General features: G+C 39.9%; 2 protein-coding genes across 2 annotated transcripts; one reads left to right on the forward strand and one right to left on the reverse strand.

The window, feature by feature from the left end:
• Window positions 1–1,256: 1,256 nt before the first annotated feature.
• On the forward strand, window positions 1,257–93,038 carry LOC133021663 (contactin-associated protein-like 5). Its single transcript, XM_061088610.1, has 24 exons — window positions 1,257–1,329; window positions 20,791–20,901; window positions 22,675–22,868; window positions 33,501–33,648; window positions 37,740–37,943; window positions 39,128–39,312; window positions 41,199–41,342; window positions 44,335–44,602; window positions 49,875–50,018; window positions 51,237–51,396; window positions 54,924–55,030; window positions 56,521–56,640; window positions 61,786–61,986; window positions 66,487–66,643; window positions 67,940–68,067; window positions 71,628–71,798; window positions 72,643–72,861; window positions 78,092–78,331; window positions 81,370–81,597; window positions 84,723–84,856; window positions 88,287–88,374; window positions 88,546–88,746; window positions 91,160–91,234; window positions 92,839–93,038. Exons 1-24 carry the CDS (start codon window positions 1,257–1,259, stop codon window positions 93,036–93,038), a joined length of 3,900 nt encoding a protein of 1,299 aa, XP_060944593.1.
• A 29,313-nt stretch (window positions 93,039–122,351) lies between these two features.
• ndufa10 (NADH:ubiquinone oxidoreductase subunit A10) lies at window positions 122,352–130,107 on the reverse strand. The gene is made up of 10 exons (XM_061088318.1): window positions 129,970–130,107; window positions 128,253–128,421; window positions 127,781–127,996; window positions 127,488–127,574; window positions 127,123–127,244; window positions 126,771–126,850; window positions 126,481–126,535; window positions 126,286–126,371; window positions 125,853–125,961; window positions 122,352–122,531 (listed from the first exon to the last, which is right to left on the reverse strand). The coding sequence occupies exons 1-10, from the start codon at window positions 130,042–130,044 to the stop codon at window positions 122,463–122,465; spliced, it is 1,068 nt and encodes a 355-aa protein (XP_060944301.1). The 5' UTR covers window positions 130,045–130,107; the 3' UTR covers window positions 122,352–122,462.
• Between the last annotated feature and the right edge of the window lie 1,150 nt (window positions 130,108–131,257).

The raw sequence follows: 131,257 nt of genomic DNA on the forward strand, positions 1-131,257 counted from the left end.
TGGGTCATCCGGTTGGACTGTTTCACCTTCAGGAAAAGGGCAGAACATCCTCGGGATGGAAAACAGCTTTTTAACAATTTAACAATCACAGATAAACTAATTCATGAACTGTACTGCACCAAAGTAAGATGGTTACTAAAGAGCAAAATAGGATTTCTATATTCTTATAGCAAAAAGGTATCAGGAAATTGCAATCCTGGAGGTGTATGAACACCAATTAATCAGCTCTAACAAAAAGAAAGAGAATCTAACAAAGGAAAACAGCTTTTTAACAATTAGAGACAAGACAGATTATCGTACAACCTTATATTTGCTTTTATGTACTACTATTTTAATAACTGAGAAACCCGTTGTCCTTTATTTATGCCATAATACAATTTCTAAGAGCAAATTAATATGTATCATGCATGTAATGCAATTTTGCACAACTTTGTTTTGGGAAATCACAGATAAACTAATTCATGAACTGTACTGAGCAAGAGCAAAATAGGATTTCTATATTCTTATAACAAAAAGGTATCAGGAAATTGCAATGCTGGAGGTGTATGAACACCAATTACTCAGCTCTAACAAAAAGAAAGAGAATCTAACAAATATGAAAAAGGAAAATATTTAAAAAATATTACTTATTTATGTTCATATATCTTTTCTGGTTTTGAAATATCTTATTATTTATGTTTTTGAAGGTAAAGCATGCTATCAAAGCCAATAACAAACCCATAAATACATTTGAATATGAGATACAAAAACATTGCACATACTTTCTTTCTTTGCACACAACATGAGTAAAATGGCAAAACTCCCAGTGAGACGATGCTTCACACTGATCCACGTTGAGCTGCAGAGTAAAGCTCATATATTGATTCATTATCCACCTGTCAGCGCCTGAACATACGTGTGGCATGTCTGCATTTTATGTGATGTCGGTGTAAAGTTCACAGGAGCTTGTGCACATCATGGAGGAGCTTCAGCTGCTTCTCTCTGTAGATCGACTGCTTGTGTGTTGCAGCGGCTGCATGTGCATCACCACAGTGCTCCTGTTCTTCCAATGAAGAGAGGGAGGGAGGGAGGGAGGGAGGGAGGAGGAGGAGGAGAGGGAGCGAGAGGCAGTGTGTCTCAGTCGGGGAGTGTCGTCGTGGAAGCGGGTTGCTCCTCCACATCCTTCCATGCCTCCGCGCCGGAGGAGCGAGGAGGAATATCCGCCCTGTCGCTGCCTCTCCGCGGACGCACGGATAAACCACATGACGCCTGGGAAGATGGTTTTTCTGCTGCATATGGTTTCCCTTTACACTCTGAGCGTCTTCAGCGGAGCCTCGGCCGCCTCTCACTGTGAGTATTTCACCCGGGCTCACCTGTGTGCTCCTGGCTCCTGGCTCCGGAGTGGAGGCTGCTGAGTTTTTACGCCTGGATGATGCTGCTGCTGCTTCTGCTCCAGCTTCTTCCTAACCCGGAGGCTGAAGCGACTGTTTTGAGCAGATGTGCTGAAGTTTAGTTGACGGTCTGTTTTTCCCAGAGACGTGTTTGGTTTGGGTTTGAAGTTGATATTTGCCTCCTGTCTTCCCTGGTGCGTAATGTGAAGGTCAAGCAAACAGGTCCGTTCCTCTTGGCGCACATGACAGGTGCAGCGCGCTGTGCAGCTCCGGCTCTGTCACGCACGCATGTTTCTGTTTCTTCGTTGTGTTGTGTTTGCAGGAGTCAGTGTTTGGCCATGATGAGGAGAAAGTGCTGAGTGGCCTCAGCTCCACTGTGCAGGAGGCTGCTGTCATACAGGACCCAACAGTCATATACAATAGTCTGATGGAGACGCTGCTTCTATAAACCGAGTTATTTTAGATTTAATATCAAGCTTTTTTTGAATCTGATTGCATTGACATGTGTGTTGATGTGTGTGGATTAGAAACACTATTGTAAGAGCTACTGGTTCTCTTGGCTTCTGAACAGTAAACTGAATCCTAAATACTGGACGACACAAACAATTGGAAGTCACATCTTATGCTGTTTTATTTATATTATAGAGCAATTGATAAATGGATACGTCAAGGAAATTATCAGCAGATTAATTAATAGTGGTAACTAGTGGTGGTTATAATAAATGATGTTATCCTATTAAGTTGTTTGAGAAATTGTGTACAAACCATATGCATCAATATACATGAATATGTATATTTGCTATAGAACCTGATTTTAAACATACTGTCAGAATCAAAGACAAATCCAATGGACATTTATATAAGATAAATGTATTAAATTAATCAAATGTAATTACATTTTAAATAACAATAACTCCACATACATGATCTCAAGGTATTCACTCAGTAATGTCTTGCAATTGTATTATACAATAATGCTATTTATTGTTATTATTATTATTAATATTATTATCATTATTATTATTATTTTGTAATAGACTCATTAGTGAGGTGTTTATGTGTCCACGCTCATCATCAGCTCTAAATAAGATGAATCATTTTCAAAATAACACTGATTTCAACAAACCTGAACATTATACCTTTAAAAAATGTAGGATTTTTTGCAGCCATTTTGCTTCAGATGATATTAACTTTACTAGTAAGTGTTTGCAAACGTGTCATAGTTACTAAGAAATACCTTTACAGGTTTGTCCTGCTATCTGTTATTCATCTTTACTTATAGTATTTGTTCCATGGTTTTGACATCATCAGTGACATCACAGCAAGTACAGTTTGAAATTAAGATGGGAGGGGGGTGTCAGGGTTTGGTGTCTGGACAACTGTTCTTAAGGCACTCGACAGTGGGCACAGCACTTCCCAGGGTGCTCAGAAACACACCTGGCAATTGAAGTACAGAAGGAGAGAGAGACAGACAGAGACACAGACAGAGTGAGAGAGACAAAGAAAAAGACAGAAACAGACAGACAGAGAGACAGGCGTCACACAGTGATCTGGGGATTTATTTGCAGGACAGCAGCTGGGTGAATGTCGTAAACTGGGCAGCAGATCGGGGCTTTGGTTGTTGATTTTACACTAAATGTCAGATTTCAGACAGAACACATCAATATATACAGGGTCTGTTCGCTGCATCAGTGTCTGTGTGCAAGTATGTGTGTGTGTGTGTGTGTGTGTGTGTGTGTGTGTGTGTGTGTGTGTGTGCACGCAGCCAAAGCACACACGGAGAACAATTGAAAAAAGAAAAAGTGTTAATTAAAGCACATCCTGCCTCCATCACAAGACGAGACAGAAGACATAGAGCAGTGATATAAGAGCTCAGGCTGTGATTGGTTCACCTGGACGCTACAGCAGGTTTTGTCTCCAGACCAGGATGGAATAATTTCACCCTTTTTTTTTATCAGCTTTTTATATGTCGCCTGTTTCTGAGTAACACTCACACAAGGTGCTGGTTTCTCTTCACCTTAAAAACCAAAAGATTTAATATGAATTGTGTTAATTTATTTCAATGCAATTTCTTGACATTACCCACATGGACACAACAAATAATAACTATATATATGAAGCAAACAACCTAAATAAAGCAAACATTAAAATGTATATTGAAATTAGACAGGAAGTAGCCATAGCTCAACAAAAACTCAACAGATTAAGTTTCCTTTATAATCCTTGACAAATTACTCCTTTTCACACCTGATTAGCAAATTACCAACTAAACACAAAGATCGACGACTTATCTCCACTTCATCCCGCTGAACAAAAATTAAGCCAAAATTAAACAGGTAATCAATATAAAACATATTTAAGATGTGATTAGATTTTGTTTTTATTTCTGTCCCTGTCCCATCTGTTAACATGGAGGAGGTCAGGACCTGTACAACAGCCAGCCAGCAGTGGGCGATCCAGATGTTCTGGCATCACATTTGAGGCGCTGCCATTTTTATTAACAGTCTGTATGGCAGATCATTTCTAACCAGGACAATCATGTTCTCCAGAGGATAAACTTTATCGTTTTCCACTTAATTCACCTACAGGTCTTTTTTCTGCACATGTACAACTTTTTACCAATTTACAATTTTCATTTAAAAATAGGATGACGTTTTTTCCTTTGTTTAATAAACACCTTCTATCATGCTCCCTGGAGGATGCCCCTACCTTTAGAAATAACACGAACCATCTGTTCGTTTCAAACAACATTTTAGTATCGCCGGATGTTTTGTTAATTTTTTCCCTTCATTAGATCAATACACCAGAGGCATGACATCACTTGATCTGTTTGTCTGCTCTCTGAGGGCAAGTGTGACACCGGGCTTGTGTTAGAGTTTAAGCACTTTATGTTAAGGTGAGGAACTGAGCTAAACTGACAGCTGCATTACTCATTTATGACAGTCCCGTGGTTCTCAGATGTGTGCTGTGATCAGGGCTGACGTGCCGCGCAGAGACGGAGCTCTGCGATGCTCCTGGAGGTCAAAAAGCTGCTCTCATATTTATCGCTCGGGAACAAAGGGATGGCTGGGGAGCAGGGCAGAGCCGTGTCGTGGTTGTGTTGTGTGGCCTTTTTCAGGTGGCGGGTGCTCTTCCCCTCATGGAACCTTTTCCCACTTTGTTTGGCTTCACAAAGAGACAGTGACGCAATGTTGGTGATGTCGTCGCTTAGCCGGTCATCGATCAGCAGCATTTAATTGATGCTGTTTCCCTAAATGACAGTTAAACTACATTTTTTTCTAGATTTTAGTTTAATACAGTAATATTAAGATTAAGATACATTTATTTATCCCACAGACATGCACAGGCACACTCATGCAAGGGGAAATTAAACCTCTGCTTTTAACCCATCTGGTGCAGGACACACAGAGCAGTGGGCAGCCTTGTACGGCGCCCGGGGAGCAGATGTTGGGGGAGTAAGGTGCCTTGCTCAGGGGCACTAGACAGGGTAGGGAGAATCCTCTTGGATTTTTGGACAGATCAATCCAGGTTCGTGTAATTGTTGTTTCTCCGTTGAGTCGAACTAGAGACGAACCAGAGACCTTTTCTGCCCATAGTCCAAGTTTCTGCCACTAGTCCAGCGCCTCTCCCTAAATATATACTCTATTAAAGGGCTGATGGGCAATAAAACATCACTGAGCTGCTAAACTGCAGTCTTTGGTCTTCAGAGGAATATGAACGTGACATTTATCGTGATAGTTAGGAATATCGGGAGATATCTTGGTCCTATCTACTCTGCAGGGAACTTCGGTAATCTATATAAAAAGCTTCTGTATGTGCATATGTAGAATCTTTAACAAAAGGCACAAGGTTTGGTGGATGCTTCTGGCTCCTGTTTCGGCGAATCACGATTGAGCCAGCTTTGGTTGTCCATAGGTAAAGCAAGAGAGGTGGAGCACTTTAAATGGAATTCATCACCTTTTTAATTCAGCGGTATTCACATGAAGGTAACTTTCATTGGAGTCTAACCTAAATGTCGTCTGGACCTAAAACACCATTCATAAAGTGTCACTGTTTTTTGTTTTGTGTGGAGAAATATTTGACCCAAATTATCTGCCGTTGTACCCAGAAGCCATTTCATCGTCACACAACAGCAGATGGACTGAGGGATTGTTTTAACATTAGCCTCATGCTCATTGTGGCGGGATCCACCCTCATGGGGATTTACACAACACAGGCTTGAGATTCTGCTCCATGTTTACTCGACACATCATTCCTGCAGATTTACCAGCTGCACGTTCGAGCTGCCAATCTCCCACATCTCGGAGGTGATTCTGTTGACTGACGAGGCCACTGAAGTTCACGGAGCTCACGTTCAGGGTCACGGTCACGACACCAGTTAGAGACAATGTTTGCTTTATGACACGGAGCATGATCCAGCTGGAAGGAGCTGTTGGACGATGATAATTATAATATCAAAGAGCTATGTTTATAGGCTTTAAATATATGATCAATAACACGTACATTACAACAGTATTAATAGTAAAGTTCATTTAGATGAATCAGATCAGCTGATATCGATAATTAGCACAATCAATTTTGCATTATTATTTCTTTTAGATTTAACAACAGTGATTTTTGTTTTAAACTTTTCTTTATGAACATTGAGTGAGGAACATTTGCTAAACATTTTACAAATCAGAGGCAGAAGATTATACCCACTGTGATTTATATACATTTAACATTATGAATGTCACTGAGCTCTGAAGTGAATTTGATAACTTTTAACGTAACAAGAAGAGTCAGGTATGACATTAATTTGACCACAGCTACCTAGTAAAGTTTAGTTTACTGGACATTTTGAGGTGAGCTTCTTTGTTGGTTGTCAGGATAAGGATGGAGGGCTGGTATCAGATTTGTCTTGGTGCACTCAGCACTAAGCTCAGCTCACCTTATCTTAGCTTAGCTCGGTGTGTGGGCCGGAGGCTGCATATGTTTATCCTCGGATGTAGACCGTCCAATCAGTCTACATTTTTCAAACGATATAAGCTTCAAGTTTTGTCTATAGTCGTAAAGTTTTCAGAGATAACTGGGAAAATGCAGTTTTTGAACTATGCAAGACGTGATTTCTTTGTTGTCATGCAACTTTTGCAATGACATCATATGATGGGAAATCGTTTTTTAATCTATACAAGCTTCAGGTTGTCTCTTCAACTTTTACGAATCAGCTTTAAGCTTTAATCATCTGGTGTTTTCCTAGTGGCGTGTTCCAACCATGTTTGTGCTTTTGAGCTATTTTGTTCGAACACGTTCATACACATGGAAAAAAACAATCCTGTTTCCAGCAAAGCCATCGAAAAGATACAAATAATGAAAACAAGATATGAAGAAACATTTCCTTTTATATAAATTTTTTACAAAAATGATATCTGAAACTATTCAAAAGAGAAAACGATAAAACTAATGTAACATTCTTTTCCAATTTATTTAGCGATTACATCCATTTTTCATAAATACCTATTTAATTTGTTACTTTCACCACAATGTTCTTTCAAGGCAGCCTTTCCTGCTATGATAGGAAACCCAAGGCTTTCATTAGCTGATAGGACCCTTTAACTACGGGTTCGTTGGAGGAATATTGCTACAATTACAGTGATTTCTTCACAGCAGGTAGAGGCCGCTGCACCAGACATTCATCTTTTATGAGCTTGAATCTGTTCCCCGTGTGGCAAAGCACCGCCCACATATATTTACTTAAAATTTTCCCTGCTTCAAGTCAGCTCAGCAGGCGGATACTTCACAACTAATTATTCCCCATCTGAAGCACCTTGAACGTGCTAGAGCCGAGCTGGCATTCAGCATAATGGCAGGAGTGATGGTGTGTGTATGTGTGTGTGTGTGAAGGAGTCGATGCAGCTGCAGGTTCACTCATTGCAGATTCATTCATTGCTAATGAATGTGGAGCAGGCAGTGGAGGAACACCTTCCGCTGTACATATTCAAGGCGTGATGAATTTATCAGAAGGTAAACGAGGCAGAACAGCAGGGTGTGACAGGTGTGCCGGCACTTTTCCTCATGTTTAAACATATAATAATAAAGTTCTTTCATTTACAAAAATGGGTTTCACATCCAAATCACAGCTCCTATTAATACGTGTCCCCCACGTCCACAAGCAGATCCAATTAAGATCTGATCACTCTGCGCCTGACGTCACATCCTCCTTCTCATTTGCCCAGAAAACAACAAGCAACCAGAATGGGCACATGGAGAGCGTGTACCTCCATCAAGTACCTCCATCAAGGTTAGCAGCTCATCTCGCCATTTGAAACAAAAATAAATACTGGATCTGCTCCAAACTTTAATCATCTCAGTAGTTTTGAGTAATCCTGCCTACAGAAAATGAAAGATAAAAAAAATAACCTTCTTGGTGCAGGCAAAAAGATAGAAGACGATGGAAGCCATACATGAAGCTTTAATTTTGTGTTATTATGTTATTTACCGTGGCCCTGGAGCAACAATCACAACAACAGATCAGGAAACACAGCGACAAAGAAGAAAACACAACAACAAATCACGTTTTCTCAGTATTTTAAAGTGTGTCCGTCCAATCAGCAACGAGACTTGTTGGTACCTTTTCCATCAGAAGTCATTTGCTATTGTATTTTGTAAGATGATGTTCTAATTTGATTTTCAGGGCCACTGTCTTTGTTTCTTGCCGTTCGAAGCAGACAATTTAATTGTCAGGTGTGCTTTTGTTTGGTTTCATCTTCACTTCGTTCACAAATGTCTTGAATTACGTCCAAAGCTGATGACTGAGGCTATGACGTTTGTTTACTGTCTATGCTTCAGCGCTGTTGGTTTGAAACAGACATGTGGGCGATGTGTTTTGTCCCCTGTAGTTGTTGTATATGGATTGACAATGCAGTTGCATTTAGACTTGGTGGTTGAAGGTGAATGTTTGACAAAATCAACTAGAATGAAAAGTAGAGCTCAAAGATCTAAAGACGCTGTTTTGAAACATAGCACGACATATGACAATATAATGACAAGAAATAATATCTGATTATGTCACAAGGATTACCCTCCTCTTAACTCTGATCCCATGTGAGCTTTTTGTAAAAAAAATTTCTGATATGTCTCAGATGTTGGCTGAAGCTCGGCATTAAATCTATTTATCCCTTATTTTAATATGTTATGTTGCAGTTTGATCTGTCAACTGAAAACATGTACTCTCAAAACTCATCTTAAACTGTAACTAACTGCAGTAGAACTGGTACTCTATGTAAATATATACAGTATGTTCATTTTTTACCAGCATCACTATTGCCTGTATTCTCTGTTTGGTTTTGTTGTGGGTTTATTTCATGTGATAAAACCGACCAGGTAACATCAAAATTGCTTGATTTTCAAAGCTGACGATGCATAAAGCAGCACTGCTGCAAATGACTCTGTGTTTACAGATCTTTGGTTAAAATGAGCAAATGCAGCATTTCTGTGCTCCGTGCATGATCTCTGAGTGACTGCGGCTCTGCGGAGACATGAAATGGAGAGAGCTGCAGTTTGAGTTTTACCTCACTGAGATCAGTTTGTCCCTTCTGATCTCGGATTTTCTTGGCTGTGATACACAGACGGATGCTGCTGTCTTCACTCTGTCGTTTCAGGGTTTTTTATGCATTGACTGCGAGCTTGGAATGTTAGTGGTAAAGTGATTTACTCTATTTGTACTGTCAGTATAGTATCACGACATGTGTATCATAATGTATAAAAGATGCATTATAACAATATAAGGATTAGATAGGATTCTCTAATTTAATATAATCCTAATCTCAATGTACAGATTCTGCAGAACAGGATTTTAGGACGGTAAACTTCTGGTTTCCTTTTTTCAGTTGGACCAATCGCGTTAGAGGAGGGTTTGATTGGTGCTGAGAGCTAAAGTGTTGAAACACACAGAACGAAATGCATCAGCTTCATTTATTTCATTTATCTGCATTGATATATAGATGGAAAATAAAACGATATAAATGATCACTGTGATATAATTTCTGCAACCGTTACTAAGGAGCAGAAGTCAGTTTTCAAACATAAAATAAATAATAATGTGACATTTATCCTGATAATTATCTTGATATACCTTTTTACCACAATGCCCAGCCTTACTCTGAAAGGACTGTATTATTAATCAATAAAAACTTCTGAATGTGAGTTTGTAGAACCTGTAGGTGAGAGACAGTATTTTAGGGTTGGTAGCCTCCTGGTATCTGTTTGTAGTTTGTCCAATCACGTTTGAGTCGGCTTTGTTTACCCGCAGGTAAACAGTGGGAGTGGAGAGCAAAAGAAACCGAACACTATCTGCTTTTTAACTTATCTGCATTCATATGCGTATAGTTGTTGGTAGAGATGATCCCAAAATGTTGTCTGAACCTAGAACATTAAAAAAAGTATCACTGTTAGTGTTTCCTGTGATTGAAGAAATTAGTCTATTAACGGTTCCACCATCTTCAGAGGAAGCCCCAAAATATTGATTGTTGTCCCCAGAGCCTAATTAACCAACAGATGATGGACGATGGTCTCCAAGAGTGAGCCAATCCTGTCAATTAAATACCTGATAAACATGTCTCTCTTATGTACATTTCCATTATTATTGATGTCCTTCAGAGATACATGGAATGGATATAAAAGAGACCATTATAATCATTTATAAACATAATATGACGTGGAGAATTTAGCCTTCAGAGGCTTTCTACCAACGTCAGCTGAAGGCTCAGTGTATAAGGAGTAACAAAAGATTGCTTGTTGATTGTAATGAGTCTGAGGAAAATACAATGGATACATGATATAAGACTATTTGGAGAAATAATTTCTGCCTGATCTCTCGGGAGCAGAACAAAATCTATTGTGATGAATATGGCGCCAGTGAAGGCCTTTCCATTTCCAGCTGCATTGGTCACACAGCGATGCTGCACCGATTCCCAATCTATAGAGTGCAATGAATATGCTCCAAATAGCCGTGGAGTCTGAAAGTTTCATCCTCTATTTATTTTCTGTGTTACTGGCAGAGGGTTTGAAAGGATTATCAACACCCACTTTCTATCGACTGTGCCAATAAGATGGATGAAATAATCAGCGAGGGACGGGTACAGTGATGAAAAATGAGACCAACAAAAAAGAAAGACCCTGTTTGAACATTCAGGCTCCAGAATGAACAAACTCGGCTTTAAATCAGAAGGAGAAAAAAAACTGCAGAGGTCTGCTTGTTGCCGGCTGGATCTCACATTCTGTATATCACAGGTTATTATTGTAATTACACTGTGTGATTATCTGAGGAGTAGGCACGGGTCTGGATTTTCACACTCTGTGATTTGATATTGATTATGTTGTTTTCGTATGGAACAGAAAAAAACAACCAAAAAATCAGGGGGTGCTTTTTTCACAGGATCAGCATTCGGAGAGAAAATGAAGCGGCTCTAGATGCAGTGTGACTACGATGCAGTGTTTCATTTAGAAAACAGAAAAGAGTCACTTTTAAAACACGTACAGCAGCCTCTCTAATAAAAGCAGCACACTGCAGCAGAGAGAACATAAAAACCAAACACCCGTGGGCTGTTCACTGGTCTAAATATGAACACTTCAGAAATCGATGCATTTCAGTTTAGTTCAGTGTATTTCCTGAGGATACACGTTGAGTTATTGGCCACAATGACAATCCGATCCTTAAAAATATACCTTCACGTTGAAATAACAACTTTAGTCTTCTAAGCTTAGACTGATGTGGCATTAATTTAAAAAATGTCTTTCGCTTCTCCTCTTCCAATACTCCAAACCTCGTCTGTGCCCTCAATGTGTACTCGCCCAGAAACCACCTTTACTCAGGTTTTCATAGAAACACTTTTTGTGGGACTGCAAGTTCTTCAACACTGGACATGGCCATTTTTATGTTGTGTTCAGTTTTCCCCTCGGTCGGATGTAACAGACCCACTGTGTTCTTCCTGAGCCTGATCCAATACTGAAGGGGCTGATTCATATCTATGAAGGTTTCAATTATTGACACGACACAAATGAAAGTTTTAACGGGTAGCACGCAACTCCGGAAACTCAATCCACTGGAGAGCAGATGTATCTCTGCTGGAGTTGTTTGAGCTGCAGAAGTGTTTGTTCAGAGAGATGCTTATTTTACCTCATGAACAATCTTCAGCTTGGCACAAACACCAAAGACCAGACAAACCCAACAATTGCAAGGTTGGAATTATGGCTCCTCCAAGTGTTTGCATTATCTGCTGCTGATCTCCCACTGTTTGTCATGTTAGCCACAGAAAACATACGAATGAGCAACTCTTTGCTAATAAGGGAGGAAGGTAGACGGCTCTGTTACAGCTGCATTCATACCGTATTGACAGAACTGGACAAAAACCCACCTAATTAGCTTCTTTTTTCGTGGCAGTTCATTATCCAGTGGAATAAACAAACTGTACATAGTAAATATCCTGTAAAAATAGCTGAAGCATTTTTTACTGCTGTTAATATTGGATGCCAGTATTTGTTTGTCAGCCAATTATTATCTGTTGTTCATTAGCACACCAGGTCACAATGAAATAATTTAAAACATGTTCGTTTTTCGTTTTAATTATTAATATATCCCTAAATTACACTGGTACATTTCTGTTTGTGTTGTATTCTCTCTATTTACTTTTCCTGATATTTTTCAACCGTCTTCTAAATCTCAGGGAGTGCCGTCGCGTTTCGGTTGTGTTGCTGCCTGCAGCGGTTCAATGACAATAAAGAATCTTGAATTTTATTTTTGATGTAACTGCCAGTGGTATTGCATGCACAGCCACATTCGTGCCAGCTGTTTGTTGACATGTCTGCAGCTGGAGATATCGTCAGCGTTAGAAATTCCAGATATCTCCGCTGCGGAATTACAAGCCTGAGGCTAATGTGAACACTTTCTCCTACTTGGTTGCTCATAATCACGGTTTAATTGATGTGACGTGAATGCTGCATTAGGAAATTCATTTTTTATTTCTCCAACCAGGGTGTCAGAACGCTGTTAATCTCTAGGATCGGATTATGATTGGCTTTTTTTCTCAGCCACTACCCATCCACAAAAACCCTGGGCATCAGGAAGTAGCCACTTAAGGATGTTTTAATCAGCAAATAACGTGTCGAATGACGGAACCAAGGATTTGTCACCAGATGGAACAGCAGTGTGTTTTCTCACAGTGCGTAAATATGGTTTTACTGTGTGTCGCTGTTGGGCTCATTCCGCCTGTTGCCGCAGCTCTGGAGCAGTAAATATTTCAGAAGAGACTCGGGGCAGCCCAGTGACACAGGCATCCTATCTATAAATGTGTCTTGTATGAATGACTGCCCTCGAAATGCGAATGTAAAGCGCTGCTGGGAAATTACCCTCCACCAGGAACCATTTCCTCCGAGACACATCTGGTATTTAAAAGAGCCTCTTCTTTCCCCATACAACTCAATGTGACCGACTCTCTCTATAGATTTTTTTTTCCACTCGTCTCAACCATAGTCAAAATAATAAATCAATGTTGGATATTTATTTGTGGGTATGCTGTGCTTTCAAATCTATCTTCATGCTTTTCATGATTGATCAACTCTTTTCCCACCTAATACTGTTTCAAACCGTCGTCTGAGGTCTCTGAAGGCGCCGCATGCACACTGCAAAGAGCTTCTAGTCATTATTCACCAAACATTTGAAGCAAACTCTCATTAGATACAGTATTGGAAGAGCGACCTCTGTTAATAAGCCTTCATTTAAAGGCTTGGTTTAAATTTTATACAATTGATCCTGAAGTACCTTTTTTTAACCTCCATGAAGGAGGTTATTAGGCCCCGAGCACTGATGGTGCGAGGACCCTATTATTTTGTATTCTTAGAAATGTGTCTGTTTGTTATCAGATAACACAAAAACTACAAGAGGGATTTCCATGAAACCTTTTGGAAGGATGTTGTGTGGGTCAGGGAACAAGGTGTTACATTCTTGGGTGGATCAAGATAAAGGGGCACATACAGGATTTTTTTTTTTTTTTAAACATTGTGAGCTGGATCATGGATCTTAATGAAAACATCAGACATGTTTAGGTCACATCCATATGAGTGTGCAAAATTTGGTCCAGATCAAGTGATCTAGTTCATTCTACTTCTCATTGTTCTTTGTCCGTCTGCAGGACTATGCAAAACGACAAATCTTTGCGATTCGGTTGAAACTTGAATTAGTGAATGTGACTTGAGCTTTAAGAGCTTTGAGTCGTCAAGACTAAAAAAGTCTGCATTTAATACAGAAGTAAAAATATAGGCATGTGTCAAGCTGTAATTTCTAGAAATAGGTGACATTTGGTGCAGATCTGGATAATCCTCTTAACGTATCTGATATCAACACATGTAAGTACAATATGGTGAGGAAGTGGCCAAAACATACAATTCATATACATTTATAACCTGAGGTTCTATTTTAAAGTCAGTGATAAGTTATGTTATGACTTATGACTAAGTTTCCAAGTCTTATCAATTATGTTACCAAGATTACAGTCCATAATAGTAATTATATAGTAATAATTACTCATTGATGCTCATTACTACTGCATATTTCCTCCTTATTACCTTATCGTTATCAAGCTGTAGTGTAAAATGCTGCCAGTAATCCCATAAGCCATCGGAAAATTAACACAAATCCTGTTTCACTCTATTCCTGATGAGGACTGAATAATTAATGTTTGGCAGATGAGATGTGTAGCTGTCGATAGCCCAGTGAAACATCCTGCAGGCTGCCTGTAAATGCCTCAGCGGCGGGTCCCTTCAGATTATATGCAGTGTTCAGAGAAATGAAGTGCTACAGTATCCAGTGTTTCTCAATCATTTGTATTGATGTGTGCTTCCTTGAATTCGGCCGGCGTTTGGTGCTAATTGTCAGCCAATACCTCAGCTCTGCTCGGGCTGCTGCTGAGCAGAGGTCACTGAGCTCCGAAGCCCGTCAGGCCCCGTGAGGTATCATATGAAGCTTTATCGGTGCCACACAGGGGTCTGAGGCCGCTCTGTTACCGGATACTATCACTGTAACCTTTGATATTATTGATGCTGTGGTCTGTGTTGACGGAACTCCAACAGTCTGCCTGTGCTCGTGTGGGTTCATCACTGTTATGTAGATGCTATGCATATATGGTTCCAGTGGTTTTAGATCAGAAGGATATATTATCGATGTTGTCTTTATTTTTACATACATTACAGAGGTAGATTCAAGATGCCGAACAGAGACATTCAAAACCACAAGGAGAAATGAAAGTAGAGTTTTAAACAGATTCAAACGAGTAGTTAAAGATGTAAAATAAATGTAAAGGTTGAATCTGTTTTTGAAAAGAAATTGAAAGAGAAAAATAATACAAATGAAATAGGTTGAATTGTTTAGAGTAATAAAATATAGATAGAATGAAATACAACGATGGTATGACGCTGTAAAATAGCTTAGTAAGAAGCACTTATTTAAAATGTTTTTGACCTGGTTTAAAAAATTGCAATGGACAGATCATTTCTTCTAGAGAACGAAAATTTTATAAAAATCAAATTTGATGAATTGATGATCATCTCTTGAGCAATTCAAATGTCAATGAGTGCCGCATCTCGCAAAGTTCAGTTCAGATCCACTTCAATAATGGAGGGAAGAACTTGATTTTAAGCACTGCAAACCTTAATCTATTATTATTAATATTATTATTATTATGTGTGGTTGAAACAGCTGCAGAATATCTTAGTAACACGGTTGTTGTTCCTCTCTCTCTCTCTCTCTCTCTCTCTCTCTCTCTCTCTCTCTCTCTCTCTCTCTCTCTCTCTCTCTCTCTCTCTCTCTCTCTCTCTCTCTCTCTCTCTCTGTCTCTCTCTCTCTCTCTCGGGCTGTGGACCTTGTTCTGAGTTTCTGACTAAATCAGTCAAAATACTCGATCACGACAAATTAACACACAACTTTGAAAAAATTGCTTAATTTGTTTTCAGGGTACAGAACATACACTATTTCAAAGCTATGCAAATTAAGACTTTGAGGTTTTTTTGGAGCCCTTTCAGAGAGGCAACAATGATTCATCCCATATTGTTTTTGTTGTTGTTCTTTTTCATTCAATTTTATTCAATGCAGCTTTTATAACCAGTGTCCCTTTAAAATCTGTTCTATTGTATCCTTATTTGCCCTGTTGTAATTTATCTCAAGACAGTTGCTCCTCCTCAAACAAACAAAAACCATTCAGTGAAAACCCATCATGTTCATTCCTTTAACTTCCTGCTGACTTCACTCTGTAAGAAGTTTCCTGCACAGAAGGCGAACGCTCTTTCAGGACGGACATGTTCAAGCTTTCAAAGATCCATTTTCAGAGACATGCAATTTAGATTTTATTTCTTTGACTTTTCCGTTCTTTGAAATATTAACAAGTAGAGGTAAATAAAATATTTAAACCCTATAACCCTGCAGGAATATTGAAACCAATTTGAGAAAAAACATCACTTTTATATCCTGACCTATACAAACACCTGTTTGTCTTTTATTTAAGAGTTGTTGAAAGTGATGGAATAAGCTTTTAAACCCTTTACTGAAGTAAAAGTATAAATAGGACCTCGTAAAAGGGTCTCCATTACCAGGCACAGTCATCTATTCATAATTCAATAGAGTGTATAATCAGTGAGGTGTGGTTATAGATGTGGAAGGGCTCCCCTAGCTATATAATAATGAATATATTATAGTGTTGCACTGCTATTATACAGAGTAATGTTGCACTGCTATTATACAGAGAATGTTTAAGTTGCATTTGGTCAAAATGGATAAAAGTTCAACGATATTCTTTGTATTTTAATGATCAAGATGCATTCTATTCATAAGGCATATGATATATTTCACATGGAAAAAGTATGTACGAGGTATTGCATTTTGTATTTTCTACATTGTATATATTTTTTTTTTTTCATACAAAATAATCAGTAATTTATAATGGAATAACAAGTTCAATGTGTCTCTCTGAAATGCAAATAGTTCAGTCACACGGACTTCTCCTCTAAGCCATGTATATGAGTTGTTTTTCATCATACAGGTTTGATCCACCCGCTGTAGAGGATCAGACCAGACTCAGAAGCCTGCTCCGCTCTTCCTGTTTCTCTACCTCCATCGCGTGTTCTATTTTTCTGAAATCCCTTTGGCATTTTTTCATATTCAACTGTTAGTACGAGACTCAATATCCTAGAGGAAGCTCAGGCTCCCTCGTATCTGGCGAGCCGTGTTTACTTGGCTTGGACGTGTGTAGTCAGCTTCAGGTGCGACGATGCCTCCGCCGCTGGAGCTTAAAATACCCGGCCCGATGTGTGGTACAAAAGGCACTTTGTTGTGATAATTGATTTCTTTGTGGAGGAGCCTCTGTTTCGTACACTCGTGTAAAGGCGCTCGCTAATGAGCAGAGAGGAGAGCATTGGAAAAAGCGACTGCATGTACAGGCTGAGTCGATTCCACTCTCAAACACTGAATAACTGACAGGGAAGGTTTCAAGGATCTCGTCTTATACCACCTTAAAATGAAACCTGTGGCCAGACGGCATTTGTGTTTCTCAGATACGTGATGTCGGTGAAATCAAAAGATGAAACAAGTTTTCATTTCGCTTGTCGCTGTGTGTGTTTTTTATTTGATAAGTATGAACATCTAACAGACTGAAGAGCAGAATGAAAGCTCACCCTGAATCTGAGCATGTTTGCAGTCATTCATCGGGGAGTGAATGGTAAGAAGAGAGCGTCTATTCATTTTAAAATGAAAGGACAGTGGACGGTACAAGGATATTGGAGATAGAAAGTATTAAAGGATGAGACTCGCAATATTTCCAATAAATCCTGAGAAAAGACCATCGCCAACGTAGACTTGATCCGTCCAGCAATAACTGTCTGTGTAAGCAAATCGGATGTACTGTAGCTCCTCTGAGCCAAAGAATTCATATACTTAAAAAAAAAGACTGAAGATAGAGATGCACAAGGCCTCTCCACTCCATCTGGTGTTTGTGACATCATTTGCTGCCAAAGCTGTCAATCATGACATTTCACCTGGTTTGAATAACTAATTAAAACCACATTTCTATTCATCAAGTTTTTACCATCCACACAGACAGATAAGACCTTGTAGGTTTAGCTGCAGCTCAACTCTTATTCATATGTACCTGTCACTCAAAATCTGTTGCACCCGAGAGTGATGTTCGTGGGCGCCCCTGTGCCCAAGCTACCGCCAAATATTGAATGAACTCTGTGGGAAACTGAAAACAAGATTCCTGGATCCGCCCATTTATGTGTATCACTTCTCGAATAGTTTCTTCTCCGATTCGTATTTCATCCTTCGACCAAGTGTTGGGGTATCCGCCTTGTGGTTTTTTGCATTATACTGCTAACTAACAGACGAACAAACAAAAACATTACATTCTCGGCGGAGGCAATAAATACTTGAACTTACATCGAAACCTATAGTGACAGAAAACATCTTCAAAGGAATGTACTTGAAGTCTCAATTTTCGCCTGTGGTATGAAAGTGAGATCAAAATTCCTCAGATATGAGCAACATTATTTGGAGCCAGTTGACAAAAAAAATTGGCCACTTTGGTCCAAGTCCCATCTTCTAACTTGGAGAAGGTGGGGGTTATGACCGATACTTCAACCAGCCACCAGGGGCAATCAAGATGATTTGGCTTCAATTTGATTGACCACAGTGTGACATTTAGCCTCATTTATAGCCTCATATGGGCAGAAATGTTCTTACTCTTCACAGAAAATAAGAGAGTGCGCTAAATCACCGCAGGATTCATGACACGTATGATAGCCGATTTTGTTCTCACCACCATCCTTATGTTTGTAAATCAGAATCATTCTAAATTGACAGGCACGTGTCCATGCTCTGTAATTAGCATACTGCCACACCTCTTTTTTCCATATAAGGACACCTGTTTGTCATGAAGAGAGCGGTGTGCTGAACTGTTGAAGCTATAAGAAGTGACCCAAAAGGTAAAAACACAAGAATCTCACAACAGCAGAAATTGAAGGTGTCGGAGGTGGAAGACACAAAAGGAACACTACAGCGTGATTGACGATATTTAAGAAAAACTTAACCTTGTGCTGTGGTTTACTTTGTGTTTGTTTGATTCACTTTAAAGTTAATGAGACACGTATTTAAACCCGCTACACAACACCAGACTTGACGTGACATTAGGAATAAATTGACCGGAACGATACGGAGTCAGGATCCGACATCATCGATTAATAACTAAATACATGTGATTATCAGTTTGTGTGAAGAGGGACAGAGACTCACACACTCACACAACACATACACATACACATACACACACACACACACATACAAGCACACTCTATTGCAGTTGCTCCTCAAATTTAGGTACAAACACATTGATGAATCACAGATTTATGGGTCAAACATTCGTACGCACGGTTAAAGCACAGATCTATGCGTAGGCACTGTTATTAAATGAGGCCCACTCTCTTTCATAATGGTAAATAGGCACGGTAGTTTGTGATTTCGAGCGTGTTCCACTTGCAACGTTTCAATTGAAATCCAAATGTCTGTAAAATTGTCCCCCCTGCAATTTGAACTCTCACTCTTATCTGGGTTACATTTTTTTATAAAGAGGTGAGTAATGTCAGATGGTGATAATGATGTAACTGACAAGCAGTGTTCACTCTGGTCGTTGATTTTTTAATGCGATGAGAGAATAGTCAACATGTCACTTCTGTGCTGTCCTTCTGTCGGCCTAGAAAAACCTGGTTCCTAGCCGTGGGGTGTACAGCTACGATGTACTTTATGTTTGATTTAAGGGAGATTAAGTGTTCCCACTCAGCCAGCAGTTATGTTCCTGCCGTGAGATTTACGTCTGAGTTCATTTGGAGTTTCAATCCCCTGAGACTTGCAGACAAATGAGCCTCCATCCATCCAAGTCTTCGTTGAATGACAGCCAGACATATAGCTCCACTGCAAGTCTGTAAACAACAACAACAACAGGGTCTGTAAGAACCACACTTTATACGTTGAGAAACTTTCTCTGCACGCACACGGCCAGCGAATTGAAGCTCACCTGTCAATTTGAGAACATGTGTTACACCATCGAAATATTGTTGGTTTGTTTAGCCCTCTTTATTCTGTCAAGGTCTCATTTGTAGTGTATGTTCGTGTCAAGTGTAGATGGAATGGAGGAGCGAGGCAATTGAACACGCTTTTTCGGTGTGGGCTTATATCAGAGAGGGTTTGTCAGCTCTTCAACCGCAGATGAATCGTTCAAGAGAGGAGGGATACAGATTGGAAGGGAGATGAGAGGAGCGAGAGGTCTCCTTTAAGGATCAGAAGTAGAATCTGAGAGACTTTTGACAGATTAAAAGTGCTGCGCTTGCATAATGACTCCAGTGCTTGTCGTGGCGCGTTAAGACGCCATGCCAATGTTCTCATTTCCCCAAAGAACATCTGCAACTGCATTGCAGCTCAGCCATAATTTGAGTCTCGGACAAAACAGCTTGATCCACTTTAGTCACACTTGAAATCAGGATTAGAAGAATCTCTTGGCAAGCGATCTGAGAGCAGTCAAATCAGGTCAGCTGAAATTCACAGGGACGCCCAAAAGGAAAACGAGCTCACGCTGTCAGATCTGCTGTGCTCTTGTCGGCCAGATGGATGGGCAATTTCCACTCCAGATGTGCTCAGAATCCGTCTGAACTCAAACTGGAGTGGAATCTAAAAAATAAAAAAAGCCTCTGACACTCGAAAGAGCGAACCACAAGCTGATGGAGAGGGAGAAGGGATAATTGTAATCAGGCTGGTGCCAGTTTTCATTACGTTCCCAGATAGCGGCTGTAATGCAGCTCTGCACTCATGTGAAGCCAAAAAGCAAAGAGGATGTTGTTGTGCGACTCGCCGCTTTTATGGCGGGCGGGTTTGGTCAGAGGAAGATGAGGCTGACAGCTTTAGATCACTGGAGTCTTAATCTGTTCCTGCCTGTTGGACGTGATGTAATCTCAGAGTGCAGGATTAAAACGAACACACACATGCTCACAAAGGAGTCATAGCGTTTTGTGTGTGGTTTTCAGGGGTCACTGCACGGGTTAATAGACTGTTTGAGGCATCTGAGAACTGGATAAGTGAGGCTGCCCTGTTATTTATTTTCCCCCAGTTCTTTGCTTCGAAACTCCTCCGCCGACAGGTAAAGGTGCACTTCGAATCAACACGTTTAACTTCTCCCAGGATGCATTTTCTGTTATTTACCATCTGCTGAAAGTACCCAAGCAGGACAGGCGGCGAGAGCCCTTCAGAACCATCCTTATCATAGTCAGATCTGCATGTGAAATACAAATGCAAAAACAAATGTTTCAAAGTTAATGGTTTCTGAATGGTGTGTGCTTTCTTTTTGTTTTCTTCCAGATAACTGCATCGGTCCTCTGGTATCAGCGTTGCCCCATTCATCCTTTCAGAGCTCCTCTCAGTCGTCAGTCAGATATGCTGCGTACAATGCCAAACTCAACAGAAGAGATGGTGAGTCGAGACAATGCTCAGTGTTTCTTAATGCTTTGGCTACGCACCACCCACCTGGTGGTGCCGGCAGATACCAGTGAACAATAACAAAAGAGGCAGCAGACCAGAACATGTTTTTGTACTTGTCATATGGGCTGTTTCTGAAAGATAAAAAACTGAAAAGTATTTTTTTATTGTGATTAAAATGAGTCCTGGAGGTGAAACTATGATTGGCATTGTCATCTCACAGCGAGAACATTTTGGGTTAGTGTGTAAATGAAGATGAATGACGCGTCTCCACTTACCCCCTTGTACAAAAATTAAGCAAAACATCTTGGCTGCTGGCAAGTTCCTGCCAATGCGCGCACTTGTCCAAAGCAAGAATTAATTTATTTGAATGGATAATGAATGTGGCGAAGCAGAAGGTTGTGGTTGATGAAAGGGTTGATTGCTCAACTTTTGCCCCATTGGACACCTGCAGCTCCATGCTCCAACCACTAACATGGGAGAGCTGGGGTTTTTGACCTACACTGCAGCCAGCCACCAGGGGTCAGTCAAGATGTTTTGGCTTCACTTCACTGTCATGTTGTCCGTCTTCATACACAAGTCCGTAGCCCTCACCTCTGAGTTTTCATGTTCTCACCTGGGTACACTTGTTTTTTTTCCCACAATCCAAAGCTCTGCCGGCTGGATTGATTGCCCGTAGGTGTGAATGTGAGCATGAATGGTTGCTTGTCTCTACATGTCAGGCCTGTGACAGACTGGCAACCTGTCCAGGGTGTAACCTGCCTCTCACCTAACTTCAGCTGGGATTGGCTCCACATCGGACAAGCGTATATAGGATGGATGTTAACACACTAACACCCGAAGGCGCTGAAAAAAAACACCTTCTAAATCCATTCTTTGAAACAACCCCCTAAAACCTGAGAGTTAAAAACTGACTTTTTCCTGAAGTTAGTGAACATTAAAAAAATTAAAATAATAATATAGCCAGCAACAGCAAACTGCATTTTTCTGAAAAACGTTTTTGAAGGCGAAGAGCTAGCAAACAAAACAAACTGCATTACCCATGATGCATTTCACAGATCACGATGTATTTCATGACATCATAGATAAGATGATCATGTCGCCCACTCAAACGTTTCTCTGTTAAGCAGAGTCACAAGGTTGTTGTCAAAAGGGCACTGACCCCAGAACAGTGCGAGTGGTCAACTGCCAAAGGAAATATAGAACTAATAAAACTCAGATGCCAATAAACATTGTTTTAGTGTTGCTATTTTAAAATGTCAAATCAATCTCAGGAAAAGGAAACTATCTGATTGCTTTGACTTGATTCTAAATTTATTGTGACACCATCAAGATGATGTCTTGTCTTTTAAGTCTCGGTCACTCCTCTGGTACAACTTGTCGCCTTTCAAGTAAGAGGGAGTTGCTGCTTAATAAATAACATTCGACAACTGCAGCTCCCGAGAGCTTTAGACACAAACTCTACGTGACTGCCGCTGAATTGAAGATAATCACCTTTACATTGTCGAAAAATCACCAAAATATTTCTAGCAGGTGCTTTACCAGAGGCCGTACACATTTCAGAATGAATCAGCTATTTTAGAAGAACAGAGAAGGTGTTAATCATTATCAGTTGAAGATTAACTCCACCTTCAACCTGCCTCTGTCCATACAAGGCATATAAATTCTTTCAACCTGAGCCCGAAGGCGATCAGCTTAAACCACAACAATCCACTGTTCATCGACAGAATGGATGTTTAATGGATCTGTTGCTCCGCTTTGCTTCAGGAGCCGGAGGCTGGTCCCCCATGGTGACCGACCAGGAGCCCTGGCTCCAGGTGGACCTCAAGGAGCAGCTGGAGGTGACGGCTGTGGCTACGCAGGGACGTTACGACAGCTGGGACTGGGTCAGCAGTTACCTGCTGCTCTACAGTGACACTGGCCGGGCGTGGAAACAGTACAGACACGAGGATGGAGTGGGGGTGAGTCTATATAAATGTTTCACTTGATCAGCATTCTGTATAACATTGGCGTCATCATTGATTTGCTGCTGTGCTACAACTAAATCCAAATATTATCAATATCATTTTTTATTTAATTTCTGAAAGACAATTTTGAATGTGTGGAAATATTCAGATGTATAATAAACTAACTCAGAGGATGTTTATGGTCAAAGGAAGAGGTCACTATTTTCAAGAATATTTTTCTTAGATTGATTGTCCAGAGTTAGAAGGGAAAGACTTGTAGAGTATGGAGCTACAGCAAGGAACCAATTAGCCTAGCTTTGCATCACCGCTTAGCATAAAACAATCAGTGTGGCTTACAATTCCTCAAATAGCTACATTTTGATAAACTTTTATATGGCTCACAGTAAAAAATAGGAAACACTGACATATAATTAAACATCCAATATAAACACAAGTTTAAATATTAAAGTAGATATATAAACATCAGAAAAATGCAAATATTTAATATAAACACAAGCGAAATATAGAAATAGTAATACAATTTAATCAATACACCAAAATACCATAACTCATCCACACAACATATAAACCTATTTGTTTTTTTTATCTTGTTCATATATTTGTGCTTTACATATTATTTGTGGGAGTGTGCTGACTCTCATAGGTTGTTAAATCATTTTCTGCATTTGAATTTTTTAAGTGAAATTTTAAAATGTAAATTAATAAGGCAGAGGCTATATGAACTGAACTAATTTTTTATTTATTTATCACTTTTTCTGTATTTTGTTAATCTGTGCAAATAAATGTATAATAACAAATTATAACAAAACCGGAAATGTCAAAATATCAACTTATGGTTGGTAAAGGAAAGTTTTGCTCACTGTTTCGCCTGCTGAGTAAGAGAAATTACCTCATCTAATCAATCTCCTTCAAATTATTGGCATGAAAGCAAATACGCATATTTCCAAAAATGTTGTACTGTTAATAAAAACAAAAAACAGCAAGGTCAATGAATAGTTTATGTGGGCTGTGATTGTTGCAAGATTTTTATGTTTGGACACAGATCATAAAGACTGACAGTAAGAATTAGGTTCTGTCGCATCGTTTTCATGTGCTACACTTTGTGGAATTTACTGACTGCATTACAGTTCACTTGATAACATATGCCCTCACTTTTTCAAACATATTTCAAAATGTGGGAAATATCTGGTGTCAACGCTGTAATGATATTGCTTTTTTTATCGTTCGTGTAATGTTGTGTCAGTGAGAGGAGTTACTCACAGTCCGAAAATAAACAGCCTAATGTCCGCACATATGAATCTACCTTTATTTTCTTTGGCCCAGTAACGTCAAAGGCTGCTAACAGGACATTCAATTGTTTTCCAGCGTGTTTGCTACCCGACAGTCGAATTAGCCGTAAGGGTCGTTGCCCACTGGCGAGTCACTGCTGTACAGTGCACTCGTTTTTAGAGTGCTGAGAAGAAAGGGTGCAAATACATGGGGTAATCATTATGTCTAGTGCTGTGTGGGGATTTTTGAATTATTTATGTTCCTGCGTATTTAAAAATGCATTATCTGAAGTAGACCAAAATGTAGGAATTAGATGGAATCAAACATCATGAGGTTTAATAACAACCTTTTAAAAGTCACCCTCCACAAGCCCTGTAATTTATATAAAATAAAAAAAATGAATTTATAGTAATACAGACTTAAATGTTTGAGTCCCTCTGTAAAGACCCTTCAATTCAATGACACCAAATCACACACACACTCATAGATATCGGTTCTCTAAATGAAGATGTATTAATTATTCTGCCAGAAAACTGTGAAAATAAAATAAAATACTGGTTATGTTGAAGAAAATAAAAAAATTCCTGGATCTAACCCCTGATTCGGATTTGAAGCAAAATCCAATAACTTCTTCCCTCCTTCCACCAAATTCCATAAAGTTCTTTCCAGTGTTTTTGTTGTAGTCCTGTTTACAAATCAACAAACAAAAAGACATAACAAAAATAGCGTTCCTCGGAAAATGTTTTTTCTTTGCTGCTACTGGTAATTAGCAAATCATCTAATGCTAGTACGATAACACATTAATCGAAAGCAATATTCCTTTTTCCTTTGGGAGGTTTCAAATATAAAAACAAATCACATTTAAAATCCTCAATTATGAACATTTGGGGGCCCATGATGGTAGCCCGGGATTAAATGTACCATCTGGAAAAACTGTTGCAGATAATTTTGTCACTTTAGATTTTTAGCCAAAAGTAAATGTCTTTATTAAAACAAAATAGCAGAACTAACATTTTGTACAGTCTTCCAAAAATAACATAAAGTATGTAAATGGTGAGAGACAGGACTGTGTGTGTTATCCAGTGACTGATTAATATTTTTGAGATATGGTGCTAGACAGTTCACAGATTGTTTCACACACTGTCAGTCCTCATATCATTACTGCATCTCTGCAAAAAGGAAACAGAGCTATATTCAGTGAGGAGATGAGACATTTTGTGTCAATACCACCAACATGACCTGCAGCTATCGCCCTTCGTAACTGACTCAGAGAAACGAGAGAAAGGCACTTATTTCTTTATTTTCAAATATTAAGTGCTGCAGTGCTGCAACACACTAAATCTAAACAGCAAGATCCCCGTAAACTTGACATATTTACAAAATGTGTATTAAAAGCACATCCACAAAGAAAATGAAAACCCCACACCTCCCTGTGGTGTGGTGTTCTGTGCGGTACATGTGAACTTGCAATTTCAGATCCTGCAGATTTCTAATGAAACTCAGACCCAAGCTGACTAACTACAGCTTTTACCAAGACCTTTGGCTGAAACTAACCCTCATCCGTCTGGCATTTTAACAAGTGAAGCTCAAAGGTAACGGCTCACTGTCAGACACTGAACTGAAGGGGACTAATGAGAGTGCAGCATCTGCTGATATGACTGTGAGCTCTGAGCTACTCTGTGCGAACACTGAGCCAAATTAGCTCCATCGAAAAATTAGCTCCATAAAATACTGGGCTGTGGTTCAAGAGTTCTACTCGCAGACCTCAGCTGCAGCAATACAAGATGGTATGCAACAAACATATATAAAACACATAAATGTGTTATATTAGACAGCATGTTTTAATATGACATACGGAGCATGATGCCAAAGCAGGGGTGAGGAACATCTGGCCTCTGGGATGCATATGGCCCAACACTTTGATCTGCTCCGGGAGACAGGTCATAATCCCCCCCCCCCCCCCCAAAAAAAACAAAATCCATGACAGCAATCAATTTTTTTCTGCGATAAAGATTACATTGAGATGCAGTAGAGCGCTGTACCTCAGTCCTCTCATGAAACCATATTACAATTCAGTAGATCCAGATTTTTATTTGGATCTACACCAAGTTGTACAGACTAAAACATCAAGGTCCATCATTATTCTCTGAGAAATACTGCATTCATGGATCAGCCCCTTGATCTGGATCTGCACCAACATTTAACAGCCTCCTCCCTGACCTGTATCACATCTTTCCACCAAGTCTCAGGGTAATCCATCAAGTTACTGCGTAATCTTGCCTACAGAAAAAACAAACAAACAACCGGACAGGGGTGAAAACATAACCTCTGCAACACTTAAGACAACAAAAGTTTAGCAGGTTAGATGAGATATGAACAAATATATTTTTATTGAGATAAAAGACAGGGCAGTTTTCCTATAGTTTGCTTGCAGGGATTCTGATGCAGATGTTCAGCAGGTGAGCAAGTTGATTGCTAAGAACCTGAAACCTTATTGAGGGCAATGACTTGTTGCTTTTGTGGAGCTGTTAAAACACCTAATATTAAAACTGGCATTCATGCAAGCACTGTGCATGTTCTACTCTGTATGAACAACAATCTGCTACGACATCTGAATATACAAAGTTTTGTGGGAGGTTTCACGACATTAAAAGTACACAAAAAGAACTGAAAACATTTGTTGTTTGCTGTTACATGTCAAACCAGCTGCTGTGTCTGATGATCTACAACAAGAAATCATTGATCTGCAAAGAATCAAGCAACAACATCCCACTGCTTGAGTTCTCTAAAGTGTACGATAGATTTTTTGCATTGTAAGAGATTGTTGTCACAGTCTCGTTACACATAGAAAACCAGTCGACAGTAGTATCATCCATCATTACCATCAGACATCAGATGCCTCACCATAGAGAAGCAGCACCAGCGATTGCATTATAGAAGTTAGTGTGATATATGTGTTTAATAATTCATTATGGCCCTCAAAGGATGTTGTAAAAATGTAAATGGCCCTTGATAGGAAAAAGGTTCCCCCGCCCCTGAGCTAACTGTTTGTTTTTCACCCTTGGTGCATGACTAACATTCTGTTTAATAGTCCATCAAATTAGTTTTGAGCAAAGTTGAAACTTTGGCCAATTGTTGTAGGTAAAGCAAGGCTCTAGAGAAATAGTCAATCCTGCTCTCAAATGAAGCGTTGGAAGAAATTACCGACCCACTGACACCATCATCCTAATGCTCCAAACTGGATATACAAACAAGAATTAACACTGGATTAAATGAAACCCTTTGCGTGGGCTGTACAGGTAAACATACACACATACTACAGCTGTCACATGCCTTTTTCACCATGGGCTTTTGGGTTCGGCAAGCATTTGTACCAAACCAATGCAGCCACTGTAAATGCCAAACTTTTTCTACATGCAGAACTTAATTAGAAACTCGATAACTAGCTAACAATTTATCCCTGGCCAAAACAATAACGAATAGGATCAAGTAGAAAGGACGGCAGCCAAATGGCTCAACCGGAACCCAAGCATCTTTTCAGAATTTTTTCGAAAAAACCAAGCCCAATATTGTCAGGTTCCAACAAACAAGTACCATAGATGTTTATATAGCAGCTGATAAGCAGCCATTCTCTGTTGGGATCACTTTGGTTTTAAAGACATGTTGAAAGTAATTTAACTTCAGTAAATGTACTTGATTAGTAGGTTGCAGCCAGTTGGCAGCAGTATTACATACATTGAGAATGACAGCCTGTGTTTGTTAAGTAAACTAGATTTGAATTCAAAAAATTTAGCAGTTTATTGCTTTGTATTTCCTGTTCACGATGTGTACGTATCCCAAACCACATTTAAATGAACACGCTTCAACTAGCTTCACCTCAGTTACAGTGTGGACGTCACCATCCGTCTATGGAAGTGTTCTGAGCAAAGCCTTGTTAGAGAAATATGTGCGACAACAGAATTGCACCCCTTCACAAGCTGATAATAACATAATTAGTGAAAACCAGGGGAGAAATTCTGTGAAAATTACTTATGTCTGCGGGAGCTTTGATGAGATGAAATGTGTGCTTTTAGCACGTTACGTTCTGTTAAACACAAAGAGTGACTGACATGAAAGACTTGCGCTTGAATGCCTTTCCTTATGTGAAAAAATAAGCTAAGTACCTGATGATACCTTTAAAGCAAACTCTAAAATAAATAGGCAGAGCTGCCGTTAATGTTATCCTCTGTATAATATATTCACTCTTCTTCATGGTAAATTAGCAGGATGATCTTTGCAAAAACTCATAGGTGCGAAGAGGGATGTATTCGAGCAGTGGAGATCCTTTAACATAATTATTTTTGGATAGACTTATTTTGAAGTCTCTTCAGAATGTGGCTGTGAATTAATGTGGAAAACAAAACCCCCCCATTAATGGAGGAGTTTCAACATTCATTTTCTTTCTTGTTAGCTGTTCAGGTAGATGGATCTTACAAGGATTTATATGTGTGTGCATGATTGGCCTTGCATGCAGAAAGTGCTTAGAATGTTGTTCAGCCTGGTCTAAAATCATTATTCATGAATAATACGTTAAAATGTTTTTAGCCATGTTAGGTTGCTCTACAGAGGCAATGCCAGTCTATTTGGTTTTCACTTTGGTCTAGAGTTAACTATCTCAAAAAATGTTTGGATTGCAATTACAAATTTTTTTAAACTGACCTTCAGGGTCCCCAGAGAATGAACCCCAGTGATGTTAGTGAACCCCTAACGTCTCATTTAATGTTACCTCTAATTCTTTACCAATGCTTTTGTGCAGCTGAGAATGAGGCTTTTAGAATATGCTCTAAGTACCTTAAGGCCTCTGCTTTGAGGAATATGAGGATTAGCATAGCTAGGGGGTGTTGATTCATTTAAAGTCACATATTCAATTGGTTTCAGTCACAAAGAAAATATCATTACATTTACCTTATTGGCTGACGCTTTTATCCAAAGCAACTTACAATTAGTACATTCAGCCATCAGGGTACAAACCAAGAACAACAAGAATCAAGTACAATTTGCACAGAAAAAAAGCCAAACTACAAAGTGCTACATGTAAGTGCCATATAAGTACAACAGTATATCTTTTTTATTTATCCAAAGTGTAGTCGGAAGTCAATATCAAATTGCAGATCACCTATTTTAACATTTATTTCTTCGTCTTTGATCAGTTTATTGGCCGGTGGCAAACAACGTGAATATTTAACCTAAACGGGCACTCAGAGACCACATACTTCCACCAAGGCCCAACAACCTTATTAAATCATAAGGCTACCACTGCTAATTAGCTAATAAGCTGACGTAAACACATTGACACATTCATAAACAAGGTGATTATTACAACCATTACACATTACCATGTTAATATTATCATTGTGGTTTAATGTGCAGAGAACGGACGTCATATCAGGCTTCAGAGAGACTTTTCTATAGAGAGTGAAGAAGTTTCAGCGACCTGATTGGTCCTGGTCACAGCACTTCTGGCTTTTCATTCATGGTCAAAGGTGTAATGGTGTTTGTTTAAGTGCTGGGCCACACTAAGGACACACACAAACAGAAGTTACAGCTGGTTTCGAAGGAAACCGCTGTTCCTTCGGCGTCAATTTATACATTTAACTGAGAACATGAACAAATGTTAGACTGATTTTATGAATTCATAGGTTCATCCTGTTAGAGATTAATACTGTCAGACAACCATTCAGCTAACTAGTATTAGCCAAAGCTGTGAATGTAATAGTTTCCTTCCAAAACATCTATCCCCAAAGTTCAGTTTAACCGTCACTCCCGGCATACTGCATTGCGTTCTTTACTTTAAGAAATGTATCCATTACAGGTCGGCACACAGCGTTCTCGAACGGCCCTCCACTTTTTATAACAACTCACTTCCAATCTCTTCTGTTCTGCAGTAACTGGTTATTCCTTTCCTCAAGTGAAGTAACATTATATTAACGTATCTAGTTTCTGAGCAACTTGCAAACTCGTCACTAAAAATGTCTTCCTCTATGGATGTCTGGCTACGCTGCTTCGCACAATTCACGATGGTTCTGCTCGGTATGTCTTCAGTTCTGACCATTTTTCTTTCAGAAGACATGCACATGTTAACATAGTGCACCAGCCATATACAGATCTGAGCCTCAAGGACAAGTTGCAGGGAAGGCATAAGCTCATTTAATAATCAAGGCTATACAAACTCGTATTTCCAGCAGACATTACGGATGGAGCAGAAGTCATCCTAGATTCTTTCACAGCCTTTTTAATGCTTCTTTGCAAATTCATCACAAATAAAGAAATTCAGAAGTGAATGATGAATCAAAGGATATTTTGCTGCCTTTTCATCTCTTGCAATTATTAGCTAGATAGGACAAATTGTTCATAAACGGGCAGCAACCGCCAACTTTAAAGGTGGAATGTTTTCATGCATGCAACCCAATCAGTGGGATGATGTTGTGAATCAATCAATACCCCTTAAATGTCAATGTGACCATTTGACCATTGCATTTGTTGACTATCTTGAATGAGATCTGCTTACTGATCAGATTGGATCTTCAAGCAGTAAAATACGTTTGAATTTCAACCGTATAATGCAAACTGGGGATATTCTATTTCCTCACACGGGGGAATCATTGTTCCGGTGCATTCCGAAAGCGATGCATCTCTGCTCGTGGCAAGGTCATGTGCTTGTTGCCATCTATGTGTTGTCTGAGGCTGTTTAACTGGACAGTGGCCTCAAGGAAAATGCTGCATTGCCTTCATTGCCTGCAGCATGATTTATCCCCCAGTGAATTGATTAAAATAAACTTATGTGCCTGAGCTGTATGCAACATAAAGGAAAACTGACACAGGGGAGCTCATCACTGGAGAGGAAGAGCAAAGAGTCTTAATGAACAGGGAGGGACACTGTTCCACAGTGACAGAAACATAAATAGAAATAATGAAGTCACTGTGGGGTTAGGATTGTTTATGCGGATAAGAAGTCCTCTGGCCCCCTGGAAAACCCTCTGCACCCTCAGGCCTTAATCCAGAGTCTCAGCCAAGTCCCCAGCCGGAAACACACAGGATGCTCCGTTGTAAGTTTTTCCAAAGAGGAAAAAGCACAAACGTCATGTAGCTCAGGACAGTCTCAGTGGAGTTCTTGTACAGTGATGTTGCTGTTGAATACTAATGACTCATGCTGACTTGTGTGAGTGTTGTTGCTTAATGACTTTGTTAGAATGAGTGCTCTGCAGTCTCAGAGATCATTTGGTTCATTAGTTTTTTACAGAAGTTCAACCGGGAGTTCAAGTGTAAATAATGAGTTTAATGGCAAGAATAGTTTCTCAGCTGTTTTTCAAACTTGCAGCACATACACCAGCCATACAGAGTGTCCTATTCAAAGAAAACAAAAGCCTTGTACTTAAAATTCCGAAGGCCTTGAAAACATTATTATTTTCTTATTAGTTCTATTGGCAATGTTTCAAGAAATCGTTATTCTCCTGGTATTCTTCTGTAATCACTGTTGTACAAAGCAGAGTCCTGCATGGATCCATTTTTGCAAACTATGCACCAGTCAGCACCCAAAAGCTCAACACTGGACCCAAACTGTTACCCATAATTATCTCCAAGTCCAATCCGGACCTGCCCAAACCTGAGACTATATGAGCCGTCGCCGTGAATAAACACACATGCTGCATATACAGTCATGTACTTCAAGTCTGTACACAAGAAATTACACAATTTTGTGCACAAGAATTCACAGAATTCTATACACAATTATGTACAAAGGAATTATAAGAATTAATAATTTTTGGCTAGTACCCAATCAGGTGCAGGACAAGGCTGATTTCGAAAAAAGTGATGTAAAATAATAGAAAATGGTTTAGCAACATTTCAATGCAGAGTTATCAACACGTGGAAACTTAATTGCCTATATTGCCTACACAAGTCACATCGCACCACACCAACGGAGTCCTGATGAAGAGGATCATCCAAGCTTTTTACCGTTTTTGATTCATAAATAATTCCTAAAGGGTATTTGTCCCCTGACCTTTAATTTTAGTCATGAATATTTCATTTAATTATGTTGTAAAGAAATACTTGAGCTTAGAAGCTTCAATCTCAGCTGCCTTAAATTACAGCTTTTGAATGCACAGCAATCAAATAGTGTGTCTGACACAAAGCCTGAAAATAACAAGGTGTTGGCTGCAGCCCACAGCCACATGTTTTCATCGACCTCATTCTCAATAAAACACTAATAACTACAGTATTTCAAATTATTCTGGCCAAAGGGTGTTTAGAATACCTCAGTGCTGGGAATATTTATGCTTTATTTGTGGGAAGCAGGTACGTTTCTCTTTCTTTATTCGCTGTAATTGCAGCTTGTAGTGCCACAGTAATACGTTTTCCTCAACCACATGTGTAGGTCCCAGTGCCATTTGTTAATCCCTCCTGTGAATTTCCTTTGCATGTATAAATTAGCTCTTGCTCGTTTTAAGACCCTAGCCACCAGGCCTCGCTCGGTAAATGGCTCAAAATGGAAAAGTGGTGGCATAAATCAAAATAACAGCCTTAACAGTCGCACTGTTACCTTGATTATCAACCAAGAAGCAGCATCCCGGTGTATGTAATGATGCCTCTGCTTTGCAGCGCTCCACACGCATCGTGTGGTCATTTGTGCTGCCAGTCATTGTGTTTCCGTTGTTGTGGAGAGCTGAAATATTGGGCTTCTCTGACTCTGCTGAAGTATTCAGTAAAGCCTGCAGCTCTACTGTCAATGATGTATCTTCTTTTTTCTTTATAGTACGAGTACCTATTGATCTGATATGTCACCTGCCTAGAATCCGTTATGAGGAGGATGGTAATCAGTCATTCAGCAGAGGTTGCTTGTCTCTGTTTCTGTGTCCATCTGTCATCCGCTCTCTGTTTCTCTATTCATGTCCCCTGGTGTTATTCCGTGAAGACTGAAAGTAGAGGAGGGGTGGAAGAGAAGAAAGAAGAATGACATCTCGCAAGCACTTTTTGCTTTTAGCTCTGCAGGGAGAAAACACAATACGAGAGCTCTTATTTTGCCCCCTGGCTTCCTCAGTGGTCATTTTTCCTCGGTCTCACATTGACCTGTTTGAGCAGAGAGTCTCATATTTCTACACCACATGATGATTCTTATCACTTTACATTATATAGTATGTTCAAGGATAGGAGGAAGATGCTGCCCTTGTCAGCACTTTATTGTTTCCTGTGCTATTCGAGGATTTTGTTTTTATACTGCTTGATTTCAGCCTTTTGCTGGTGAAAATCTTGATATTCATTGGCTGTCGATCAGTCTTATGTTGTCATTACACTCTCTCTTTCTCCATCTCTCTGCAGAGGTTTGTCGGGAATGTGAATTCAGAGGCTGTTGTCCAGAACAAGCTGTCCCATCCTGTGAGAACGCGTTTCCTGCGTTTCGTCCCTCTCGACTGGAACCCCAGCGGTTGGATGGGCCTCAGAGTGGAGGTGTACGGCTGCTCCTACAGTGAGTAGCAGACACCCTGCTATTAACACCACAACAAGAATGCACTCAGTCAATACATCAGACCTCTGTAATTACACCACCTAGAAGGATTTGTTCATTTACACTGTACCTCCAGCTCTGCAGCTGCTCTCCTGATCGAGAGCGATGAGAACCATTTCCTAGCCACCTGCTTTTAACATGCTGTTTAGTGTTGCAGACCAGCAGTGAAAATGATTAATCAAAAGACAGACAGCATGAGCACCTCACATGCACTGTGATCTCCTCAGACTCAACACTCCCAAAATAAAACTGTAAATTAAATGCATCTCGACAGCAGCTCCAGACAAATGTGGAAACATCTGGTGACGCTCTTGTTAAGGGTTTTGGTTGTGATCCAAATGCTTAGGCAATTCAATTCAGCCTTCGTTTTTCGAGGTAGACATAATTTTAAATGCACTAAACAAACACTTTGCCCATTTTTTTTTACTCTGTCAGTTTTCAGTTTTTCTTACAATACTGTACCTGTGACAGTTCTGTATGAGGTTTAGATTGCAGATAACCTCTTATTTTAAACCTTTAACAAACAAACCCAGCAGTGTGTGCAGCTAAATGTTGCTGAAAAATACAGCTTGATGTGGAGGAACTACAGAAACACAGAAAAATGCAGGCTCAGTTTTAATATTTGCACAAGCTTAATTAATTAGTCTATAAGGAGTTCCTACTACAGTTTATGCTCGAAGTCTGTTAATTGACATGTGCAATTTTGAAATATATTTTCATGAATGATGTTTTTTTTGGCCCTTCTGTGTATATACAGTATATATAGTTTTCTAAAATAAATTATTATTTCAACCTGGAAGTCTCACACATTGTCGCAAGGTGTTAAGCCATAGTGCTAAGTACTGTCCCATAGTCACACCAGCGGCTAAAACAAGCTTCTACTATTTAATCTGCTGCAGATTGTTACATATAAAAAACAGATACAAGTGAATTGTATAGCTACTATGAAATCCGATGGATGTATCATAGTAGTGTTTAGTTGTTTGTATAAATAAACCCTAACTTAACCTAAAATGTTGTGAAAAGGAACCATCTTTGATCTAAGTTGTCACTGACAAAAACAGATACTGACTGTTTTATAAATGTATAAGGTGATGAAGCCAAGGTTTTGCGTAAGCGTCATATGAAACAAGAAACTAGAAGTTGTTATGGTCTATTTATTGAGGCGTCACACATGTATTATGACCATATTTAGTAATACGCTTAGTAGGATAAGTAAATACATGGAAATAGATGGAAATTCATTTTAAAAGGTGAGATTTTAAGGGGTTTAAATCAGGATATCTTGCTTTTAGACCCTATGTGGGCCTCATCATGGAGTCATTGCTCTGCCATGGCAGAAAAAGGTGACCCACATAACGGACACAAAAAAAAGACAAAGGAGTGACTGTGAGTAAGAGTCTCCTTATGAAGTCGAGTGGTAACATCTTCAGCTGGTGTCAGCGGACGCATGTTGAAACATGTAACACGCATCAAAGCTGCCTCACAGACACAAGTAAAGAAGACAGGAAGTGTCAAACCTGGGAGGAAATGTGGAAATTGCTTTTCTGGATGATCAGCCTGTGATGACGCATGTCGACACCACTGGTGTGTGGGTTTCCTAAGAGAACAATGCTGCTCCGCAAGTGCAAAACTCAGCAAAACACAGTTATCACATCTATTTCACTAACTTCTCTAAAGAAAATATTATGTTATATAAACATTTAATTTTGTTAGAACAGGCTTGACTGAAAACTAAACCTAAAATACAAATAGTCCATAAGTTATGATGTTTTTCATTTTTTTTTCAGAAATGGCAAAGGCCAGGCAATTTGTTTTTCATTTTTGCCTAGCCGTGGTGTTCTAATGACTTAACCACTTAAAAACGTACACCACTTTCCAAGCCTAAACCAACAGCTCACAAATATCATTTGGAGTTAAATCAAAAACTTCCACATGGAAGCTAGCATGTTAGGTAAAACAATAATTAGCCGATTCTTATTTTTTTCCCCTGTAGTTTTTACCTGTAAATGAAAAATGCAAGTTTTTACGAACAGGTTTGGTATTCCACAAAATCGAATGAGGTAACAGCATAATCAATACATCAATTTTATTCAGGATAGATAGAGAATATCATATAATTAGCTATTCTCTCTTAATTTGAATCAGATATTTAAATAATTATACTAGCATTAAGGTTAAGGTATTTCAGTATACACATAAACAGTACATTGAAATAACTATATCTGACTACAGAAGCAGAGCCCCGTTTTCATTATGCTCCTCATGTGTCTTGCCTTAAATGCTTGGCTAACCAGCAGTAAATAAAGTTGTAATTCTGTTTAAACTCTGACATTAAAATGTTTATGAGTATCGTGATTTTTGTAATAAGTGTCCCAAATAATAAATGTAAGAAATGTCTAAATCTGTGCTCGTCATTATGATGAGAAACTAAAACAGGCCCGAGCTCTGTGTGCAGAGCGAAATGAAAAAGGGATTCACGCACACAGTGAAATTAATAACCTGAACCGTCCTCAATACAAATGCATGTAATGGGGAATCACTTATACGCCTCTCCCACGTGTTATGAAGCGGCACTAACTAGATGAGCCGGTCAGTTCGCTGTGAAACACCCTCAGAATATCCCACAGAGAGAGTTTTATGACGACCAACCTCCACACACTGAAGGGTATTAATGTTGGATAAGCAGGTATAAAACTAATGTGGCCTCATATACTCCTCCTTTTGTTGTGGGTATTTTTGGATTCACTCGTCTGCCTGTGTCGACTGAAAATCCGAATTATAATAAAACCAATGATCGACTCCAGCTACTGGAAATACTTATCTGCCAAAATAGACAGAGAGAGACAGAGACACAGGTAGGTACAATTTATATGCAACTCATTCTGCTGCATTAAAGACTATTTAGTACTCAATACGTGTCTCTACTGACGCTAGAGGTGACACTGAAAATGCTCTATACTATTACCTGATCTCTCCCTGGACTATATGCCAGAGAGCGATCGTAGATTTTATAGGTAGAGCAAAAACTGTTTGTGTGCAGAAAAGTCCTCATCACTGTGTAAAATACTCCATATTCATTTATATTGCTGCAACAGCCCGGCTGTCACTACCACTGCAGAGGGACGACGCCGAGCCGGACCACATTCGAACAGTGATTAACAGAATAGCACGAGTCGTGACAGACTGTGTGGGAACTGATAAACCCGTGCGGTCTGTGCAGTTAGCTCCTACAGACACTTTTTATGGCAGTAATTTCTCGACTTGTCAAAATGGCAGGCAAAGCACAGGTATATCGATTGCTGCACTTTATTAGGTGTGAAGGTAAGACAAGTCAGTGAGTGAGAGTGCACACAGCCCTGGAACTGGCCAACCTACTGTAAGTGGAATGGAGCCAACGTTAACGCTACCAAGGACAGCGGCCTTTTGAAGCGCCTAGGACAGAATGCAGACGGTCACTGTGTGTTACTTAAATACATTTATAGCAAAACCAGTGTTGGTGCCGAGCAGATTATCCTGGTGCTTTTGAGTGAATTTCTCAGATTGTTGCATTAAGGAACAGCAAGCTAGCAGGTGGCATTAAGCTGTAAATTAAATGGCTGAAGAAGCAATTCACATTTGATTCACAGTTGATTTGTGTGTGTTTGTGTGTGTGTGTGTGTGTGTGTGTGTGTGTGTGTGTGTGTGTGTGTCCGCAACATGATATCATCACAATATAGAAAAAAGTTACAATTCGTGCTATTTAAGCTATGCATCGCTCCAGGTTGTTTTTGTATTTGCTTGCTGTTCCTTCTATAGTGTTTGCTGCCACAGCCACCTTATTACACTTTGTTTTTCCACTTCTTGTGTTCCAAACTCCCTCTTTTCTTTGGCACCATCTAAATGTAACATGTTGCACATTTAGGACGCCTGCTCGGTTCACTTTGGCAGTGATTTTAAAAAGTTTCACTTCATCTCAGTGGGATCTTCAGAACCAAGTAGCACATTTTTCGTATTGTTAGTTTTAACAGAATAAAACACTAATCTAAAGGTCACTCTCATCGTTCCTTCAGAGTCTTATGTGGCAGACTTTGATGGCAGAAGCTCGCTGCTGTATCGGTTTAACCAGAAGTCCATGTCAACGGTGAAGGACGTGATCTCTCTGCGATTCAAGAGCCACCAGGCCGAGGGCGTGTTGCTGCACGGAGAGGGGCAGAGAGGAGATTACATCACCCTGGAGCTTCACCGAGGAAGACTGGACCTCTACCTCAACTTAGGTGAACGATGCGTCACAAACCTTTCCCCGCAAATGTTTTGCTTACAGAGGAATTTTGTCTTAAATGTCAATGTTCTCATGGTGACTTTGGAATCGCTGCAATATTGAGAGGCCTTTACAATATGCACATTTTAGATGCTCTTTTCATGGTTGAGTGATGGTTGTCATTGGTATATCTGGCCCTATTTTCACCTGTTTTCTTCAGAACATAATGAAGAGCAAAGGAAAAATCATGAAATTTGAAACATCCTCCCCCCCAAAAAAAGCCTTTTTCATACACAGAGGTAGATTTAAGGTGCTATACAGGAACATTTAAACGGAGGCGAAATTAAAATAAATCAATTTGAAATCAAAGAGAACAGTTACAAATTGAAAAGTTAAAAATGATGGTAAAGCAAATGAAAAGGATGAATCTGTTAAAAAAAGATTCAACAATACTATTATTTTAACAGACACTGAGAAAATTGCCACATTTAAAACCTTAAACCAGAAGATGTTTCACATTTTGTTTTGATAAATGACTTAAACATTAAATTAGTTCGTCCTTACTTGATAAAAATGATTCAGCCGGTAATTCATTGTCCAAATTAGACCGGCATTCAGTGGTGCACAAGGGATGATAGGTTCCCTTATGAAAGAACATTTAAATCTGCCAGACCCGGATCTTTATTTGGATCTGCACCAAATTGCACACCATCACAGATATCAGTCTAAGATCCAAGCTTTATATTCGGCGCTTTCAGTCAAAATGTTAAAAACAGCTTATCCTCTAATTTAAAGAAAGTGATGTCCTGGATCTGCCCCTTTGTCTATATCCACACCAAAATATAATGGGTTCTCTCTTGGCCCTTTTCCCTTCCACCACATATAGGGGAAATCTGTGATATAGTTTTTTGCAAAATCCTTTTGACAAACAAACCTACCAACCAACAAACACTCACAGACACGGGTGAAAATGTAACCCCCTTGGAAGAGGTAATAATTATTCTAGCTGTATACCTACCTTCATCCCGTATTTGTGTTGGCAGCCTAGTGTACGTCATCTGATAGAACAGAAAGGGCATAATTCTGTGCACAGATGCGTTTGTTTGCCTTCGTTCCACGTCTGAACTCCGCCTGTCTCCACTGTGGGAAAATGTAAAGCTGCTCACTGTGTTGAGCTCTTCCCTTTGTGTTCCTCCCCAGATGACAGCCGGCTGAGATTCAGCAGCGGCCGTGTGGCTGTCACTGTGGGCAGTCTGTTGGACGACCAGCACTGGCACTCTGTTCACATCGAGCGCTTCAACAAGCAGGTTAACCTCACAGTGGACTCCCACACACAGCACTTTGAAACCAAAGGAGAAGGACACTCGCTGGAGGTTGACTATGAGGTGAGTCCATGAGCTGAGGCAATTATGCAAATTGAAGGTAAGCTAGAGTGATTTTTACCACTCAATAAATGTTTTCAGTGGAGGCCAGACAACCATCATCAAGCTCTGAACAGAAATTATGAAAACTATAATAATAATGAATTTTTTTTTATAATGCACCTATGTCACTGGGAACTCAATCATAACTTTCTTCAAGGTACACACTTGATATAAGTGCTTAAACATACTGGTAAATGTTGAAGAAAGACTAAACCAGGGTTGATGTGATCTTGTCTTTGAGTCTTAAAGCATTAGATTGCTTTCTGCATCAACCTGTGAGTACAAAGAATTTCAATGATCTATCTGAGATTTAATAGGAGCCTGGATGACCTTCTCAGGCCGAGAGAGAAAAGACATGATCTTTGAGCTGCTCCTTAACCCATAAATACATGATTTTTATCGGTTGTGATTTGTTTTGCAAATGAAAGGTCACTGTCAAATATCACACCAATGTTTCCAGCTGCAGGTTTGATATTTGCCGAAAGGGCTCACGAATGTTTCTCTAAAATAAGGAATTAGTTCCGCTTTCTTTTCATTTAGCTGAAGAAGGTTTTGAGAAATGCAACACTTTTATGTGCAGAACAATAAGGGACCAACTGTGGAGCCTTGGAGAACACCACAAATCAGAGAGGAGGAGAGAAAGCTTTGACTTATAGGAGCAATAAGATGAAGAAGTGTACATGGAATTTCGACAGCAATTGTCTGTGTATAAAGAGTTTGATAGATTAAGTTGATGCTAAGACTTTACAGGCCTAGCAACAGTAATTTAAGGGGTATTTTGATATTCTTCAACATGAGTCCGTTGTTTATAAATGTGAGTGTATAATGAATGGTTCTTCCCGTCGCAGTATCCCTGTAAGATCGCGTTGTAGCCACGAGGATTACTGAACCAATTTCAAAAGTATCTTTAATTTACACTTCCACATTTATAAACACAAGACCCATGTTGAAAAGTACGATAATTGCCCTTCTAAAGGGTCGGGGGGTTAACAAGCATAAATTCCTAAATATATCACCTTTAAAGATGCAGTGTTGAAATACAGAAAACCTGCTACTCTTGGCCATGACTAAAAGTGTGAGGACAGCCCAAACCCAAGCAATGACAAAATAATGTCATACCAAAACCGTGGCCATTCTTATGCTGCGATAACAGCCTCCACTCTTCTGGGAAGGCTTTCAGAAATATTTTGGAACCTTGCTGAGGGGATTTGCTTCCATTCAGCCACAAGAGCATTAGTGAGGGTGGGCACTGATGATGGGCGATAAGGCCTGGCTCACAGCTGGTGCTCCAGTTCACCCCAGAGGCATTAGAAAGGGCTGGAGTCAAGGTTCTGTGCATGCCAGCCAAGTCCCTCCAGCAGAATCAAAAACAAAGAAGAAAATGTTTATGGATTGAACTTTCCGCACAAGGGAACTGCCACGCTATAAAAAAGAAAAGGTCTTTCCCAAACTGCTGCAGCATCCAGATTCCCCTTTGTTTGACAAAAGGACAAACATCAAACCATGAAAGAGTGCAAACCAGAGGCTCACATACTGTGTTCATGTTATCACTGTAGAGTGTACAGTGTTTGGATTCAGTGAGTGGGTGTTGTTTTCTCACTTGCTGAATCACTGGCTCAGCTGTTTATGCTGGTGTGAATAAGTGTGTGGGCTTCATGTATTTTGAGGCATGCGTCTACATCGCCTGGTGATGGTTCCACAGTAAAATACAGAACAGAATGGAAATGGCAATTATTTGTATAAACATAGCAGACATGAATGTGCATATTTGTACCTGTTCTTGTTGGATCGATTTCTGTATCCAGGGATAAGTGGTTTACCTCTTGTGTTTCCTTCTCACCGTACAGCTGAGTTTTGGGGGCATCCCGCTGCCTGGTAAACCCGGCACCTTTCTGAGGAAGAACTTCAACGGCTGCATGGAAAACCTTTACTACAACGGGATCAATATCATAGACCTGGCAAAGAGACGCAAGCCACAGATACACAGTGTGGTAAGTTTGATGGACTTTCAGAGGGTCTGCATGTATCAGAATGAGTCAGCTGCTTGAACATCTGTATTCAGTGCACATCCTCTATACTGCGAAATTCATTAGATCTTCCTTTTGAAGATGGATGTTGAAACGCTCAGGCTTAAGAGCCAGACGTCTGCTTGATTTTGCAGGCTGATACAGATAATACTATTTGGGTTTTTCAAAATCTGATAAGAATATAACCAAAATTCTTTTTTTTAAATAAATATCTTATCGAAACATACATTTGATTAATTAGAGATTAGATATTTATCAGCTTAAAAATAAATGTCCTGGTTATAACATATATTTAGCCTTTCTATATAGCATTTATTTTTCACTTTACTGTGACATATGTGCCGATACATCTGTGAGAACATAGATCTGTGGAAGCTCAGGATCAGGAGCCTCAGCTTCCTCTGTAAACAAGAGTCCGTCCAAATGTTTCCAGGACACATTTTTCCACTCTTGTGCCAGAACGTCTTTGTACCAGGGAAAATGTATTGATTTATATTTCAAGAGAAAGGGACAGTGACAGAAAGGGTGAGGAAGAGAAAGTTGGCAACAAAGTAATGTTTTTATGGGTGATAGATCAAAGGGAATTAGCATGCTAGTGTTTGCCAATTTGTGAACACAAAGTTCAGCTCAGGATGTAAATAAAGCTGGATAACACATCCACTGCCTGAACAGAAGTAAAGCCAAAATATTATGGGGCAGGTGCTGCTGTCTCGTGCTGGTGTTGTCATGTGGAGAAGGTGCACAGTAGTGGTCAGGTGTCGGAGCTGCAACATCAAGGTCCTGCAAAGTTTCATCTGTCAATCATGTCATTTCACTTTTAATGCATTAAGTACTGACAGTGTGATTAGATCTACCTAAAATAATTTAACGTGCACTTTTGACTTTTTTTATTTTGGTCAATGTTCCATCTGCTAATATGGAGGAAGTTGGGATTATAACCTACAATGCAGCCACCAGGGGGTTATCAAGAAGCTTTGGCTTTACTTTTGGGGACCTGTGACGTCATCCACCTTTATAAGCAGTCGATAGGAATTTTACCTTCACAAAAGCAAAAATGTTTGCCTGATGATGGCGCTACTCGAAAACTCAGGATCTTGGTGGGGAGGAGGACATGACTAACGTCAGGACATCACCAGAGTATTCAGGATACATCATCAGGGAACCATGAATATCTCGGTTGATCCATTTTTACAGTTACTATGTTATTTTCATTTAACAAACCAATCCCACATCACAGTAAAACAGTCTATGAGTAAAAGTTTTAAAGTTCTCTTTGTTGTTTTCTATTTGAGATTTGATGATACTTGATTATTCCGATTTAAAGTATTCCAGTCAGAAATCGGAAAGAAGGTATAACTTGAAAACAATCATTACGTCCACTGCAATCTTAACTACTCTTTCATTAAGTCCAAGTGTGTGAGTGGATCATTTAGAGACTCGACCTCCCACACAAATCAGACCCGTCGGCCAAAGAGCCACAAGCCACATCTCATCTGAGACACCCCCTCCATTTAATGTCTGATTGCTGTGTTAAAAAGCCTTTACTGACAACAGAGGCAGGGAGGTGGAGAGGGAGAGCGTCAAGATGGAAGCTGTAATGGAATTTCAATGGGACAATCTCCCTGAGGTTGATAGAGGAATCACATTGAGAGTCAAAGCTGTGATTGCTCTGTGCTGCCCTGCAGGCGTCGGGACTGATAGGACTCTGACCTCGACAGACATGACCACAACACAACCTCTGCATTGCACAGAATTAAACTGAAATGTTTTTTTTATGTTGGGCTGCCTCACGCTATCGGTTTGGAACGAACAAACTTCGACAGATCCATGGATTCTCAGCGGACCCAATCCATTTCTTAATTTCTGCTTATGTTTACATAGCCTCTGAATCAAATGGATTTCCGTAATACAGACGTAAAGTTTGTCTTAATTTCTAGGTGGAAACAACAAGATTTACGTGTTATTTATATTTATATGTAATATGCTATTCTTAATGAAATAGTTCCTAACTAGTGTCCCTTCTAAACTTGTCTGTTTGGTATTGGGTAGTTTGGTCCATGGAGATGCTGGTTGCATCTTTCTTTTCTAAAATGGTGAAAGTGAACGTGCCAATTTGTTAATGGTTTATCAATATCAGACGTATCACTATCAATCTTTGCGATATAATTATATTGTTATTAATTTGATTAAATACACAAACTAATTTTCTTCCCAAGACTTGGATTAGTACCACTCTCTTGTCTTTATGGAAAGTCTGAAGTTACAGGCAGCAGCGAGTTAACTTAATCTAAATATCAGGACTGAATTCAACCAGCTGGCCAGTGTTTAGAAAAAGCTTCAAAATCTGCCAAGCTCACAAAAGATCTGTATAAAATTTGAAAAAGTGAGAAAGTTTGTGATTGTTGGTGGTGCTGCAGACCCAACTAACCAGGGACAGAAAGTTCTAGCACAATGCACCATGTTGAGGAGACTTAACGCAGGAGATGTGATGTGTTGATTACTGAGCTTTGGAGTTGCAGGTAGAGTGAGTGTGGTATTGATCGTCTCAGTAAGAAACAAATAAGATTAATTAAATGTCAACCTTTTCCTTAATTTAATCACCTACAATGACATTTTTTACTGAAATCTGTGACATATTAAACACTATGACATTTTGCAGTTGCATTATTATCATGAATTAACGGCTTCGTTTTAGTAGTAGGCTTCTAATTGCTTCTGCTGATTACTTTATAATTTATGACAGATAATTCGGTATAACCGGTAAAAGATGTCACTTCATGATCCTGGCTGAGGTTAGGTTAAGGTTTTGCTCGTGGCCCTTTAACCATCTGGCCCCTTTTAGTGCATATGACATTTATTTTGAAACGCATCACAATGAATTTCAGATGAGACCAGCTTTCCCGAACATAGCTGAAGATACATGCAAATCTGTGTCCTTGGCTTTGTCATCCTCCAGGGCAACGTGACCTTCTCGTGCTCGCAGCCCCAGCTGGTGGCTTGCACCTTTCTGAGCTCCGGCAGCAGCTTCCTGTCGCTTCCATCAGCAGCATCTGCCACGGGAGGCTTCTCTGTTCGCTTCCAGTTCAGGACGTGGAACCCAGATGGGCTGCTGCTGTCTGTGCCACTGAACCCGGAGCCCCAGAGACTGGAGCTGCAGATCAGCAACACCCAACTGCGTCTGACCCTCCACAGCTCAGGACAACAAAAGTCAGAGGTCTCGACAGGTCAGTGCACAGCACACACACACATATGCTAAAACATGAGATGAAAAAGGATCATCCATGGCTCCATTAACACCAAACACACCAAATTCTAACAATAACTTTTCAATAGACTTTTGCGAATACATGCTTATACATGAAGTAATTAAGAGTCTTTTGATTTTTAAATGAGGCTGAAACCATGATACAAACATCCAAAATAAACAATACCTGTTATAAATCGTGAAATTTTAATTCTGTGCATATTACACATACAATATTTAATTTTTTTTTTCTTCATTTGACACATTGATTCTGCTCCAGTGATGAGTAGTTTAGCTCAATGTGGTGAACAACCCTGAGATTAAAGAAACCGTGAGCACATGTAAGTCAAGAGTGAGGAAAATCGAAGCAGATGTGAAACAATGTAGGACCTGAACTGTGCTGTGTGGTGAGTCACCCTTTTGTTTGACTCGTGCACATGTTGGTAACAGTCCAGGAAACACAAAGAGAAGGCCAATGTAGCCACCCACCATGGAGACCATTAACATTTTAATTGCACCATGAGATAATCCCTGGGATCTTGTCTGCAAATGTGTGTAAATCGCATACTCATCCTCTGCAAGTTTACCGCATAGACCTGGGGGGTAAATTCCCTGATAACACCAGGTTACCGTAGATTTACCTCTCTCTTGTTGAGGGTTAAGGACAGAGGATGTCACACCTTTTTAAAGCCCTATTGGACAAATTGTGATTTGTGAATATGAGCAATGCAAATAAAATTTGATTGATTGATAGAAGAGGTACAAGATCAATACATGTGAACTACGCTGGAAACATATCCAACACATTAAATAGAGCTCAAAGCGAGGAACACTTAATCTTAACTCTTTTTTAAGTGCATGTGTTGAAAGGAAACATACTGTGCTCACATTCAGGTTGACGTTCAGAAACTGTCCTGAACGAACCATCACTGCAGATCCTCTTTTCAGCCTCTGTCTCAAACACTTTGATTGAGCTCCAGATGAGGCTCAATCTGCTCTGATTGGTCAGCTGGACCATTCTCTGATTGTCAACATTTTCTAGCACGAGGGAAATGTCGGCCTCCGCTCTCGCTCAGCTTGGCTTTGTTACTGTTTTGTTGTGTTTTAAAGAGCAAAAGGGCATTGTGACGTTACGGGACATCGCGTTTTTTGTGAAAGTATCGGCCGGTCTAATAATGAGGTTTTTCAGGATCATCATGAGCTACGGGCTTTTCTGTGGTGGAGAGGAGCTCGCTTTACGACAGGCTTTTGACTTTTTCACTTTGCAGAACTTTTACATATGAAAAAACATATGTCTGCTAAAAAAAAAAAAAAAAAACTTGTGTGGAAGAAAGGAAACCGCGGAACCACGTCCTTAAAACTTGACCTCAGAGATGATAATACATGTGCATTATTTTAAATCTCACTTGACAGGAACTTGAGATGCATCTACTTGAGCATGTCGACCCCAAAGTGCGACAGGCTGCTTGTTTCTATGTGCTTCGCTTAACTGAGGCAGACACAGACAGACAGTGTCACTCATCCTATCCAGAATCTGGAAACAGAGCACGCTGAGTGGCGCCAGTAATTTCATCTGACTTACTTTTATCACCTTTGTCCTCAATAAAAAGTGTATTTCTTCACAGGGAGAAAATTCGATCCAATTCTGTGCATGGGATTGCTTAGCAGAGATAACTCCGATAACTATGATTGGCTGGTTAAGCCAGACTTTTAAGAAACGGTGAGCTGCAGGGAAATATAGATGGAGAAGACAACCACCGCAGCTCAGGGAAAATATTACTTTTTTATATAATTTACCCAAAACTGCATTAAATTATCTTCTCGGGGACCTATCGGTGTTAAGGCTGTAGCACACGAAAAATACGACCTGGAGTCTGCTTATTGTTTGCAATGATGTGTGAAGTGAAAGTTTCACCACAAATGAATTCAGCAGAGTGAAGATGTAATCTCACATTGCTTTTGATATGAATCGACGTCTTCGCTAATTTGGGGTGTTTATTCACTCTCTGATTTTCATTCTGATTCCTGGTTGTGCTTCCTCCTTGGGCGGATCGTTGGAGGTCACACTTGCCGCAGAAATTATTATCGAGCAAGCGTGCAGATAGCATCTCGGTTTCAAATTCAGGAGAGGCTAATGTAGCCACCCACCATGGAGACCATTAACATTTTAAACGCATCGAGAGATAATCCCTGGGATCTTGTCTGCAAATGTGTGTAAGACGCAGACTCGTCCTCTGTAAGTGCACCGCATCAAACACATGGGCGTGGGGGGTAAATTCCCTCGTTACACCAGGGTACTGAAATAATGCTGGTCTAGTGCGAAAAAGGCAGCATGATCCTGGGAGCCGCTGGAAATCTTCCCTATGATGGATGTGCTGATTCATAACAAACGGTGAGAGCTGAGCGGAGAGGGCCAGACTGACTGCTGCTCAATCTTTACTGCATGCTGTGCAGGGGTGGAGGTCATGTTAAGTTTAAAGAGATACCTGTTGATGCCTCTTCACTGTGCAACATCATTATAGGTTTTGTATCAGCTGCAAAAATCATTATCCTCATTAATAACCTAAAACTGCTGCAGCAAATGAATTCCAAGTTAAGTTGTGAATCTCAAACTATGGATTCTAATTGAGAGTAAAACAAGTTTATAGATTAAAGCATTTTCACATTTTCTCACCGCTTTCCTGTGAAGGTTTAAAAGTATCACACACAGCTCACAGCCAAGTCAAATTCAGCGCAGCAGAGGTCTTTGAGCAATCGTTAAACAGCCGTGGGGCTCATCCTGGGATCCTGTAAATCAGCACATTTTCTATATTTAACCTGCTGTTTCAATCCGGCTTTTCAGTTTTATAAGAAATGTCACTTAGTTGTTTAAAACTCGACAGGTGGACGGTAGAATCTCTTAAGGATCAACACAGTCACCAGTGTTTGATTAAGACTTCAAGAGCATTAGTGTGGAACAAATATTGATCTGTTTCTTTGTCTGTTCGGCCTCAACATCGTCTGCATCAACAGCCATAGGCTTCATTTTTTTTTCATCCTCAAACAAAGAGACACACACGACGGGAAACAGCAAGATGAGCTTTTGTTTCATTGAGCTCACGCTGCCTGGCTGTGCTGGAAGAGCTCGAGGTCGGCAGTCATGGCATGGAACCTTGAAATGTGTGTTTCCTGGAGGCATCAGTGGGGCTTAAAGTTGTCGTCTCACACATGAGAATAGGCAGAGCTTTTATTCTTCCTGACGGGGCAGCAACACTCATGCAGATCACCGCTATGATAGAGAACACTCGCGTCCTGGGCAGTGCTATGACACTCCCAGCTTGGCCAGCAGCAGGATAGCGAGCAGATCATGATATATATATGAGCTGAAAGGGGGGAAGAGGAAACTCCCACTGATGCTCGCCTGCAGTCCCTCGCGGCTACACTGTTTATTCCGTGAAGCAGTCAATGGAGTGGAGAAAAATGCCCAAGGCACTCGCAGTCTTGCGGGATAAAAGGTTCTGCTGTAAGCGACAGGCATCAGTGGACTGTGTGAAAATCTCAAACTTTTCCCAGGAGCTTGGACACGTCTCATTTTGGACTTACTCAAATCACTCCCAGGGTGCATTCTGCTCAGCTCCCGAGCCGCAGCACACGCAGCTCAATTTGGATGCAAATTCAGTCTGGGACCAGTCAGCGCGGGCAGCACGGAGGTGTGGCTCAGTCATTTCAAGTCGCAATAATGGTGTTGTTTTCCTGAGCGCTGCAGCTCGGTGAAGATGTCAGTGTCATTTTGAAAGAAATGTTTTATAGCTGACACTTGGTTGGATTATTACTCTTTTGGATGGATTTTCAGCTTGATTTTGGTTCCTTGGGGCCAAATAAATTTGATTTAGCATAGGATTTGGTGTTTGGTCATCAGGTTTGACATTTTAAAGAAATAGAATTCAAATTTTACTTTGATACCAATAAGATACACACTTTTATCTGATACTTTTCTTGATTCGACAGTTAGAATGACACAGAAACAATTTCGCTAGCTACGTTTATATTTTGGATTTGTTTTCCTTACTTACAGTAATCATATTGGTTTGACTACATCGCCAACAATGCTGTTAATATGTGTAATACGTGTTATTTATTCTGCCGATGCACTGACATACAAGCTTGAACACAGCATCTTAATCATCAGTCATGGCAACACTCAACCTCAGTCTTCTTCTGCCTTTATGTCGTATTTAGAGTTAAAGTAGATGAAAGAGTCTCTTAAGAACAATGTGAGTTGTGTGAAACATAATTTTCAGAAATCAAGCAGGATTTTTATGTAATTAGCAGCAAGGTGTCAATGGGTAGTCAATATTGCAAAGTGTTTTGGTAAAAAATGAAGTCCACTTTAAAAGGAATGTGTTATTTCGGTGCATTTAACATTATTAAGAAACGCACATAAAAGCAAAATAGCTTCAGACAGGAAAACAGTATCATTTTTTATTATATTATATATCATTATTATTACTGAGGGATTAACATACAAGCATCCTTGTAATGTTGCAGCAGGTCAATGAGGCACTAGTTAACTATTAAAACTATTTTATACACTGTTGTGACTTTTTGCAATCCATCATATGGTACTTGCTCATAGGTTTTCAAAGTCCAAATCAACAAAGAGGGGATGAATTACAGCCGCAGTAATCCCATGTGAAATGCGGAATTATAAAATACAGTCGGTGAGTACAGGGCTTAGTTTTACATCAGTGGAAACGATGCAAAGTCCACAGTAATTAGTTAACACCGACATGCTGACATTAGAGACATCTTACTCATTAACACGTCAACTAAATTTAGATGATAAAATATGCATCATGAATTTGTGACAGAGAAAGGGGGGGGGGGTTGTTTGACAAATTTTTGAAGAGGCTGCTGCTGACTGTGTGTGATGCAAAGAAAAAACTGTGCGAAGGCAAAGTGTTGATGAGAAATTGGGGGATTTGACTGCAGCGTTGGCAGGTACAAAAATATCAGTATCAAAACGTACGTATCTTAACTTAAACGTTAACACCGGGGAAATTAATCATCAAAAGTCTTGCGCTCCCATGGCCATTGCTGAATGGAAACCTGATATCAGGAAATACTTCCATAACACCTTTGACTGTGTCGCACATTTAGATGAAACGAGAACACGGTGGTGGAAATCATTCACAGCCTCCAGGCCCTCAACAAATAACTTTCTGTGTTGCCGCTGACTTCACTGTTTGAAAATGTGAAATGTCCCTCTGCAGGTCTCAGAGTCAGTGATGGACTGTGGCACTCAGTGAGTCTGGACACCAGGAACCTACAGATCTCTGTGACTGTGGATGGAGAGCCGTGCTCCAAGACTGAGCTGTGGGAACAAGTGGAGTCAAGAGGCAACTTGTACTTTGGAGGTTTGTGGATTCTCACACTTTAAACATACATTATTATGTTCCTCTTTAAAGGTGAGGTAAGAGATGGATATTTTAATTTAAGTTTAAAACAAGTAGACACCAACCCCAAGATGTCTGAGTTTCTCCTGCCAGCCCCTTGTAGTAAAAACTCTGGACAGTTTCCTAAAGAGCAGGATATTCTCCAGAGGTTTCATTACAAGTGAGTGGGCATGTTGACGACATTTGTTACATGCGACAGATACAGAACCGGTAAAAACAAAAACGATACACATATCTCAGGAGCAATGAACATAGAAGACACCAACGGAGACTTCAACTTGGAGAAACCAAGAGATCCAAGAGCTTTTGGTGATAGGAGCCGATGCTGGTGTGGAAGTGATGTAAATAAAAAGAAAGCGTTACGTCTTGCTGCTTCTAAACTCCGAAAAAGAGAGATGAGAGAGAGAGGCCAGGACCAGTTGTGTACCATCTTAGTACAACCATATCTAGTTGTCATAATGAAAACAATAAGAGTGATAATTCTGGATGTAAAGATGTTATTAATGATAGCAGCAACAATTCATATAATAATAGTTTTTGTTGTCTGAATCCTGCAGCTCTGGAGTCAGAGATACCTGCAAAAAGTGAGAGAGACTATAGGACGGGAAAAAAAAAACACAAAGTTAGTGAAAAGTAGTAATAAATAAATAAATGTGGAAGCAGAGAGACGTAAAGAAGAGGAAAAGTGCATGATGGGAGTTCTCCCAGCACTCTAGACCTATAGCAGCATAACTGTGACATAGCGGTAGTAGCAAAAAGGTATTTCCAGTTGCTAACAGTACTTGTTAATGTCTGAAACAGTAGTGGCCAGGGTGGATGAATGAAAACAGTATCTTGTTTTAATCAAAATTGTACCAGGAAAGAGGGTTGGCATATAATACTGTTTATGACTCCATAGAAATCTCTGACTGGATCAGAGGTGTATCTAACTTCCTCACTCCCCTTCTTGCTGATTGTGTGGAACTTATGCTGTTTGGGTCATCCTGCTTTCTCTGCTTCCCAAATACAGATCCATAATTGTGTATTGAAACCAGAATGTATAGATATATGAGAAATGTATTGGATTTAAAATGCTTAGCCCACCTTTTAACAGGGACACTGTAACATAACGTTTCCTCCCAGGTTTATGTTGCTTGTCCAGTAAAACAAAAGTTTGCATCATGTTTTATCTCCTTCCAGGTTGCCCTGCGGCCGACTGCCAGATCCCGACTCCGTCCTTCCAAGGCTGCATGCGGCTCATGTTCCTCAACGGCCAGCCAACGAATCTCAGTCATGTGCAGCAAGGTTTGCTGGGAAATTACCACGAGCTTCAGTTCGACACCTGCAACATGAGAGATAGGTGATGAAATCTCTTATTTACCCTTGTATTTAATTAGAGGACAGCTCTCACAGAGATCTTGGTGATATCCAACAGGCAAAATGTGTCAGACATAAAAATTGGGAGCAACATTATCCAAGTTGGCAGCAGAGTTATTCATGCCCGCTTGGTTAATTTGTGGATGGCACTATGTTGTCTACAGAGAAGCCTGAGAGTCACTGACATCTTGTCCCATGGAGACAAACATGCTGACAGGATCATCCAATTAAATTGCAACAGAATCTCGGTAACACCTTCTCTGGCAGAGGGCTATGCTAACAAGCTGCTTTCTACCGTCCTGTGTGGCGTGCTATCCCTCATTACCCTGCACAGCTGTGGGCCCTGTGAACGGGAGCGGCAGACCCACAAGCTCGCTGGATGTCTGCCTGTGGCTCGGAACATTTAAAGCGACGAGACAAACATGCAAACTGCCATTTTTATCCTTGTATTTGCCCCGAGGAGACTTGCTCCTCTGTCAGATTTCAAACTACCTTTTTCAAGGCCAGATTGTTCGCTGTCGGAGGATATGCAAACACAACAGCGCTGCCAGTCTGTCGTGTGTCACTAGGCGAGGGGATGCACTGCGGGAAATGACAGAAAGATTGAATGAGACAAGTTTTTTTTTCCCCGAGCGGAGATGCACACACCTTTTGTGTCTTCATGTATTGATGAATGAGTATGAATGTAACGTGGTAATTGGGCTGAAATAGAGCTCTTAATGAACTTTTTCAGATTTTTTAAAAGCACATTTTTAACCCTTTGATAATATAAAGAAAACTCTTTAAAGCCTCACTGATCGTTTTTTTTAGAAGGTCTTCACATCAACATGACAGACACAACAGTTTAAACAAAACACGAATAAATGATCATTCTGACATGACAAACATGTTCACAAACGTTTGGACATCAAGCAGATGCAGAACAACATAAGGATTTATTCTGAGCCGTGTCGAGATCCTAACTTTGATTATCTATCGTTCAAGATGAGGAATATGTACTGTGGGTTTATCAGAATGATTTTTCGGTTGCCTGCTGCTGTAACCAAGGCCGACGATGACAGTGATGCTTCAAGGCCAAATGCAGCATCAATGAACAAGTGACTGATGGGCTCAAAGGTTTTTTTTTCATCTTTCTGGAAAAGTAATACTAAGTATGATTGAGAGTTATCTGAAATAATTTCTGATCTACTGTTGGTTATTAACCATCCAGACTCAGATTCATTGTCAGTTTTCAAAATTAAGGAATTTTTTTTGGTGTGACGTGGAGAAGAAACATTCAGGGAAAAATAGGGGGAAAGATCAAGCAAATTAAGAGGCAAGCACTGAATGACAATAAATTTATGCTGTAATAAAATACAAAATATAATAATTAAACTTAAACAGTATAACAATTTGTAAGATATATAAATATGTGCAATATATTGTAGATTATTCAGATCATCTGGGATGAGTCCCCTGTCTCTTCCCAACCTTATTATTTATTTATGTATCTTCCCAATTATCTATTTCTTTTTTATATCGTCTTCAGTTTCCTTGAATTTGTGAAGCCTTTTATATATCAGGTAAAGCTCTCTGAATTGCCTGCAACAATTTCAAAATATGCAATCATATTAAAGTATTGCACCAATTATTTGATGACATATTTTCTCTAAATCTGAAAAACCTAAATTTGTAAAATTGTCTTTTCATGAAAAAATTTTAAGTCCACATGAAACAACAGAGCAACGGTATCTGCCTTATGAAGCATATGTCACACAAAGAGGGTCTATAACGTGTCTCTGTGTTTTTATCTGATGTGATAGTAAACATGATGCTTTGTTTACTGCCTTGAGGTGACTGTTGCATATTAATGACCCGAGCGTATGAGAAAATTTACTTATCTGTGTTAATTTCCTTTTGTCTGTGTAATTAAATCGAGTGACTTAATTTGCGGTGAGCTTGCAGCTGGGTGTGCCGGCTACTGTAATTTCATGACCTGTAAGGGCACTCGTGAACACTAGAACAGAAAATAGCTGGATGGTAATTAAACCAGTGGGTGCAACCTTATCTGTGTTGCGGCTGGCCCACTCCACTGCAGTTAATAGGTGAGAGATGAAAGTGTATGAAATTATAGATGCACGCTTGAAAGGCTGGCAATTATGTGAAACTGGAGGAGGCTCGAGGAAGGGACTATTAATCAGAAAAGTGCGGTTTAAAAATTTCTGTGAAGCGCTCATTGTGGTGAAATCCCATTAACAGGCATTCTAGTCTGAAGGTGACAGTAATGCATTTATTTTTAGACAAACACCTCGATGTGTCAGCTTTTTCAGAAACTCAGACAAGGGCACTGTGTGAGAAGCCATGATTTTCGCAGTTATTTGTTATTTGATTTTTAATGTTGCTTCACGGAACATGAATACACAGCAAATTATTCTTTCTGGGCAAGTTCAAAAGCTTGTGTTCATAACAGGAGACAAAAGAATAAAGCAGAGCGGTGAATAGGGGTCTTGCTTACCTGATAAATAAAAGATCAGCTTCGTAAACACTAACAAAAGAAGTATTTTCTACTGATGCCAAATACAAACGCTTGGAGATTTATTTTCTTTAGCTGTCAAGAAATTACTGTCATTTCTGCTGCGACTAAGAGTGTGATTTATTTAATGAATCCATGTGCTGGAAAATTGGCTAAATTGAAGACAAAGGTCTATTAAGAATTGGAGCTGAAACAATTAACAACTTGTCAATCGAAAGGAACAGGAACTGTTACTTAGGCAAAACAGACATTTATTTATCTTACATGTTTTGCTTTCTGTTCTCTGAATCCATTCTATTTTTATTGAGATTTTTAAATTCCTTTCCTCACCCCAACCAAGGAGGTCACCCAACTCCATTTGTTTGTTTGTTGTTGCCAAAAACTACTTGAATGATTTCCACAAAACTCTGGTCAGGGAAGCAGCCATTAAATTGTGGCTCCAGTTCATGGGGCTTTCTTTAACATTGTGAAACAAGATGTTTTTCAACATTTTCAACATTTTCCCATGGATAATTCATGGAGCTTGTTTTGAGGACTGATTTCTTAAAGTGTGGGTGAGTTGCTGCTGCTTGTGATTTACACAGGGCCGTAGCAGATGAAGGATTTTTCTAAATCAGGGGCCATAAAGGGGCCCCAATTTTCCCAGAGGGACAATTTAAATATCCTACATCCCTGCACAATTCCTGATTGAGTAAATCATTTAACGTTGTCTGTTTGCTCTATAGCTTTGAAAAAAAGCCAAAAGTTAGTAAGTGAATAGTTTATTTATTTATTCACTAATTTATATATATTTTTTAAAGACTACTTACAGGAGTCTTGGCCCCCATGGCCCTGCTCCTGAATCAGCCCCTGCCCGAGTGCCATTGCTGTTTTGTTGCATTTCACTCTATTGCTATTTATATAAAGTCTGATTAGATTTGATATCTGATTAATGAAGAGACTGACGACTAGAGTAACCAAAAATAATAGAACCAACTATTTTTTTTATGTTTTTGCAGGTGCCTCCCGAACCTGTGTGAACACGGAGGCCGCTGCTCTCAGATGTGGAGCTCCTTCGTCTGCGAATGCTCGGGAACGGGATACTCGGGAGCGACCTGTCACAACTGTGAGCAGTTCGTCTCAAGTTCATTTCACCACCTTGTCTCAAACTTGCCATTACAGCCTCTGTACCTCCCCATTTATTCGAGGTCTACTGAGCTGTGTCATTTGATTCTGCACACACATCTTTTTCTGTCTCGCTCGCAGCGTCTGTGCCCTGAGAGGCGAAAGCAAAAAAACTTGTCCCGCTTCAACATGACATGACCTTACAATCATCACTGCTATTCCCTCTCTCAAATTTTTTTTTTGCGATATTCTTAAATAGCTTTACATACTGCTTGAGTTCAGTCTGACTCCACATGTAGGAGTTTTTCCTCTCGGGCTGCATTTTTTGACAATCCTGAACAACGCCTTAATATCAGCTGTGGAGACTGTTGCTGGAAACTTTGTGTGAAATCCCCTTGCCCCAGAATACTGATTAGTTGTTTGTGTGCAGGCAAATGCAGTGTGTTTTTTTTTTTTTTTGCACGTCAGGGGGAACATGACAGAAATGAGCATCTGCTGAATTAAAAATAGGTCCTTTTTTTTTCACCTCAGCTGTCATCAGCTTCCCTCAGAAACACATTTCCATGTGCGGCTCAGACGTGTATCTCTGAAACTTGAGTGTTGGGAGCCAATCACCAGTTAACTGAGTGTTAGAGACACAGTTTGGACATAGCTGGGATGCTGTGTAGTTTCTGCTGATCCAAACACCACAGATAAAAGCCATATGGGGGAAAAAAATAATTGGATTATTAACATGTCGGGCTAATCCACGACCTTCATTTTACACTGATTTTCGTTCTTGGTCTACAAGTTATATTTAAAAGACGCAATAGCAAATTAACTAATCTATAGTATTTCCAAGTCATGCTGGAGAAAAATTTAGTATTAACATTAATGGCTTCTCTTTGTTTATTTTTGCAGAGTAAATGTTGATAAAAACTCCGTAAACACATTAGTGCTCATCCTGAAAACATTTTCAAACAACTTCATGACCTTTGTGTGTTGAATGTCAAACATATTTATTGAAAATAGGAACAGTAAGGCACAAAGAACATATATAGGATTATTATGTTACGATAAAATACTCTCAGCTTATGTTTAGTTACTTATTTACTTATTTATCTCCATATTTTCTACATGTCATCTCATACATATTCTATTGAAAATTACGGATTCATGGCGCTATCACCAGTAAAACAGTAACTACCAGAGGCAGGCTATAAATAAGACAGTTTGGTGATCAGAAACTTAAATGCGGAGGATTGCATGTTGCATGCATTTTTTAGTAAATGCATTCTGATCAGGCCTTTCAGTAATTAATATATCACTACAGTAACCATATAGATCAAAAACTGCTGAAAGTGACTTTAGATGGAACAACAACATACGTCAACAACCCCCATATGTAAAGCAAAAATATGTAAATATGTGTGCAGTGTGCAGGAGAAAGCTGTCAGAGCGTGGGCTGTTACTTGGAGCAATAACTGATTTCTGTCCCCATTCTGCTTTCAGCCATCTACGAGTCGTCCTGTGAGGCGTACAAGCTGATTGGCAGCTCCTCGGGCTTCTACTCCATTGATCCAGATGGGAGTGGTCCCCTGGGGCCCACCCAGGTATACTGCAACATGACAGGTGAGATCACTGTGGCCCCCATGTTGTCACCTTTATTATTTTTTTTTGTTTCAATGAGACGTGGCAGAAAGTCCACTCACTTAAAGATCACTTTGCATTGATCCACACCACATTAACTTAATGTCTACCATCCAGTAACCAATCATTACAGTCCATCTGTGCAGCTCCTGAGAGTTTATCTGTGCGGTTTTCACACAGCACCAATCCTGTATCTGAACCCGTCACTTAGTCTTTTATTAACTTATTTTCTTTAAGGAGACGTAGACCGCAATTATTCAGGTTGATCATTTTAAATTGTGTTATTACTTGGAAATGTTTACATGCTCTAATGTTCAGAAAACATCACTTTCCTCAAACTCATTGCTGCAGCTCATCGTGTCAGCCTCTGTCTCAAACACTTGAGATCAGCTGCTTTCTCTTTGATGTCCAGCTCCTGTTTAGCTCAGTCTGCTCTGATTGGCCCAGCTGCCCCACTCTGTTGTGATTGGTCAACAGCTTGCATTACATGCAGGAAATCGCTCTTCCTATCTTTATTTTGGGGCGTGTCGGACTAGCTGTTTGGCATGTGTTATGGAAAAGTACGACATCATTTCACTCGGGAGGTACTGTCGAGGCGTTTCAGGAGCATCAGTGCACTTTGCAGGAGTTTTAGTTTATATAGAACACCTTAAATGACACATGAGGAAATAAACAGAGCCCCATTGGAATACTCCAAGTACCCGTTGCTTAAAGGTTCAGGTTGTAGAATTTATCGACATCTAGTGGTTAAGTTGCATGTTGCAGGTTAATCTTCCTCAGCTCACCCTTCCCTTTCAAACATGAGAGAGAACCTGTGGGAGCCTTCAGTTGTCATACAAACTCAAAAGGTGTTTAGTTTGTCGAGTTTAAGCTACTGTAAAAAACATGGCGGCCTCCGTAGAGAGGAACCGCTCCCAAATAACGGCCCATTCTAGGGTAAAGAAATCTTGTATTCATACAATTTAGATGAAACACATCACCATGATTATTAAATATTCGATTTCAGCCGATAGATGCCTTTCCCCAAAATCGTACACACTGGACCTTTAAGTTAACCCACAAGAAGTTTCCTGCGCCGTCTTCTGAAATCAGCCTTGTAAAAGCTGCTCAGATTAAGAAAGTGTCGCAGCAAGATAACGTTTTAAAAAGCTTAGTCTAAATGATCACCAGTGGCCTCTAGAGGCTACAATTTCCATCAGAGCATGTGGTCATTAAAGTCAAAAGGGCTAATCCCCCTGGAAACATTAATCTGCTCAGTTACTTTCATGGCGGTGTGCCAGTGAGTTATGATATTTTGCATGCAACGGCTGACATTTTGAACTAATAACGGCGCCATAAAGAAGTGACCAGCCTGGAAATTATTAGTCCTCAGGAAAGAATGATGCTGTGCAGTGAGTTTATCAGAAATCCGCCTGTTGCATTTGGGTTCTCTTTTGTTTAAGTGGTGATTTTGACCTAAATGTTCTGCCACAGTCAAGGGTCACATTAGTATTCATTCAGCAGTGAAGAAGGAATATTTACATCAAAGGTTTGTCCATTGATTTTTGAAATACAGTACAATTTCCTGATGTTAATGTGTCGCTCAAGGAGAAATCATTGACCTCTCCCTAAAGGAAGAGAAAAAAAGAGGCGGATCCGTCAATAAAATAATTAGGTACTGTGCTCCGTGCAGCACAAACATCCGAAACAAACTTCATGGCAACTTGTTGAGTTTTGAGCACCTATTGAGTTCCCTGTTTGACTTTGAATGATCTGCAGGGGGGGGATTCTAAATCGTTGGGCGTCAGAGTGAGCTTGGGAAAAGCCTCCTCTCTGTATGCCTTAGTTAGTTTACTTAGTTGAGCTCAAATTTCCTCCACCAAGGAGGTTTTGTTTTTTGCACCTGTTCATCGGTATGATTGTTTGTTTGGATTACTTACAAACAACCGGACAGATTTTCACAAAACTTGGTGGAAGGACAAGTACTGGTCCGAGAAATATACATTTAAATTTGAGCACAGACTCACAGCAAGAGGATTCGCGGCCAACGTCTTTCTGTGTGGAGTGTGAATATTCTACCCGTGTTTCCTCTGGCTTCCTCCCACCGTCCAAAGAAATGTAGATTGGTTTTGGTTGGCGATTTGTCCTGGATGTACCCCATGACCCTTCAAAGGATAAGCAGATAAGATAATGGATGGGAATGTTGGAGTTTATATGCCCAACATTCCCATCCATTATCTTTTCTATTCTAGTGTTCAATTGTGTTTATTTGTTGGTTTGTGTGGCTGTAAACAGGATTCTCAATAACTAAACTATCGGTCAGGGTGGGATATGACCAACTGAAAACTTACAACTTTGGATCAGACCCACATAAAGGATCCACTTTCTTTAACATTGTGAGATAGAGCGTTAACCTTGGCAGAGGTATGCGCTCCCCAAGCACCCTTCTAGTGTTATCTAATTCCATAGACACTCAACAACTGAGCTAAGACATCGTAATCTTGCTGTTTGATATAACTTCAGACTTTACTAAATGGTAAAATTAAGTCTGTCCTGGGGCATTTTTTAGTTTCTGACTCTGGAAGAGTAGGAAAAACTGTAATTACTGCCTCTCTTTATACCAAACCAAAGACATTAAAGCTACTCTCAGTGATTTGCTTCTGATAACTAATGTAAAACTGCTTAAAAAAATATTCATATTTTTTTTCTTGCCTCAGTTTACAGAGCCTCCCTTGAAACAGTTTGGAGCCTCCCTGGGGAGTCCCGCCTCCCTCTTTGAAAGCCTCTGAACTGCAGTAAACAATTAGTGTAAATTATAAAACTGCGTCTTAAACCAGTCTAGTGTAACTAGCGTAGAAGCATGGCCTCCATCCGCCCCTATGGTATCCTGTGAAGCCACCGTGCTCTTCATCGGCTGAACTGTGGCACCAAAGATGTGACGTTTGACGGACAGGGAGAGACACGCAACACGATTCCCAGTCCTTGTGACCTAAAGGCACAAAACACAGAGTATAAATTTCTGACACTGTGGAGACAGTACTCATCAGTTACCTGTCACAACTTTCCCAGATGCTTTGTCCTTTTCAAGGTTAATGTGCTGCTCATGTCATTACGGAGGAGAGCCATCTTTTTGCTTTGTGGTTCTAGCATTTCTGTCTCACCCTCAGCAGCAGTGATGCCTCAGCTTGACCTCAATTAAAGAATCTATTAGAGATGTAAATAACTGTAAGCCTCACAACCTAATGTGAATAATCAATCAAAAAGCGGAGAGGGATTTCCTCTAAGGCAGAGTAAACACAAAAACCACATAATGAATATTGAGTGAGGATGGAAATAAGATGGAGTCTTCATCTGATTTTATCGTACACACTGTTTGAAAGTAAATTATGCACAGAAAATGAGCCGGAAAGAGAAAGAAATTCAAATTAGAGTGGCTCATGGTTTGTTTTGGGGACGCTGAAGGTTTTCATTTCACAGACTGGGCGTAGAGAAGGGAGTAAATCCAATGAATGGAAACTGCTCAAGTGCTTTTGTTTGTTTTTTTCCAGTGATGCAGATCTGCAGAGATCTGTGAAATGTCACCAGCAACACAGATGGTTCAGCCAAGAACACACAACGTCTCACTGAGTCGTTAATGAACTTGGCCAAAAGCGAAGCTGTGCAGTAAATATGACACAAATGGGTCAGAGCGACAGCAAAACAACATGATTCATCAAACCACTTAAAATATAATAATTTATTTTTGTAAAAATAAAACATCAGACATGGCCTTGGCATGTCAGTTTCCTGTTCTCATGACATATGGTGCTTTATTTTACCATGAACTGTGTTTAAATTCATTTTAAAATATTTAGTTTTGTGTTCTTCTTGAACATATCACTATTGTCCTGCTTCATCATAGACTGTATATGAAGATGGACAACGGTTCCCCATATGTGTTGCTGGCTAAACCCTCCACTTAATGTTAGCGGATGGGACATGGACCAAGATAAAAAGTCAATCTACATGTCAAAGAAATGATTGTCAAAGATGGCTGCTGTCATTTTAGGTAGTTCTCATCAAACGAGATGCATTTTCAAGTGTTCTTGTTTTTGATAATCTGTGTAATTAGTTATTTGATGCTGTGAAAATGGGGGAAGAGTCCAGACAGCTGAGAATCCAGACAGCTGAGACTGACTCACGTTTTAAAAGTGTATTATATATTTACTTCAGAACAAAGTCCTGCTCTTACTTTCTGAATAAAGGAGCTAGCTCAAAACACTCGCTACTTTCTGTCGCAACAACCCCAAAGCCCTAAGGAACCTGCTTAAAGCGGACAAACTAATATCAATGCCATGTATAAAACTTAGATACTCAAGTGCCTCCCTATGTCTCAAACTCAGACCAAAATAAAACTAGCTCAAACTACCCAGGTGGGACCTTTTTGCTTCAATGATCTCAAAGTAGGCTAAACAAGAGCGACTCTTGGGATTTTGAGGTATGTTCTCGTTAATTCAGAAAAACAGAGCACTTCTTTTTTCTGGTGAATTCATTATGCATATGTAGCATTCAGATCGCAGAAAATATATGAATGTGAAAGATGTGGGCAGATTTTCAAACTAATTGTCTTTGCAAGACACACCTTCTTCTGTATTTAGAGTAAAGGTGTGAATAGGGGGTTAGGGTAAACAGTAACACACCTATTTAATGGTGGAGAAGGTGTTGATACTGGCGGTTGCCAGATGGAAAATGTTAAAGTGTCGTACCAGAAGCTTAAAATTAGGATATTTTGAAGAACATTATCGTAGTAGGGATGGGGCGTTTAATACCTACGTTTCGAAGCTGTGTCGAGATTCCAAAGTGATTTAGGGGCAAGGCACAAGGCTCTTATTTTGAAAAACGAGACAGAAAGGACTTGTGTTAAGTTCACAAGGCACAACGTAACGGTCACGTGCATCATCACAAGGCATGAGTGGCTGATAAGACATCACGTGAGAAGAGATGTGTAAACAAAACGATCATGTTATCGTACATCATGCATTGTTGATTTCACAGAGAGCAACATTTTCGTACAGATAACGCTGAGTGGATAAGATCACCAACAGTCAAGTATGTAAAGAGGGGATTTACGAGCGGCTTTATGTTAACAGGTTGAATTTTGTCTTGCAGAAGAGAAGGTGTGGACGGTGGTGACCCACAACATTTCAGCTCCAGTCACAGTCCAGAGCTCCTCTCCTCAGAAACCTTACGTCACGACCTTCAACTACAGCGCGTCGGCCGAACAACTGCGCGCCATCGTGTCAGGGTCAGAGCAGTGCCAACAGGAAGTGGTTTACAACTGCAAGAAGTCCCGACTCTTTAATACTAAAGGTACATTGTGTTGTTGTATGTTCTTTTTTTAACTTATTCTCCTCTGTTTCAATTACTGTTCTTTTCATTTGCGTTTTTTTCATTCTGTTAAGCATTTTCTAACTTTGTTAAAGAAAGAACTTAACAAATGACCCGTATTTTTCCTCGAAACCTTCCTTAGGTCATAGCAGTCTTGAAGTAAACGAGATAAACATGGCAGTGGTGTGACAAAGTAATCTGCCAGGAGGAGTTTGAATGTTTGGTTGACTGCATATGAAGATTGAATAGGCATTATAGGTCATAAACTCTTCCTCCTCAATGTTAGTGAATGGGAACGAAAACGTCAGGGTGCACCTCAAGTAGGTTTTTTCAGAGATGGTTTGTTTTTTCTCTTTCAGTTTCATTTCCCCAGCAAATTTGGTTTTTATTGGTTATTTGATGCTGTGAAAACGGGGTGAAAAGTCCCGACTGACAGCTGAGCCTGACTTGTGATTGGTCAAGTGTGTGTGTTGGTGGGACTTCACTACCACAGCTCCACACACTCCATGATTACCGCTAAAGAAACTGTCTCCAAAAGACGCCCCCGGCTCAAGATGGCAGCGCTCGAGTCCAAGATATTTTGGCCTCATTTTTGAAGTGGAGACATGTCGTCCATCTTTATTCACAGCCTATGGTTTGGCCACCCAAGTGCCAGATGCTGTCAGTGTGAGATTGGGCAGAAGTTGAGCAATCAACCCTTTGATCAAGTCTTCTGCGTTGCCATCATTCATTATTCATTCAGATAAATGAGGAGACTGCATTTTATCAGGCTACACCCGCTCTGGAAATGGCCTTATTATGGAAGTTGTGTGGGTTTGCCGTTACTTTACTTTGCAGCGTCAGGGGAGTGTTTGTTGTGACAGTGTGAGTTGAAAATCAGGCTGTTTTCGCTCTGTTACGTTGGGAGCTGCTGCCCCATCAGTACCAACCCCCCCCCCCGTGCCTCACTTGCCTTTTTGTGTTTTTTTACAATAAGTGGTGAGGCGGTCTCCAATCTTTTTTGTGTGCATTCATCTTGAACTGCTCTTGCACCTATGCCGTCCCAAACATCCAAACATTTGCTCTTAAACCATGAAACATTCATGATGTCCCAGTTCCCGCCTCGTCCCTCGGTGCCACGCGTGTGCAAACAAACAAGTTCATTATCACACTAGACTTCAAAGAGAGACGGAAAACAAGCTATTTTGTGGCTGCATGACGACTTTCAGAAGGAGACTGATTTTTTTTTTTTTTTTTTTTTTAAATAGTTGCCTTTGTTGTCTGTGAACAAACAGAAAGAAACCGCAAATGTTTCCTTGCACATCACCGTGCTGCAGGTGCACAACACAATATCCCCTTTGACAACAAACCCCGAAAAAAAGCACGCTCAAATTAATTGTTGGACAAAATTGCACTTACCAAATGTACATTTACAGGAAAGCAGTAGGTGTTTACAGATGAAGACATGTGCAGAGAGAAGCTCAAGTGTACCTCCAGTCTATGGAGCTCAGCTGCTCAACGTGTCTCCACTCGTCTCACATGTCAATCTCTACTGTTCTCTTTAAAAAAAACAGATGTTCACTCACTTAATGTGCTTATGGTTATGGGTTCGACTCTCACCTGATTTGCATTTTTAAACCCACCCTGATAAATTTGCTCAGAATTGGGTGTGTGGCTTCTAACGCAGCAGCGATTTAATGAGTGCTCCTCTCGGTGTCCTAGTCTCCAGTCTTGTTATTTCAACAGTTTTATTTTTATCCAGCAGTACATGTTGTTTTTTTTTAGGTACTTGTTTCATGTGTCTACATGAAGCATACTGTTTCTGTATGAAGGCACGACGCAACTTGGCATTTGGAAAACCTTCATTAAAGTCTGCAACACGCTCATCGCTATCCGCCTGACCGGCTCCGGTCGGTCGTGGTTTATTGAAAATGACACCAGCGATACGATAGAGCCCATTTTTATGCTTATTTTTCACTGTTGTCAAAGATCTTTGCTGGAGATGAGGTGCAGTGGAAGAATGATGATGTTGGCCTACCAGCCACTCGCTGTTGAGATGTATCTTCTATTTACTGGGGGGGGGGGGAATCATTTTGCTCAAATGCCCGCTGCACACCGGATTATTTTCATATCGGAACTGATTTTACAATAGTGGGAGATGACAGATGTGAAGGACTCTTAATCTTTTAATCTTGCGAACGCTCACACTAGACGCAAAACCACACATTTGGAATTTAAACAGACGATTTCTGAGCAGTGATTCTAGAGACTCACAGAAACTCTTGGTATCAAACGTGACTTCAGAGTAAAAACAACAAGGAAGTGGACAACCAGCATCGTCCGCTGGTTGTGTAGTGTTTAGCAAAACAGAACACTATACTATATAAAAGTATTTTTCACCATGAAGGCAACCATGTTTCGGGTCTTAGCAGTAGTAGTGGGTTTGTGTTCACATGCAATGGTTGTTCTTTTCCTACAACACGAGTCAGTCAGATTTTAAATTGGCAAGGAAATCAGCTAGGCATCGATTCAGTTCAGTTAGATTAAATCTGGAAAACCCTCACACTACAGGATCATTTGACCAGATAATCTGTTCTGTTCAGTCTGAAATCGGCAACATCCCTGCGATTGTCAGGAGGCCTGAAAACAGTCCCAAAAATGTTCCAATAATCCTCTCGTGAGCAGTGGGCATTAGTCTTTGGCTGAGACTGATGCGCTTCCAATTTTTAATGCCAAGTATTTCTTGGAGTCTTAATTCTCTTATTGCCAATTACTCCGAACAAAAGCGTCAAAATAGATGTTATCTTACGTATCAGCTGAAAGAATTTTTATGTTTCATTACCATCCTTCATGCTCCTGTAATTCACAACTCCTTCGTTTTGTAGCCGCTCTCAGGACTTTGTTCGCAGCACTTGTAAAAAATAAACAAAGAGCAGGGAGAGGGATGCATTTGCTTTCTCGCCGTGTGTAACTCCTGTCAATATCCACCCAATTTAAGGGAGAGAGTGAGACTGACCTCTACTTCAGGAGCTATTGATTGTTGCCTTTTCTTATTTGTGTACCTGTTCGGTGTCTGGATGGCGATTTAAAAACAGGCAGCAGAACAGAGGGGATGTGGTTTGTCTGCAGTGATGGGATCGAGGGTAAAGACAATAAGGCGAGGGTTATTTCCAACCTTTGTAATGCCAACGACATCCCGCCTCCTCCGGGTTGTGCAGCCTGCGTTTCATCCTCCATCGTCATTATTGCCAACATTTATTTGATGAGGGCGTTAAGCAGTCGTTTGGACTATTGTGTGATCTGATGAGCTGAAGAGACGTTGCAATGTTCCCTACCTCGGCCCGATTCTGTGACTAAGACTAATAGGACATGTGTATCCATACATAAAAACGTTCCCTAATGCAGCTTTTAATGTATGGGTGGGAAGAAAAGCAGATTCGCATGTGACACTTAATTGTATATTCTGACATGTAGCTTAATGGGCTTTTCTCTGCCGCTGGGCTCATCTCTGATGCAGGGTCACGTTGTGTGACAGATGACTGAAGCCGGACCACTTAACCTCATAGTGGAGGTAATGAATTGTGCAGTTATGGCTTTGCTGTAGCCTCATTGACACTCACAGGAGTGTTATCATGAAATGCGAGCGGGGAATCAAAACAAACACATTTATGCAATGTAGAAAATTGCCTATTCGGTTAAAGTTCAACGTGCATTATTCATGAGGAGACGGGTCCATTTAAATGATTTATCAGAAATTAACAGCTTTGAAACCAAATCTCCTCTGTGAGTTATTATTTTCTTCTTCTGTTGTTCGCTCCTTTCTCTCCGTCTTCGACTTTTTTGATCCCTCGTTATGTTTAATTATATTTACTGTGAAATGTCATCCTTGGTTTAAGTTTGACAAATGATTTCTATATAAGCCGTTGACTTTTATTTTGTGTATATGTTTTTGGTCGTGAATATAAATTCGAGTCTGAACGATCCCCATGTCAATATTGATATAAGTCAGTGAAAATGTCAAATATTGATGAATCAGTCAGGTTCTTACATAAATAGCCATGTGTATTTTTTATATTACATATTGATGTATTGTTAGAAGCATAAACTTTCTGCTTTTGTCTTCCCTGCATCTTGCTTGATTAAGACTTGATCTGTTTACTTGTGACCCAAAACATTTTAATCATGCAAAGCGTTTTGCTTTGTTTTACTCTTTTTTTCTTTAACTCCACATTCACTGTTTTTATTTGCTTTTGTCACATGTAAGTCTTTTGCCACAGCTGCTGCTGGAAGAATAGGATTTTCTCAATGTCTTATCTAAAAAAAAATTGTTTGCTTCCATATATTTCTTCCTCTTGGATTTTAGGATAAAGCCAGTGAAGCAAAATAATGAAATCCTCCAAAAATAGACCATGACCTTGACCTACTTGAGCTAGAGCATTGGGACAGGCAGGCATCAGGCCGTGGCAGCGGCGCCTGACTGTTGGGACTGGTGTATTGTTACAGATGGAAGTCCGCTGTCCTGGTGGCTGGACCGCGAAGGAGAAAAGAGGAGTTACTGGGGAGGCTTCCTGCCCGGGGTCCAGCAGTGCTCCTGCAGCCTGGAGGAGAACTGCATCGACATGAACTTCTTTTGCAACTGTGATGCTGATACAGATGCATGGTACGTGACACAGACACTCCATATTTGACATTTCCAACCGAGAAAGAAGATTTGGTGTACCATATTTATATCAGAAGAGGTTTTCCTAACATTTTGTCCACCCTCCACTTATATCAGCTTATAAATAAGAGAAACAGCACAGTACAATTCAAGAGCACCATAAACTACAGCCTAACGATGATCATAAAGTTGAATCAGCACCTCTCTAAAACAGGCTCAACACAAACTGAAAATTATAACCTCCATGAAAGAGGATTTACTGTCAGACCGTTCTTTTAGACTGCTTTAGTGTAACTTATAACCTGAATGTATATCTAATTCACACTTATCTCAATATAAGGTCCTAATTGTGAATTAACACACTTGAATAAAGTAAAAAGACAACTAGGCCCTTAATGTCCAAAGCCCTTGAATCTCGTTGCCTTTTCTACGTGACATTTTTCTGCTGTATTCTTACATGGGCTCACTCTGACATGTTCTAGATATTTTACTAGGGGGCTGAAGGAAATGTTCTCCAAAATGTCTGGAAAATCTGACTCAGAAAATTTGTAAATAAATAAATAATAATGATAAAAGAAAATCAAGATACAAATGACTCCGGAAAATGTCTCAAAATGTCGAAAAAAAATGTATTTCTACAGAGTGACAGATAAAAACTAGTTTATGAGTTTTTAGTCATATCATTCATTACGCAATTGCTAAATAGCGACTAGCATAGAGTAAATATTCCTAAATGAGTCAAACCGCTCACAGATCCCCAGGAGCCGCTCAGACTCTGTGTAGTGTTTTTCTCCTGCACCTACCAGCCTCCACAGAGAGCTCACACCGTTTCCTTCTAAATTAAATAAATGTTTATTTATGTAATTTTCCTCATTCCAATGTTTAGAGCTCATTTTCTGTTTCTGGATGTGTGAGAACAGTTTCACAGACCAGTGTCTTATTAATTACAGCTCGCAGGTAATATTGCAATTACGATCAAGCTAATCATAATTTCTAAAGGGGCTGAATGGAGAAACAAAGGCTGCATTAGAGTTTCTGGTTTATTAGACGCCCTGGATGTCTTTGCATTCTGTGTGTTAATCCACTCCAAAGCTTCTCCGGATTCGGCTCAGTTTGCATATTTCCAGCGGCAGTTGTCTGCATTGTGATAGATTGCTCCCATTTTAATGTGTTTACTCTGCGTTCTGTGCTAATGCAGAGGAATGGATGCCTCTATCTGGACTCCCATAAAGGCATCCAGCCCTCCAGGGCTCTGCGCTGCTATTTATTTGTTCCTTTTTTTTTTGTCTGTCGCAGGGCTAATGACACGGGAATCCTCTCCTATAAAGACCACCTACCAGTCAGCCAGATAGTAATCGGAGACACCAACAGAACAGGCTCGAAAGCCATCTACCACATCGGCCCTCTGCGTTGTTATGGAGACAGTAGGTGATCACCTCAGTGTTGATGCTGCTGTGCTAGATTTGGTTGCAGATGAAGGCTTAGGGCCCATCACAGACAAACCACATTTTGATGATGTCTTTATGCTTCGTGCCTTTTTCCGGTTTATCTATGGGTAGAGAGTTAAAGCTCATCTGTTGTGTTCAGTCATCAGTGGGTCTGTCTATCTACGATGGAGGGGGTTGGGGGGATGGCAGAGCATGATGGCAGCACCGGAACATGAGAGATGGTCGATATTTATTGCTCCGTGTCCCACGGTGAGCCGCAGACACGGGGCGGGGAATTTTTAGTTGCTCATCTGCAGTCAAATGTAGTTCAAACCCCACGACTCTACTTTAAATTCAAGTGGAGATAACACAGTTTCCTAACAACTCCATGTATGTCAGGCTGAATAATGGATGAAAGACACAGTGTGAAATTATGGAGAAGACATCTACGTCATTTCCAGCAGCAATTTATGAAATATTTTTCTTCCGTCGGCCTTATGTGACTTTCTTTGCAAAATCTAAACTATTATATTATAGACTGGTGAATAAATGAAAAGAAAATTGTAGGTTATGTAAGTAATTGCGTAGCAAACAATTTTCCCTGAAGTGTAAGTGGTGTAGATAATGTGCATTTCATTTCTAGTAACGCTGCAGAACTAGAATCTGCGTCATTACCTTGAAATAATCCTTGGTTTCTTTAATAAGACATTTTCAGACACAGTAATTTTATATGAGAAACTGATTTACTTTAATGGGCTTTTTGATGTTATCATTTAACCCTGGTCTCACAACATATCCTGCAGCAATGAGTTCTACAAACAAAAGATATTGAATTTTTATTTTGTGTTTTATGTCCTCCAATAAAACGGCTCATTGAAAATGTGGCGTCTAGTAGAAATCATCGTATTAGAAACAAAGACTGTTTTGCCACAGAAGCAACTGAACTGGCTGCTGGATCAAATATTTAAACCCAAGAACCTGGGTTTGGTTTTATCTCTGGTAACAAAATAAACAGCTGTGTTGGCTGATTGCTCCCCTGTTTATCATAGCCTGTATATAACAATGCAAAAGTGAAGCCAAATCATCTGAAACCTGGTGGCTGACTGTAACATAGGTTATAAACCCAGCCTCCTCCATGTTTGCAGATGGAGCATGTTTCATGTTCATGTTTCTGATAAATTTGGTTTTAATTCGTTATTTGATGATATAAAAACAGGGTGAAACATCCTGATTGACAGCTGACACTGGCACGCAATTGGTTGAGCATGTGCATGGGCAGGACTGTGATATCGAGCCTCTAGCTGTGAGGCTCCATGCCTGAGCAGCTAAGGATCCAATAGGTGGATGCAACCTCTTCTAGGATTCTCACCTGTGACGTAGATAACCAGTTTCCTTTGTGGGATGGCTGAGCTGCAGCAGCTAACGATGTTTAAGGATAAGTTAGAAACCAAAATAGAAAAGCTGAGCCAAAATGGAAACTGTCTGGTCTATAGATGTGGTTCATAGATGTGTTTTGAAGGATGCAACCTGGGGGACAGGGCAGCAGTATCTTGGATATTTTGGCTTCAAAATTGGGGGCACATTGTCCTTCTTTATATATAGTCTATGGTTTTGATATGCTAATTTGGAACACATTTTCAATTAATATATATCTGACATCATAAAGAAATTTTTTAAATGTATTTTCAAGAAAATGTCACAATACATGTGGGAGTGTGCTACTGTGTTTGAAGTCTGCTGAGATTCTGAATCTGCTGACAGAGTCACAGCGTTTCCTCCAACCTTTCTTTAAATCACGTCAGGAGCTTCTTCCTGTATTTCTTTATCGTTTTTTTCCCTATTCAACTCCTGAATTCGTGTCAAGCTCTTTGACAGGACATGAGCTCGGAGCATCAGAGCCTGCAGCTCACCTGTCTGCGTGTCAGCAGCTGCTCGCAGGATTCTTCACAATAAAATGAGGCCTGGCATTAACGAACAAATCACTTTGACAAGCTGTGGCTGATTTACCTTATAAATCACGTTCATGTCTTAATGACCGACGTGCATGAATAACTCTGCCCTGCATCAGAAGCTACAGGAAAGCATTAAGTAGTAAATATTTCTTCTCCCACTAGTTTCAAAGAAGATACATCTTTGGATTTATTCCAGAACAATGTTTTTATATATACTGAGCCCGGCTGTTTATTCACGCCGTGAGGAAGAGTGGCCCCATATGTTTCACACTAACATTTCACACACATGTTTAACACATTTGCAGAAAACTCACACACGGCAGGCTTGCATGGATATAATGGGAGACAATAAGTGGAATTGAAATGTCAAGATCGTTTGAGATTGGAAAAATATTGGTGGAGACAAATTGGCAACACTCAGGCTCATAATGATTCAAACTATCATCTATTTTGATGCTTTGCTAACAATGGACGTCTTGCAGTTCCATGGGTAACAGCTGTGCTTCGGTGTGGAGACAGATGGACGGGTGGTCTAAGTGTGAGAACGTTTTACACCAGAGATCACAGCTTTCTACTAGACATCAACATGGGAAGAATTGGTGGCAGATCCGATTTCAGTACATCCCTTCTCTTTTGCATTTCATTATTATCACCGCCAAGAGGGATGGTGTGCGCCGCTGTCCATGAGTCTTGGTGGAAGAATGGAACACGGAGCAAGAAAGAATTCATTATACTTGGCCCCAGAGAAAGAAGCAGATCCAGGAATTGTTGTTTGGTGAATTGATGGGCTCTCTTTTCTTAGATGCTCACCAATTTCTCAGGGAAAAATGTGTGGATCTTGATGAAAAAACAAATCAGGCATATTAAGGAAACTGATATCTATGAGTGCGGTTTGATTGACTTTGTTATCATCTGCTCTGTTTTACTGTTAGCAGGATTACTCAAAAACCACTGAACCAATCTCCATGAAATGCTGGGGCAGGGTTTTGCATGACCCAAGTAAGAACCCAATAAATATTAGATCAGATCCACAGTGAGGATCATATCCAGGGATTGTTTTTCCACTTCCCTTAACATTGCAAGACAGGGTGTTAACCTTGATGGAGGTATGCACTTGCTAAGAGCCATTTTCGTGTTATCTGGTTCCAAGACTCTCAAAATAGAGATGGCGTTTTATTCTGAGTATGACTTGACTTAAGACTTAACTAAATGGAAAAATAAACTCCGTCCTGAGGTGTTATTTAGTTTTTGACTCTTGGAAAGTGGGGAAGCTGTTATTACTCCACTTATTTCACCAAACCACACACATTTAGGCTACTTTGAATGATTCGATCCTGGAATTTCTTAACTTCAACATTGTAAGATGATTTTTTTTGGATCATTTGGAAAAGGAGTTTTTAGGAGACTGACATCTATGAATGAGTGTAATTTGGTGTAAATTTACGGGGACCATTGGCGGAGACATGTGCTCCACTGAATGACGTTCTAATTGCAATTAGAGCGTCACTCACTAGATAATTTTCACAGAATGTTCCTACCTGCACTTTACTTTCAGATTTTGACTCCTTCTACAACTCCCCTCTTTATTTTCTGTCTCTCCGTCAGAGTCCATATGGAATGCAGCGTCTTTCTACCAGGAGTCGTCGTACCTCTACTTCCCCACCCTGCAGGCAGAGCTCTCCTCTGATATCTCCTTTTACTTCAAGACCAGCGCTCCTTCAGGAGTGTTTCTGGAGAACCTGGGCCTCAAAGACTTCATCAGAGTGGAGCTCAGCTGTGAGTCAGCGCTCAGACCTGCATAACAGAAGTGCTCAAAGTACACAGAGTACATGACAAGGGCACGCACGCACACTGGAAAAGAGTAACCATACATAACAACAGCCACAAAAGCTGTCAGTGATATTTCTTAGGAGTACTAGGAGTACTGTAGTTGACAGTTTAATTTCCCCATGAAGCCGGCTGTCAGGTCCGCCCGGCATGATGTAATCCTAATGACACAGTCAACAGCAATGTCATGCTGCCAAAGGAGACGTTAAAAGGTTCTCCTTGCTACACATTTAGTGGAGCTGAATTCCTTACTGATTACAGCAGATGACATAATAGAAATGTGCTGTGGATTTACTGTAACAAGGAAAATAAAAGGCTGCAGATATATTTGGATTTTTTCAAGGAAAAGATAAAAAGGTGCTCGTTTACATGAGAACCAATTAAGGAATGCACTGTAGTCTTTTAGGATTGTTTGTACTGGGACCAAACAGCATATTTAATAAGCACAGAGTACATTTGCACTGACAGCAGAGGTAGCTCCAGCAGCATCGCTTTAGTTTATTTATTGCAGTCGTTTAAAAGATGCCAAATTGTTGATTACAGTGCGTTTTGTTCACAAACCTTGGGGAGGAGTTCTCAGGATATTTGTAGCCATTATGTATTACTGCAGCATCAGAAGCATTGTGAAATATTGACAAGCTGTCAGCTGAGCCCCCTCATAAATCCATTCAGGTCATCAAGTTTTCCCAGCAGCATTGTATCACATTGCATCAGAAAGGGAGGACAGAGGAGACCATGAAAAAAAAACCAATATCACATTGGTGTGTGTGTTTTTGTGTGTGTGTGTGTGCAGCTCCCTCGGTGGTGACGTTCTCTTTTGATGTGGGAAATGGTCCGGCGGTCCTGTCGGTGAAGTCCCACCTGCCCCTGAATGACAGACAGTGGCACTACGTGAGGGCAGAGCGCAACGTGCGGGAGGCATCGCTGCAGGTCGACCAGCTCCCCCTCCGCTTCCTGGAGGCTCCGGCTGACGGGCACCTGCGCTTGAGGCTTAGCAGCCAGCTCTTCATAGGTAGGCTCGTCATCAAGCTCGATGTACTGTTCCTCCACACACACTAGGTGGGTCCAGGGGAGGAGGATGCTGTTCACTCACTCAAAATAACAAGAATGTATTTTTGGACGGCCTAATCTGCCTGAGTTGAATCAAAAATGTCACAGTTATGGTTAAGGGTGCTCTGCATAACCTTTCTATAGGAGGTGTTTGTGTGTCTTCAGGAGCCACGGGAGAAACGGTGCTCTCTCTCAGGGGCCGTGCCGCTGATGAAAGATAACAAATCTCCTACAATCTCTCACCAGAAACAGGGATTTATTTATTTACACCTTGATAAACTAATTTGTTTTGCCTATTTTGAGGCCAGTGCAGAAAACTGACAGAACACTGACTTGGTGTTAGCATTCGTTTGTTTCTTTAACATTGATTTGGATCACAACTCTGGCCAACGAAGTTTAGTCTCAACCATGGAATGTATAGAAAAACGTTGTTCGACTCCGGGTCCAGAGAGTGAAGCTAATGCGGAAGTGCCGTAAACCTGTGTTCTTTCTAATGACCAGCAGAGGGCGAATCCACTGGTCTAGTGAGCTAGTTTCTATGGAGGTCTATGAGAAAATGAATTCACACTTCATTTATAACATTTCAAGTCTTATTTTATACATTACGATGTTCATTTTGTAAAATATTGTCTATTTAAAGTCAAATAGAAGATAAGGCAGTTTGCTTTAGGCGATAATACCATGTGATTGACAGTAATAGGTGTGAGTGCATTGTACTGGAGAGCTTAGTCAGGCTCCACCCCCTGCTCCTCCAAATATAGTTACTTCTGGGGGGGTTTTTTAATAAAGATGGCACAGGAAATAATTTTGAGGCTTCAAAATGCAAGCTCACAAAGCAATGGGTGACATCACGGTCGGTTTGCACTTTACACTAACTCCTGCTGGAGCAACAATGATTCTATAGCTGCTGAATTTTTCACTGTGTTCACATCCCAGCAGCTTGGTGCTGAGCAGGTGAAAAGTTTGATTAATGAGAGCGACGTGGAACCCAAACAGTGGATTTGTGATCAATTTGAACCAAAGCAATGAGCTGAAGGTCAGTAAAACATTAATTTCTCTGTTGGTTCATCACCTGGACTGACACCTTTCACATCACACAATCCTTTGTTATAAAATGTTAATCTTACGTTACTTTTTTATAACAAGTTATTATTCATTAATGCAGCTTTAAAGAAAAGTTTCAGATTTTTCTGAAGTGAGTCTTAATACAACACTCTCGTGTCATGAGTGCTTTAATTTGGAAGAAGTGATAGACATAAAAAAGTGAGTGGAGGTATTTTCGGAAGCAGCTGGTTCTGGAACTAAAAGTCCTGCTAGTTTTCCCACATACAATGTTGTGTGGCTTATAGTTAGAGCACTTCTTCTGGTGGATTGGCCTCATTGCCCTGAACTACATCATCAGTCTAATGATTAACAACTGTGTTACAAAGCATCTGTTTCTTAAATGATAAACACATCTGGTTAATCAGGTAAATGGTGGAGGGGAAGATAGAGATAAAATCATTAAGAAGTCTGAAAAAACAATTAGTTCACTTTTCAGTTGTGGGTGAAGACAGGCCTCTTCTCCATCCATAAAGTGGCTAAGGATCTTAGGTAATGTAGTATTTAGACCTATAATGGGCCAATGTAATTGAAACAACATGATTTGTCTGCGATAATCAATACTGGCGGCTTTCACACAAACCCTGGTCTTCAAGTCATTCTCTTGTAACACACCTAGACTGTATGGACAACATTACAGCTGAAAAATGTAAATAAATAAAGTAGAATAAAAACAAATTCGACATTATAGTATAAATGAGGGTAGTAAAATGTAAAATGATGAGTCTGTATTAAATAAAATATAAAAATAAAATAAATAATAAAAATACAGGGGGGGGGAGGGGTACAGTAAAGCTAAAGGCTTCATCCCTGGTTACTTTCTCTGTTTCACAGCAGGACAAAGAAACCCACTTGAGTTGTCTAATTAAAAAAAAGAAGATACTGACATCTCATAATAACATTGCATTTGTCCCCTGTCCCCTCTAATGTAGTCGGACTACGGAGGTTATCCCTCATAGAGCATGTGGAGATAATTACAGCGAACAATAACTCTTTAAATGTCCTGCGATTATTGCATTTATATAGATTTACAAAGCGATCCTATAGGCTGCTACGAAGAACTCATTTCTTTTATTGTTTTTTCATTATTCCTCTGGTCAAGGAGCGAGGCTGCTCTCTGCCTCGTGTCACATTTCTCCAGCAGCCTTTTCCCCCTCTGACATTTTAATGTGTCTCCTTAATAATACACCAACCCTCTGGAAGCGACATAGACAACAGAAAAAATACTTTTCTCTCTATTTTAGGCCTGAGTTCATGCACTTAACGGATCATTTGGTTTAAGAACGAATATATCAGAGGAATTAAATGACAACTAAAAGCAACAATCCTCTGTGGACTGAGAAAAACATGTCATCTGGTGAAGATTAAATGGGAGAAGGTGTCATTTTTATGAAAGAACTTTTTTATTTGGATTCTGGAAGAAAACAACGATGAACATGTGATTATGTCACTTACAAAGACCTGCTCTGCCATTTGAGAACTGATTGCTAGCTCGGATGTTTGCTGCTCATTTTAATGGAATAAGAACTTGGAATATAACAAGGACTACAGCTGTAGACATGTTTCAAATAGAATGACTCTCAATGCAAGTGGGACACAAATACAACCTGATCAGTGAAAGGACATTAACCAAAAAGGAGATTGTGATTTTAACATATGTGGAGGCTAAATATGTTAACTCAGAGAAAAGACACCGTAAATATGTTGATGGAAATTATAATTTGATAAATGAAACTGAAATTAATCTTAAATTTCTCATCTTCCCCAAATATGAATACGTTTGCCAACAAGGTAAAATGTAACCATTTGATGTTCGTTTATTTGTTAACTTTTTAGCAGAATTACGCAAAAACTCCTAAACCTCTTCCCACCAAACTTGGTGGAGGAACAAAGCCTGGAACTGAAAAGAACTCGTAAAATTTAGATGCAAATGTGGTTTCAGGGGCAGATCGAGAATTCTATCCCAATGTTGTAACATCACAAAGTATGGCAATTTTTCAACATTGTCGTTATTTTTCATGGTATAATGCGCAAATCCTAATAGAGAAATATGTCATATTCAGTCAATTCAAATGAGTGTTTACAATTTGTTCCAGGTTCATATTTTCAGATCTCTAAAATGTATTTGTTCATGTTGTTAAACTGTAGCATTTCTAGTTTCATATTTTGTTTTTCCATATCACACTGTGTTGAGGTTATTTCTCTCGAGCAGTTAGACTGTGACAATATTCATTGAATTGCTTTTCATGGTCACAGTTGGTTTTCTGGACATTTTCCCCAGTTTCTTAGTGAATAATTCTTGGATCTTAATGGAAGAAATCAGGCACATTTAGGGGACTGATATCTGTGAGTGTGTGCAATTTGGTTCAGCCTGATTGAACATGAGGGGACTGTTGGTGGAGTTGTGCGCTCGACTGAGTGCCGAGTGTAGTTATTACTGCAAAACTCTATTAAACACAGCATTTCTGCAGAACTGTACGTGCCATCGCAGGGCTGTCCATTACTTCCTTTAAATTCTCCCTCTTGATTTCTGTGTCATTTCCCTGTAATTACTCTAAACGGGGACTGGAACCTCTGAGCCTCGTCCCATAGGTCTTTCAGGTTTGAGGTTTTTATAGCGTCTGTCGGCTAAAACAAGCAAAGGCGACGCGGGAAGTTTCAGATGAGAAACGGCAGCTTGCAGCATTAATATCACAAGCCCACGCTACACAAATCCAGCGCTGGTAGAGAGTGAGAAATGACCTGTGTGACCGTTAACAGGAAGCATGGGTTAATAGCAGCAAAGACACCCTCACACTATATAATACAGATAACAGCTTGTATGATAGACCAGCCTCTCCTGCTATATATTACTACATGTAACATGTGTATATGTAATAAAAAACACATATGTACACTAGACACATGCCAGCTCCCTGCAGTGTGTACACACAAAGCTACACGCCACATGAAAGAATAGAAAACTTAAAAAGTGTTGTTTGTCAGCTCAAGGGAATCATGGGAGGTGGCTGTTCCCACCTGTTTTATTTTTGTCTTTCAGATAAATTATGAGCCAAACAATTTGCTGCAGTATCTCACACCTCTGTGAGACACACTGTGCACGAGCAGCTGTCGCCAACATCTTTAACAGTTGTTTTCTAGGTATTTTGGATCGTCTTATACCACAGGGACACGTATTCTAATTGATATGTAAAACAACAACTGATGAACCTACAAGATTTCATTCTGTCAGATCGTTTTTGTTTCATTGAACTGAATCAAAATGACACACATGTTGGAGGGAGGATCAGGGAATGTCCATTGCAATGAAATTATGTTTCACACCTGATTTTATTCTATGATATTTTAGAAGTCAGACAATTACAGTATTAATTTCATTGTTTCGCTGGTTTGGAGGATGTGGATTATTTGAATATTTATTAATAAAGAATGTTCATGAAACTTTATTTTGGATATGTTGCAAACAGAAATTAAAAAACATCTGGATAGATGGAAAACTTTATTTAAGCTGAGGGCTGGAGTGCAACTTTTATTTGACCAAAAAAATTGATTTATTGTTTTATTTAATTAATACATTATCAGGTTGTTAGGCCTTTTGATAAAGTTGTCAAAGTACATGTATCGGACTGCTTTGGTGTTGTTAAGTGTGATTGCGCAGGGGGTTGTTTATATGTTTGTGTATATGAAACAATACAGGATTTAACAAGTAATAACAAGTGGACACTTTTCCCACCTGTTATTTGGTCTTTCAGAAATAGGCAAGCAACGTGATGCACTTTCTCACACCTCTATGAAACACACTGTACACAAGCAGCTGTTGCCAAAGTCCCAAACATTTGTTTTCTAAGTGCATCTCACAGAGATGTCTTATCGAACGCTGTCTCATCCATTACGTTGTATATTTAGTCATAATGAGGTTTCACATGCTTAAGTGCCTACAGGGTCGCACAAGATGCACGCTGGAATTAAGTAAACGCTTGTCGTAAATCCTCGACAACCCTAAAGGGAGCCATGATTATAAAGGCATTACAGATGCTTCTCAGCACAGCCAGCGGACATCAGATGTGATGTAACGCCCAGTGTCTCCCCAGGGGGAACGGCGTCCCTGCAGAGAGGCTTCCTGGGCTGCATCAGGACGCTGACGGTCAACGGCGTGAGCTTCGACCTGGAGGAGAGGGCCAGGATGACGCCCGGGGTGAGCTCCGGCTGTCCCGGCTACTGCAGCGGCTCCAGCAGCCTGTGCCACAACAGAGGGAGGTGCATCGAGAAGAGCAACGGCTACATCTGCGACTGCTCGCTGTCCGCCTACGGGGGAACCACCTGTAACCAAGGTGAGTCCCGCCCTTCGCCCGGTTTAAATGTAACAAAAGCAGCACGCGTCATGTAATTCTTCCAATAGATAAATTTTGATTACAACGAAACAAAGAATCGATCACTGCCGAGGTTATTCCATTAGAGAGCTCCAATAAAAGTGCGAGTAATGCAAGAGACAATTAATACTTGTCCGAACGCCAGACTCCAAGAACATTTAAAATGCATTAGACCAAATTATCTGCTGCAGTGTGTGAGCCAAGAACAGAACTGATCCGACACTGAAACCCAACGCAAATACAAGAGCAGTTGGCCAGGCAAACAGCCACATGGATTCTGCTGGAGAGGAAGAGTCCGAAGACACAGTCAGAGGAATGAGAGATGAAGATTGGGGCTGCAAATGTTGTAGCCACACTGTTTACTCTGTTTATTTCTGCTCTGTTTGTTTAGTAGTTTGTATCAGCTAGACCTGGATTGCATAGCCCCACTAGCAGCACCCGTATCCTGGATATTTAGTAGAATGTCGTCGATCTTTATTTGCAGTGTATGAGGATGACAAATGAATGTAATCAATGCTTGATATTTTACAGTTAAATCACAAACTGTATAATGAATAACATAAAAAACAGAAAACAAAAATATAGAACATGAAATAAAACTTGTTTTGTGTAAAACATAAAACTAATGCACGTATAAGGTTCCACATTATAGACTTTCTCTCTCGGATGGTAAGAGGAAGTTGTGAAACCAATGCCGTCACCTGTGTGTTCGTATGGTGTCCGATTTTGTATTTTGAAAACAAAAGTTGCATCACTGATTTTTTTTATCGTGTTCCATACTTTACTTATATTTTTTCCCACCATGTGTTTCTGCATGTCCATGTTTTCTGTTGATTTGAGTCCGTTTCTTTGTTCGTTCCCTTGGTTAGAAAACGTGATGTGTGACAGCTGTCGACTGAATAGAACCAAACCGAGGCTATTCTACGTTTTTTTTCCTCTTTTATTTATTTAGTGTATAAGCCAGACACTTGTGTTGAAACAAGCCGTCCAGCTGTGATACACGGCTGAGCTGAAGTAGGCTGGAGATTATCTGCTTCAGTGGAAGTGCTGGCACTTTCTACTGAGACCCTGTGAATGTGCTGCCCAGACGTGTGAAGAGAGACGGTGGTGTAATGGCATCTTAGTATGAAGGCAACCATCACCTTCTCCCTCCATTACCCCCAGGAAATACACATTTAATTTGAAAGTTAAGAAAAGAGTGTTTTCACACATCAAAACCCAGAGCAGGTTGGTTGTGAAGGGACTTGAACTCTCAGCATCTGTAAGGTAGCGGAGGTGTGGATGCTTCCACAGCATTTGTGAATCATCGCTGTTTTTCGAAGTAGGGTTCTTGTCATCGACTCCTTGTGGAGAAGCTTCTCTCAGCCGCCTGAGACTGTCAGCTGCTTTTAAAGGCGGTTAAAGTAACTTGTAACTCGTGTTTTAAATATAACCATATTATTGCATACACTGCAAAAAATTAAAAGGTTAAGAAAACACAAAATTTCAAGGCAACTCAATATATTCGATTTTGAGGCCGACTCAATTTCTTACAGCTCTGGCAACTTATATTTTTTTGTTCCAATCATTTATCTTTCATTATGAAAATATAAAATTCGGAGGTGCTAATATTAAGAATTGTGGTGTCACAGTTGACCAGGGTCTGGAGGATTTAACCTGTTTATTTCATAAAGTTTAAAGCTCCCACAAAGTGGAATAAACTGCCCTGATTAAGTCTTGTCATTACTTTAAATAATATCATTTTATTTATCTTCAAACAACCGGTTAACAACCCATTACGTCTATCCTGGGTCTTAAGATATCAGGACAAATTTATTCCTAATGTGCAGGTGCATGTTCATAAATTAAGATTTATCTCAGGATGTTTATCCTAGGAATTAACATTTATTTATTTATTTGTAGACGTGAAATTTGTCACCCACTATAAAGCGTTGATCAATGAAGATAATTGAATATAAATCATTTAAAGTGTGCTTTTGTAGTCGTATTGACCACTTTTAAGTACAAGGAACAGTCATCCGTTAACATGCGCACGGGCAATTAAGGGTTCAGTGTCTTGCTCAAAGACCCTTGGGCATGCAGAGTGGAGGAGCCTGGGATTGAACCACTGGCCATCTAGTTAGTGGATGTCCCGCTTTACTTCCTCACCCACAGCAGCCAGAATGATTTAACTGCGTTTACAAACACACTTACCTTCAGGAGGTCACATTAACCTTAAAGAGAGCTTCTCCCGATCGCTGGATATTTCTAAGAGGCTGTATTTTCAGTCCTTCTGCTACTTCTCTGAAGAATTTCATAGGTTTGGCCACATTCCAATAAAGCCAGTGGTTGTGTTTAATGCTAATATCAAAAATATTCATTAATGCATTTTAAATGAACCCACAGACTTCATTTTATCTCTCCCCATGAGGCAAACTACATTTCCAACCTCCTCAGTGATAAGGTTTGTGCGGATTGTTGTGTGTATCCATCCATATATTTTCTGCCACTTATCCGAGGTCGGGTTGCGGTGGCAGGGGTGCTCCAGACATCCCTCTCCCTGGGGGGGGGGGAGGTTTCCTGAGGCGTTTACAGACCAGATGGGAAGTATAATCCCTCCAGCGAGTTCTTGGTGTAACCTGGGGTCTTCTCCCAGTTGGAGGCGCATGGAAAACCTCCAAAGGAAGTAGCCCATGAGGCAACGTAATCAGATGCCCAAACAACCTTCCGACGTTGAGGAGCTCCCCCCGGGTGTAAGAGCTCCTCATCCTATCTCAGCCCAGAGACCCTTCGGAGGAAACTAATTCTGGCTGCGTATATCAGCGATCTCCTGGTCACTGCCCACAGCTCATGACCATCGCTGTTCCATCTAATACTTTCATATTAGGAGGTGTAATGGAAATAGGATCCTCTGTGAACTGTGAGCTCGGCTTTATCTCTTAATCTTGTTTCAAGACAGTGGCTTCCTGCACTGAAACGGTTATTTTCCTCCCCTCTCTTGTGTTCCTGTGTGTGCACAGAGGTGTCGGTGTCCTTTGACAGAGAGTCCTCGGTGACCTACACCTTCCAGGAGCCGTTCTCGGTGATGCAGAACAGGAGTTCGCAGGCCACCAGCGTTTCCACGGAGAGCAGCAGCCGGGCCAGAGAGGACGTGGCCTTCAGCTTCGTCACGTCCCAGAGGCCGGCCATGCTGCTGACTGTCAGCACCTTCAGTCATCAGTACATCGCTGTCATCCTGGCCAAAAACGGTACAAACAGATTTGAACATTTATACGATAAAAACACACAGATCTTTAATGGTAAATATATTCAACTATTTATAGATTTCAAAACTTAAATCACCAACTGTTAGCAAACACCTCCTCCGCCTGGCTGCACACGTGGCAGCGAAACACTTCCACCGTGAAGTGGTTGTTTTAAACATTTATATGCACATTTCATATGAACACATCAGTTATGTAACCACAGGCCTTTGAAGCCATTTCAGACTCACTCAGATAAAATGCCACATCATTACACAGTGGCAGTTATTGGGAAGGGAAACAAAGCGTTTGACATATGAAGCTCCCTGTGATGCCCTCAGGTCTGCAGCCGTCGAAATGAGAGCGATGTGATCCAAAATGTTTTATTTGATTTATTATAAAGGTTTTGGATCCGGTGAGCAGTGCTTGTGGATAAGCTTAGTGGCAACTCAGTGAATTTGATTTGAAATTAAAATATTATTTGGATTATTTTTTGCTGTTAGTGGAATTAATTCAAATTTCTCATGTTGAATTTGCCTTAATTGACTCTGCAAATTTGCCTAGTTGACTAAATATGTTTTGCACACTTAATTAATTGTAAGCAACTTAGCAACTAAGCAACATTTATTTTCATTCTCACACACAGCTTCTGCAGCTACAAAGAGACAAACCATCCACACTCACATTCACACTTGCTGTTTATACAGAGTCTCCAGTTATACTGACCCAATCTGCATGATTTTGGATTGTGGAAGGAAGTACCCAGAAAAAAACACATGCAGTCACGAAGAGGGGATTTAAACTCTACACAGAAAGACCCCTGCTTAAAGCCAAGAACGTTTTTGCTCGTGTTTGGTCAAACTGATTTACTAAAATCATACCGTGACGGATAAACTTGGAGCTAGGCGTGAGAAAATATTTTAATCGTCTGGTGAGAAAGAAAAAAATCTGCAACCGCAGCTCATAGCGTATGTCACACAGGTAGACACAGTCCCTGCTCTCTCAGGCTGACAGGGTTACCAAACAATCTCACATTATTACAGAGGAGATTGCTTCCTTGACAGCGGGGTTGGCCCACTTTGAAACGAGACCCACCAGAGTTCAATTGGAAACGGAGAGAGATGATCCTGTTTAGGCAGAAAAATGGAATCCACTTAAATTAGAAGGATCTAATCAAAAACCCACTGCACTCCCATGTTAGTTCTTTTATTATGTCTAACCTTCAGCAGGTTGTTATGACATGTGCAGATGTGCCTATAAAACAGATATGGCCGCTTCAGGGATCTGAGGCTGCTGAAATATGAAGAAAAAAAGAATCCATATGTGTTCTTACATTTTTAAAAGTTTATTTGCATGTCATAATGCTGACAGCTGAGGATCAGAGCAGAGAATCAGAGAGACTGTTTATATCACCGGTGCCACAGCCAGAATTATTATATTACTGGAGCCGCCCCCACAACTCTGCAAACCGATAATAGGCGAGGGAGTAAAGTGAACCGCCGCAGCTCTGTTCCTCTGCATCTCCGAAAAGACTCTACTTCGAATATGATATAATAGATTAGAATGCATTCATTTGTCAAACCCAAGCATTCCAATTAAATGTCCATCTGTAACACACACACACGCACACACACACAGACACACACACACATACAGAGCACTAGTTTATATAAATATGAAAGACAGTAGATGCATAGTGGTCCATACAGTAATAGCATACATACACAATTATAAACTAGAATATAGAGTGCACAACTCCACCAAGCTCCAACAGTTGTAAATTCCCTAGATCAGCATTTTTATTTGGATCTCCACAAAATTGCACAATTCATAAATATCAGTCCCCTGATCCATGAATTATTCTCTGAGAAATTAATGAAAATGTTAAAAAATGTCTGGATCTTGATATATCTGGATCCACACCTTGATATGGATCTGGTTCTTCCCTGGTAAACCATCCAGTAGTTTGCGTAATCCTGCAAATCAACAAACAAGCATGCAAACGCATTGCACAAATTTCAAAGTAAAATATTTGACAGCCTTCACGTTTAGTTATGAAGACTAATAAAACAAAAACATACTAAAACACAGAAAATTGCTTAAAAACAGCGAACATAGAATCAATTCTATAGTAATGATTTAGGGGAAATAAAAATCACGTTATAAGCAATGACATCATTCAATGAAAACTGGTTTAAAAGATTTTTCAAACATGCCAAGAGAGGGGTAAAGATTTTAGGAAGTTAAGGATTTGTTGCAGCTCATTCTTATCATGTGGTGCATGCAAATAAAAAGGACGATTTACCCATCTTTGCTCTGAAACCTCATTCTGATATCGTGTTAGCAAAGATGTGTCTGTTTTTTTTTTTTTTAAAAAGAGCATTAAGACCTATTTATATTTGGATTAAATTGTCTCACGTTACGTCCAGAGAAGTTTTCAGATAAGGTCGTCACATGTCAAACTCTTGCTACCGAGCGTTTCCTGCTATCGACCCAAGAAAAGCCTCAAGGGTCGAAGCCGGGAGCCTTTAAGCTGTTTCCAAACTTCGGCTCTTCATACTGGGTGACACCTGTGTGCGGTTTTTCCTCACAGTCCGTGTCCTAATGCACTCTCCCATGTTATATCTGAACGCCCACGTTCCCCGGGTCTGTGTAAACACTGAAGGGGACACTTCATCCACCCTGACCGTCATCTAGGAGCACTTGCTGGATTTGAAATGAATCACAACACAAAGCCCTTCACCTACAGACGAGGAATTGTTATATTGACCCAGCTCCTCTCGAAAATACTCTGCCCGCTGATTCTCTGATCTTCAGGCAAATGTGTGCTTGCATATGTGTGTGTGTGTGTGTGAGTGGGAGAAACAGTGAACACATATTGACTTATTCAGTGTGGGAGTGAAGAGCTATGAGATAAATATTTGTATATCTCAAAAGGCACTTGAAGAAGTTTAGAAATAGCAAAGCATTTATTTACAGTTGCAGGCAGCCACATCGTTCCAGTATATTCTCTTCACCTGTCTGTGATCATTTGGCATTTTACTGCAATGTACACATACAAAGCAGTATATGTACATGGCAGTTGAAATTGAGCTCTGAACACAATAGTGAATTTTCTGCTCTGTGTCCAGGGAGTCTGCAGATCTGGTATCACCTTCAGACGGACCGGAGTCCGGACATGTTCAGCCCCGTCCTCACTAACCTTGCAGACGGACGACTCCATCGAATCAGGGTCCACAGAGTGGGAAAAAACCTCTACATTCAGGTGGGGACCGGACACGATAGGTTTTAAGTAGGGCTGGGCTAGTTAACTCGTTTTAATCGAGTTAACTCATCACTTATTTAACTCAGTTGATTATTTTATCTCGCATTAACTCAGGTTTGATTATTTATTGTTTTATTGTGAAAGTCAGGCTTTTATTTTGTGAAAGTCTGTTGCTGACTGCTGCGGAACCGGAAAAAAGAAAATAATTGGCGGATAAACAACCATGGATAAGGGTACGGAGCTTTTACATGGCCATTTTCATTTTAAAGTTCTTCCAGACGGCGGAGTCGACAGAACCAAAGTTATTTGTAGCCACTGCCGAGGTGAATTTTCTTATCACCGGAGTACTTCCAGTCTAAAATATCACCTGAATGCAAAACACACAGTTGATATCAGCAAATCACTCAACGAAACAGCGAGCGGAGCGAGGCTTCGGCAGACTACGTTAGACGCAGGGAGGAGTATACATTTTTCATAACGAAGAGGATAACATTAATGCCCTGGCAGTGGCATTGAGCTTTAATTTTGTATTTGCGTTGATAACATTGTTAAGTTGAGATTTACACTGAATATTTTATTTAACTGCTGTATTAAATGCTGATGTTAAAAGTGTTTGCACAACAAATGTTATGGCACTTTCGTTCATATGGCAGAACATTGAAAATAAAATTGCGCTATACACTACTTTTTAATTCATTATTGGATTTTGCGTATACAAATGCGATTAATCGTGATTAATCAGGGAAGTCATGCAATTAATTGGATTAAACTTTTAATCGTTGCCCAGCCCTAGTTTTAAGTTTATTCTCATTGGTCAACGTGTCTTAACAGTGGGATATTCTTCCAGGGGCAATACTTTAATAGCAGAAGATACATTTACACACAAGTAACTTTATCATTTCAACCAGAGCTTCTCAAACTTTTAAGCCCCTAACGCCCAAAATAAAGTGCCCGAGACTTGCAACCCCCGTTATCTCAAAGGATATCGATGTTAGCTGGTTCACATGAAGTCACCTACGTGCACATGTTCAGTGTATCCTGTGATACTTTCACTAATCGCTTGTACTCTGGCGACTTAGAAATGTACATTTGTTTTTTTTTTTCTTTAGTTTCTTTACACAGAGAAAATCATAAGGCTGATTAGAATTTGTTTTAACTCATATTTTGTTGCTTTTAGAACAATAAGGGATAACATTATCTTAAGAATTGTATTTTAATTGTATCTGATTACTGGAAATCATCTTGGGACCCCTCCTTCTGTGTGTCGAAACCCCCACAGGGTGTCCCATAAACCCTGTCTCCTCCATATTATTAAATTGGACATAGATGAAACTAAAAAGTCACAGAGCATATTAAATTGGCTTCTGTTATGTTAGGTAGTGTTTAGATTTCTGTTAAGTTTGTTTTAATTTATTCATTTGATGCTATTGCAGCTCAGACTGATTCACTAAGCACGAGTTTCCTCATGACCTAGTTTTGACGATCACCACTGCGCTGACTCTGCCTCCAAATGACGTAATTTGTGCAAGATGGCAGCGTTCTTGTTCTGAATATTTTGGCTTCATTTCTGGATAGTAGGAGGAATTAGAGGCCTGTCGTCCATCTTTGGTTACAGTCTATGGATTTATACTCTATGAAAACCACTTGGACCCAAATGAATCACGTTGTGTTGCTGCAGACGGGGGCTGTGGCTCAGTAAAAGTTATAAAGTGTTGCTAAGACTGTGACGGTAACACTTTACAGCAATACAGCCATGCCGGACCCAGGGAGCCAGGCAAAGCTCCACTGCCGCAAAGACTCGGTTATTCGCTGCTTTATATCAGCGGTGAGAAAAAATCCATACTGTCAGTTTTGCTTTAAACTTCTACATCTGATACCTGCTGAGGTAAATACTGATAAATGAACACTGGAGAATGATGCAACCTGCTTTTGTATTCTTAAAGTTAAGTTTTCCACGAGGATTAAAAAACAACATGGACAGGAAGCTGCTCTGCACCAATATCCAGTGTGCAGGGAGAAATGTGCAGTTCAAACAGTGCAGTGTAAAATAAAGATAGAGAGTTGTGTTTGCTCTCAGCAGTGGTCCTCTGAGTTCACAGTCCATTTCATACCAGAGGTTAGTGTCAACATTTTTACTATTTATAGAATAACTTAGCACCAGGATAAAAAAGCAACTCACTGCCCCTCTGGGTGAAAGTTTCGGGTCTGTTTTCACCTTTGACCGCACACAGTGGTGATGTTATGACACACTGATGCACCCTGAAGTGCATTTTTACTTTTACTGCAGCAAGGTTACAGTGTTAAACAACTGAGGGGCAATAAGAGGTTTTTAGTTGCTGTTTTAACCACATGTTACCCCCGATCTCTACCGAGTGTTTTCAGTGGCCTCACATTAACTTTACATCCTAGGGTATATTACTCTCATTTAAGCTTCTCTTCATTGGCTTTCTCTAAATTTTAGAATTTTAAGATTTCAATGGTGAATTTTGGAGCTCATCTTCATTTCAGATCTCCTGACATCACATATTCCCAGTAGCTTAGGACTGAGGGTGTCCAGACCTTTTCTAGTTGGGTCGGGACCTATTTAATGTTGTAAAAAGCACTGTAGGGCAACATTTCATCTGTAGTTGATGGGACACAGGAAATATGTGTCCCCTTACATAGAATTGTTCAAATGTAAAATAGTTTTGTCAATATTGAGTCGGCCAATGAGGTCCATACAACACACAAAATAAATACAAACAATAGTCAAAATAGTATTTTTAAACACTAAAATAAGAAAGGACTAACATCGCCCATCACTGAAGAACAGTATCAATCTTGCCTCTCACGTCAAACCACCTGTTATCATATGACCACATTTACCTCATGAGATGATAAAGCTCCATCTGCTGATGAAGTCCATTAGATGTTGTTAAAAAAGATCCTAAAAAAGAGATGTTTCCAATCTTCTTTATACCACACTTGAATTGAGCACAACAATAAAGATATTTTAAATGAAATAACTACATCTCTACTGGTATAATAATCAACAGGCCTATCACTGTATTTATGAATCTAACTATGACACATGTTATCAAATCCAAGGACTCAGATGTGACCTTCTCTGCTCACTATCTTAAAGCTCTTGGGCTGCACTACAGATTTATCTCTGCAGGCCTCTTACAAACAGCCGTAAACCAGATCGAAATCCTGCAGAAACAATTGCAGATCATCAAGTTAAGTGATGCATCAGATTCAACGCGACGAAGCCGACGCAGGAAAGGTCTAAATGACTTGAAAGTCGGCGTTGGGCGGATGCACTGTGTGGAGCTGCAGAGAATACAGTTCTCAATCTATAATGTATTGAAATGTGCTGCTGCTGCTGGTGTTGCCCGGGTTCAGATTTCTTGTAATCGGCTTGTTATTTGATTTCTCTCCACTCAACCAGATCGACCAGGACATCCACAGAAAGTACACGCTGTCATCCGATGCAGAGCTGATCCTAATCAGATCCTTGACATTGGGCAAAGTCACCAGTAAGTGCTCGCCCGAATATTTCTGTAAAACTCCCACGTCAGCCCCCCGTCGTCCTACTTTTGTCCCCAACTGTTCATTTCACCTTTCTTGACTTAGATACTCAGAAATTGCTGCAATTAGAAAAAAATCAATCGTGTCCCCGTCAGTAACACTGAACTGTTTCTCTGCAGGGAGCGAGAACCTCAATGAGGAGGTAATGCATGCGGCTTCGAAAGGTTTCATTGGCTGCCTCTCCTCGGTCCAGTTCAATCACGTGGCACCGCTGAAGGCAGCGCTGACCAATCGAGGAAGCTCACTGGTCACCATCCGGGGTCCGTTGGTCCAATCCAACTGTGGAGCGTTGGCAGAGTCCACCTCGCACACTCTGCAGGGTAAAAACTCACAGTCCAGTCCAGGTTGAGCTTCATGCAACAATCACAGGGAAACACACAATCTGGACGATATTTGATATGCAACTTGACACTCAATTCAGGAAATGAAAAGGCAGAAGGAGAATGTAAAGTTTGAATATCAGCATTTTCATCAGATATGTAATAAAAATTCCACACAAACTCTGTACAACTAAAATTACAATATATTCAGCATTTCTGAAAATGTCCACCAACTCGTCACAACTTGAGAATCAAGAGCTTTCAGAAAGTTCCAGTGTCTGAGGTCATGTATAACACGAAGTGAAACATTTGAAGGCAGCACTCGTCCTCGCCCTCTCCGAGCGGCTGACTTTTTGCTCCATTGTGATTATTATCTGTCTGTAACATTCTTCTGTGACTGCCAGTGAACTGAGTGAAGACCAAAAAATGATCAGCCTGTCGAAACACTTTTATACAGCAAATATAAACCTCAATATTTTGAGCTCATTAAATTCATCATTCTAAATCTATTATTGGTATCAATTATTTTGATCACAATCATTATCATAAACAACAACCAACTATTCTCGTTGTCCTGCTCAGCTCATTCTCAGGTGGTGAAAATGTCTGGATTTATTGATGTTGTGAAAAACTGTAGAATAACAGAAAAACAGCTGGACCCATGAGGTAAACTTAATGAGTTTCAACAAGGGATTTAAAATGGTTCATTAAAATCCCATTAAATACCTACTGTTATTTTGATAACTTCGTGCAGGTGAACTTTACGCAGCAATTGATCAATTATATAGTGATGAAACTTGGGTTTAACCCCAGAAGTTGCTAAAAGTGGAAATAAAAAGTCAGCACATCATATGAAGGCAAACAATCATTTCAGTCGTCTGCCTGAAAACAAACATGCATTCCTATTTTGAATTGATGGAGCCGTTCGCAGCCTCATGACAGCAAAAGGAAAACAGCACAAGTTAATCACAAGTAAAAGCATGTACTGTATATGTTTTATTTGAACAGATGCACTAATGCTGCACACAGCACAGCTTCCATTAGAGCTTTTAAACAAAGTGCAGAAACTAATGATTTGAAATAAAGTGTCTTCAGTAAAGTGAGGGAAGGCAGTGACTCATATTGGACATCTGCATCCATATTTATATATAACGTAAATAAAAGTTGGGCTATTTTAAGATGCTGTCCTGACCGGTGAGGCAGCAGCTGGAGTTAAGCAGGTAGAGCTCATCGTTTGGGCAGCTCCATGAATCAGCTCTACTTGTGGAAGGTACAACATTCAACCAGTCACTCGCTTTGAGGCTAATTTATTCATAACAAATTCAGTCCGACACCTGAACGCGTGTTAGTCAACAGGCGTCAGATCAGCTTCCATCATCTCCACCTTCCCCCAGACCAAGGTTTAACCTTCTTTTATCACCCAGCCTCTGTATGCTGGAGGAAAACTTAAAGCAAGACTATTTAACTATTACTTTGCAACTGAACGCTGGATATTTCCCATGATCCCCTGCTTCCTGAACCAGAAGAGCTGCGGCTCTAACAAATCCACCGCGCTCGGATTAGAATTCTTCATATTTCCAAGGTTTAATGCTGAATATTTGAGATAAACTCTGGTTTTTAATGATCTCTGGGTCTGTTCAACTCTTCAACTTGATGGACCTGGTTCTGACAGCTGAAGCTGTGACCCTCAGTCAGTTCCACACTTCTCACAGGAGATCCTACCCACTCACCACGGTTACATAGAACAGACGTTCAGGGTGAGGAGTGGGAATGAGAGAGGAGACGTTCTCCATGTTCACACTCACTCAACCATCAAACTCACTTTAATGAAGCTGCTGTTTTAAGGTAAAGAAAAGTTTCATCGTGTCGCTTTAATCCCCCTATTACAATTTAACAGCACATAATTAAGTGTCTTTATAACTTTGGCCGGAAATACTAATGAAGTTGCTATTTTAAGATATTTTTAAAGTCTCCTGCTGATTATTGGGATAAACGTTGTTTTTAATGACTTCTTTGTCTTTTTACCGATCTACAGTTCAGCATCAAGGCTTAACGGCAAATCATTTGAAGGGCGAATTTCCATGTCCCTGACTAATCACGTTTAACTAAATGCAACTCAGCGAATAGATTATTAAGGATATTAGAAAAACACTCACCTCCGGAACCAGCAAACTAATTTAGAAGTTGCTGTTTTAAGGTAAAAAAAAAGTTGCATAGTGTTATTTTAAAGAGAGGAAACTCAAGTGCCCCTGCAGCGAGTTGGAGAGAGATGAAACTCAAATGTCGTTGTCTCATGTTATTCTGTGTAATTCTCCAGCTTCTCCAGCAGTGCATTGAAGCACACATGACAACCATACCTCCTGCATAACGGGGACATCAATGACTTCACTCTTTCTTCTTTCTGTGTTTCCAGATCAAGCAGTAACAGCCAATAAAGACAACGAGCAGCCAAGCAACGGAAACCAGAAAGATCTGGCTGTGATCGCAGGTATGTTTCAGGTTTTCTTCCTCTCCTCTGCGCTGCTTTATTTTTCTTTGGTTAAATGAAGATGAGTCCCAGCTGTGTGTTATTTGTAATTCTCTACATTTGCCATCTTCTTAATTCCTTCTTTTTTTCCGTTCTCTTGATAACTCAGCCTCAGCTAAAGCTAATTTTCATCATTTCATTGCCCGTTAAGCCCCTGTTACTTTGAGCTTAAATTGAACTTGATGATGGTGATGGTGATGTTAAAGGATTTCTGGGTGTTTTCTTAACAAGGGAACGTTTGCTTTGTGTTTGACTGTTAACTGTCTTGTTTTTTGGACGAGAGAAATGTGACATACTGATCAGGAAAAAGACAAAATGAAGCAAAAAAGCTAAGAATTATTTGTTCGCTGGATTGCAAATATGCTAATCAACACATTCTGAATTTTATGTCAGCAAATCAAAACACTAAGCAGGGTTTTTTACAGTCTTGTGGTAAATCCTCGTACCTGAGGCAGTAAATCTCACATTTTACTAGAACCCGATTTATTTAGAGGTTGGCCAATATGAGCCTTTCACCTTTTATCATGCTGGTAATAAAAGTTTTATTTTACAGAGTAAAAAATGCAGAATTGATGAGTATTTATGTTTAAATTCTTATTACATAAAGACTCCAGAAAATCCTGTCTGTCAGCAGCAGCTGTGCCAAGAGGCCTATGCAACATGAGCAAACTGTGGATGTGGAATTACAGACAAATAAAAACGGAAAAATCCCAAACATGAATTTATGCTTTTTAAACACATCGATATACAATATAAAACATAAACATCATAATTGATCATCATGACCAATTTATCTTTCGCAGATTGGAATCAGCGTTTATGTTTGCAGATATGAAAACTTTTATTTTACACAATAAAAACTGCAGGAAGGTGACATTTCTTTGTCAGAATGGTTTGATAACTACATCTTAGGAATCACTGAAAAACAGTCATGACCACTGCAATTACATTGGTCATTGTTAAAAAACAAGCTACAATTTAAATAATAATGATCATTTAAATAAACAAACAGAGCCTCACACCATCAGTGGGTAAGTCCCTGGTCAGTATTGTAGTATTGGGCGGTAAAAAAGATTCTGGTTTCATAATCTCTTTCATTATTAGTATCAGAACATTGTGTTAATTTGTAATAATCAAGCATAAATGTAGGTTTTGCACTTTGTATCTTAAGTAGGGCTGGGCAAGTTAACTCGTTTCAATCGAGTTAACTCAAGTGATGAGTTAACTCGATTAATTATTTTATCTCGCATTAACTCAGGTTTGATTATTTATAGTTTTATTGTGAAAGTCAGGCTTTTATTTTGTGAAAGTCTGTTGCTGACTGCTGCAGAACAGGAAAATAGAAAATAATTGGCGGATAAAACAATCGAGTTAACTCATCACTTGAGTTAACTCGATTAAAACGAGTTAACTTGCCCAGCCCTAATCTTAAGACAGTATTTTAACTCTGCTGTCATCACAGCTGTCGTCACATAACCAGTTTAGATCAGGAGGTAAAAAACCGAGGCTCGATGGGACCTGCTCGACTGACACCTTCTGATGAATCTCCCCTGCTGTGCTCTCAGGTGTGGTGACCGCCGTGGTTTTCATCGCCGTGTGCGCCCTGGCCGTGATGAGCCGCCTCCTGTACCAGCAGCGTCAGGCCCAGCGGAGCACCAGCAGCAGCATCAAGGAGGAGCACAGACAAGGCGTGTACACAGACTACAGGACAGAGCTGCAGCTCCACAACCCAATCAGGGACAACATGAAGGAGTACTACATCTGACACAGCGTGCTCTCTCCAGCCCTAAGTTGCAAAAGTACCTTTCTCTTACAAACTGGACTTGCAGGTGGGGCGGGAAACGGATGCGCCGCTTCAGCATTTCTTACAACAAAACATCTCTGTACAAGAACACGCGAGTGGCTGAATCTTTACAGCTGTTAGTGTATTTTGATGTCGGTGAAACTGTCCCAATCGAGCTGCTGTGGTTTCTGTCGTTGCAAAATGTGTAAAGCAAAAATCGGACGTTCTGCGGGGGGGTGGACGCCACACGCGCGGCGAGCCGGAGCTCCAATCCGCAAATGCGCAAAACTTCAAATGTTTTGTTTGAAACCCTCAGATGCTGAATATTTTCCACATTTCAGTGGGACTAAATTGTACTGGCAAGTCAGGAAATGTAGGCCAGGCTTGTAAGATATGCGCGCGTTCGCTGCTGTCTTTGTTTTTTTCCAGTGGTGGTGAATGTCTTAGAAGAAGAAACGGGGACGATACTGCCTATACTGTATGAGTGCCTAATTTGCATACAACTTTTTGTTTCAACATTTTAGAAGTTTTTCCTTGTGATTTGCACAAAAAGGCAGTTTTCATTTGCATACAACGGGTTAAGTTCTGCAGCCCACACTACACAAAATAAAAGGAATTTCCCAGTTATTCACATCATCTTCCCACCGCACCCCTGTCTGCAGTAGCATGGAGATTGACAAACCTTAAAAAGTCAGATGATTCCAGGATGTTCTGAGTTCTTTTATTAATTCAACACTTTCAAGTCTTTCAGGTTTTTAAGTCGAGCGATCATTCAGACAGAAATCTAGTAATGTGATGTATTTTTATTTATATATATTTATTTGTGAGTTATTTCTCCTGTGTGTAAAAATCTAAAAACACTTGTGTATATTGTACCATGAGAGTAGCAGAAATAAGAAATTAGCAAAGCGGAATTATAGTACAGTATTTAAATTACCCAAAAAAAAGTACTTCAACAAACACATACATTAAGGGGGTTTTAACAATCAAACTGCTTTCGCTAGCATCTACACTTATCCACCTTCTCATACTGGTAGGAACATATCAGTTCCCTTTGGTAATCGGGCAGTTTTGTATTGTATGTACAGGAATCCTGCATCTTTTTCCGTTCAAAGTAGTAAGTTTGTCAGTACCTTCTCTACTACACTTTACCACAGTACTTTGAGTTGAATTCGTACCGCAGGCAAAAAATAGTTGTGATTCCTTCATCGCAGTTGCTAGTCTGTCCGTTATTTTACAGCATTATAGCCAGCAGTGATATAATTTGTTTGTTTCTTTACAATATGGATACAGGGATAAGTGGTGTTTTCTATATATTTCAAGCAGAACACCTTTTTATATACTGTAAATCTTCCGGTGGTTTATCATACAAACAAAATCATACAAACAAAATCATACACACGAAAACAAGACGAAAAAAAAACACCCAGAGGTCCGGGGAGTACATTACACACCCAACAAGTAAAAGCATGGATTAAAAACAAAACAATGGAGAGAATTTTTTTTTATAGACCATTATCACTAGAAAAGGTAAATGGACTCATTTATGTAGCGCTTTTCTAGTTTTAACGACACATTCACCCAGTCGCACTTTGCGTTCATATAGCGCTTCTACACACCGAAAATGTGGGTTTCGGTGTCTTGCTGCAGGACACTGCGATACACGGACCGGAGGAGCCATGGATTGAACTAGCAACCCTCCAAGAAGGTGACACCAGAGGAAAAGAGATGTCAGCGTGTTTAGCTCAGTTTTAGTTCATAATCCACTGGCTTCAGCTGCTCGTAGGCAGGTTAGCTGTCGTTGTCAACATCTTTTGTGCTTTGAGCTTAACATGCTATGCATTAGCGTTAAGCCTACGCCCACACACATAAAAAATCCTGTTTTTTTAAGTCCTGTTATGAATTGCAGTGTCGGCCGAGTCATTATAATCCGTTTCCTTTGTATCCTACATATCTGTATAAAAAGTGAAGGGAAACAATCCAAGATGCTCAAGTCAAGTATTTGGAGTCCCGCTGATGGACTGACGGATGAAAAGACTGACAAACAATTCTCACCCTTCCCTGGAACCCCACCACCGCCACGGCTAAAGATCGCGTGACTATAAGTGACGCGACACCAGCGGCCCGGTGAAAAGATCGGGTCTTGAGCCTCCGGACCCCATCTGTGCATGTCCTTGTAAACTAAGTATGTCTCACAATGTGATAGTCTGCAGATCTCCAGTATCAGAGAATGAATACATACCTCTCAGAGTGTTTTAGGTTCTATTGCAATGGGTTATATCATGTGGGTACTTCTTAATGATTTGTATAGCTGCAGTTTTATTAAGGATCTATTGTATAGATGTATAATTTAATAATAAAAGTGAATATATTGTTAATTCTCTGTTGTAAAATGGTTTGACTGCCACATCTGCAAAGAAGCTCTCGAATTATCAAGTTCAGTCAGACAACTCACGTTCGATTCTTTATTCAACAGTAGAACAGGTTTAGTGTTTGGTGTCTAGGCTCCAACTTAATCACTTACCATATGATTACACAGGACTGATGGGAGTGATGAGCTAATACTGTAACCCCCCCGTTGGAGCCTACAGGTGGATGCTGGGGTGGTGGAGGGGCTGAGGCAGTTGTCTACAGTACTGGGTAGCAGTTAGGAATCAGAGAGAGTGATGGGAATTTCCTCTGCTTAAATAGACCGCCTAATGAAGTGGATGAGTGCTGTGGCTGGTTGGCAGGTGAAGTATGTCACATGATGTATGTCACATGATGTATGTCACATGATGTATGTCACATGATGTATGTCACATGATGTATGTCACGGGATGTATGTCACATGATTGAATCGAGTTGCCTGCCAGAACTAGCTCGCCGGCGCCGCTCCATATGTTTACACCCTACGTGTATGCCTCCTCTTTTTCATCCTAAGATATTATTTTTCTTCCAGTTGTTGAATCCGTCGCATCGTTAGAAACTCGCTAACTGTGAATTCTCCAGGAAACGTTCTGAAGCAAATTACTCTGCCATTGGCTGATCACATTCAACTTTTGAGTTTGTGTTGTTTTCAATTCCTTTGTTGGTTCTGTTTTTTCAGTTATTTGGACCATAAGTTCCTGTTTTACTTTGAAATGATATACCTTTAGTTTCCTTGCATGTTTTACTTCCTGTCTTTGTCCTGTTTCCTGCTCCTGTGTCTCACCTGTGTCCAGTTGTCTCCATTCACCCAGTCTCATGTTTCTGTCTCAGTCGCTTTTTCTGTCTAAGTTTCCTGCAGGTGCTGTGCTGCTTGTGTTTCAGATTTGCTCACCATCGTTATTCTACTTTCTTCTTTTGGAGTTTGTTGGAGTTATGGATTTGCAGTTTGCTTCCCTGCCGACTGAGTCTGTTTCCTTGTTTATGAAAAATTCAGCTAAAATCTTCTCTCCCTGCACTCTGACTGCATTTGAGTCATTCTGATAACAAACTCCAAGGAATTACATGGGATATAGAATAAAAAGTTTGCGTCATATCCAGTTGAATGCAGTTTTAGAAAAAGAAAAGTCTGAAAAGGTACATAACAACTCCAGTGAGAATTTGCTGAAAGGATAAATAAAATAATACTAAAGCAACAAAAACATTTCTTCATACAGAGTCGTGCATCAACCAACATCATGCACTTCTCCCTGCAGCTGCAACTCTTTGGCTCCCACATTTAGCTTCTTCCATTAGAATCCACACATCAGCACTGTTCAATAATCTCATTAAAAGCAGCGCTCGAACATATTGTTTTCACACACTCCTGCATCTTCTGCTGACACAGGACGTCAGAGGCTTTAAAATCATCCAACAGACCAAACCGAGCACAATTTGTGGCGCAGATAAATGCGTTTATTTATCCCCCGTGAGTTTTTATCACATTACCACAAGTCATTAACTTTGTTGTCTCTCTGCAGTAGTTTGTGCTTTTCCTCTCCGTCCTCGTTCCGCTGGGTCATTACGACTCCAGAGCTGCAGGATCCAGATATGAACGACACTGAAGCTCAACTATTCTTACCTCTGCAGAAGGAGTTTATGTTTTCACCCTTGTCCATCTCTTTGTTTTTGATTGTTTGTAAGCAGGATGGCACAAAAACTACCAAATGGATTTATATGCAAACGTGGTGTAAGGATGGCACATGGGCCAAGAGAGAACCCATTCAAATTAGTTTTTCCAGGATTGTTTTTCAATTTCGTGAGAATATGTGTTTTTAGGCGACTGATATGTATGAGTGTGATCCAAATAATGACCAAATCTGGTCAATTTGGTTCCATTAAGGGGCGGTTGGGCCTGGCAGAGGTATGAGCTGTTTGTTGCATGGTTGGTTTGTTTGTCACCAGGTTTAAGCAAAAGCTGTTTCGTTATTTTTTCGTTCTCACCTCGGTGGATGAACGGAAAATGGACCAGGAAGGAATTCATATGGTTTTTGATCCAGACAAAGAAGCGGAGCCAGAATTTATTTATTCTTCAATGTCTTTAACATTTGAGATTTTTTTTGTCTTTTATTTGTCTTTTTTTGTTTGTTTTGCTTTGTCGTCTTGATAGAATTTAAGGGTCTGTTGAGCCTGGTTGTTGGTACGTGCTCCACTGACTGACATTCTAGTTATTACATATTATTGTTGTTTATCAGCGTTATAATCACTATTATTTTTTACTATAAGTACCACTTGGTATTTTCTTCGTAACAACCAATTTGACTGAGCTTAAATATGACAATTACACAACAGTTCCTGGTGTCTCTCTCTCTCCTCTCTCCCCCTTTTCGCTCACCTCTCCTCCTCCTCTCTCCCCCATTTCTCTCCTCTCACCCAGCTGATCGAAACCTCTCCTCCTCCTCTCTCCCCCATTTCTCTCCTCTCCCCCAGCTGATCGAAACAGACTCTCCTCCTCATCTCCTCAACCTGAATCTTGTTCAATTGGAGATTTCTTCCTCTTTTTTTTCTCACTGTCACCAACTGCAGCTTTCTCTATGGTATAATGTCTTATGTTTAGTGCCTTCAGATAATGTGTGTTGTGATTTGGTGCTTTACAAATAGAATTGATTCCATTGAAAACAGCCTGTTGAGATACTTACAAAGAAGCCTACTTGGTATGAGCTGCCATTCCGAGCTGTCTCTGCCTCTGCCTGGCTGTATTGTGAGTGCAAACAAAAGGATGATAAAATGTCACACTTCTCTTCGCCTTTAAAGGCTTCGCTGTTTTACTTTTTTTTTTTTCTCTCTGGCTATTTGTCCAAACAATTTCACAAGATTTCTGCACTTTGAGTAAAACATAGTATTTTAATACCTCAGGGGAAGACGAGTGAATCACTGCAGCCTTGGCAGTTTGTTCTTCCCTCTTGTTTTGAGGTCTGATGTGAGGTCTTGTTTGGATGTGATCTTAAAAAAACAAGAATAAATTTAAATTCAGTTTCCAACATGATGAAGTCAGTAAATCGGTGAGTGATGGTGAAGATTCAGTTTGGATTATCAGTCAAGCGGATGTTTTGTGTGGTCAGTCCTTCTCTTCTAAAACGTTATTGAAGAGATCCAGTCTGTTATTTTGCTTTCTTATTACTCTTAGATGTTGTTTTGCATTGCTGCCTTCATTGATAAAACATATTTGGTCTTTGAAAACAGACGATCATGTTATACTTTTGTTACTTTCCCACTATATCTTCATCTCTTACAAGCACCAACACCAGGCTTTTAAGCCAATACAGATGTCAGTGTGATGAACATGCAGTTATTTGTATGCCTGTCACACTTGATCCTTTTTTGCTGCTCTTCAATATTTAAAAGTGGTGACAATATGTTGTTTAAATACACTGAACTAGCATACATGTTATTTACAGCAGCATCTATGTTTTTTTCCACATTCTCATTTTCAAAGCACAACAACGGCACCACTCTGGTAATGGCACCTTCAGATGAGCATGTTGCTGCACAGTTCCCATCAGGTATGAACCTGATGGGAACATGCAGGAGTTAATTCCAATCCTCCAGAAGTACGGGAGATTTACTGTGGTTTTATTCTGCAGAGCGTCATGCTGTTCTTTCACCTGCTGCACCTCACACTGGGCGGAAGTTTCACTCCCAACGTCAAACCAGGTCCCTGAAGGAGGCAGAACAACTCTGTGCTCCTCGGAAACTTCATTTATATGCAGCTTGTGTTTTATGTCCCTCGCTGCCACAACAGGTTTTAATTATAATGGTGTCAGTGCTGACATTTTTATTTCATTTAACCAGGAGCCTCATCTTTCTCCAACCTTGTGCGAGTTCCGTGTCCATGCTCCCTACGAGCAGGAGCATCCATCTGACCCTCGCTCGTCGTTACTGCTGCTGTGCCTTCGTTAACGATGGCGGCTTTGCCTCTGTGAGTTTGAGGAGCTGTTATTAAAAACTGGACCATCAAACTGTACCGGCACAGCCGCATTTATCAATGAGCTGAAATGATACATTCACCAGGTTTAGTTGACAAGCTAACTGATGTGTTAGAAAGAGAAATTTCCAGCTGTCAGTTAATGTTTCTAGTTGACTTAAAAATTATAAAAATTATGCTATCAATCATGACATTTCAACCCATGTTATTGCATCAAATAAGGATTCAAAACCAATCACACCAGAAACGCTCTAACAGTGTGATCTGCGTCGTATGACAGAAATCATATTTGAGAAACATTTACTCAAAATCTAGGCCTCTTTTACTTTCTAGGCTGGTCCATCTGCCAACATGGAGGAGGTGGGGTTTTGGAACAGCTGCAGCCAGCCACCAGGGGTTGATCCAGATATTTTTGCTTCACTTTTGGGTAGTCAGATCGACAAAGAAATCTGGATCTAATGAATGAAATGTGGTTTCATAAGGTAAATGTAGCAGCAATTTCTACTTAACTGCTACTGGTGTTTGAGTTCGGTTTGATCCTGACGCATGTATAAAAGATGAGGAGTAGAGGTTTGTCCAGTTGGTCCCTTTGACCAAATATTGTAGAAAAGATCGTTTACAATTTGCTTGAAACAAACTAAAATACATTAAACTAAAGAGACTCTCGTAGAGCACATCGAACGTCACAAGACACGGTCAAAAAAGTGTTGCCTTGCTCAGCCACACCCAGATGCTCTCGTGGCTGGCTCTTTAAGCCTTTCCCCTTGGCTTCACCCTCCGCCTCTCAGGTTCAGTTCAGGTGTCCTTTAGGTGGGGTAAAAACACCTACAGAAACAGTGTCACTCATACACACACACACACACACACACACGCATGGCTAATAAAGAAAGATAACATAAAGGTTAATTTGGCTCTAACAGAAACTGTTGGGTCTTTGAGCTGTGAGTTCTACTGATTTCTAGTGTTTATGATGAGTTAGTTTATTTCAGGCTGAAATGTCCTGGCTGACAGCTGAGAACGACTTACAATACGTCAAGTATACTGTACTTCAATACTATGGCTCTGCACCACTATGATTACTGCACCAACTCCAGCTCCAAGACGTAGCTGTGTCTCAAATCAGGAGCTGCATCCTTCGGAGGACCCGGTGTACGAGCCCACGTCGGCTGAATCCTTCATCGACCGCGTTTAAAAGATGTTTTTTTTTTATACGTGTGTACCGGAAGCTGTTCTAAAACAGAAAATAAATTATTATGCCTAATGTGTAATCATTGATGCTAAATTATTATTACAATTATATCATATATTAATATATTGTACTCTAGCTAAATTGGTATTATAGTTTGTCGCAGAAGCGCAAAGAATTGTGGGATATGTGGAGCCTCTGTTGCTCGAGGGTTGAAGGACACATTTGTTGGAGCCTTTGAATCGTGACAGTCCAATCGCGCCGCTGTGACTCATCAATTTTTGTACAATGTGAGGAAGTGGAGACTTGTCGTCCATCTTTGTTTATAAATATATATACGGCCTATAGTTTCAGCCTGTTGTGTTCCTGCTCCCTGTGTTTCTCTATCTGGTCCGATCAGATAATCGGCTGGGTTTAACGGTCGGTTAATGTGGCCTCACGGTCGGGCCACACATCAAAGCGTCGAGCTCCTAATAGAAGACGATATTGATGTGTGTTGATTTCCGCTCTCGTCTCCGCAAAGATGAGCTGTTCAGACAACGGAGCTGCATGAGAGGGCTCCATCTGTGTTTGTGGAGGTTACCGTGCATAATTATGTGCACCAATCATGCTAAATTGGGCAGAAAATATACAGTACCAGACACGAGTTGTGATAAGTGAATCTCTGTCAGTTTGATGTATTGAAATAATAATGTAATAAAGTAATGACTCCATGCTGGTAACAGACTCACAGCTGGTGCTCATTTTAAATCGCCCCACTGGGATTCACATGTGTCCCATTCACCAACTGTTGCCCTCCATGTGTTCGGATTGCTCTCGTCTTTGTCCTGAGGTGGCGGCACACACACACACACACACACACACACACACACACACACACACACACACACACACACACACACATACACTCACTCACTCACTCATGTACAACACAACAGAGAAATGAGATGAAGGGGTTAGAATCACCTTCACTGCTTATTTATTGGATTCAGACGTTTCTGTTCTGACTTCCGCACCACCTACACAAACTCCTATATCAGCCCAGTTACTCTCCTTTCAAATGAAGAAAAGTTGCAGAGAAAGTTTATTTTTACACCAAACTTCCGAGCTAATAAGCAACGGTGAACAAGATCCCCTCTTCCTGCGCGAGAGGCACTTGACTGAGTTTGCAAACTAAATTAGCAGAGGATTCACTCTAAATATGCGTCTGACAAATGCAACACCGCTGTATTTTCACAGCATGAACGTCTCCATCAAACAAGACACATAACCCATAATGCCGCTGCACTGTGTGTGTGTCGGTGTGGGGGGGCTTGTGACTCACAGATCCAAGCAGCATCTCCGACACTGCTGCTGCTCAACAGTTATTTCAGGTAATCATTATACATCTAATGACAGCCTGCAGGTACTAAGCCGGCAGGGCTCAGGACCAGGCAGACTTGTGAAACTAATTAAAGAACATTAAAAGTAAGTAGCGGCAAGTCAAACTAATTCAGGCTTATTTAGGCTTGAAGAATATCAGGTTCTTCGTGCGTGCAGGAAGTGACGGGAAGGTGTTGATGACAAAAGTAAAACCCATTGTGCGCTGATGCCGGTGGAAGTGAGGGTATAGCCAAGTGACAGGGTGGGACTTCTCAACTAATGAAATGCTTCCTGTGGAGGCTCCAGCATCACTGCAGAAATACACAGAGGCAACCGTGAGCCTCCGACAACTCCCACACGCTGCTGCCTGTGGGCAGATCCATCGAGCTGTCAATTCAAATACAATTTACTGCTGTTCCCACTGTTGTTCAGCTCTTGGTGATGTAGAATAATGCAGGAGTTATTTGAGGAGAAAAAGCTGGAAAAAAAACTACATTAATTTACTCTAAAATATATGAGGTCGCCTGCCCTCATTATGACTGGAGGTGCACCGCTGGGTCGAGCTAAATCAAACCTCAATCTAACGCTGACTGCACTCTGTTCTTTTACAATAGAGAAACGGTTTGAAAATCAAATCCAGTGATGGTGAGTTATAACAGGAAGTAAAACAATTATTGTTCTCTTCCTCATCTAAAGTATCACTAGTAAATATTAACATTAATTACTTCTAGGACGTGATTATCTTGAGTATTCAAGTAAATGTTACTCATGGGACAGAGTAATTAATCGTGGTAGTCAAATTAAATCAGCTTAATACAGAGGTAAGTAAATACAGTGTTAGTATCACTAGAGTCCCTCTCTTCTTGTTCACGCTGTTATGACGAAATTGGCTGCAATTCACCAAGAAGCCACGTAATAGTCCGCAATTAATAGCCGTGACTTGAACTAAATGATAATTATTTACACCTTTGTCTATACAAAAATATTATACATACATAATATTATACATCAAAATAAAATTATTACTGATACAAATTGTCCTGTTTCTTGCACTTTTCCCATCACGCTAGCATTCTGCTGATGCCTGCTGATTGAGGATCAACCATCTAAATGCGGACGTCAAATGTAATGTCTGTCTGGCTTTAGTGATAGTAATTATATTCCAAACTTTCACAAAATCCGTAAAGTATCTTACTAATAGAAAGGGTTTTTACTGTGCTGATAAGCACAAATCTCCCTAATGTAGCTATGTTTCTACCCCTTGTATTCGAAACCCAAAGAAAATTAGCAAGAAATGTTCTTTACGACATAAACACTATGATTTGGGGCTACAGCTCCAGAGCCTCCCAATCCGTCCACACCAGTTTACCCAGATGTTGTGAGAATGGAAGTTCTTCATGTATTAGAAAGCCTTTGGTAAGGAGATACTGTCATGGCTGGATTTGAAAGGAATCTAGAATAATTTACAGACAGGAACTCTGGAAAATGTCTTTCACATTTTAAAAACAAAACACGGCAGGAGATTTTTCCGGGTCAGACAACATGTCTATTGTCTTCTCTCATGGACTCACATTGACATTTTACAGACATTTTACTCGGGAGCTGGCAGAAAAAGTTCCATTAAACACTTTAGGAGGTGAATATGAGTCCAAAATGTCAAAACACATTTAAATCAACATGGGGAAATCATGATCTCTGATATCGGTCGTTCATAAATCCACTTAGAAATCATAATTGTGTGATATGTGTGAATTTGGCATGTTCACATTTATGAAGAAACCATGCAGCCAACTCCACTTTCACACTGAAGTCAAATTTCACACTCACAAAAACAAAAAGTCGAAGGACAGGCAGTCCTTCATGTAGAGTAAACTCAGAGGTCCACTTAAAAATACAAGGACCACTCTCCAGATGGAATTTAAATTACAAGCGGGCCAGTGGGCTCGCAAAAAACTGTGTGTAATTGCAGCTGTAATTATTACGGGGTTGGGAGTGAAAAATTACCCTCATACGCTCGATGGGATTAAAATCAATGACCAGCGCAGGTAATGGTAAAAATCACCCAACCTCCACGAGCAAAAAATAAACCCAGTCCGAATGGGGCTTCAACTCGCTGGGACTGTGACAGTAGAGGGTTATTTCTAACAACAGACCACTCAACTGAATCCAACTGCTGGTGACAGAGCACTCCATAAACGACCCACTGCGTTTGTTTTATTTATTGGGAGCAGGCTCTTATCTTTGCACTCGGGATGAAGGTTGACTTCAGGGACGAGGCTCAGGAACACTGAGGTGTCCGGTACCAGGACAGAAGAGACCTCATCGCGGGATAAATTTCTTGTACGTTCAAAAACAAGAGAACTGTGGGTTACCTCGATTATATAATGGGGGTTTTCTGTTTCAGTTTAGATTAAAGATTAAAAACACATTTCTTATTTATGAAACTGTTTTTGTTCTTTGAAAAATCCCCAAACAACTCAAATTCTGATTCATTTCTTTCAGGATGTTTTCTCACCTTCAAGTCTAAATCAAGCTTCATAATTTTGTTCAATCATTTACATTCACTCAGTATGTTTTGGTTTCACATCGTAAATTAGGGAGCAAACTAAAGAATTTTGTACGTCCACTGCGATGTTGTTAGCTCCCCTCGACTTTCACGGCTTCATGTCTCTGAGACAAATGTCAGCTAACAGAGCTCAGATCAATGTGTCGTCTTTATTCAGTCAGTCCCTTTTGTTGTTGAGATATTTAGATTTGCTACTTAAAAGTCTTGAGTCAGCAAACTAATCTGAGTCACAGGGAAATCTGCGAATAGTCTTAATGGTGTTTTTGGCAATTTCCCTCAGTTTCGCATTAACCTCCATTAAATGCCTCAGTAATGAGTACTGTGTGTTTGTGGGAGGGGGCAGGTATTATTCATCTTGTGGGGACTTGTCGGTAGATTGCATGTTTTACGTCCATGTAATGTCCTCTGAAGTCACTGTGTGTGTTTCTGTGTGTGTGTGTGTGTAGGTCATTACCTTTGAAAACATATTTCAGAATAAAGACGGAAGATAGTTTGTCCAATTTCAGACAAAGACTTTGTCTAATTCTTGGGTTAATGTTAGGGTAAGGGAGTCGCCAGGAAATTAACCCAAAGTCTTTAATGTCCCTAAAAGTAAAGTTTGTGTGTGTGTGTGTGTGTGTGTGTGTGTGTGTGTGTGTGTGTGTGTGTGTGTGTGTGTGTGTGTGTGTGCGTGTGTGTGTGTGTGTGTGTGTGTGTCCTGCCCCCGTCAAAATCCTCATTTGCCAGGGAGAAAAAAAAAAATCCAATTAACCAACAGCCTGCTCTCAAGTGGAAGTGAGAAATTGAGAAATTTAGACAAAAGCACAGGCACAGAAGAGACTGGAATAACAATAAGCCAACGTATTATTATTACTAAAACATGGTGTAACATGAATGAAAAACAAAACCTATAACCTAATCTAGGTAATAATCAAAATCATGTCTATAATAATCTATATAATGAAGAAAAGCTGAACCAATTCATATTTTTTAATTCAACAAAGAAAAAAATTACCCTCAAGTTGTTCCTGTCCTTTAAGAAACAAAACTGTTTATAGGAAACACTGAACGGAATAAAAGTAAAGTTATAGAGTTATATATAATATAATTTAGCAAATGAAGTGGCAGGTGTTTCCCTTGTTAGGTGGTTAAGACCAAATACTGAGCTGAAAGCACTTGACTAGCATCCAGCAGGTTGATTTAATTGTCACGCCTGCTGTGCACATGAGGAAAATCTTTTGGCAGAATTTTGCAACATTAATATTATGCTCTAGATATATCTATATAAAGCCTATGTTTTATACAGCCTATCCACAAACATACCAATCATCTCAAAGTAACTTGGGAAAAATTGTTGACATCGCTTTGTTGGTAATTGATATACAGTTGTGTAATAGTTGCCACCAGATTTGTTTCTCGTTACCAGGTACAACTTGGAAATGTTTGTTATTAACGCCTTGCTGTGTTTCACCGGCAACATTAATTAGCATCCAGCCTTGCAGGCAGCTGTGATGGGAATCTGAATACACAAGAGGCTAGATTACCAAATTGTCTTTGTGTATTTTATCAAGAGCTTTCTGCAGAAAGGATCAACACAGAGTCACAGGGATCTCAGAGTGCTGATGGAGAACAGTCAAATGAAAACCTCTTATGTAGGAGAACTAAGGCTGTTGTCTGAGCCAGTTTAGACTGGTTCTGTATAGGCGCAGTTTTGACGCAGGATCTGAAAAACTTAATAAGTTAACAGAAGGTTAAGTCATCTAAAAATGACAATTAAGATTAATATACATTTATTTATCCCACATACATTCACAGACATGCACAAGCACACTCATGCAAGGAGGGAAATTTAACCTCTGCTTTTAACCCATCTGGTGCAGGACACACAGAGCAGTGGCAAGGTGCCTTGCTCAGGGGCACTAGACAGGGTAGGGAGAATCCTCTTGGATTTTTGGACAGATCAATCCAGCTTCGTCTTTTTGTTGTTTCTCCGTGGAGTCGAACCAGAGACGAACCAGAGACCTTTTCTGCCCATAGTCCAAGTTTCTGCCACTAGTCCACCGCCTATCCAATGGGCCAGTTACTTTCCACTACATGTCATTTTGTTGATACTTTAACTTCCAATTAGTGCATTCAACTTCTATGAGGTGCCAATAAGGGTTCAACATCTTGCCCAATGACTCTTCAGCATTGGGCTGGGATTTGAGCTGTCAACCTTCTGGTTAGAGGACGACTGCTCTACCCCACAGCCACATTTAATAGGTCATCTAAAGGAGACAAGAGGTTCAGGTCACAAAAGGTTCAGACCACAAAGAACGTTTAACGACATTATGTACCTTTCCACCACACAGCTCAATGACACGTCTACGCTGGTGATATGTCAGGACATTTTTATCTGCGGAAAAGCCACAAGAGAGGAATTTGGTTTTCACAACAAGGTTTCAAGACGTGTGATAAGAAATATAATTTTTCTGTGATCAACATAAGCTGTGAAGTGGTTTTCGTTGAAGGGGAGTCGATTGTTTTATTTACTCAAAGTCGACTGTTTTCCTGTGATCAAGACACAAACGAAATTTGACCTGAACAAAATGTTGACAAAACTAAATATATTCTGTCTGTGCAGAAGCTGATTGTATTTGTCTCTGAAATCGAACAGCTCTTTCACACCTCCCAGGTTTGGTCCGGAGGTTCAGACTCTTTAGTTCAGTCCGAACCAAAACGTCAGGCGTGAACGGTTCCTCAGACCAACAGACAAAAATGTACTCCGACCAAAAGAGGTGGTTCAAGGTGCAATTGGCAGTTACCACAGACAAACCACACGACGATACATACAACCGTCAAAGTGAGACATTTGAAAGACTGATGGAAGCAAAGATTATTAATAATGATAATAAAATCATACATTTTATACCACTTCCCATAACAAAGAAAGCCTAAGGAATAAATAATAAATAAGGATAAATGTTTGGTCTGCATCTTGACTGAATCTTCCAACAAACAGAAGTCGCCACCAATTTTGTTGCACACATTTAAAAACTTTGCTGCCACCGATTCTTACTTTTGAGGTTCCATGACCAGCACTCGCAGTTAAAGCAAAGGCAAATGAAAGAGCTGACTCGTTAAAAATGGTCCTGGAACTATGGTTTACTTAATTTGTCATGTAAAAACACTTTTTCTGGAGAGTTTCGTATATTCTGACCAATGCCCAGGAAGTTGATGACGACAAGATATACGTATGTCAGACAAAATTCTTCAAAGCGCTCCATAAATTACAATGAGAAACCAAAAGTAAACAGATCAAAAGGAAACAATGGAACAACGACATGTAGCTTGGTTGAGACTCTCAGGTGATAAAACGACCTAAACTAAATGGTCAAATTAAATGTGATCAACAAAAAAGCATTATTTAAATACACAAAGGTTCACATGAGACAATATGGTGATTTGCTGTATTGTGAGATCAGAAGATCGATGTCACTCTCATATCGATCAGGAAGTCGCTGCACCGGCCAAGAAATAGTCCCTGAAAAATCCCCCTGTAACCCCTGGTGATTATTCAACTTATGATGTAGCATGTTTTGATCTTTTTTAGATCTCAGTGCAAACAAAATTTTACACCACAGCAGAAATCATTCACTCTTCAGGGCTTCAGTCTGGGTTTCGCCTTTAAAATCCCATCCTCAAACCTCCCTCAGAAAACCAGTCTTCCTGGTGTTTGGGGTTAAACCCAGATTAAATGAAACTGTAGGTGAATTCAGCCCAGCTTTGTTCTTTTCACCTAAATTCCTTCCTGTCTGCAGCTAAAATGATGAAGCATGTCCTTGCGCTGTCTAATTCCCAAACTTGGCATATTCTTAGTGAGAGGGCAGGAGGTCCAGCAAGATAATTCCAGCTCTCACAGGGGAAGATTAACAACCTCTCCGTGGGCTTGGCTGCAGCTTGTCAATCAGGCCACTCACTGCTTTGTTCTTCGAGCTGATGCAAAGGGCACTTACTCATGTCCATCACTCACAACTTTTTACTCGCTGAAGTGCTCTGAGAGAAAGAATTGGGGATACAAGAATACGAAAAAATTGAATTTTAGGTCGAAAAAGAGGGATGGTTGTCATTCATCTCACGATCTTATTGCTCCTCGAGTATGAGAAGCGTTGCTTTTATACGGGGAAAGCAAGGCTAAGATAAGGAAATGGCCTGGAAATTACATTTGCTATACAACCATTTGTATCAGTCACAAGATAACAAAGGAAATTTCTATTCACATTATCGTCCTCTCAGGCTTATCACCAACCAACTGCAAATGTATCCTGCGAGCCTGTATCACGCACATTAATTAGCAGAAGACTCCGAGACATGTGCCGTGTCTCAATCTGGAGACTTTCAAGCTCACAATGTTTACTCTGAGTGCAGTCTGCGGAGCCGGATGGTGCAAAACGGGAAAGAAGCTGAGAGTATAATGATGTTCTCACCCCCTACGGACGCCATGTTGGCTACAAAGCATAGGGAGGGTCAAGGAATGAGAACGTGTTATTTCCAGAAGCAGAACCAGACTGATATGGATTCTTGGGGGATGATGCTGATATTTATAATTGTAAAAAAAAAAATGTCCATGATTCCTCACATTTTTACTTATCAAACCGAACATGGATGAACATAGATGTAATTGACACATTATACAATCTTTCATAAGTAACCATAAATAAAAAGAAAACACAAATATAATCCTTAAATTATTTTAAAAAACTCAAAGTAAGAAAATAAACATTATTTTAAGGGTTAAGGGAAATATAAGATAAGGGAAATATTTTATGCATTGTAAACATCTTCAACAACTACAATATCTCTCCAACAGTCCCCTCATGAAACCAAATCTAATTTGATATGTTGTGATTGTGCACCGAATCTCACACACTCAATATATCCATAAATCTTTCTCTTAGAAATCAAGGAAGATTTGGAAAAATGCCCCACTCACAATTTGATTCAGATCTGCACCAAAATGTCACTTCTTTCCTGACCACCACTACATTCCCAAACTGTTTTGGTAATCTAAACTTCCATTTCTGTGTAATCCCAGTTCTCATGTCTCCACCAAAAGTGGAAAAAAAGATCCTGGATACGCACGATTATCTGTATCCCTTCAAAATGTAACATTTACTTTCTTCACCCCTCCAAGAACTTTCACACAAATCCTGCTGACAAACATAAGCTTCTTGGCGAAGGTAATCACTATAATTTACACAAGTACACCCAAATATATAGAACATGAATTAAAAATTGTTTTACACAAAATATAAAGATAAATGAACATATTGGTGATCATTGTAAACATCTTTGTAAACATTGCAATGATCATTATAAACATAAATCATAAATCACAGCAACTTATGAAGGTCACACTACGTAATGACTCCATTTCAGAGACATTTTGCAGCATAAATTAGCTCATTCAGTGAAAACAAGTCTCATATCTGTAAATCGGTTGAGCTGTGGAAGAGGAGTGAAGAAAGGGAAATGCAAAAATCGCAGTCAGGTTTTGCATTCATCATTTCCAGGGTGTGAACATGTCAGAATCATGCACAATGTGCATGTGATGCTCACTGATTTGAGTCCAGTGTGCATTGGACCTTTTATCACATATATGTCTTCGTGGAACTTAGGCGATAACATTTCCTTTTAACCCTTCAGGAAAATCCTGCAGAAAAAAATCAAAGGAGAAAAAGACCAGGACGATTTTCGGTGTGTCCTGATTCTCCCGGTTGACATATTGACGCCGTCTTCTTAAAACGTGTCAAAGGGAAGTGTCACGATGTATCGACTGAGGCAGCTCGGGGACGACGGTTCAGACGACTGGAGGACAGTCCATTACAGTTTGATGCAGGTTCACAGGGAGACTTCTGCACAAAGGACCAGCTACAGTTTTGTCTTCTGTTCTCTCTTTGTACTGAACATCCTGCCGAGCCTTTCGATATGTTTTCTTTTTCTTGCCACCACATGACCTCCGCGGCTCAGCGGGCAGGACAAGCACCTCCAGAAAGAGCAGTGTCGTAACACTTGGTTACATGCTGCAGGAGAAAATACAGATTTACAGAAAAGATTTAGGACCTGAAACTGCAAGTTTACAGGTGGATGTTTAAAATCTATTTTATTCATCCCTTCATCCATTCATCCCTTCACCCTTCCATCTGTTCATCCTCATTCCCTCATCTCTTCATCCCCTCATCCTCGTTCCCTCATCACTGCCTTCATCGCTTCATCCCTGACCCCTCATCTCTTCATCCTCACATCCTCTCATCCTGGTTCCCTCATCCCTTCATCCATCATCCTTTAATCCTTGTTTCCTTATTTCTTCATCCCTCATCCCTTCATCCTCGTTCCCATACCTCTTCATCCCTCATCCCTACCGTCACACCTCCATCCTCCTTCCCTCATCCTTACATGCATCCTTCCATCCCTCACGTTACCCTTTCATCCTCTCTTCCCCCCTCCCTCCTCCTCTCTTCTTCAGTTGGATTCATACCTCTCGAATGTCTCGTCTTCCCTAATCAACTGTTATCTGGTTATTGTTCAACTTTGCTCCTCTCGTATATGTAACTGATGCTGCAACTGGCCCCCTTGTCGATATCAATACTTATCCCTCACAGCTTGTCTGAATTCCAGAGAAAGAAACATGTGAGTAACACCTTGAGGGCCGAGGCAGTGTGAAAATAACAGGTCAGATTAATGGAGCGCGGCGGGGATGGAATGTACAGTAGAATGCTGCAAACATCCACGAGAACTGGAGGCGCTTTCACTGAAATATCACACTTGAACCGGAGCAACACATAAAGTACCGCAGGTGACAGATTATCAATAACCCTATTATATGACCTGTCACAGGATAAGACGGAGAACTCTGCCACCGTGTCACATCACAACACACTGAAAACATCAGATGTTGTCAGGTCTCTCACAGTTCGCTGTCCAGTCACATGCGATGTTACATTCACAGTCTGTGTGAACCGTATAAAATACAAAAATTTGCACAAAGTGAGGCTCTGACTGGGTGCACAAAACGAAAAATATTTTATCCAGCAGAACGAAGCACACAGAGATGAAATTTATCAATATATTGATTTACCCCATAGGCGAAGAAATGCAGAAGAAACCTCTCCGGAGATTGAGGGGAGGGGGAACTAATAGTTTCCTGATATCTGCCCTAAAGCCTAAAGCAACATAGATATCAAAATATGTATTTATTATACAATTTACTGTGCATTTATTATCGCTTGTTAGCAGCAAATTAAATATGATGTTGTTAGTTACTTGTATATTTAACATTAGTGGACTAGGAATAAATGGTTGAGTGAAGCACAGTGAAGACAATTTACAGCAACTCAACCATGATGTTTTCTGTGGTTCATTTTAAGATGTTTTTTAAGGGATATTGATATCCTCACATTACAGATATCAGTCTCTCTATTTATAGCAGATTTCTCGAAGGAATTTGACTTTTCTCTGGGAAATCAGTGTTATTGTTAAAGAAAGTGAAAATTCCTGCCCCTTGATCAGGATCCACATCAAAATTGTATGAGTTCAATCCAGACCCAAACCACATCCTTCCACCAAGCTGCTTTAAGACATGCCCTGAACTCAGATCATCTCCAGAAAGGATCCAGACGGGCTGCATGTCGTTTCTCCTGCGAGCGCCCTAGTACAGACTGCAGAGAATGTCCGAGGGAGCTCACGTGAAAATACAGCAGGAGTTAGTGGGCGAGGGATGACGTTTCCAATATGCGCCGAATGCAAAACTGAAAAAACAAAGCAAAGACAAATATGTCATGATGAAAAAGAGGAGCGGCACTTGTATAAGGACGCAAACGAAGATGAGAACTTGGAAAGTGAAGGTTTGAGAGTTTTCAGTGATTCGACCAAAACGTAATGTTGCATCCCAACACACCTAAGGAGAACCTCCTGCTGTGTTGTTCATGTGTGAAACTCTGGAGAAAGTCCATTGTGCGGACATTCAGCAGAGCTCATCTCTGAAAACGGCTCAAAGTCTTGTGGTAATAAGTCCAGTCGTGTTTGTGTAATCAAACAAACCAACAAACAACCAAACAGACAGACAGGGTCGATAACATAACCTCCTTGGTGCAGGTAATAACTGTAATTTGGGGGTTTTGGACATTTTAGTATGTTTGGATGTTTGTGCTGAGCTGCTCGGATGAGAAGGTGAATAGAGGAGAGCAGGGAGCTGGAGCAACTCTCAGTTGTTTTCTGTTGTTTACTTAAGATTTGCTGCGTTTTAGAAAAATATAGGATAACACCATCCTTTATGAGGAGAAGCAAACTACCATTCCCAAGGAGCATTAAGCTAAAAAGAAAACAGTCAGTCAGAAGGCTTTTAATAGCTTTATTTTTTAATGCACATCCTGTTAACACAACTCTGCAGGAACCAGATACTTCCTTCAGCAGTTTAAATCAATTAACTCTAAGATACTGCACCAATTTGGACCAAGTCAGCAACTATGGTGCAAAAACGAAGCATCATTCACAACAAGTGCTGTTTTTTACTCTGTTTCGTTTAATATCATTTATTCAGAATATGTTACGTTTTACTGTTTACATACGGGTGTGCACGCCTTCACCAGTCGTATGGAACAAGCACCTTTGTGTGTTATGTTTGTATGTTGCATGTTTTCCTGCACCATGTTTACACTTTGAAAGCAAAGCTTTCATCAGATGAAGAAGATGTCTCCTCTTCCTCCCACTATACAGCAATAAACCTAAAATATCCTGGAAAGATTTATTTGATGTGTGCTTTATTAAGGGTTTATACTACAGCCAGCCACCTGGAGGCGATAGAGAGGTTTTGACTCCACCTTTTTTTACTGTTTATGGTCTCTAGAGCAGAGGTCTTCAACAGGGGGTCCGCGACCCCTAGGGGGTCCGTGGGGGTACTGCAGGGGGGGTCGCAACATTTTTCGTTGTGACAATTTTTTAATTTTTTTTAATAATTTTTTAATTTATTTCAAACCAATTTTTTTCCTACAAATTTAAATGTCTTAAAATACACATTAACATGCATCCAACATATTGTGTTATGATATGATATGACCCTCTGCCTGACAACTGCCATCCGTCCAAGGTTAGATAAGTTGTGTGCTACCCACCAGGGTCCCACATCTCACTAATGTGGGAGTATGTGTGTCATCCAAAGATGGCTTGAGGATTCATTCACATGAATCTGTGAATTATTGTTATAGCTCAGTGTTGTATGCAAGATGTTAGTCTATAAAAGGCAGTGGCATGGCCACCCTGTACCTTGCACGTTTAAATTAAAAACATGAATATATATGAAACAGTGTAATATTTGAATAGTTTAGTAATGAATGCACAATAACAGGGTAGCTATGTTTATACATAGCACTAGGCCCAGTTTAATATAAAACACAATTTTTTACAATATATATAGTAGGGGGTCCCTGCTCCATCTCTCCATCAGTTTGGGGGTCCTTGGCCTGAAAAACGTTGAAGACCCCTGCTCTAGAGCAACAAGATATTTTTTCCATATTGTCAAATATTCAGGATATGAAAGAAAAATTAAATTTAGTTTTTAAATAGCACGTTTTTAAAAAAGCACGGATGACCAAAGTGCTAAACAGGCTTAAAATATGAACATAAAAAAATATTCATAAATGAAAACAGAATAAATCATAAATATAAAAAACGATAAAACATATACATACAATTTTGCGATTAAAATATCGTACAATAGCTGATTAAAGCAAGATCAGTGGTTATTATACATCAAGGACATTTAAAGAGCTTAGTAATGTTGCTTTCAAAGTCATATTTGTGTTATAATAGCATTTATCATATTGTCATGACTCTGTTTATTCAGCAGGCTCCATCGATGGATGTTCACTGGAGGAGTTGTGGTACGAAACAACATTTATACACACTTACATCATCAATACATATTTTAAACAGAGTTGACAGATGCTAAACACATGGATTAAATAAAGTGTTGCCATTTCACCCACTAACTCAGGTATCTGGCTGTGTGTATTTTCCATTTCAGAGATGTTACCCAGAGGCTCATGTGCCCAGAGCTATAGACCTTCCCTGAGACAAAGCTCATATTCCCAGATAGCAACACTGCCATCTGCTGCTCTGCACTGAGGCATGATGGGACGCCATGAGACCAGCGTCCTTTTCAGCCTCATAGATGGACAAAATAAGAGAGAGAGGAAATTATTTTATTCATATTCTGGTGTTTAATTGATGGTAATTATCCTCCTTCATTTCAGTGACGTCCTTTCCCTTTTTCTTCCTCTTGCTCTGCTTTTCTTTCCCAGGCTCAGGGGAACTCCCATGATGCCACAGTTCACTGCAGCTGAGAAATGAACCCCAGCATCAGTAATCTTCCCCCCCGGCTTCATCCCAGAGTCACCGCAGAGCTTCCAGAGCCGTTTGTGTGGAACAAAATTTGCTTTCTTGTGCCATATCGGTCGGCCGTACGGCGTTAAATGAGTTTTAATCCAGGAGGCAGTGAGTTTTAGATGAAACTTTAAAGTCGGCTTTTAGTCAAGCGTTCTGCAGGGATGTCAATTCCCAAAATCCCCCACACATGACAAAGCTCATGCAGCAAATGGTTTCCCTCTAAAACCCAGGAACCCATTCAGCTTCATGGTGCAAACTCAGGCCGCTGATTAATGACAGGATTTTTTTAATCTCCTAAATTCTGGTCTTTTGTTGTCATGTAGACTGAAACGGTTTGATGCCGGAGTCGAGGCCGGATGAGATTAAATAAACTACTGTGTAAATATATATTAGAAATGTGAGGTAATGATGAATTAACACTGAAAGGATTTATGTATATATGTGTGAATGTGTGTGTTTGTGTGTGTGTGTGTGTGTGTGTGTGTGTGTGTGTGTGTGTATGGCACATTTACAGAGTTGCAAGTTGCTTTACAAGTTAAAAATGAAGCATTGAAGTCAAATCATTTTAAAGATCAAAAGATTTAAGCACATATATAAGAATAAAAATGTTACAGACAAGAAAATAAATCAAATCAGATAGAACATTTTAAAAGTATTAAAATAAAATCTCAATACGTGAAGCTAAAGAACCTGATTCATTTAATGTAATATTAGCCAATTATATGATATTAAAGTTTGTATTTTTTTTTTAATGTTTGATTATAACAAAACATTTTGATTTTCAGTCGTCTGTTTTTGATCTGCTCTCTGTTTTCTTGTCCTGTAAAATGTATTTTAGCCTTGTTAAAAGTGCTATACATATACAATGTATTATTATTATTGTTCTTATTTGTGTCTAAAACGTTTTTTTATACATAAGTTCAAGTATCAACCTTTACCTGGAAAAATTCACTTCATAAGATTTGGGGTTAGTACAGGTTTTCTTATTGTCTATCTCTGCCAGGAAAAGGATAAACTGTTGAATAACTGCAGGTAACTGCTTACCTTCTGGTTAGTGGACGCTCTCCCAAGCTCTCCCCAGTAGATAACTTACATTATAAATGTTGGATGAATAATATCTTGAATCAGAAGCATGTTGAATTCTCTCTCTCTCTCTCTCTCTCTCTCTCTCTCTCTCTCTCTCTCTCTCTCTCTCTCTCTCTCTCTCTCTCTCTCTCTCTCTCTCTCTCTCTCTCTCTCTCTCTCTCTCTCTCTCTCTCTCTCTCTCTCTCTCTCTCTCTCTCTCTCTCTCTCTCTCTCTCTCTCTCTCATTATCTAGCCATCTAGCCATCTAGCCAGCTAGCCATCTAGCCATCTAGTCATCTAGTCATCTATCAATCTCTCTCTCTCTCTATCTATCTATCTATATTTCTATCTAACTCTCTATCCATCTATTTATCTATCCATCTATCTATTTATCTATCTGATTCTATAATTCTCTATTTATCTAAGTCTCTAACTCTCTACCTATCTAACACAATATCTATCTTTCTATATATCTATCTAACTCTCTGTCTATCTATCCGTCCCGATCTCTCTATCTCACTTTCTCTCAAAGTGAGAAGTATATTTGACATTTATTTTAAAGTGTTTTGAATTCAGAAGCTTGAGATTGAAGACTTTCCTAAAGTCACAGATTGTCCTGTAACTACTACAGATGTTTGTATTGATTCACATATTGATTTATTAATGATGTTTTGATCAATGTATTGGAAGGGGAAAAGAAGGGTCCAGCTGTTGCTTCATCACTTGTCAACTTCATGAACGACTCGATCAAAGCTGGATTTCAGTTTTTGGGTTTCACTCCCCAACACAACGTCTCTGCTTCCAGTCCAGTGTTACCAACCTGTTCTGTGAAGATTTCCACCTCTCCCCTCAGACCTCAGTGTAACATTACACCAGACAGGAAACTGTGCCAGCCTCACACTCCCCATCCTCCATTAGCTGGATGTGACTGCAGCTCACTGCTGTGCTGTCAATTATTCACAGCGCCTTTGTCTGAGTCGGCCTGATGACCTGGCGCTGGGAGTGCGAGCAGACAAGCTCCTTTCAGCTGCTGGCAGGCGTCTTGGCCTCCACTTTCTGCTGACTGTCCACGCCGAGACCAGTTGATTTCTTACTTTGTTACACTTTGACTGACCCGTGAAGCACTTAATCCTCTTTTCTTTCTTCCTTCACACTAAACTCAGACCTTTTTTTTGTTGATGTAAATCATTTTGGATTGGATGTGCAGTAACTTATAAAAATGTGTCTTTTAAAGGTTCAGTGTGTAAGATTAAGGTGAAGGGATCTTTTGGCAATAGAGATTAATTCTGTCAGGCTCCGTTGCCAAATGATTTGAGATGAAATATGTAACAATTCATTAAAATAAGTAAACAAACGTGTTTTGAGGCCAATCACCTATCGAAAAATGTCTAAAGACCGATATTATATATTTTGTTGATAATGTCCACACCCAAAGAAATACACAATTTTACTCAAGGTAACGGGGCGTTTTAATTTGGTCGCAATTTACCTGCATCATATCCTTTTTACCAGCAGCTATGTCCATCTCAGCTGTAACTTTCAGTTACTAATGATGAAGTGGTAGCCACTTGACCAGTCGGCTGTTTTTACCCTCCCTTGTTTGTGTAGGTCCTTCGTAATGGATCACGATTATTGATTGTCCTTTGCGGCTAGATGTGAATAAAACTTTAATATGTTACCTCATCGATGAACATGATTTGTGCTTTGGTCATTTCAAATACATTTTCATCAGCACTGGTGTTGAAGACAACAGCTCCCATGATCCTGCGCTGCCTCACAACATCAAACAAGGTCTCTTGTTACTGTTTTGATTGAGAGACCCCTTGTGGCCAAAGTTTCACATTATGCTATAAAGTGTTTTTCATGTAGAGTTCGGACAAAATATCTTGAGATCCTATTTGAGTTTTGGTCAGTTTTGGTCAAATTTGCTGGGCTTTCTATTTGATACACAGAAAAAATAGATCAGACACAGAAAACAGGATGCTTGTCAGACTCGGTTAACTCTGCAAATTCTCCCTGTCCATCAAACTCAATGAACCATCAAACTAATTTTAAAGCATCTATTTTATCGTCAGAAAGTTGCATCGTGTTGCTTTAAAATCCAGTATTGTGTATGTTACAGCAGCAGAATGGAATGTAATATAACAAGATGATTTAATTATTTTTCTTTCTCCCACTGGCTTCAGGTTACTCCTCCATCTCGATCGTTTCTCACCTCTTCAGCTCCAAGGGCAGTTTGAGCTTGTTATAAGGGATGTTACCGTCTCCAAGACCTGAAATATAGAAGCTCCTCACACAGAAATCCTCTCCACTGCTCTCAGCGACTTCCCATTCAACACGGAGCACTTTGATCTGTCAGAGAACACTCTGACAGATCCCCCCTCGGGCTTGTTTGTGGCACTTTGGGTCTCAAGTGTTGGAAAGGGAATAACATCGCCTTGGTGGATGGCATAACTTTCATCAACTCCCAAAGTTTACAGAGGCTGAACCAGCTCTGTGTGCTGGAGGCAGACGTCTCTCTGGCTAGGAGTTTGTTCTGGGCTCATCATTCATTCCTCGCTGTCCTGGAGAGCAGAACTTTAAAGAACCTGGAACATCTTTGTGGTGACAGACTTAAGTGGTTCTCAGAATGTAAATTCTGAGAACCACTTAAGTCGTGTCTCAAACTCTTACCACCATCCACAGATGAAGCCAAAATATCTCTGATACGAATGCTTCCATTCTGCCTTTGGAGACTTTGAGAATGTGCGCTCAACTCATCCCCAGTCAACTTAAACTATCAGTTATGAAACATCACCCCTTTACTATATCATCTAACATCTAATTAAAACCAGGCTCATCAGAAAAATAAATGACAGAAATTGTGTATGTTTGATGGGCCTTTCACATTTTAGTCTGGTCCATGTCCCATCCAATATCCTGGAGGAGACAGGGTTATGACCAATACTCTAGCCAGCCACCAGGAGGCAATTGAAATGATTCAGCTTCACCAGGGTGTGACATTGTAGAGCGAGACAGATATCGATTTTAAGGCCAATGCCAATATTGGGGCATTAAAATGTCTGTAGCTTTATTTCAGCTGATATTTATAAAAAATAATTCCAAAGATGTTGTTCTCAAACCCTAATGACAAAGAAATGAAATTAAGGCTTGATGATTTACAGTTTCACCAAAACTTCCACATCTTTAATGTTTCTGTAGAATAAAAGTTTTCATATCTACAAACATAAAAACAGATAACAATATATCTGTGATAGGTTCATATCCACTCACTGATGATTTGGTCCTACTCTACCTGGGACCCCAAAGTCTATTTCCTGTCTAAATTTAGTTTTGACCAAATTTGTAGTTGTCTTTGTCTGGCAGTGACGGCTCATGGTAATTAGGAGCTGGTAGTTAAAGGGACAAAGAAGCAGTGATTAACATAGGAAAAAGAGTCCTTGACTGCTCTTTAAATATATTTCTAGGCCAATTAATATAATTAATTTTGAAGCATTTTTGACGAGATAATAAAGATAATTTTCAATTCACTACAGAGGGTTTAGATTCATAATCATCATTAATAATTATCGCAATCAGCAGGTCCTGACACAGGAGAAGAGGAAGAAAATGTTGTTTTAACTGAAAATGTGTGAATGGACACATTTGAGAGATCTTGAGGCAGATCACTGAAGTCTTCTTCATGATTAATGTAACATAGCTTTTTTGAAGAGTACGATCCCCCAAGCTGGGTTTTTTTCTGAAAAAACAACTTGTTGTTCTGCTGAGGGGAGACCAGGCAGGTCGTTGTCTCCGGTCTGGATTTACAGATTGTGCAGCTTTGATCGCTCTCTCAACCAGCTCTTGCAAACGCATCGAGCCACTCGCAACTCACATTAATTAAGGGATTATGCAAATCGCTTCTACAGCATCACATGAAAGCTGAACTCGAAACCTTGTGTTTTCTTTCTGTGTCTCTGCAAAAGCTCTGGCCTGTTGGGGTCAAAACAATCGACCATAGTGTGGCCTCTTGAGACAGAGCCAAATAAAACATCATGATTCAGCCTCTGCCTCAAATCTTGTAAACTGTTGGTTTTATTGACATATTCAGGTTGATCATTCTAATTAGTGTTATTACTTGAAAAGGTTGTCATGCTCTAAGGTTCAGAAAACACATCACTGTCTCCACAGCTCTTCTTTTCAGCCTCTGTCTCAAACACTTGGTTTTAGCTCCTGTCTCTTTAAGGCCCTCCTCCTGATAAAGCCCAGTCTGCTGTTAATGGTCCAGGGAAATGTCCACCTCACTTTACCTGGGTCACTTTCGGTCCAACAACATTTTGTATGTCTTTCCTTCGACTTTCAAGTTGATTGACATGTTTTCTGGAAATGGTGGGAGGTGTGTTTTCTCTCGTTTTGTGGGTGTGTCAGAGGTGTCACCCAATCAGCAGCAACATGTATATGAACCCCGACATATTAAAAAAACAGTGACTCAATAGATTCAAAAGATCTTTACAAATGTGGCGGCTGCTGTTTAACGTTCACATCAATTGATGATTTGAGAGAGAATGTTTGTCAAAAGTATTTTATGAATAAGTTATATTTATACAATAAGCTCATAGTTATTTAATTTGAACATATTGTATGAACTAAAGCTAAGATTGTAACATCAAGGGTATTTTTAAAGCATTAAAATGAGATTATAATATTTTGGATTCAATCAGCAATAATCAAAACTTTGTTCCGCATTAAATATGTATTTAAATCCACGTCATCTAAATCTGAAAGTTCTTCCACCAGATTGACCTTCTCAGCTGCCATAGTTGCAAGGCTTGCATATCACAGCACAGTGTTCAATACACGGCCTTTAACATTTGAATAAATATTTTGTCTGACTTTGTTAGGGGGCATTCCAGACTAGCTGCTGGGGGGTGCATTATTCTCATGTGATGTCTCACTGACCTAGAACTGACAAGGTGTTTCAGGAGCTTTAGTGTTTTCTGTTCGCAGAGCACAGACTTTTTGACTTTGCAAACCTTTTATATTACAGAAAATAAAAACAGTGAAAAAACATATACGTATTATTGCCCTATAATCAGCATCGGCCCTAAAAACCCATTAGTGATCACGTTATCATAAAATATTTAAGGAAAATTACAAATTCTCCAATTATTAGTTTCAAGTGATTTAACATTGAATATATATATTTTTTTATTAATGTACATAACATATATATATATATAAACATATTTATAATTATTTCATATATGGTGATATCTTATGATCTTGTTGTTTACTTGGTCATCACTCCTTCGCTCAGCCTCAGAGGTTGTCTTGTGTCTCAGTCCCCAGTGCTGCGGACATGTGAAATGTGGGATGTGTTGTGACCTGTTCTCAGTCCTGTTCAGCTGGATCAGTGTGGGAGCTGTGTACCAGCCTGTTGTGATGAAGAGGAAGCTGAGCCAGATGATGAGGACTCACTTCAGTGAGATCTTCACTAAGATCTGACAGCGGGACGCAACAAGTCACTGGAGATTTATCCCCATTCCCCTACATACACGGCTGAGCCCAGTTTATCCCCGTATCTGTGCTGTTGATCAATTCTTGATTACAACCCCGGCCCCTCTCAGAAATAGGAACACAAACTAATCAAGTCTTTCAAAGAATAAAGGCTCTGGGTCTGGTCCTTCAAAATAAAAGTCAAGGCCAAATAAGTAGACTTAACAGAAGCAACACGTTCTTGAACTTTGAGAGGCTGAAAGCTCGCTGAGAGATAAGTAGGCGGATGTTGGGAGGAAAAGTAAGGTGATAGGAAATGAAGAGAGATGTGTCATCTGTCTAATCTTAGGAAACAATGTTGCTCCTAATGTTGAGTTTTAATTGGTGATTAAACATTTCCTCCACTTATAATTAGCTTTGGATAAAAGCATTTGCAAAAAGAGTAAATATAAATGTAGTAATACATGGTCAACTTTAAACTTTAAGAGCCTCCTTTTAGCTTTGGTAAGCACTATATACACATTGAAGCAACACGATGGCAAAATGATGGTTCAGTGACTGAATATGGAGAAAGTTTCCTCTTTCATAACGATCTCCTGGGAGAAGAGTGGAACTGAGTGATAGTCACAGTTTCAGAATCAGGTCCAGCAAGTCGGAAGAGTAAAGCTGAACAGATAGACTTAAAACTTGCTCGATAAAGGTTACATGCTGTTGATTTTAATGATTTACAACATCATCTTGTAAAGTATTTATCAATATATTCAATAACTACATCTACCTCCTCCTGTGGACACTTGTAGAAAATGATTGACAGTGGAAAATGGAAGAACTTCTAAATTTTATATAATTAAAACAAAGACAAGACATTCATTCGATTCAAAATTTATTCTTTTAATACATACATGTTATTTGGGATGTACAACAGAGGACGACTGGATCAATACTAGACGAGTGGTCCAGAGTTCGGACCTGTGAACTCCTTCACTTCAGCCAGATGTATTTGTCTCCAACATCTGCATTATATCCAGGAGAGTACTTCTTCCCAGGAATCTACAGGGATAAAAAAGACAAAGTTGATTAACCAGACTGAACATTAAAACCAACAGTATCAAATGAGACACCATTAATGCTTAATATAAAGACTTTGATTTACAAGTATAATAGTGCGGATGTTTATTTTAATCAGGAGGGAATCGCTCTGTTTCGAAAGTTTAATAAGTAAACTAATGAGTAATAAGTAATCAACTATCAAACTGTATTTTTCATTATTTATTACTATGGAGTCTGCAATGCACCAGTGGTGCAAATACCCTTGGTGGCTTTTAATCTGTTGGTTTAAATGTGCAGAGGAACATTACGCCACCACGTGTCACAGTTTCTCATTGTCTCCATGGAGATCCAGGCTTTCGACAAAATGTCGGGTCACAGCCTCCTGCAGCATAATGCAGCTTGATTTTTGCAGCAGGGGAGACAAAAAAAAAACTCCCCAGTCAATAAACAGAAAAGGTCAAACCCAAATGTTTCCCTCCAAGACTGATGATACCAAAAGCCCCGCAGAATATTCCACATCTGACATTTGCCTTCTTGTAACTACGAGTCGCTCAATATTTCAGCGGAAGAAAATGATTTCAATCATGCTGACGGTGCTGCACAGGCTTTGCATCACAGAGGGTGGAGGAATAAAAGGAGAAAGAACAGTATGGATCGACTTCGACAGAGGTAGGATTCCTCGCTTTTTTAATAAAGCGTTCGACACAATAGAAGAGATAAGTTATCGCCGGATAATTACAAAACGCCAAACAAAAGGGCAGCGTGTCCGCCAGTAATGTCAGGACTTCAACACAGTCGCACACTCTTGAACTTAATGAGCACAAAGAACTCTGTGTGAGCTGAGGACTGTTCACATCCACAGTACATCACTAAGAAAGTTATCAATAATCTGCGACAACGTAAAATAACTACGAAAAATTATATGAATCATATGTATAAATTTAGCTATTATCATATACTAAAAAAAGATGGACAATGCATCCTCACTTCTTCACTCTATTCAGAAATGAAACCAATACATCCTGGATACGAACGCTGCCGTCTTGTGCCTATGACATCTTTTGGAGCCGATAAACGTCAATCATGACGTTTTACCCCGTTTTCATAGCATCAAATAATTAAAACCAAAACGAAAAATACTCAGAAACTTGTACTTTGACTTTTTAGTTTGGTCCATGTCCAATATGCTTACATGGAGGAGGTGGGGTTTATGAACTACACTGTGGCCAGCCACCAGTGTGGGGAATTGAGATGCTTTGGGTTCACTATAGGGGGGGGGCATGATGTCCGTCGTTATTTATTGCCTATGATGGAGAGGTGCAAGCAGCTTTGTCAGAAAAACAGTTAAGAAAACTAATGTTTAAAACATACACATGTGAATTAGGGGTGCAACGATTAGTCAACGTCGTCGACAGAAATCGATGACAAACCGGATCTGCTCTCCATGGAAGCAGGACACGCGCATTTGAGGAGGAGGCACAGGTCAGATGTTATATATACATGTATATACCTGTGCGCAGGATTCTACAATCCATTAAAAAAATATGGTTTAAACTTTTTTTTAACGAGTTTAAAAGCGAAATGTTATCCTATTGCCTGACAAACATCTTTTTTTAATCACAATTATTTAGTCCGAAGAAGACTGTAGTTTGGTTTGTTGATGTTTTTATTAAAGTTATTTTCCCTGTCCTTTTTTGTTAACACGAAAAAATGTATCAGCACTTGGCCTGTTTTTGGTTAACAGTAAAAAGGCAAACTTGAATTTAAATTTACAATTTTTTTTATTAGCACTTTGCCTGTCCTTGGTTTTAAATGGACAAAAACTTGATTTTCTTTGCTTTTGTGTCAACAGTACCCTTATATGCAGCAAAGTTTATTAAAAAACATTTTTTTTAATGAAGTAGCGATCTTTATTGTCTTTATTTTCAGTCATCACATGCCTCTAACAACCTCAAGCTAAGTTTAAAAGCTGCTTGCTAAATAATAGCAATTGAGAATTTGTGTCATTCATAATCCGATTAGTTGATTAATCATTTCAATAATCGGTGACTAATCGACTATCAGAATAGTCGTTAGTTGCAGCCCTAATGTGAATCCTTCTTTCTTTTCTTCATATGAACAGAATATCTTGGTATATGTACTTAAGCAGAACAACTACCAAGGCGGTTATGTTTTGCTCTCTTTGTTTGTGAGCAGGATTACTCCAATACTCCTCTAGTGAAATTAACTGTTGTTAAATAAGGGGACTGCTGGGCCTTGGCGGAGATATGCACTCTACTGAGTTTGAGTTTGGATTTGTTATAATTGGAGGTTTGTTTGTGTTCCTCTGTAATGTGAGGAACCTCAGTTTAATGTGAACATCTTAACATGTTTGGCAGGTCATAGAAAAGGGGAAACTCCCCTGTGCTGTGACCCTATCTGTAATGCTTACTATGAAATGTAGAAGACCTGCATGTATCAAAAACCATTGAGGAAAACACTGAGGAGGATAAGGAATAACAGGGTCAGACATTTCAGTCCATCGCCATGGAAACACACTGTCCTCAAGTCCCATTCCATCCTGCTGAGAGGAAGGTTTTTTCTCTCCATTTTTCACTGGGTGTTTCATCGTTGGAGCTGCCGGATTTCTCTCTGGAATATTGTCAGGTCTCGATTTTGATGTTAAGTGGCATGAGATAATGTCTGTTGTGATTTGGGGCTATGCAAATAAAGCTGAATAGAATTCCCTCCTGCTCCTGCAGCCGTCATGTGATGAAAGTGAAGGTTTTACCATGCGTACGACTAAAACCTTCAACGACACTTAAAAATCTTTGCCTTTGTGACCACAGTTTAATATTCCTGCACGTTGCTGCCACCAACTGTCGCAAAAGCAGAATAGCCTGCAGCAGGAATGGGCACTCACCAAGCAATCCATGAGGATCACCATAGCAATACTGTTGAAGAGCTCTGAACTCATTGTCAAACATAACACAACATGCGAACTGAGAAAGATATTCACTGAGTGAATATCTTTCTGCTGCGGTTAGTGAGGATTCTGATCAGTCGTTCTCCTCTGACCTCGCAATTCAACAACACGTTACTGCAGAATACACCGAATGTTTTCTGGTTAAATGATAGACAAAATCCCAGAAAGTTACAGAAACACTCAAACAATTACGCCACAGTCACCAAAATCATGTTTTTCTCCATTTGGCTGTTGAATAAGAACTTTAACTTTAAGCTAGGGGATGGATGTGTTGTGAAGATGCTATTCACACAATGAAAAACAGAGTCATGAAATGACAGTGAAGCTGCCAGGTGGAATACTTAGTCTCAACCTACCGATTTATAAGAATAGTATTTTTCGTCGTATTCGTGGGCCCCGATGGTTATCTCTGGCAAGAACCTGGGTATGTGGGTCAGGGTTGCAACCTGCTGTTTGTCTTCCACGCTGCAAAAGAGAGAGAATAAAACAAAGAGGAGAAGAGTGATTAAGAAAGAAAAAATTAAATAAATAAAAGCTTCTGCAATATGTTGAAAACCTGCTCTGCAGAATAGATTAACTGAGCGCAGCACACAAAGGGTAATGAGAGCAATTAGAGCTAATTTGCATTTTCAGTTCTCTACATAATTCACCTCAGGTTGAGAGACTGAGAGTGTAATACAGTGTGAATTGTGCAAATTGTATGAATCCAACTTCACCTGTGGGACAAATGCTCCTTTTGTGTAATTTGCATTTTAATGCGTTAACATGCGAAACTCATGAGGAACTCACAACATCCTCATGTGGTGGTAGGTGGTGTCATCCTGCTCCAACCAGGGTCCTTTCTCAAACTTCAAATAATCGATGTCTTCTGCAATCTGTGAACAGCACACAGTAAATAACTGGTTTACAGAAATAGATAAGTTTTATGGTGTAATTAAACAAAGAAATCATTATTCAAGCAGCTACCGTCAAATAAACTCTTACCTTTTCGATATCTTGGGCTTGGGTTGCATCGTAAGCGAGAACTTCTGATGTTTCACTGAATTACAATAAAACACAGGCAAACACTCAATATGTCGCTTTTTTAATTCATTTTTTGTTTGGTCCTTGTCTAAACCACTTATGTGGACCAGTCGGGGTGTAAGACCTATACTACAGCCAACCACTAGGGGGCGATCCAGACATTTGTCTCCACTTTTAGGGAGCTGACATGTCATCCATCTTTACAGTCATTACATTTGACAGTATCTATTGAATTTGTCAAGTTTTCTTACCTGATTTTGGGCAGAAAAGACTTCTTGTATCCATCCTCAATGCTCTTCAAGTATGTCAGAGGAACACTCTGTAGATACGCCTGAGAATAAAGAGTTTTAATCAATATTAGTGAACTATTCTAAGCCTAAGAACCCAGATTAAAACATCCTATGGCACTAGTCATCTCCAATGAGTGTATGCAATCGTCTGAGGTGACTGTTACTTGGATTACGGTTACTGTTCCAGTTGAAAATAGAATAATCTTCCCTCTAATGAAAGGTTCATGAGCAGGACGTATATATTTGACATCATGACTGTGTCTTACAGATATGACGTTGAATGGTTGTGTTTTCAATGAGTTTGTCTCGATACCTTGCTGCTCTGTTTCAGGTTCTTCTGCACCTCCTCAGCTGGCAGGTCCACATAGAGAACAAGATGCGGAGGCAGGAACTCAGAGATGCTAATGCCCTTCACCTCATTGTAATGCTGCACGCCTGCAAACCAAGAAATGTGTAAAAAGAACAGTATGGTGTGTCCAACAGTTTGTTTTTCTTATAAACATCCAAACTAAATTTAAAACAGAATAGAATTAGGAAAACACTGCTGTCTATATTTTGGTCCACTGAAATAAAGACAATTCTGTCTAATACTTAATTAACTGCGTATTTTCTAGGTTTAATGGGAAGTTAATGACTACTTGTCTGCAATCTTTTAATAGTAGTGACAATGAGACTCACACTCCTTCCGGATGTAGCCCTCTGTGAACATGGCGTCAAGGAAGACCATGTCACTGAAGGGGGATCGCTCCAGGATCACGCCTTGGCCTTAAACACAGAAAATGATGCTGTTAATACACTTTAAATACCTTAACAACAAACAAGAAATATTATTACTCAAATTAATCTCTCAATAGCATTAAATCATTACATGATAATCACAAATACGATTTTTAAAACAAATACAAATCTAATGTTTGCCATGTAAATTAGTTAAATTAATCACAGGAAAGAACAAACTGTGTGAGTGATACCTGTGGTGAGCAGGTGCTCGATGGCGTTGGAGTACTGCAGCAGCCTCATGTTGTACATCCACAGCTGCAGCCTGTAGCTGTTCCCATCAGCAGCTTTGGGGTCTGTGTAGAACTTCTCCAGGCTGCACATCCCATTGAAGTCAACAGAGAGAGGCTCCTTCTCTCCTGTCATCTTGTCAAGGTAGAAAGTGTCTGGCTCAGGCATGTAGTGCATCCCTGCAGAAACAATTATATTTTACTGTAGGCCCCACTAATACAGCCCAAATTGTCCTCCAACTGAAATATCTCAGTAGCTCTGGCCACATATATACCAAGAATTGAATTATTCACCTTCTACCAAGACCATCAGCTGCACATTTCCCCAAAAAATGCCAGAATATATCTTTATTTGGGTTCATATTATATCCAGTATCTTGGCTGGGGAATAATATTAGCCAGTACTAAATGAATCAATCTGCCGTGAGATATTTACCCAGCTTGTCAGCCAGTTTCTGGGCCACCGCTCCTTTCCCTGACGCCAAGTTTCCATCCACAGAGATGATTTTGCTGAATCTGTTTAACCGAGGTGTTGTCCTTTCACCCAGTGTGTACGATAACCAGCCATAACGAAGGCTTCTCACTGAGCTTGTGTGAACACCTGCCTGGATGACAGAGAAACACAAAACACACTGTAAACAAAATGCCAACAATCACTAGAATACGCCTCATTGTAAACATAATCATAATTTAAGTATTTAAAACGATAAATGACACCGGGGTCCCGTTAGAAGACATGGGCCTAAAACTAAAATGTCTACCGAACCACTGGGCCTTCTTTGACATTTCAGTTTGTACTTTGTTTCAGTGGTAAATAAAACCTAAGAATTACTATAATTCAGCTTACCTCCCAAGCCAGACTTGATAAACCAGTCCTGATGCAAACTACAAAATTAGTTAATTGTATGTAGGAGTAGAAAAACATAGACTGAAAGAAGGACTGATGGTTATAGGGTTAATTTTATTGAAACTAATAGAGAGAAGTGGAGATTCAACTGACAGGTGTTGTCTTGCTCTATAATGAAGAATATTTTTTTTAATATATTGTCCATCCCCCATGACATAAATGAGAGTAGACAATCAGAGACAAAGTAAATGACAACTACCTGCACTTTAGCAGTGATAACGAACTCAATGGCTGTTTAGGTTACATTCTCTATTTGATGTATATTTGGATTTGATTTTAAAAATCACTTGGGACTACTTATAGACACCAGACAGAGGACGACAATACAAAAACAGCAATGCCAAATATGGCACAACATTGTAAATATGTGAGTAAAATTATATTTATAAAGCACCTTTGAAAACCAAAGTTACAAGCTGCTGTACGAAACAATCGTTGAGATAAAAATAAAGAAAATAACAGAGTAAAACAATAGAAGAATAAAAATGGCACAGAAACAAAAACAATGGAACCATAAGGGCTATACCAAGTTAAGCTATTTACTAAATAAATACATAAACTGTTAACGGACTGTGCAATTTTTATAAGGGGAAACAGTTCCAAAAGGTTGGGAGTCATGACACAAAATGTCACCTTTAGTTTTTAATCTGGACTTTGGGTTGGTCAGAAGATAAGATCTCATTGTGTATAATGAGGAGCTAGCCTGTGTGGTGTTATGTAATTAGAGGAATCTAGAAATCTCTTCTACATGTTATGGGTAATCAATGAAGAAGTATGACCTGTGTTGATGTATGGCTGCTGAATTTTGGACCAGCTGGAGCCGAGACACAGAAAAGCGATTACAAATTGTAAATAGCGAGTTACAATAACAAACTTAAAATGTGATCAACGACGTAAATGAACTGAGGAAAACAATAGGCCTGACAAGAAGTTAAGAATAACATCTATCTGGATGAAGTTCGCTAGCAACACATCTGGATTAGCTACGTGGTGTTTTGGCTGTTAACAAGATTACATGTAACGTTGATAATGAAACATTGCACTACTTCAATGTCCTGTCAGCTGTAAACAGACTGTGACAGCCGTATTATTATTATAAACAAACCAATGAGTGTCTGGGTGGTGGTTGACAGCTTGTGATGCTAACGACCGGGAGGCTAGCTGGTTAGCTTAGCTTGTCCTTGTGAAATTGAAACGTTGTAGGAGGAAAAATAAGGATTATATTCTCCGTGTTCTCTATCCTCACCTTCTGAGCAGCCTTCACCGCTTTGAAGGCAGCGGCTCCGGACGCGATGCCCAGGCGAGTGACCCTCAGAGCCATGATCCACCTCCAGAGACACAACCTCCTGTCTGACCCAGGAAACTCCGCTAGCGCTTTGGGCGACGGAATTATACGTCAGAGTAAGGGGGGCCTTTGGCGACTTCGGTCCCATGTTAAATGCGTCAGATCGTGTCCAGTTATTTGCCTGCATTTTTTCTTTATGAGGCAAACTAATTATTTTAAACGGCAAAATCATCAAAGTAAATAACAAAGCAAATGTGTTACTATTTGGTTTTTAGTTGTATGAAAAGGTGTGACAATATGTATAAATATATTGCCTTGTTTTTATTATTTATATTGTATTTATTATTACATGTATTATTTGTGCCTTACAAACACAATAGAGTACAGGTTAAAAAACATATTTACTGTTGTATGAGATCCTTATTAATTAAGGATTTATGGAGAAGGGGTGAAATCAAATAAATGTTCTTCTCACTCCTTTTCAAATATGTATATTAAATCCTTAATGGGGCGGCTGTGGCTGAGGGTAGAGTGGTCCTCGTCCACCTAAAGGTTGGTGATTCATCCAAAGTTAGCCAAAGTCAAAATGGTATAATTGTATAGAGTATAAAAAGTATACAAATATGATGTGTAATGAAGTGTAAGCGACGACCAGAGCCTAGTTATAACAATACAAGTTAGATTAGTTACAAAAACATATAATGAGACTTTGTATAGACTCATAAGATGAGCAGGAAGGACAAAAGTTGCATCATTATGATCTAAGCTCATAAAATGTGAACAGCACGATTTACACCTTATTTCCCTGGAGGTAACGTCTCCTGATGCTTCCCTTTAAAGAACCTGAAACTACTTTGATCTCACTTCATTTCCTTGTCCCTATATCCGTGAAATAAGCGTAGCATCAGAGGAAAAAACCCAACGAGGCAAACAAAATAATTTAATAAATGTTTCAGACTCATCATGAAATATGTTATTAATGTGACAAATCTTCACAATCTTGACTGAGATCTTCTCTGATGTGAGTCCTAACAATGCCTGACATCTCAGTATATCAGGTAGCCGGAGAGGTGTGGTGGAGATCCTACAGATTAGACTCTCAAGCGCTGGTTGTTACAGCAATGCGGCAACAGAGGGTTGTATCGTAGCAGGGTTATTTGCAAACATGTGGGGGGAGTTATGAAACGGTCTTTCAGTCTGTGTGTGCATTCGTGTACAGGAGTCATTGACTTGGAGGACGACACGTCAA

The sequence above is a fragment of the Limanda limanda genome, chromosome 16 (assembly GCF_963576545.1).
Source record: "Limanda limanda chromosome 16, fLimLim1.1, whole genome shotgun sequence".
Lineage (NCBI taxonomy): Eukaryota > Metazoa > Chordata > Actinopteri > Pleuronectiformes > Pleuronectidae > Limanda > Limanda limanda.

Bases quoted from the DNA above. Each gene is read 5' to 3' on its own strand.
- LOC133021663 (XM_061088610.1), top strand. From the start codon at position 1,257: ATGGTTTTTCTGCTGCATATGGTTTCCCTTTACACTCTGAGCGTCTTC. The intron at 39,313-41,198 runs GTGAGTCCATGA...CTCACCGTACAG, and splicing joins CGCTGGAGGTTGACTATGAG to CTGAGTTTTGGGGGCATCCC. The intron at 55,031-56,520 runs GTGAGCAGTTCG...TTCTGCTTTCAG, and splicing joins GGGAGCGACCTGTCACAACT to CCATCTACGAGTCGTCCTGT.
- ndufa10 (XM_061088318.1), bottom strand. From the start codon at position 130,044: ATGGCTCTGAGGGTCACTCGCCTGGGCATCGCGTCCGGAGCCGCTGCC. The intron at 128,422-129,969 runs GTGAGGATAGAG...TCTGTCATCCAG, and splicing joins CGGTGAAGGCTGCTCAGAAG to GCAGGTGTTCACACAAGCTC. The intron at 126,372-126,480 runs GTAAGAGTTTAT...TGCTGTTCACAG, and splicing joins AAGCCCAAGATATCGAAAAG to ATTGCAGAAGACATCGATTA.